At 37.2% G+C, this 144,179-nt stretch overlaps 4 protein-coding genes and 1 long non-coding RNA gene across 12 annotated transcripts in view; 3 read left to right on the top strand and 2 right to left on the bottom strand.

The window, feature by feature from the left end:
- Window positions 1-4,012: 4,012 nt before the first annotated feature.
- Window positions 4,013-10,752, bottom strand: MED21 (mediator complex subunit 21). Its single transcript, XM_045554161.1, has 4 exons — window positions 10,652-10,752; window positions 5,835-5,949; window positions 5,167-5,267; window positions 4,013-4,316 (listed from the first exon to the last, which is right to left on the bottom strand). Exons 1-4 carry the CDS (start codon window positions 10,691-10,693, stop codon window positions 4,140-4,142), a joined length of 435 nt encoding a protein of 144 aa, XP_045410117.1. The 5' UTR covers window positions 10,694-10,752; the 3' UTR covers window positions 4,013-4,139.
- Window positions 10,753-14,753: 4,001 nt separating this feature from the next.
- Window positions 14,754-53,964, top strand: TM7SF3 (transmembrane 7 superfamily member 3). Its single transcript, XM_045554156.1, has 12 exons — window positions 14,754-15,090; window positions 25,125-25,279; window positions 29,755-29,905; window positions 32,571-32,691; window positions 33,830-34,001; window positions 38,375-38,552; window positions 45,282-45,368; window positions 47,233-47,313; window positions 47,920-48,072; window positions 51,263-51,360; window positions 51,952-52,114; window positions 53,382-53,964. Exons 1-12 carry the CDS (start codon window positions 15,000-15,002, stop codon window positions 53,642-53,644), a joined length of 1,713 nt encoding a protein of 570 aa, XP_045410112.1. The 5' UTR covers window positions 14,754-14,999; the 3' UTR covers window positions 53,645-53,964.
- An 8,664-nt stretch (window positions 53,965-62,628) lies between these two features.
- FGFR1OP2 (FGFR1 oncogene partner 2) lies at window positions 62,629-87,889 on the bottom strand. Of its 3 annotated transcripts, none has more exons than XM_045554157.1 (7): window positions 87,560-87,889; window positions 75,540-75,688; window positions 73,342-73,459; window positions 71,755-71,897; window positions 69,278-69,391; window positions 66,709-66,822; window positions 62,629-64,679 (listed from the first exon to the last, which is right to left on the bottom strand). In XM_045554157.1, the coding sequence occupies exons 2-7, from the start codon at window positions 75,672-75,674 to the stop codon at window positions 64,542-64,544; spliced, it is 762 nt and encodes a 253-aa protein (XP_045410113.1). In that variant the 5' UTR covers window positions 75,675-75,688; window positions 87,560-87,889; the 3' UTR covers window positions 62,629-64,541. The 3 variants fall into 3 exon arrangements, with proteins under 3 accessions (XP_045410113.1, XP_045410114.1, XP_045410116.1); XM_045554158.1 differs by lacking the exon at window positions 87,560-87,889 and adding an exon at window positions 87,372-87,545; XM_045554160.1 differs by lacking the exon at window positions 69,278-69,391 and having other exon boundaries at window positions 87,560-87,818.
- A 58-nt stretch (window positions 87,890-87,947) lies between these two features.
- Window positions 87,948-118,316, top strand: INTS13 (integrator complex subunit 13). 6 transcript variants are annotated; one of them, XM_045554162.1, is made up of 18 exons: window positions 87,948-88,493; window positions 89,499-89,734; window positions 91,665-91,739; window positions 99,863-100,065; window positions 100,455-100,535; window positions 102,457-102,547; window positions 103,855-103,983; window positions 104,112-104,135; window positions 105,518-105,602; window positions 108,014-108,103; window positions 108,288-108,395; window positions 109,514-109,692; window positions 110,793-110,963; window positions 111,596-111,750; window positions 112,043-112,273; window positions 114,086-114,225; window positions 117,049-117,184; window positions 117,963-118,316. In XM_045554162.1, exons 2-18 carry the CDS (start codon window positions 89,510-89,512, stop codon window positions 118,000-118,002), a joined length of 2,163 nt encoding a protein of 720 aa, XP_045410118.1. In that variant the 5' UTR covers window positions 87,948-88,493; window positions 89,499-89,509; the 3' UTR covers window positions 118,003-118,316. The 6 variants fall into 6 exon arrangements, with proteins under 6 accessions (XP_045410118.1, XP_045410119.1, XP_045410120.1 ...); XM_045554163.1 differs by having other exon boundaries at window positions 88,021-88,336; XM_045554164.1 differs by having other exon boundaries at window positions 88,022-88,493; window positions 108,306-108,395.
- A 17,694-nt stretch (window positions 118,317-136,010) lies between these two features.
- Window positions 136,011-144,179, top strand: part of LOC123639914 — a 24,444-nt gene continuing 16,275 nt past the window's right edge. Inside the window, exon 1 of the long non-coding RNA XR_006735833.1 lies at window positions 136,011-136,112. This is a non-coding gene — a long non-coding RNA (uncharacterized LOC123639914). The remainder of the gene's footprint in view (window positions 136,113-144,179) is intronic.

The following is a 144,179-nucleotide window of genomic DNA, read 5'->3' on the forward strand; positions in this document are numbered from 1 at the left end:
TAATTTTTTCTATACATATTTTTTTAGTTGTCCAGATAATTTATTTCTATTTTTAGTAGAGACGAGGTCTCGCTCAGGCTGGTCTCAAACTCCTGACCTCGACCGATCCACCCGCCTCGGCCTCCCAGAGGGCTAGGATTACAGGCATGAGCCACCACGCCCGGCCCATCTATGTACTTTTAATCTGTGTCTTTATAGTTAAAGTGGGCTTTTGGTGGACAACATATAGTTGAGTCCTATTTTTTGATCCACTCTGACGACTTCTTTTAATTGATGTATTTAGACCATTGATGTTCAAAGTGATTATTGATATAGTTGGATAAATAGCTGCCATAATTGTTACTATTATTATTTTGAACAAACTGGTATCTGTTAGATCAATCAAGAACAGAAAATATAAATTTTTATCTTTACTTATTCCTTCTTTGATGCACTTCCTTTCTTTATTAGATACAAGTTTTTAACCTATATTATTTTTCTTCTCTGTAAAGAATTTCTTTAAACATTTCTTGCAAGGCAGGTTTATTGGCAACAGATTCCATCATTTTTGTTTGCCTAGAAAAGTTTTATTTCTTCTTCACTTTTGAAGCATAATTTCACAGGATAATTCTACGTTGGAGGGCTTTTTTCTTTCAATACTTTAAATATTTCACTACATTTTTTTTATGGTTTCTGAGAAGTTGGATGTAATTCTTATTTATCTTTGTTCCCTAAAGGTAAGTTGTTTCTTACTCTTGCTTCTTTCAGGATTTTTTCTATATCTTTGATTTTCTATAGTTTGAAAACGATATACTTAGGTGTAGTGTTTTTTTGTTTTCATTTTGCTTTTTGGCATTTATTCTGCTTGATGGTCTCTGATCTTCCTGAATCTGTGGTTTTGTGTCTGACATAAACTTGGAAAAATTCTCAGCCATTATTGTTTCAAATATTTCTTCTATTTCTTTCTTTTTTCTCTTTCTGGTATTCACATTATATACGTGCTACATCTTCTGTAGTTGTCACACAGCTCTTGGATATTTTGTCGTTTTTTTCAACCATTGTGCCAAATGCTTGTGACTATCAAAAAGAATCCATCTTTCATCAGACATAACAATATGGTATAGAAATGGTTCGCCTTTATGTTGTGACAGCAAAGAAAGACAAGCTTCGAGATGGTTTCTTTTCTGATCCTCATTTAATTCATATAGTACCCATCTACCCAGTTTCTTTACCTTGCCCATTTGTTTCAAATGGTCCAATATTGTTGGAATAGTAACATCAAATCTTGATGCTAATTCACAAGGAGGCTGAGATGGATTGGCTTCCACTACAGCTTTCAGCTCATCATTACCCACCTTGGTCTCAGGTTGCCCACATAACTCATTTTTAAGATTAAAATCACCAGAACGGAACTTCTCAAACCTCAAACCATTAATGTACTCTGTGTTCATTAGTCACATCCCTCCGAAACACTTCACTGATTTTGCGCTGTCTGCACTGCATTGGTTCTACAAAGAACTCGTATTAGAAAATAACAGGAATTTTTGACTTATCCATGGTTTCACAAAAATTGCTCTAAAAAACACGTGAAAGATAATCACAAGCCAAAACATGCATTTGCAAGACTGAAGATGTACCTTCATAATAATAAAAAAAAAACCCAAGAAGTGTCAAAGTAAAATGTCAGAGATATCAACTATCACACTTAGTACTTAAGGAAATCAGGCATTTCATACTTAATAACCTAATATTTCTTTGCTGAGACTTTCTTTCCATTCATTTCAAGAGTATTCACTGTTACCTTGGAGAATTTTTATAATAACTACTTAAAAGTCTTTGTCAGATAATTCCAACATCTGTGTCTTTTTGGTGTTGACTGTTTTTTTCTCAATTATTTGTATGTCAAGTATTGCATTCTTGACATTTTGAATATATGAATTTCTGGGTCTTATTAATAATACATACAATTTTACTTTTTGTTTTGTTTTAGTAGGCATTTAGTACAGCTGAACTCAGGCCACAAGTTCCAACCAGCATAATGTGAACTGTGTTTCCAGTTTCAGTTCAGTTTTTAAAACCTTTATAGTGCTATTGGGATCTGTCTCATGTGCACACAACCAGAGCCAGAGTGAGACTAGGCTGGCAATCTCTCCTGTAGTTCATTTCACAGACTATATATTCTTTTTTTTTTTTTTTTTTGAGACAGAGTCTCACTTTGTTGCCTGGGCTAGAGTGCCATGGTGTCAGCCTAGATCACAGCAGCCTCAAACTCCTGGGCTTAAGCAATCCTTCTGCCTCAGCCTCCCGAGTAGCTGGGACTACAGGCATGTGTCACCATGCCCGGCTCATTTCACAGTCTATGTATGCTGTTTAGAGTCAGAGCCACAAAGGTGCAGCCTGAGGGTGAACAGATGCTCATAAACTATAAGGGATTGCTTTCCCAAGTCCCTTTCTCGCCACAATCTCCCAGTACCTTCTGATTTCCTGAGGCTCATCCAGGCAGTCCTCCAGCTAAAAGGCTGAGGCTTTAGAGGCTATGCTGCATGTCAGATGATGCTTGGGGGAGGACAGAGAGTGAAAATAAGCAATGGGAATTTGTTTTACTCTGTTGGTACCATAGGTCCTTCAATTAGAAGGAAAGTTACCCCTTGCTCAGTTTTGGTTTTCTTTATATTAAGCTTTCCTTTATTCTAGCTGAAAATGACCCTTTCTTCTCGTTAGTACCATCTTGACTCCTTTATAACACTTATATACTTCAAAAAATAATTTTCTGATCAAATCTTCTCTCCCCCAGTTAACTATAATAAAGGGTACAGATTTATGCCAAATGTGTGTGATAGGAAAGTGTTTTTATTACACTTCGATGACAATACACATAAAAATTAAAAGTTCAAAAAATTTCTATGACTAGCCAATAAATTGCTGCAACTTTTGCCAGCTAATGCTCATGCTCATGCCCCCAAACTTTAAAACGCAGTTATTTTTCAAGAACTATTCTGGAAAAGCTTGATTATACTAAAAATAACAGGAAGAATACTCTATTGTTCTTGAGCTTTCTGCTGAAAAACTGAATAGCAACAGATTGCTAAGCAAATGTAGCTTAGGATATTCTAAAAAATGCTGCTTCAGGAGACAGATTCAGTTAAAATGTGAAACACATTTTAATTCCAGCATTCCAGTGTAAATAATTGGTGGATTCAAGGAGATCCAAGAGTTGGATGAGTGACCATAGTTGATAATGCTGACACAAATGTTAGCTACAACAAACTAAGATGAAATGGAGAAAACAATATTGAAGTAACTGATGTAGTAGAAGTATCTCCGGTCTGATTAGAATACACAAATAAATGTTGAGAGGTTAGTAAGATCAAAAGACAATACCTTCAGATAAATAGAGAATGAGAAGGAATCAATGATTGAGGAAACATACTTCACTATGATGACGAGCAAATTAAGGAGAAGGATGAAAAAAATCAGGTAAAAGGATATGGGAAAAAAATAGTTCAGGATGAAGAAAAAAAATTCTCTCACAATAGCAGGTGAATTCCACAGACAGACTAGAGGACTTCTTAGTAAAAACAAATGTCAGGATGAACTAGAACAGGTATGAGGTTCTGGAAGAGGAAAAGGTTTGCATAAAAGTGACCTACTCTCATTCAGCCACACTAACTCTTTCTGTTTCTCAAAAGCAATACAGTTTCAGAAACTTTCTTGCTCAAAGCTCCAAATTTATATACTGCCACCTCTAAAGAGGCAGAAGGACACCAACCTAAACTGAAATGTACCATATCTCTGCACTTACCTCCTTCTCCTCTGGCTTGAGGAATGGTCTGATGTGAAATATATCAAATATAAAGATATAAATTCTATCACAAAAGAATTTCATAGTATAATTATATTATGATCACTAATATCTGCTTTCATAATTTTATGCAGATAAAAATGATGTTATAATGATGGTTTAAAGCTGGTTCAATCACAATTTTATAAGCTTATTTATCAAAAGTTAAAATAGAAGACTATTAAAAATAGCTAAAAAGGTAACACATGTCAGTGTTTAATGTTTCTGTAACTGTTGGTAAGGCTTACATCTAAATCTGATGCAGAATTCTTAACGGCATTGTAACAGTTCTTTCTTAGCCACATGGTATTCACTGGTACTATGAGTCTGGAAGAGATTGGCTATGGGTACCACTTCTCGTCTTCAGCTGTGACTGTGCAATATCAGCAAGAGCACTTTGTATCTTTTCCAGAAGCATGTCCCCTCGATAAACAACATCCTCCAGACAAGTGGCAGCTTCATGGTTTTCTTCTTCTAGCTTATATAAGCTAGCAGCCTTTATAAGACACAGATTTAAAAATCAGAGTTAAGAAGGAAACTGTAGCAGAGAAATTTAACTTTAAATCTGGATGACTTTATGACCACTGTGATACATTTTTCGGTAGCAGAAATCCTAAAAATCAGATAACTTAAGAATTTTCCTTGCATGAATTATTAAAAAGAATGAAGTTTCAATTAGAGATCTCTAGATATCTATGTGACTCTCTTCCACATTACTTTTGGACACTATTATTCTACTCCACAAACAGAATGCCACCCTCCTCTCATTCTTCACTAGGAAGAGACAAACTGAGGAAAATTGGGGATTTCCTTATAACTCAAAACTGGACAACTATATACATTCAACACAATCTTCAACAGACTATACCAACTCCCAATTAATAAAACTCTCATCTTAAAGTAACTTGAATATTATAACAAAACATGCTATGGTTTGAATGTTCCAAAATTCATAGGTTAAAATTGAATCTCCAATTTGTGATAGTATTAAATGGTAGGACCTTTAAGAGGTAATTAGGTTATGAGGGCAGAGCTCTCACAGATGGGATTAGGACCCTTGTAAAAGGGCTCCAGGTTGAAGGGGAGGCTCTTGCTCTCTTGCCTTTCTGCCTTCCACCATGTGAGGAAGTAGAAATAAGGGCCTCAACAGATGCTGACGCCTTGATCTTGGACTTCCCAGCCTCCAGAGCAGGGAGAAAATAAATTTCTGTTCTTGATAATTACCCAGGCTCAGGTATTTTGTTATAGCAGCAAAAATGAACAAAAATAAAAGGCACTAAATCTATCTCTTTCAATTCGAAATTCTCCATTACTGGTAAAATTCTCAAAGGAATAGATACTTCTACCTGCAAAGCAGCTGTAGATTCTTCACTGGGTAAGGAATCTATCAAAACATCAATGTCTTTTGCTGTTCGTGCAATCAGTGCTGCAAAAAGCTGGGCATACTCTAGAGAAAGACAGATATTGGTAAATTAGGATATTAGAGAACCTCAAGTACCCAGAAACAGAAATTAACGAAGCCAGAAAACTTCACAAAACTTTTTCTGAACTAAGATTCTAATGATTTTAATCTAATTAGATCCTAACCCAATGATTCTAATGATTAAAGTGTAATTTTAACACATCAATCCTATTACACATTTAGCTCCAACTGGGAATTAAGTATAATGTATTTTTTTCTCATTTATTAGGACAATATGGTGGTCACTTAAATAAAGAAATCTGTAAATGGGATGCCTTTCTTATTAAGGTCCCTCAAGTAAAATTCAGCTAAATTCATATAAATTCTCTTCAAAAGGAGCAACAATCTGTTATTTGACATGAACAGAACTATGAGATGTAAATTGACTGTGATGCATTCATTTCTTTTATAACAAAACTTGTAGTAACATCCTCAAATAATATTTTTAGTAAAAAGCCCATAAATAAATTAAATTTCTCAATAAAACTAATTTTAAAGGATTACAAGAAATGTAAGAATGAAACTTAAGAGAACCCAAGAAAACTTATTTACCTTCTGTAGGGTTGGCTGGTTGGTCTTTGTTAATTGCTGTCTGAATATTATTAAAAGAGGCAGGGGGACCACACTGCTGTAGCACTCCAATGGCATTACAAAACTGATCTGCAAGCTTGGGCCAAAGAAAACATGTCAAGGTTAGAAATAATTTATCACTTTTAAGGACTTCATTGGTAAGGACAACAAGTTTCTATAATGATCTCTGGGCAGAGGATTAAAACAGAAAGGAATAATTATTGGTAAGATAGCCAGTTATTAATAACTACGATTAAATGTTTTAATCCTTCAAAGAAACTAAGTTTGGCATCAATCAGGATGAAGTTAAATTTGATATCAATCAAGTAAAAACAGTGAAGAAACACAAAATAAACTTTCTTTTCCTCTGAAGGTAATAGAATGGTAGGTGGCCCTAAGTTTCATAAAAAATGTATTCATGCACGGAGTATATGATTACTTTTCTGAGACTGCAGTAGTTATTTACAAGTACAAAAAAATAGTAGGAAAAAGACTGTTGGAAAAGGCACCCTAAGTAATCAGAAGTGTATTTCTTCAAGACTCAATCTGTCAACTCCTGGTGTCTAAAAGTATTCCTTAAGCAGTTTTGAAGATTGAGAATACCAATTCCTTACCATCTCCAAACTAAATGCCTCTATCCTCCCTACCAACTTCTCTTGCTAGTCTTGACCTCTCAAACCTCAATTCCTATTTCCAATCAGTGAATAAGCACCTCCAGTGAGTTTCTCTGCCATTATTTCAATGACAAAACTCAAAGTTAACTATTTCCTGTTTAATATCTATCTAATTTGTATGGAGAGTCAACCAGTCTAGTCTTCCTAATCAACCAGTCTAGCTTCAGATTCTTACTTTCATCTTCAAATCCTGCTAATACTACATATCTTTCACTTCTCCTTCTATCATTATTGCTGCTGCCTTAGTTCAACCAACTATCTCACACCAGAATTATTACAATAGCTTCCTTACTGTTTTCTTGTTCACCACGTTATTTTTACCCTGCTCAAAATATTTGAGCTCACTCCACCATAGTCTTTGAAATAAATCTCCAACTCAGGATGTTTCAGTTTTCAATAATCTAAATTTATTCTACTTATTCATTTTCTACTACTCCCTCATATTTACCTGTCTAGTCATAAATTCACTTATGACTAAATGGCCTAAATTCACTTATGACTAAATGGCTTTGCTCATGTTTTGCTAACTGTAATGGAACAGTAAGTGCTCAGAAGGTATACAAACCTAGATCCTAATCCTGGTTCTATTAATCTGATTAGCTGTTTTCATTTTTAAATTGGGAACATTCTCATATCACAATGTTGTTGTGAGGAACAAAGAACATGCAAGAAAAAAATATTCCATACAGTGGCTATCTGTTCCATCCTTCAAAAGCTTTCAAGATCCATTTATTCAACAAATATTTATTGAAAATCAACTGCATGACACACTGTATGTACCACATTATAGTGATACAGTGAATGTGACATAGCTTCTGTACTCAGTTTTCAAAGGGTTAACAGCATATGTTAATAACATTAATATTAACATATAAACATCATTAATAACACATGTTAATAGTTATACAAAAATTAATTATCATTAGGATAAATGCTAAGAAGATTCCATTTTGGCTCTATCATTTTGTATTCCAATTTACTTCAGCCCTTATAGCTAAAAATGCTTGATTTATTGTAACTCCCTAATGACATACTGTTTTTGTACCATTTAAATATCTCTTGAGCATATGACATCTTTTTAATGTCCTTAAGGAGCAGCTCTTTGTAAACATGATAGTGCTTGCATACACAGCAGGCACTCATATTGGTTAACCTAAAGGCTTCTCTCCAAAATCCAATTCTCACAGCATACCTACCTTGGAGTTAAGGCTATATTCTCTTTGTCCTTACTATCCTTCTAGTTATAAGACATGTATGAATATGCGACATTTTCCCTAAAATGTTTCTATCCAGCAGCATCATGACAATTTTTTATAAAACCTTAAAGGAGTATCTCCCTGAGGGAGGTTGGCTGGCAGCCCAGGCAAGTCTCTGCAAAGTAGAATTTATCTTGGTGAATATATCAACATTTAGGGGCTAGTCCTCTTAGCCTTAAAAGCTCCTATGTTATTCACCTCGTAGATCAATTTTTCACAAGTAGACCCACACTCTTCAAGTATACAAAGACCAATGTATTAACAAAAGTGCCAAGTTACTGGCCTCCAGTGGGAAAAAAACTGCCAAAGGGACAAGGTACTTAGGTTTTCCAGTCAGCATATTGTCTCCATAGGCACCTTACCTGGGACATCAAATTATAATCAGAATGAAAATGAGAAATATAACTACCAATGGAAAACTATATAGCAGAAAACTATTTAACTCTCAAAAGTAGTTAAGTATAGTCACATGTCACATAACAACATTTTGGTCACAGGGAATATATACTATGGTGGTCCAAAAGATTATAAGAGCTGAAAAATTCCTATCACCTAGTGACTTAATAGCTGTCTTTAACACTGTAGCACAATGCATTACTTCCAATGTCTGTGGTGATGCTGGTGTAAACAAATCTACTGCACTGCCAGTCTATGAAAGTATACAGCACATACAGTTATGTACTGTAAATAATACTTGATAATAAATAACTGTGTTACTGGTTTACGTATTTACTACACTACACTTTTTATTATTAGATTGTATCCCTTCTACTTATATTAAAAAAAAAAAAGATAAAACTGCCTCAGGCAGATCCTTCAGGAGTTATCACAGGAAATGACAGGTCCATGTGTGTTATTGCCCCTGAAGACCTTCCAGGGCAACAAGATGTGGAGGTGGAAGAAAGTGATATTGATGATTCTGACCCCATGTAGGATTAGACTAATGTGTGTGTCTTAGTTTTTAACAAAAAAGTTCAAAAAGTTTTTTAAAAATTTAAATATTATAAAGTAAAAAAGTTTCAGTAAACTAAGGTTAATTTATTCTTGAAGACAGAAAAAAAACTGTTTTATAAATTTAGTGTAGCCTAAATGTACAGTGTTTATAAAGTCTACAGTAGTGCACAGTAATGTTCTAAGCTTTCACATTCACTCACCACTCACTGACTCACCAAGAATAACTTCCAGCCCTGCAAGTGCTATTCATGTAAGTGCACTGTACAGGTGTATCTTTTTAAATCTCTTATATCATGTTTTTACTGTATCTTTTCTATGTTTAGATAGACAAATACCATGTGTTACAACTGCTGTTACCAAAAGCTCAGCACTTGTCCTCTATGCCATACCAGAAAAACTAGGACAAATCGTTTGAGAAGGAAACAGAAGCTTATCAATTTGCTGGCAAATGAGGATGGAGACTACTGTCTGAAATGCCATTGTCCTCCTTCTGGGCAGAAGTACAGAGCTTTTAAAGGCTCTGATCAATCCCATCTTTGGCTAGGACAATTTCATGACCTCCACTGGGATTCATTCCATCTTCAGTTAAAACAATCTCTGGACCTCCACCCGGATTAATCCCATTTTCAGATTAATCCCATTTGTGGCTAAGGCAACCTCCACCCTGACAATTCCCTTGAGCCAGCTCCTGTGGCACAAAGAACAAAAGACATTCTCCTACCCCTTCCAACCACTGGCCTGAGGCAAGGATGCAAGTCTTAGTTCTCCAAAAGGAGTAGGGGATATTTTAAAGAGACATAAAACATTCCTGCCATTTTTTCAAGCCATTTCTTCTCTTATGTGTTCCCCTCTGTCAACATTACCCTTCCATACATATGGGAGGAGGGGCGACTACTTTGTTACACTGCCTACAGTACTTAGTACAGTAACATGGTGTACAGGCTTGTAGCCTAGGAGCAATAATAGGCCACACCATAAAACCTAGGTGTGCAGTAGGCTATACCATCTAGGTTTGCATAAGTACATGCTATGATGTTGCACAAAGACGAAATCGCCAAACCAGGCATTTCCCAGAACACATCGTTATGGGACCACGACTGTATACGCATCTTTTGGCTTGCATATACTTTCCACTCAGGCACAGCATGTAGGAAAAGAATAACCAAAAGGAATAAATTTAAAGGAGCAACTTACAAGACCTGACCATTAATAAAGAGTAGACTTTTTGAGAGACATTAAAAACTTAAATGGAAAGATACAGGAGAATTAGAAGATTCGCTATCATAAAGATGTCAGTTGTCCCCAAACTGATGCATGCTGTGGAGTGGTCAAAAGATGGAAGGAGACCCTCAGTCCGCAGGTTATGAGCTAAGATCAAATAAAACTTGTCACCTCACCATCACTCCCGTGTCAGCCTGACAGTGCTGGTGAGGGAATACTCCTGGCTAAAATTTAATTACGAAAATCTAATCGTTCAGACCTCCAGATCCTCTCAGCGGGTTAAAATCGATAAGGGAAGAGAAGAAAAAGAAAAAAGGAAAGAAAAGCTCCTGCTTCACCCCCCAAAGGGAAGAAATCTCATAAGCATCACTGACAAGACAATAAAACAGCTCCCAGAGAACACGACAGGAACGTGCAGGCGAGGAGTCTCGGTGGCGAGTAGGGGGACGAGAAACCGCCCGCGTCTCTTCACGTCAAAGAGGCTGTTTCCTCCCGTAGCCCCCGCGCGCCCCGGCGGCCGGCCTCAAACCTCCGAGTTCGCGGAGACGCCTCCCGCCGCCTGAGCGAGCGCTTTTTGGTGAAGCCCTGCCTCAGTCCGCTCCCCAAGTCCGCCGTTTGTCTCTTGGGCCCCTTTCCTCCCTTGCTTTACCTCAGGAAAGAGAAAGGCAGAGACTAATCGAATGAAATTCCTCACCGAGTTCACCGCGTCTTGCAGTTGCGTGAGCCGATCCGCCATGTTCTTCCCACACGCAGATGGAGGCTAACGCAGCTGCTCGCGCGCGATTGGGCAGCTCTAGGAGACGTCACGGCCAATCACAGGGCGACGTCCTTAAATGCCAGAAAATTAGGGTGGGGCCGGGGAGGGCTCCCGCCCGGCGCGGAGCGGGTGGGGCTTCCCCGAGGCGGGCTTTAGCTAGCTGGCTGGACCCGGAAAACCGCTGGGTATTTTGAGCAACTGGAGCACGTGGTCCGGCGTCCGCACGCTTTTGGGGCTTAAATGGTCTCGATGTTGTTAGGTGTTAAACGCTTTACAGAGATTGTTGGATTCTGCGGAGTTTTTTTTACAGTGATTTCTCCTACCTGGTCATGTGTTCATTTTTCAACAGCACCTTGAACACTTTCCGTTGCTTTTGCTTTCTAGGTGGATCTCAAAACATGTACCAGCAAGCAACTCAAAAATACTCGGGAGTCACAATATCGACTTTAAATTCAAAATCTAGTGGAAATTCACCAATCAGGAAAGGCTGAGTTAGGGTGCCTCCTCTGTTGCCTTTGGGCGCAGGGTGGGGTTAGGGGTCGGGGTCGCTCACCCAGAGGAGACTGAGCGCTGCTTTCATTGTGAGGGTAGGTGTCCTGGGGAAGCTGACACAAGAAATGGAACAATTAAGTACTAACCTGGGCTGTGTCGACTGCGTATGGAGAAGCAAGGATGCGGGCAAAGGTGAGAGGAGGAAGAAGAGCATTTGGAGTTAAGAGGTAAGGGTGTGAGCGTAGGTAACTAATAAGCTTCTCTGGTTTGTGTGACGGGAAACCATGGGAGAAACAGGAGGGTTATTGGAGAGGAGAGAAGAGGTTCCGGAAAATAGGCGAGATACGTAGGAGGGCATCTCTTTCTTCCATTTTAAGAAAGATCAGCTGCACAATTTCGATTTAGAGTGGGGACCTATTTGAGAGTTTAAATGTGAAGAGTTATAGTAGAAACTTGATATTTAAGGAAAGTTAGCCTGGGGATAGTCGCGGTGGCTCACGCCTGTGATCCCAGCACTCAGGGAGGCCGAGGCGGGAGGATCGCTGGAGGTCAGAAGTTCGAGACTAGCCTGAGCAAGAGCGAGACCCCGTCTCTACTAAAAATAGAAAAAAATAGCCAGCGTGGTGGTGCGCCCCTGTGGTCCCAGCTACTCAGGAGGCTGAGCAGGAGGATCGCTTGAGCCCAGGAGTTTGAGGTTGCTGTGAGCTAGGCTGATGCCATGGCACTGTAGCTCAGGCAAGAGAGTGAGACTCTGTCTAAAAAAAAGAAGAAGAAGAAAAAGAAATGAGCCTGGAATTAGCAAATGACTGGTTTGTGAGGTTGGAGCAAACTTTTTTTTTTTGGAGACAGTCTCTTTCTGTTGCCCAGGCAACAGTGCAGTGATATCATCATAGCTCACTGCAGCCTGTGGAACAAACTCTTATACCCTCTTTCTCAGGCTGATTATCCCTGATTCCTTTCTTGCGGTGGGGGAAACAATCTGTGTGGAGCTCAGTTTGTTGGGTTTATCCTAACCCTTGCTGGGAAGCTCCACTTCTGCTTCACACCCATCCCCCACCCCATCCCCAAACAATCTACACACCTACAGGAGCCTAATTAGAAGGCAGGTGAGGCACCTTCCTTCATAATGGGATTAATGAATGATGACTCTAATTTGTTTTAGCTGTAATTTGGGCGGCATCTGCAACCTTCTCTTCCCACCTACAGCTGAGAATGTACCATGTGCCAGGAAATACATCAGGAGCTAGGTTTGTAAAGATGAATAAGCCAAGGACTCAGTAAAAGGAGGGTTTTGCAGTTGTCCAAGAGTGAGAAGAGCTGGGCCTAGAATAGGGTGTGAACAAGAGAGGAAGCAAAAACTAAACCACTTTTGAAGAAAAAATTAATATAGATGGTTGACTGATTGGATATAGTTTGGCCCACTAAATAAGAACTGAAGAGTAGTTGGGTACCTGGAGTAGAGGAGCCACTTTAAGACAACTCATATTATGACTCAGCTTTTGTCCTGTCATTATCTTCCTTATAGGTCTTCAATGGTTCCACACAGACCTCAGGTTGATGTCCAGCCATCTGTGCCTGTTTGTTTTGTTTTGTTTTGTTTTTGTTTTTTCAGATAGGTTCTTGCTTTGTTGTCTGGGACTACAGTGCAGTGGCATCATCATAGCTCACTTCAACTTCAAACTCCTGGGCTCAAGTGATCCTCCTGCCTCAGCCTCTCAAGTAGCTGGGACTACAGGAGCTCACCATTGCACCTGGCTAATTTTTCTACTTTTGGTAGAGTAGGTAGCTGGCACAACAGGAGTGCACCACCACACACAGATAATTTATCTATTTTTTTGTAGAGACAGGAGTCTCGCTTTCTTGATGAGGCTGGTCTCGGACTCCTGGCCTCAAGCAATCCTCCTGCCTTGGCCTCCCAAAATGCTGAAATTACAGCTGTGAGCCACCTCACTCAGCCTGAATAATTTTTTTTCTGTAACACCGGTTCATACTATGATCATTGCTACAGATTGTTAGCTTAAAAGTGGGTTAAGTGAACATGTAATTTCCAAGCTATTGCTCATTAAAATGTATAAATGAAAAATTTAAACAGGAAAGAAAGCAGGGCAATTTTCCCCAAATAACTTTGAATCTACAGATCTAATTCCATGATTATCTGAGCCATCTATCACATGGACTACTGTCTCTTGAACAGCATTCGGGTATGAGATTTGAGAGAGGAAGTTCAGATTCAGGCTGTAAGTCTTCGAGGATATTTAGCCTAGAGAAAACAACGAAACTATTTTTAAATGTGGTGCTTATCACTAGCACAGTAACCACTACAGATACAACGTCCTTCCAGCATTTTTATAGTGACATCAACCTTAGCTGCTAAGGCAATTGCTATGGGGCGGGGGAATGACAAGAGAACCTTCGACCCTCCCTTCTTTTTATAACATGCCACAGTGACTCAGAGGTTCAAGGCAGCATAGAGTCTACTAAGAAAAGGATCCTGAGGTTTATCCAACTGTTCTTGCCACTCTGGGTGAGAAGCTGGGCTGCTTTCTTCCTGTCTGAACCTAACTTTTTTTGTTTTGTTTTGAGACAAGATCTTGCTCTGTCGCCCAGGCTAGGGTGCAGTGGTCTGATCATACCTCACTGCAACTTCTGGCCTCAAACAATCCTCTCACCTCAGCCTCCTGAGTAGCTAGGACTACAGGTGGGTTCCACTATGCCTGACCTGAACCTAGTCTTTTTTTTGTTTTTGAGACAGAGGCTCTGTGGCCCTCCTGGGTAGAGTACAGTGGTGTCACCATAGCTCACTGCAACCTCAAACTCCTGGGCTCAAGTGATCCTCCTGCCTCACCCTCTCAAGTAGCTGGGACTACAGGAGCTCGCCATTATGCCTGGCTAATTTTTCTACTTTTGGTAGAGATGAAGGTCTCACTCTTGTTCAGGCTGGTCTTGAACTCCTGACCTCAAGAGGTCCTCCAGCTTCGGCCTGCCAGACTGCTAGGATTACAGGCATGAGCCACCATGCCCAGCCCTCAGCCTAATCTTAATCTGATTTTGTGCCTTTCCCTAATTGCCTGATGGGCCATAGATCTTCCATCAACCTCCTGTCCCTGGCCAGGATATTCAAAGATAAACAAAGGTACATCCCAAAGCTGGCAGAGGGCAATGTGGAAAAGGAGTTCTAAGCCCATCACCATACATACTCTGTTCTTGGGCTGGCCAGGCTATTCTCAGAAGGAAGGCCCTGGGTTCCCTTTGATGGGAGCAAAGGGAGGCTGTAGAGTTCCTCAACCAGTATGGGAAGTACACGGCCGGCCATGTGGTGCCAGTGGCAGGAGCTCCTGTTATTAACAGGAGCCTGGAGGCGTTAGGCCACAACATGAAGTTATTTTGCACTATAACGGTGGTTTTCATAAGAGGAACTTCTGGGGGCACCCGGGAGCGCCGCGGGCTGCGAGCCCCTCGAGTGCCGGGAGGAGGCGCGCGCTGCCCGGGAACGCCCCCAGCGCCGCCGCCCGGGAACCCGCCGCGGTGACGTACGGAGGGGCAGGCTAGGAGGCGCGGGTGAGCGCGCCTGGGGTTAGGGGCTCCAGCAGGAAACCTCTCGCTGGAGTGGAGGATTGGTGCGGGCCGCTCGCCCGCGACTGCGGGGCTGGCAGGTGCGAGGCGTCTGCACCTGGCGGGCGATGGCGCCGGGCGCGAGCGCCCCGGGGTAGCGCGGGCGAGGCTGCCGGGCCCCAGAGCGCGCGCCCGCCCCCCTCCCCGACCTTGGCGTTGGCCCGGCCCAGCACAGGCAGCTATGGGGCTCCTGCGGCTGCTGGTCCTGGCGGTGCTGGCGTCGGAACGCGGGGTGGCTGGTGGAGCCGAGGCCTTCGGGAACTCCAGCGAGGGTAAGGTCGGGGGCGCCTCGCTCCTGCAACCCAAAGTTGCTTTTGCATTTCTTGCAAGGTCAGAATTCGCTCGGCTCGTGTCCACCTAGCAGAAGAGGTGGTGCCAGAGGCATTGCTGCACGCGGGGTAGTGAGTTCCGAACGGGCACGAATGGACCAGAGTTCTTTTCTGCAGTGGATACTCCCGTTACTAAGGAGGCCTTACTGGCAAACTCTTAATTTAGGCTGGGAAGAGATAAGTAACTGTCTTTTTCAGACGCACTGTTATCTCCTTTAGGAAGCAGCCATGTTTGTGGCCATAAGCTAACACACTAAAGCGCTCCTTTACTCCTAGGTGGACTGTCAGCTTCTGGACAGCGAGACTTGGCGGGGAATTTAGGGCTTTATGATTGATGGCCCTTCAAGCTGCATCAAGCTTTTACACTCCAATATCCATAACCAAATTGGTTATGTTCTGCAGAGTTTGAGAAGAAAAATAAACCCAGAATGGGACTTTTTTTTTTTTTTAAAGCCTTTACGATCTATTAACGCCATTTGGAGATAGGAAAACATTCCACACTCACAGTGAGAGATAAAGGACACTGAATTACAGATACATAGACATACAGACAGCGACTGCATGCGCTCAATTCTACAATTTCAGCCACAAATGAAAAATAGAAACACAAATGTTTACTAGTCCAGATATCAAAGAGTTGTTCTCCTTCTTATGGGCGAGAAATTCCTAATGAATTTGAGCTCGAAATAGACAAATGGCAAAAGACTAACAAACTGTATTCTCCATTGTCTCTCACCCAACAGGGACTAGATCTCTATAAGGCATTAATTCATTTACAGAGATCACCAAATTTCCAATCATTGCAGCTACCAATATAGAATAGCTTGTCATCTGTAAATGAACTAAAAAGAAAAACAATGGAGAGTAAAACTAAAATTAGAAAACCAAGAATCAACAAAGTTCTGTTGCCACTTCAGATCCACCTGTGGGAAGCAAGAAAAAACGTGCCTGGGCTTGGCTTCCTCTGAGGTACACCATTTCTGATGATTTCAGGTGACTCTTGCTCATCGTCCTGGGAACTCAGAATGGGACTTTATATTGTAGGTCTTGTGCTTGGTGAAGGGGTTTTAGTAACAGCTCATGGTTTGTTAATATAAAATGTACACAGCACACTAATCATGTGCTTTTCTGTGAAACTAAGTACATTCTCAGTTTTGTTTTGAGCTTAAGAGACTAGTTGCAGTTCGGAAACATATTTTCTGAATAATGTGATTGTGTTTCTATGTCCTTAGCTTTGAAAGGCCCTTTTACAAACTGAATTCTAGGGTCTTTGCATAGGACTAAGGCTAAAGCTAAAAAGGGCAATTATATTTTTTGCAGAAAAACCTTGTTTGTAATAGGGCACTAACATTTACTGTGTGCAGTATGTGCCAGGCACTTTCCATGTGCCATGTTATTTAATTCTCACATCCTTAATGATACATAATGATCATCCTCACTTGGCACAGGATGAAGCTGAGGCCCAAGGCACTCATTACACAAGTGAACAGCTAGCTAGCAGGGGCACGGATAGGATTTGAACCCAGGTGTGTCTCCCTGCAAATTTCATGGTTCTTCCACTTCAGTAAAGCTGCCTTCCAATAAGAATATTTTGTGCCTGGGTGTGGTAGCTCACGCCTGTAATCCTAGCACTTTGGGAGGCCAAGGCAGGAGGATTGATTGAGGCCAGGAGTTCAAGACCAGCCTGAGCAAGTGTGAAACCCCATCTCTACAAAAAATAGAAAAATTAGCCAGCCATGTTGGTGCACACCTGTAGTGCCAGCCACTCAGGAGGCTGAGGCAGGGGTATTGCTTGAGACTAGGGGTTTGAGGTTGCATCCACTCCGCTAGCCTGGATGACAGAACAAGACCCTGTTTCAAAAAAAAAAAAAAAAAATCTTGCACAGTGTGGTGCTTTATATTTAATCCTTAATCCTCATTCCTCAAAATAGCCTTAGGACTGAGGTAGAAGAGATGCTATCTCCATTTTAACAGGTGAGAAATTTGAGATGTTGAGTTTGTGGTTGATGCAGGCCAGCCCCTGAGTCAGGAGGACTGGGATCCAGACCTTTTTTACTTCTAGTTTGGTGTCTTAGTATTTAGTATCTACAAATTTTTACACAAAAGTTGAAAAATGTGAATAGTAATTTTAGAAATTAATATTTTTCCAGACATTATTTCTTGTCTCTTTTCTATGGTTACAGCATGGATTAACAAGGTTATTCTTTTTGCCATGCATTAGTATTCTTATGTGCAGGAGAGGGACAATGTGGGAACTTAACTGCTGAGTGATAATAAAAGCTGGTATTCTCCACATATGTCAGTATAGTAAAAATCAGAATGGAAATTAAGAAAGACTTAGTTCAAGACTTGGATGATCCTTCTGGGAGATGGCTGGGTTTCTGTTTGATGATTCTGATAATGATACAAGCTGAACAAATTGAGCAACTGCTGTAATTTACCCGTCTTTAGCAGGGCAAGCTAACTTGCACAACTTGAGTAGTGGCTTGAATGCTAAATGAATCTTTGAAGGTGGCTGATGGAATTCCTTGAATGTCAGAGGAAGGTACTTTCTGTGACCAGCAGGGACAGGAAAAGAATTGAACATATCATCAGTTTTCCTTCCTCTTGGAGTCCCAGTTCACTGCTACCCTTAACATCTTTCATTATCATTTTAGATTTATATCCAGTAACTCACGTGGAATTTCAAAGTAAATGGAGTTGAGTAGGGTGTCATTTGGGCCTTCCAATGTTTGTGCCATGGTTAGTGCTTTAAGCAAGGTAGCAGGCCAGTTGCAGAGTTACTTGCAAGTGATATCCTTCTCTCAAAAGTATGTGAAAGGCAGTATGTTCATTTTTGTCTTTCCTTTGAACTTCTAGGGCTATGAGAAATTGGGAGGGACAATTGAATGCTTCCCAGCTCAAGTAACTGAACCATTTTTGTTCTTAATATTCTATCTGAAGAGAATTATGAAGACTAAGCTTTGACAGATCTCTCCTAGGGTTTGGTTGTTGTGTTGAAGCACAAACAATGGTGGTAAATTTTAGTAAAATAGTAAAAAGGAAGAGTTGGACATTTTTACAGTTGCCAGATTAGTTCTGATTGGGATAGAAAAAGGAAAAGATTAGGATTGGGCAGCTTTTTTTAGAATGGAATTACTGTAAAGAAAAAGTGACTCTTGGTAAAAATGGAAGATGGATATGAAAAATAGAAAAAAGTCCCCTTCTATGGCTCAGATGGAAAAAGAAAAGCCACTGCTTCTTTGAGGAAAGCTACAGTGTGAGTAAGTGCTGCAGCTTGATGTTAGCCAGTTGCTCTGTAATATTGTTTGATGTGTTGTCTTTCTTCCTCCTACTCTTCAAGTCATAAGATCTAATTGTCTCATAAAATGCTTCTAATGAATCCTCTTCCACATGGCTTAGAGGTGAATGAAGTTCCTGTTAACTTCTTCAGAATGTATTTTGGGTAGGTGTCTTCTTTTGCCAAGTCTGTTTTTGTGAATAGAAATGAAATGCAGTTTCTGACAGACTGTGCTGTTGTGTTAACTTTGAGTATCTATCTTTCATTGTCATTCTATGGAAGTCTCTTTCCAACTTGATGCTTATGAGGTGCTGGGCATTTCTGTGAATTCCCTGTACGTGTTAGTCCCTTTCTTCCACTAGTTAATTTGTAGGGCCATTCAGAGAGTGCCTGTTTTTTGTTTTATTTTGTTTTTAATAAGGAGATGTATCTCTGAAGCACCAGAAAGCTAATTAAAGTTAATAATGATACTTTATTGTGTAGCATTTGACAGTTTAAAAAATTGTCTCTCATTTGTTTGATACTTTCTGCAGCCAACTGATACATGCAGCACATTTATGTCAATTTACCAAGACATGAGGAAGCAGAGGCCTAGAGGAAGTAAGTTACTTGCTTGAGGTTACCCAGTTCAACTGTCATTCAACAAACATTTATTGTGTGCCGAGTAGGTGACTGACTGTACTCTACTAGGCACCAGCACATCCAATGTGACAAAGCCCTGCACAGCCAAGGGTCAGACCACAACTGGTTTGGTAAAAATGCAATCATCTGTAAAGTGTGAAATGGCTGTTGGACTGCCAAGGTTACACTGCCACAGTATTTTCACACCGAAGTTAGGTTAAAGATAACTAAGAATAGGAGAAAATGCATTTATCATTCCCTTATTCGTCAAACATTGTGTTAGGAGTTTTCAAACCTGGCTAAACATTAGAATCACCTGGAAAACTTTTTAAAAAAGGTATATTGGTGAAAAGACAACTAGAAATTTAAATTGTAAAGAAAAAAGTAAATGTATGGTAGCATCAAGAAGCAATAAATATTTAGGGATAATTATAATGGGATATGTAAAGACCTCTACAGAGAAAACTATATATGTCAACATTGTTGAGATAAATTGAGAAACTAAATAAATTGAGGAATATCTCAAATTCATAGCTTATAAAATTGTATGTTTTAAAGATATTTCTCCCTAAATGATACATTCAGGGCCATCCCAATCAAAATCCCAGCAGGCTTTTTTTGTGAATATTGACAAACTGATTTCTAAAGTTTATATGGAAATGAAAAGGGCCATATATAGTGAGACAGCTTTGAGGAAGAAGAACAAATTTGGGACAGGGGGTCAAGAGAATGTAATACTGGTGTTAGACTAAACAAACCAGTAGAACACAATTGAGAATCCAGAAACAAACACATATGCTCACTTGAGTTATGTGCAAGGTGGAACTGCAGAGCAATAGGGAGATGGTGATATTTTTAATGAAGCTTGCTATGTCAAGTAGATAATTATATCATGGAAAAAAATGAACCATCACCCGTGTCTCACACCATATATAAAAATCAATGTCAGGTTGATTTTTTAGACCCAAATATGAACGATAAAAGAAAGTTCTAGAAGATCACATGGGGAGTGTATCCTCATGATCTTGGAAAGGTTTCTTTAAAATGACACAAAAAGGACTAATCATAAAGGAAAAACTTGAGAAGTTGGACTACATTAAAATGAAAACTTTTGTTAGTCTAAAGGTGACAAGAGAGTGCAAAGACAAGCTACAAGAGTGGGAGAAGATATTTGCAATTTATATCTGACTGAATACTCATATCCATGAGGTATAAAGAACTCCTAAAATTTAAGAAGGACAGACAATCCAATTTTTAAAATGGGCAAAAGACTGGAATGGATTCTTTCACAATCTTTGTGTACGTCTCTGTGTGTTATTTAATAAATATTTGTTTTTTAATTCATACCTGGATCCTACCCTTAGGGATTCTAATTTAACTAGTCTGGAGAGGGTTCTAGGCTACAGTATTTTTTTTTTTCAAATCACTTCCAGATTACTCAAATAGCCAATAAGCAAAACAAAATGTTCTTAACATTTTTAGTAATTAGGGACATGTTAATTAAAATCACAGTCAGATGACATTATACACCCAGCAAAGAGATTTGATGATACCACATGTTGGTGAGATTGTCGGGCAATTGGAATACTTTTCAATTGATAGGGGTATAAATTGGCAAAACCATGTTGCATGACTGTTTGGCATTATCCACTAAAGTGGAACATAAGACCACCCTATTACCTGATAATTCTACTCATAGGTTCTACCCAACAGAAATGCATACATGTGTATACCAAAAGACATGTACAAAAAGTGTGTAGAGTTATTTATAAGAACTCTAAAGTAGAAATAATCCATATGTTTATTAACAGCAGAACAGGTAAATTGCAGTGTATTCATTTCTTGAAGTATACAACAATGGTAATGAATAAATTATGGTTACTTCTAGTAGCTGGAACAAATCTTACAAATATAATATTGATTTTTTTTTTAAAAAGACAATTTATGCTGTGAATTCCATTTAATTAAACTCCAAAAACTAAATTCCTAGTGTTTGAAATTGGGAGCACAGTTCCCTCTGGGGAGGAGGAAGATGTAATGATTAGAAGGGCCATAGGGGACCTCTAAGATGCTGGAATATCGATTCTTGACCTACATGATGGATTTTTCATGGGTATGTAAACTTTGTACTTCTCTGCAAGTTATGTAATATTTGTTTTTTAATTGATACCTGGATCCTGCCCCCAGGGATTCTAATTTAACTAGTCTGGAGAGGGTTCCAGGCAGCAGTATGTATTTTTTTTAAATCATCTCCAGATTTATAACATACAGCCAATGTGTATAACTACTGCATTACAATTTCTTTATTATAAGGCTACTTTATGATCGCTATGGAAAATTTGACAAGTAAGAAGATGTGTAAAGAAAACAAAACAAAAAAATCATTTAAAATATACCCGTAAGGCTGGGTGCAGTGGCTCACGCCTGGAAAGCACTTTGGGAGGCCAAGGCAGGAGGATCTCTTGGGGCCAAGAGTTCAAGACCAGCCTGGGTAACATACTGAGACCCTGTCTCTTCCAAAAAAAAAAATAAATAAAGTAACCCCCAACCAGAGATTCTTCCTCTTAATACCCCTACTTATTTTTAAAGTGAGCAGATTTTAAATAATATTAAATATATACAGTATCCCTTCTGGTTCTTGCTATAGACATTTAGGGAAAAGGGGATAGTAAGGCATCATCTTTCTGTAGCTTTTGGGAAATCTAGGAAGTAATAGATGAACGCTATTAACTATTCCTGAAATGCTGGGTATACTTGAGGAAAAAGTCAGAAACAGAGACTCCAGGTTCATTTTGTCCTGATTATTTATTCTCATGGGATGTTTGTTTTCACTTCTGAATTTCTTAGACTAGAACAAGACTTCTTAGGTACAGTTTAACCATTTAAGATCAAAAGTCATCTGTTGCACTGTCTCAGCAAAACTTCAAATGAATTTATTGCCTGCCAAATGCTTTCTGGAATATTCTTCCACAAAACCAGAACTGTTTTATTTCTTCTGAGTTCTTATTCATACTGGAATGGTAACAGCCTGTATGTTTATCAGTAAGAGATTGGTTGAATAATTATGGTACATACACAGAATGGAATACTGTATAGCTTTTAAAATGGTAAAGCCAGAATTATATATGTTGATATAGAAAGATATCCAAGACCTATAAAATGGGCTATATCAAACATTTATATCTTTTTCTGTCTGTGTGGAAATATGCAAGTTGATATCTGCCTAAGTCCTAAAAGATATATACCAAACTGTTAACAGTGATGATTTCTGCGCAGTTTACTTGCTACTAGGGGAATTAACTTTCTCTACATTTCATACCTTTTTAATAAAGATTATATATTATCTAGAAAAACATTACTGTTTTAAGGGAAAACAAAACAATTGCCAGAAATGTTGAGTGTGCCCATTTTGCCTAGGCCCTAGTGTGTGTCCTTATTTTATGAAAATTTAAAATGTAGAGTTGAAGTAGAACTTGTGCTTTGAGTGCCATCAAGGATGGAGGCTTTTTTCCTATTTGGCAATTTCTTTCTGATAAGAACACCTCAAATCACTGTAAAACAAGGAAATACATAAAGAAAAGAAAAATCACTTAAAATATACTCCCAGGGATACCTGCTTTTGATACCCTACTTATTTTGTCACGTCATCAGTTGTTCACTAATGTATTTTAATTTCCATGGTTCTGTGTTTCCTTATAGCCTAGAATTTCTAAAGTTTGGGTTCTGCAAGTATTTCTGGGGCATGATTCATCCTCACCCTGAGTGATACGTTAAGGGAAAGTTAAGAAAAGTTTACCACCAAGACTTCCCTAGTTGACAACTTCATTCTCTTCCAGGGCTTTTAAAGGTTCTTTGTCCTGTTTTGATTCAGGGCCATGGCATGGGAGATAGACATAAGGATTATCAAAACATTTTCTAAAATATATCAAAAGTCAAACCTAAGTGATAATTATAGAAGTCTTGGATAACCTTTATGAATTTGCTTGTACCAGTTTTGATCACAGTACCTAACAGCCAGAGTGACTATTTCATAAGTACTTCATAAATATTGGCCAAATAGGGAAAATGAGAAAAGAAGGGAAAAACTGCAGATGTAAAACTAGAAAAGGCAGGATGGTAAATGAGCTGAGTGTTTTGGACAGTTAAAGGATGGAAATCTGATTCTTTCCTAGGAAAACAGACTGATACTGCTTATTTTGACAGACCAGAGTGGGTGGGTATTTTTAAGACTTGGGAGATGGGTGATAGATCAGCATCATTTACTGAGATCCTTGTAGTTTTATGTATAATTAGGTTTTCTAATAAAATAATCATGATAATGAGAAGGCCTGGAAAATCTAAAAAATGTTTTTCTTGTTTCCCTTTAAAAAAAAAAAAAACAACACACACTCCCCACATTTTCCAAACTTCCCTACCTAGATTCTATTAGCCACTCACTAATATTTTTATTAATACTTCTATTATGGCTGGAGTTTGGTCCATATAAAATGTAAAATGTCTTTCTCATTACATAAATAGGAGGAAATATACCATCTTCATTTGTCATTGTTCTTATATAACTGTTAAAGTTTTTCTCTGGAGTTTTAGAAATTAAATTTTAACCACAAATAACCTTTTTTTCTGTCATCAGTTTTTATTTTTTTAAAAAACCATTACGGTATGCAGGTAATACAGCATCACAGAGTTTGGGAAATATTTATAGAGATTAAGCATTATTCGGGTCTTAGCACTATTTGTGTGTTCTTTTGCCTCTCCTTCCACAAGTTAATTATTCTTGATTTTTTTTGTTCTGCTTGTTTTTAATAGTCCAGATGGAGTATTTGTATTTAAAATAAAAAGTGTTGAAAATTGGCCTTCTTGGGAAATGGTACTTAGGAATGTGTTATTAAGTTCTTTAGTGTCTAGCGTGTTTTTCTTTTACCACCCACTGATTCTAATTTCCTTCTAAAATAAAACATGATAGTTCCACAGTGGGACTCGGGTGAATTATAATCTTTTTCTCATCAAATCCTTTTCATCTATATTAAATTTAAATCTTTTTTTTGTTTTTAGAATTGAACCCCCAAGACTCTTTATGTGATACTTGGGAGCTCTTCTGTTTATGCAGAGATGTGCTGACTGTAGGAGGGAGGGTGAGGGGGGTGATGCAGGACCACACAGAAATAAGGGCAACCTAATTTAATGGATTATTGGAAAATTAGATTGGCAAAAGAAAGAACTGGTGTGCAGCTGGGAGAAAGACACACCACGGAGAACCATGGATAGAGTGGCCGAGACATGGACGATGGAGGCAGGGAGACAGATGGGAGAGGCCTGGATGAGGCACTGGAAAACTACCCTTGTTATAACCTATCGTTTATCTGAACTCTGAGCTTGATCCTTAAACAAACAAAAAGTTCCCTTTGCAGGAATGCTTGTGGTTAACAATTATAGGTACAATGCCTGGTCAACAGACATTTTCACCAGTGGTGATGGCATCTTCCTTTGCAAGTTAGCAAGTCCTATTCCCATTTGACAGCTGAGGAAATTGAGGCTTAAGGGAATTAAGTAATTTGGCAAAATCACACAGCTAGTACACTCTGGGATTAAATTGAGCCACCTGTGTCTCTCCAGGCCATGCTGACTTCAGAATTCATTAGATGGTACTATTCTTTAATACTTGAATTCTTTAATAGTGTATTCATGATTGTTTGTAGCCCCATAGGGTTGTTGTTCATCTTTAAATTCGGGGACACTGTTCCAAAGAGAATTTTTATTGCTGCTACCAGATGGGAAATTTTTCTGGGCTCTGGGAGCCCATCCTCAAATCAGCACTTTAAGAATTGTTCACATCTTTTGAAATACCTCTGTTCCATTTTAGTTCTAATCCACCACTTACTAGCTGCATGATCCTTCCTGGTCTGCTTCACCTTTTAAGCTTCATTGTCCTCAACAGGCAATACTGGCAATAATAATATTTACCTCGAGGAGTTTTTCTGAGGATTAAATTGGCATTCCACATTTATTTATGAATGTGATTTCTTCAAATTGATATTAGAGGTATAAATGTTATAATGAAAATTTTCTCCCATTGCAGGTCTTCTTGAATTTTCTCTGGGGAAATTTAGATACTTGGAGCTCATCAGGTCCTTTCCAGAGGAAGCTATTTTGCATCATATTTCCAGCAATGTGACTTTTCTTATTTTCCAAATACACTCACAGTATCAGAACACAACAATTTCTTTTTATAGGGTAAGTACAAAGAATTATTCCAGTAAAAACCATTTCCATATATTTGGGTCTTGTATTTAGAATAACCATTAGAATTTGATGTCTCTCAATGTTTATGACTTTATGTGTTAAATTTTAAAAAATCAAGATTGGATCTTATCAAGTTAGTGATTGAGACTGGCCAAAAGGTGAGTTTCTCAGGCCTTGCTTGAGTGTGGCAGCCTCTGATTTAAAAAAGAGTGATACAATGGTATATTATTCAGCTATAAAAAAAGAATAAAATCCTGTCATTTGCAGCAACATGGATGGACCTGGAGGCTATTATGTTAAATGAAATAAACCAAGCACAGAAAGATAAACATTGCATGTTCTCACTCATATGCAGGACCTAAAAAAAGTAGACCTCATGAAAATAGTAGATTGGGGCCGGGCACGGTGGCTCACGCCTGTAATCCTAGCCCTCTGGGAGGCCGAGGCGGGTGGATCGCTCGAGGTCAGGAGTTCGAGACCAGCCTGAGCGAGACCCCGTCTCTACTAAAAATAGAAATAAATTATCTGGCCAACTAAAATATATATAGAAAAAATTAGCCGGGCATGGTGGTGCATGCCTGTAGTCCCAGCTACTCGGGAGGCTGAGGCAGTAGGATCGCTTAAGCCCAGGAGTTTGAGGTTGCTATGAGCTAGGCTGACGCCACGGCACTCACTCTAGCCCGGGCAACAAAGTGAGACTCTGTCTCAAAAAAAAAAAAAAAAAGAAAAGAAAATAGTAGATTGGTAGTTACCAGAGGTCAGGAAGGGGAGGGGAGGAAGGGAGGAGGGAGAGGAAAAAAACGTAAATGTGTTTACCACCACTGATGTGTACTCTTATAGCAGGTAAAAATGGTAAATTATGTCTGTATATTTTACCTTAATAAATTTTTTTTTAAAAAGGGGGTGCTAGGCTTGGTGGCTCACACCTGTAATCCCAACAATTTGGGAGGTTGAGGCAGGAGGATCACTTGAGCCCAGAAGTTTGAGACCAGCTTGAGCAACATAGCGAGACCTCATTTCTACAAAAAAATTTAAAAAAAGTTGGCCAGGTGTGCCCTCCTATAGTCCCCACTACTCAGGAGGCTGAAGCAGGAGGATTGCTTGCTCCTTGGACTTTGCAAGTGAGTAGCAGTAAGCTATGATGATACTACTGCACTCCAGTCTGGGTGACAGAGCAAGACCCTGTCTCAAAAAAAAAAAAAAAAAGGGCAGGGGAGGTGAAGGGCACCCTGTATCAAATGTCTCCTCTCTGCAGTTAATTTCCTCATAATTTCCTGCCTTTTCATTTTCTTATTCTAGTGGGTTCTTAATGATTTGTACCTGAGAATATGTTTTAATGGGTTTCCATTATTGTTTAGCTATTTAGTATTGAAGTTTACTAAGAACCTTATGGAATCAACTTTATTCTTTAGAGTATATCCTGCAAACAATAAAACTATAGCACTCAGTTCATCCAGCCCTGGGCTATGCTTCCAGCAGTGTATAAGGACCTTATTATAGATGTCATCACTAAACCCTTAACCCAACCTCACCTTTGAGACATTTTTTAAATGCCCTGGATTAGCGTAAGCTATTAAGGATCTGCCATTTATGGTAATCTTTTACATGTCTGTTTATATTTAGCCTATATAACCCCTTAGGCTAATAAATGAATTTCACCCTGTATGAAGTTGTACTTCTTTTTACTTGTCTTAAGCCTATCTTGTAATATTCTGGAATTTGGTAACAAAGCTGTCTTAACCCAGTTTGTATATAATTTTATAGGCATCGGTCGTACTATCTTTCCAACGAAACATTTTGTATTTTTTTATTCCTGCTGTCTTGTGTCTACCATGAAGGTTTTAAAATTATGTGTGAGGGTGGAGTAGGGGAAATAGTTAATAGACTAGAAATGGAAGAGTTCAGCTGAGGAAAAAGAAAAAGGAATAAATTGTGTTAATTTTAAGAGATACCCATACATTGATTTTGCCGGAGTTTTTTGCAGCCAGAGCAGAAAGTAAAGCATGTTACATTTTATAACTTCCTTAGAAAGGAAGAAGCATGCCAGTTCCTCTGGGTAGGTCAAATTTTTTCTGGCACTCAATCCAAGAGAAAACTTCCTATTCAGCCTCTTACATAGGAGACATAGTATAATGGCACATAGATGATTTCCTTCTCTTTTTTTTGCTAGCTCTATTTAAAAAAATTTTAATTGACAAATAATAAGGTAATTTCCTTCTTAAGGACATTATAACAAAGACAACATTTGAAGGAAAAGAGAGAAGATGGGGAAAAAGGGATTTATTGAATGCCTACTATGTGCTAGGCCATTGTTTCTTTTTTTTTTTTTTTCTTTTTTGAGACAGAGTCTCGCTCTATCACCCTGGCTAGAGTACAGTGACATCATCATAGCTCACTGCAACCTCAAACTCCTGTGCTCAGGAGATCCTCCCAAGTAGCTGGGACTACAGGTATGTGTCACCACGCCCAGCTAATTTTTTCTATTTTTGGTAGGGATGAGGTCTTGCTCTTGCTAAAGCTGGTCTAGAACTCCTGAGCTCCAGTGATCCTCCTGCTTCAGCCTCCCAGGGTGCTAGGATTATAGGTGCGAGCCATCGTGCCAGGCTGGCCACTGGTCTTAAGCTCCTGAGGCTATTGTCTGCTCAAGTCTATGGATTCTCTCCCAGGCAAAATATATGCTTTCATGGGGACCTCCAGAAATTCAGCTGGGCCCTCATGCCCCTAGTTAGGAACCCCTATGTTTGGTTTTCCATATCGTTAATTCACACCACAGCTCAACAAAGTTGTCACCAATCCTGTTTCTACATTTAAGGAAGTAGGGCTTGGATAAAGAGATGTCAGCATAACTAGTAAGTGCCCAAAGAGGCCTGGATGGACAGCATCTTGGGCCTTGATTTCCATGCAGAAAGGATCTTAGTTATCCCTAATTATATTAATAATAGTTTTCATTTCTTGGGCCACCTTTAGTTCCCACTATTATATTACTTAGAAGATCATGACCAGAAGTGCACATGGCTCTGGAAGCGAGTGATCTGGGTGAAGAGAATTGTTTCTGTTTCCTGTGCCCTTCCTGGTGAAGTGTGGTACTTTCGGTTTTTTGGGTCATCATGGCAGTTGGTTCTTTGCAGCTGTTGACCCTATAGTTCATCAATTAATATTTGAATCATTTTCCCTTATGCTTCTCAGGTTGAAACTGATCTGGTACCTTTTCCTTCCCATTTCCTTAGCTGTAAGAGAACACCCTGAATCTGTTACCTTTTAGCTTAGCATTTTATTATTCAAAAAGCTTTCCATGCAGATGGGAGTAGGGGATGGTAGAAGGGAGGAGTGTGAGAAAGGATTAGGAAGGGGCACAAGGAAATGTTTTGGTGTGATGCAAATATTCACTATCTTGATGGTGATAATGTGTTCATAGGCATCTATGTGTATCAGAACTTATTAAATATTTAGTATACTTTATATGCAGGTTATAGTATGTCAATTACAACTCAGTTAAAAAAGCTTTTCAAAAACTCTGAATTCCTTGGGGCCAGGGCTCATGTTTTTATTTTAGTAGTCTCAGTACTTGACATAGTAATTATGTATTTATATATATATATATATATATATTTTTTTTTTTTTTTTTTTTTTTTTTGAGATGGAGTCTCACTCTGTCGCTCAGGCTGGAATGGCATGATTATACCTCACTGCAGCCTCGAACTCCTGGGCTTAAGCAATCCTTCTGCCTTAGCCTCCTGAGTAGCTGGGACTACAGACGCGTGCCACTGTGCCCAGCTAATTTTTAAAGTTTTGTTTAGGTGCAGGGTCTCGTTGTGTTGCCCAGGAGGATCTCGAACTCCTGGCCTCAAGTGATCCTCCCAAGTAGCTGGGATTAGAGGTGTGAGCCACTGTGCCCTGTGACATAGTAAATCTTAATTCAGGTGAATTGGAATGCTTAGAAATTTCACTGTACATCTGCTATTCTTGATCAAAGATCATTTTTATAGACTGAATGTTTGTGTCCCCCTCCCCAAATTCATACATTGAAATCCCAACCCACAGTGTGTTGGTATTAGGAAGTGGGGCCTTTGGGGGGTGATTAGGTCATGAGGGCAGAGCCCTTGTGTATGGGACTAGTGCCCTTATGAAAGAGGCCTCTCACCAGAACTTGACCATGCTGGCACTCTGATCTCAGACTTCCAGCCTCTAGGACTATAAGAAATAAATTTCTGTTGTTTATAAACCACCTAACCTGCAGTACTTTGTTATAGCAGCCCAAACTGAGACAATCCTGTGGTACTTTTTTGATGTGTATGTACGGGCATGTGAACATAGAGATGAAAAGAATTCTTTAATTATTTAAAGAAGTTCTTTTTTTTTCCTTTTTTATTTTGAGATTTGGAATAGGACATGCATGTAGATCAGTTCTATAATTTGTTTATTTTGCCCAACTCCTTATCCATGATGACTTTTCTTCCTAATTGCAGACTCTCCTTCCCAATGCCTCGGAAACAGGCACTAACAGAGGGCTGGTTTCCATTCTTAGACCAGAGCAGAGTATGTGCACTTGGTACTTGGAGACTTTAGATGCAGAGCCTGTTCAAAATGTGGCCATTCCACTCTCCTACTCAGAAAGAGGTAACCTTTCTGTCTTCCATTGCCTATTACTCTCTGGAATATGGGATGTGTTCATGAAAACTTAAGGAAAATTATCTTAGTTTGTTTATTACAAGTGCAATTTATTTAATCAGAAATGTTTTTATAGCAAGGGAGCCAGAGATTAGAATGATGATTGAAAACTCAGGTAGTGACTAGAAGAATAATTAATTGAAAAAACATTTAAGGAGCCCTTGGAGAAGCAGTAACAGTAAGGTAAGACACGGTCCTTAACAGTTTAGTTAGTTCAGGGAGAAGAAGCAGTAAGCATCATGTCAGGAAGAAGAATGGAGTATTTGGAGAAAGGCGTGTAGTGGGTTTGGCTGCAGCCAGTGTGTGTAGGGCCTTGCTTACAGTTCGAGGCTTGTACTCTATTTTGAGGTGGGTTTTAAGGAGGCATAGAGTTGAGTTTTGTTTGTTTGTTTTGAGACAGAGTCTCACTCTGTCACCCGGGCTAGAGTGCCGTGGTGTCAGCCTAGCTCACAGCAACCTCAAACTCCTGGGCTCAAATGATACTCCTGCCTCCACCTCCCAAGTAACTGGGAATACAGGCTTGTGCCACCACGCCCTGCTGATTTTTTCTATTTTTTTTTTTTTTTTTTAGTCGAGATGGGGTCTCGATCTTGTTCAGGCTGGTCTCAAACTCCTGAGCTCAAGTACTCCTCCCAGCTCAGCCTCCCAGAGTGAGTGCTGGGATTACAGGTGTGAACCACCACACCTGGCAGCATAGAGTTTTTATACAGGAATGATGTGGTCCATTTTGTCTTTTGGAAAGCTAACTTTGGAAGTAATAGGGGGGAGTGGATTGGAGAGGGCACAGCAGAGTCAGGACTCAACACACCTTTGAGGGCTCAAAGTGAGAAATGAGGATTTGAACAGAGGCCATGTGAGCAGGGCTGGAGAAGAGGGGTTGGATTGAAGACAGAATTGATAAGACACAATGAAGATGGATTGTAAGGGGGGGCATAGGCTCCTGTTTGGGCAGCTGGAAAACAGTGATACAGAGTGGGCGTGGTGGGAACAGGGTTGTGATGCTGGGTGTTTTGGGGGGCGGGTTGGAATAGACGGGGACTTCAGCTTGGGGCACAATGGATCTGAGATGCTTGTAGGAGGCAGTTTAAATAAGGCACTGGAGCGGAGGGGTGAGCTTACATACTCAGCTAAACAGCTGTTAATAAAAGCTGAGGCAGTGAGTTTACGCCAGCATATAATTAGAGATTTAGTAGAAAAAATAATAGCAAACACTTTCATAGTGCCTACCACATGTCAGGCACTGTTTCTGGGGATACTAACTGGTGAGAAGCACGTGCAAGGAGTAGACAGAGGCAGGAAGAGAGCCTGGAAGTTCCACTTTAAGGAGAGGAAATATTACACTGTAGAGAGGTCAAGAGAAGGGACTGAAAGTGTCTGTGTGATAGAGCAATTAAGAGTTCGTGGTGGCCTTTAATGAGAGTCATTTTAATGGCACAGCAGGGATGAAAACTTGATTACAATGAATGAGGAGTGAAGGTGAGGTGAAGAAAGTTAGACTACTCTTAAAGTTTGGAGGTAAAGGGAAGGAGAGGGAGCAGTAGTTAGTAAAGGAAGGAGAATCTGGAAGATTACCTGGAGTTGAGGAAGGAAAAGGTTATCTGTAACAAAAGGGTAATTACCTGATAGAAAAACCATAGACTTCAGGCTTCCATCAAGGATAGTATACAAAGAAAAATTACGAGCTGGGCATGTTGGCTCACACCTATAATCCTAGCACTCTGGGAGGCCGAGGCAGGAGGATCACTGGAGCTCAGGAGTGACCAGCCTGAGCAAGAACAAGACCTCGTCTATACTAAAAATATAAAGAAATTAGTCAGACAACTAAAAATAGAAAAAATTAGCCGGGCGTGGTGCCAGAGGCCTGGAGTCTCAACTACTCAGAAGGCTGAGGCGGGAGGATTGCTTGAGCCTAGGAGTTTGAGGTTGCTGTGAGCTAGGCTGACGCCACAGCAGTCTAGCCCAGGCAACATGACAAGACTGTCTCAAAAAAAAAAAAAAAAAGAACAAAGAACAGTGAAGCTTCAGCTGGATTATATATCATTTTCTCTGGTGTGGTAAATATCTGTAAATGCAGAAAAAGGAGAGTATGGAAGAAGAGCACAGAATTTAGAGGAAGCTTCCACATAATGTTAAAACATATATGCACACTGCATATCTCTGTTCCAGATCTCCAGGGGAGGTCAGCTAATAGCTGATCTTTTTAACTGTACAAGATTGGCAAACTGTAGACCACAAGCCAAACCCAGCTTGCCACCCGTTTTTGTTCATACAGTTTTATTGAAACCCAGCTATGCCCGTTCCTGTACATATTGCCTGCAGTTGCTTTCCTGCTGCAAGGGCAGGGTGGGTAGTTGGCAACATCACCAGCCCAGCAAAGCCTCAAATACTCACTATCTGGTCCTTTACAGAAAAGGTTTGCTGCTCCTGCTCCAGGGTCCGTAACCTCAGTTAGCTTTACTCTCTTTAACCTCAGTTCATGAGATAGGACAAAACTAGAAGCTCTGTGTTTATATTTAACTTCTATATGAGAAGTTCTTCTAAGAGTACAGTTCTGTTTTTCTGTATGATTTGAATATTTCAGAATTCTTTAGTAACTTCCCTATTTCTCATCTAGATCCTATCCCTGGAGGCTGTAATTTGGAGTTTGATTTAGATATTGATCCCAACATTTACTTGGAGTATAATTTCTTTGAAACGACTATCAAATTTGCCCCAGCAAACCTAGGCTATGCGAGGTACGTCTGTCTCCCATCTCTTAAAACTGCTTTTAGAACACACATGACTAACTGTTGTGTAGATTCAGCCAATTCTTTCAAATTCATACTTCTGTGTGGTAAAATGGAGTTGTTTAATATTTTTTGGAACTGGTGTAATTTAAATTTTGTTACTAATATTTGAGCTGTCATTTACAGTTAATGTTTTTCCCTTCCATTCTTGTGAATTCTTTTTATTTGAAGAGGCAGATGTGAGTCTATCATGAGCTCTGATTTTCATAAAGCATGTTAAACATAGAAAGCACTCTGTAGCCCTGAACCATCCCTGTATTTTTATAAGGATTTCATTATTTTAATGAAAACTCTGCCTCAGTTTCTAGTTTAATAGTAACAGTAGCTAACATTTGAGAAACATTTGAATGCTCCCTGGACATCATCCATAGTGTTGAGTGCTGTATGTTCTTTGTCATTTAATCCTAATAATTTTATGAAGAAGGGACAATTGCTCTTATTTTGCAGAGAGGTTCCGTAGGGGTTATTGAGGTTAAGTGACGTGCCTACATGCACACAGCCCAGCTGCCATGTTACTCTAGGCATCAGAATCTGGTTATTTAACCATACTTGCCTCCTATTGTCTATCTTAGTTCATGCTGCTCTAACAAAGTACCATAGACTGGGTGGTTTATAAACAATAGAAATTTATTTCCCACAGTTCTGGAGGCTGGAAGTCCAAGATCAGGGAGCTAGCACAGTTGGGTTCTGGTGAGGGTTCTCTTCTAGATTGCAGACTGCTGCTTCCCATTGTATCCTCCCATGGCAGAAAGAGGGCTAGAGAGCTCTCCGGGGTTCCTTTCATAAGAGCACTAATCCCATTCATGAGGACTCCATCCTCACGACCTAGTCACTTCCCAAAGGCCACCTCCTGATACCATCACACTGGGGGTTAGGATTTCAACATAGGAATTTGGGAAGGGACACAAACATTCAGGCCATAACTGTGTTAGTTTTCTTCAGAATACTAATTATTGTCTCTGCAAAAGGTGAACTGTTAAATTGGAATTATTGTTGCAGAAGTTTGAAATTTGAGCTTTTGGTTCCTTTTTATAGATGGGACTTGCACCACAAGAGATTGATGTTCAGTTTTGTTGGTTGACTTTAGAGGCACAGATCCTCCGCTATGTGATGTTGGGACAGGCCGGGACTCTAGGTGGAGGTTGCAGTATGATGTCTATCAATATTTTCTGCCCGAGAATGACCTCACTGAGGAGGTGTTGCTAAAGCATCTGCAGAGGATGGTCCAGGTGTCCCATGTGAAGGCCAGTGCTGTCAAGGTAAATCTGATTCTCATGGCTTGTGTGTCTAGACTGTGATGACTTTGTAAGAGTTGAGAAGGGGAGAAGCTACCAGGAGCTTATTTCTTTCCTGTTTTCTTGATCTTTTTTGCATAATCACTTTATTTTTTGTTTTGTTATCATCTTGGGAGTCTTTGCTAGTGATATCTCAAAATGATGTTGGTCTTTTAGGAGACGCATGTAAATTATGTTAAGTTTTAATTGCAGCCACATCTGTGACCTGGTAATCTTGAGATATGGATGGAAGTAGGTGGTAATTTTCTATGTACTCCCGTACTCTGTATATACTCTCTATGAGAGTACATCGAAAATTAATAGATTAAAATAGATTAATAGATTAGATTATCTAGATTAATAGATTAAAATTTTTGGCAAATATGAAGTTTATATAGTGTTTTGAGAAAAAATAATGGGATGCTGCTTAAGGATATACATATAGGCATTAATATTTGAATCCAAACTCAAAGCCTTTGCCTTGGAGCAAAAATTTTCTCTAAGCTTTTGAATCCCTGGAAACCCTTGCTACTCCAAGTGTGGACTACCAACCAGCAGCATTGGCATCACCGGGGAGTTTGCTAGAATTGCAGCTTCTGAGGCTCCACCCTAGAACTACTGAATTAGAATTTGCATTTTATAAGACCCTTCCAGCTGATTGTTAGGTATATTAAAATTCGAGACTCACTGCTAGAGATCATTTTTATGGAGGGCAGGATTTTATCTTTATGTCTTGAAAAGTGCCTAATAGTAGTATAATATATGAGGTCATCCTTCCACCTAATGGTTGATGGGTGGAGTTTTTCTGGACTGCTCTGATTCTTCCCAGGAGATTGGTAGATTACAAGATTACATAGAAAGAAGTGATTGAAGTAGTGTATATACGATTAGCCTAGGGGCATAGTCTATTGCAGAACAAGATCTCATTTTGTTACTGTGGCACCTAGGATGTCATTGCCCCATTCTGAGCAGCCTTAATACAAGAAAATTCATTATGCTTATTCACAAATTAAGAAGCCCTATTGGTAAAGTCTATCAGTTGCCTTATTAGATATGGAAATTTTAAGACTATTTTTATTCTCATGAAGAGTATAAGAACTTGTATAATAGGCTCCTTTTAGGTTGCTTTTAAACTTTTTGTTAAAAGAATATTTTGTGCCAGAGTGCAAGGAAATCCTCAAAGACCAATGAATGCATGTTAGAGAGATCCTGGAGCCTGTTCAAAGGCACTCACACTGGCCAAATTTGGGACAATTCAAGTATCCAGAAAAAAGGTGTATTGATTGTAAGCTATGAATAAATAAAAATGAAAACTCCCCAATTGCCACCATTAGAAGAGATTCTTATAGCATATTATTCTGAAAATTGATAAAGGGAAGGAATTTACCCTGCCTTTTTAATTTTAATTTTTTTAATGGCCAGTTACTAAAGCCCTGTTTTGTTTTTTTCCTGTTTTTTTTTTTTTTGAGATGGTCTTGCTCTGTTGCCCAGGTTGGAGTGCAGTAGCCTCATCATAGCTCACTGCAACCTCAAACTCCTGGGCTGAAGCAATCCTCCTGCCTCAGCCTCCAGAGTTGCTGGGACTACAGGTGCAGGCCACCATGCCTGGCTATTTTTTTTTTTTTTTTTGAGACAGAGTCTCGCTTTGTTGCCCGGGCTAGAGTGAGTGCCGTGGCATCAGCCTAGCTCACAGCAACCTCAAACTCCTGGGCTTAAGCGATCCTACTGCCTCAGCCTCCCAAGTAGCTGGGACTACAGGCATGCGCCACCATGCCCGGCTAATTTTTTCTAATTTATTTCTATTTTTAGTAGAGACGGGGTCTCGCTCAGGCTGGTCTCAAACTCCTGACCTCGAGCGATCCACCCGCCTCGGCCTCCCAGAGGGCAAGGATTATAGGCGTGAGCCACCGCGCCCGGCCCTGGCTAGTTTTTAAAATTTTTTGTAGAGACTATGTTGCTCAGGCTGATCTCAAACTCTTGGCCTCAAGCAATTCTCCCGCCCTGGCCTTCCAAAGTGCTAGGATTATAGGCATGAGCCATGATGCTTGGCCTCAGCCCTGATGGTTTTTACAGGTGGAACTAATTAATCTCCAGTTGATGAAAGAAAGCTGTTTACAGAAGAATGCCAGTTAATATATGTAGGAGAAATAATAGAATTAGAAAATCACTATTTTGTGACCCTCAATGAAATAATTTAAGCAAAGATCATCAGGTGAAAGGTTTTGGGGGGACAAGATATTTCCAGGGTGCTTAAGTAGCACCCCTAAGATTAATTTTCACTGGAAAAGAGAACTGTTTTTAGGGGGGAGTGACCTTACAGTCTCCACCTTATCCTAGTGACCAAAGCTAGTTTCACTGATAGTGGGTCAGCCTGGATTATGTGCTCATGTGCAGTCTGACATCACCATCACCTGTGGAATATTCTAGCAAAAAATGGGCAACCTGAATTCAGTCCATTGCATTCCCTGTTTACAAGAAATATGGGGGGTATTTAGTGAGACACCTTGAGCACAATTTGACAAATCTAGATTGTGGAATATTCAGTGGAATACATGGTACTCTCTGCAGTGTACTATATTTAATACATTACATGAGATAATCAACACGTTATTATAAAATAGGCTTTGTATTAGATGATTTTACCCAACTGCGGGCTAATGTAAGTGTTCTGAGCATGTTTAAGGTAGGCTAGGCCAAGCTATGATGTTCAGTAGGTTAGGTATATTCAATGCATTTTTGACTTATGATGGGTGTATCCTGATGTAAACCTATCTTTAAGTCAAGGAGTATCTGTACTTGGTGCCTTGCTACTCAGAGTGTGATAGATGGACACATAGCATTGGCATCACCTGAGAGCTTGTTAGAAAAGCAGAATTGCAGGTACCACTGCTGACCTATGGGATCAGAATCTGCATTTTAACAAGATTCCCCCAGCGATTCACAGGCACATTAAGTTTGAGAACATTGTGTTAGGACACACACTATGAAGTATTAAGAAGTGAAATGTCAGGATATCTAACTTACTTTAAAATGATTCAGCAAAAAAAAAAAAAAAAAATAGAAAAGGAGAAGGAAGGAGGGCTAAAAAAGCAAATATGGTAAAATGTTAACAACTGTTGAGTCTCAGTGGCTGTATATAGTCTATTGTCTTATTCTTTCAACTTTTCTGTATGGTTTAAACTTTTCATGATAAAAGCTTGGGAGAGTAGGTGGTAATATTAACATTCTGTTGAACTCAACCAGTCTTTTGCCCAGAAAACATGTTTTTTGTTAAGCATTATTTTTAAACAGTGGCAGTCTCCTAGGAGGCTCATAATTATTTACCCCTGAAACTCAAATGTTTAGTTTTCTTATTTATATGAATAGGAACATATCTGTTTATTATGGTTACCTAGGGCATTTGTTTCCTTTATTACATAGTTTAAAAGGGAATTTTTGAAGTTAAGGGCTACTATGCAATACAACTTTCTAGAATATTTTCTTATTTCAGAGCGTGTTAGACAAAAATAAGTGGGTTCTCTACATGAGATGTTAACAGACTTTGTCTACATCAGCTCTGTAGCTAGTAGTAAAAGCTAACATTTGTTGAACACTTACCCTGTGCCAGACGTTGTGCTCAGTTCTGAGGAGAGAGTAGTGAGCAGGATAAACATGGTTCCTGCCCTTAGTTGTTTACAGTCTAGCAGATGAGAAAAAATATTTTGCTTTGTCCTAACTAGTATTTACACTTTATTTATATCATATTTTACTTAAACTATTAACATTTAGCACTGTACAAAAACTTTGGAAGCATTTTGTGTAACAGTTTGTTAGTGATTAAAGCACACGCAAACCGTGTCAGATGGTCTTTTGACGGAGCTAAATGGGTCTATATTTTAAACAAGAATTGTAATTTAGGCTGGGCGCAGAGGCTCACGCCTGTAATCCTAGCACTCTGGGAGGCCGAGGCCGGTGGATCCCTCGAGGTCAGGAGTTCGAGACCAGCCTGAGTAAGAGCGAGACCCCATCTCTACTAAAAAAAAAAAAAAAAAAAAAAATAGAAACAAATTATCTGGCCAACTAAAAATCTACATAGAAAAAATTAGCAGGGCATGGTGGCGCATGCCTGTAGTCCCAGCTACTTGGGAGGCTGAGGCAGTAGGATCCCTTAAGCCCAGGAGTTTGAGGTTGCTGTGAGCTAGGCTGATGCCACGGCACTCACTCCTGGACAACAGAGCGAGACTCTGTCTCAAAAAAAAAAAAAAAAAAAAGAATTGTAATTTAATATTACTTGTTAATAGTACATATAAGTGGGATGTAGAATAGCTTTTTTTTTTTTTTAATTCTGAACACTAATTATACATTCTTTTTGGCTTCAGGTGGTGACTCTGACAGCTGATGATAAGACAAGTGTTTCCTTCTCCTCCCTCCCTGGACAAGGTGTCATTTATAATGTCATTGTTTGGGACCCACTTCTAAATACGTCTGCTGCTTATGTTCCTGCCCACACGTATGCTTGCAGCTTCAAGGCAGTGGAGGGTAACTGTGCTTCCCTTGGTGAGTATGTGGCTTTAAGCTATTACAAATCTTTCTTTGGCTTTGCAGGTCTATATCAACTAATATAGAACTTCAGGATATTCAAAAATGCCTTTGTCTAGTTTTTATTCATTCATTTAACAAATGCCTTTTGAGCCCCTATGTTGTTTCATTTTCTGTTTCAGGCACTAGAAGACAGCAGTGAACAAAACAGCCACAATACTTGCCCTCTTGGAGCTTCTATTTTAGTGGGGGAGATGAGATGAGACACACAAGATAAATTTATAAAATATGTAGTACATGAGAAAGTGATGAGCACTAAGAAGAAAAATAAAGCAGGAAAGGGAGATAACAAGTGGCAGGGAGAGGAAACTTGGAGATAGCAGGGCCAGGGAGGTCCTTGCTGTAAGGTGACATTTGAGTGAAGAGCCAGCGCAAGGCAGGGAGCCACACATGTGCTAGGGGGAGGTGCCTGCCGGGCACAGGGAGCAGCCAGTGTGTCTTAGTGTTTTAATGGGAACACTTGCTGCTTTTTGAGAAAAGATGTGGGAAAGAGCAGAAACAGGGAGATTCGGTAGGATGCCACTGAAGTAATCCAGGTGAGAGATGATGGTGGGTTTGGTAGAACCAGGCCAGTGAAGGTGTTGTGAGATCAGTGTGTGTGTGTGTGTGTGTGTGTGTGTATTTAACATTTTATTTTTAAATAGTTTCACAGGAAGTATGCAAAAATAATATAAAGAATTTCTGCATAATCTTTATCCAGATTCCTAGAATGTTAGCTAACATAATATGCTGTTTGCTTTTCATTCTCTGTCTCTTTGTCTCTCCCCCTTGATCTCCTCTCATTCTTCTTGTTTACAGGTGACCTTTGAACAACATGGGGATTAGGGGGTGCCAACCCCCTCCACAGATTAAAATCTGTATAGCTTTTGAATCCCCCCAAAACTTAACTACTAATAGCCTACTGTTGACCACTTACCAATAACATAAACGGTCTATTAACACATATTTTGTATGTTATGTGTATTATATACTGTATTCTTACAATAAAGTAAGCTAGAGAAAAGAAAATGTTATTAAGGAAATCATAAGGAAAAGAAAATATATTTTCTATTCATTAAGTGGAAGTGGATCATCATAAAGGTCTTTACCTTCGCTGTCTTCGATTGAGTAGGAGGAGGAAGAGGAGGGTTGGTCTTGCTGTCTCCGGGGTGGCAGAGGCAGAGGCATGAGAGGCAGGCACACTCAGTGTGACTTCTGTTGAAAAAATCTGTGAATAAGTGGACCTGCAGAGTTCAAACCCATGTTGTTCAAGGGTCAACTGTAAATGTATACATATGTGTACATACACACATACTACTCTTTTTTTCTCTGAACCATTTGAGAGTAAGTGGCAGACTTAAAAACCTGTGTTTGGCCAGGCACGGTGGCTCACACCTGTAATCTTAGCACTCTGGGAGGCCGAGGCGGGTGGATCGCTCGAGGTCAGGAGTTCGAGACCAGCCTGAGCAAGAGTGAGACCCCGTCTCTACTAAAAATAGAAAGAAATTATCTGGCCAACTAAAAATATATATAGAAAAAATTAGCCGGACATGGTGGCGCATGCCTGTAGTCCCAGCTACTCGGGAGGCTGAGGCAGGAGGATCGCTTAAGCCCAGGAGTTTGAGGTTGCTGTGAGCTAGGCTGATGCCATGGCACTCACTCTAGCCTGGGCAACAGAGCGAGACTCTGTCTCAAAAAAAAACACAAAAAAACCTGTGTTTATTTCCTTACATAACCATGGTAAAATTATCAGTATCACAAAGTTAACATTGATAAACTACTGTTTTTAATCTATCGATGTTATCAAATTTCACTACTGTTCCACTAATGTCCTTTATAAGGAAAAAAAAGTTTTTTTCCTGTTCAAGGTCCAATTTAGGATACTATGTTGCATTTAACTATAATAATAAGTCTCTTAGTCTCCCATAATCTGGAACGATTCCTCAGTCTTTTTTTCTTTTGTCTTTCAAGACCTTCCCGTTTTTCAGGAGTACAGCCTATGTAATTTTTTAGAATTCCCTCAATTTGGGTTAGTTTGATGTTTCCTCATAATTAAATTTAAATTATGCATTTTTGGCAGGGATACAAAAGAAGTGATGTTGTGCCCTTCTCAGAAGACACTTGTTTGTCCCATGATTGGTGGTGACACCCTTGCATGCTTGGTTGGTGGTGTCTGCCAGGTTTCTCCATTGTAAAGTAACTGTTTTCCCCTTTAAGTTAAGTATCTTTGGGGGAGATGCTTTGAGTATCGGTAAATATCCCATTCTCAAACTCTCACTTGCTAGTTTTAGCATCTAGTGATCATTACCTAAAACATTTATTACTAGGTGATTGCCAAATAGCATTTTTTCTAATTTCATCATTCCTTCTGTGTGTATTAGTTGGCATTCTACTATTAATATAAGGAAGAGTTTTCCCCGCCCTCCCTTTTATTTATCTGTGTCTTTATTTATGTAAGCCTGGACCCAGAGATTCCTATATTATTCTCTGGATTGTAATCCATTACTGCCATTTATTTTCATGTTCAAATCGTCATAGATTTGGCCAGTTAGTGGCTGGACATATTTTGAAATAGGGTGTACTGGTAGATTGGATGAGGGGTTTGAGAAAAAGAGGTGTAAAGGACAACTTTGTAGTTTCTGGCCTGACCAACTGGAAAGGAGAGAGTGTTTGTTCACTGAGGTGGGAAGGACTGTCAGAGGAGAAGGTTGGGAAGAGTTCAGTTTTGGACATGTTCAATTTTAGAGCTCTATTAAGCCTTCATGGGAGATGTTTAATTGACAGTTGGTTATATGTATAAGCCTGGAATTCAAGGGAAAGGTCTGGGCTGGAGATTATGGTGGAAGTCATCAGATTCAATATACGGGACTTAAGCCACAGACAGATGGTATCATTTACGGAGTATGTAGAAAGGGAGGAGATCCAAGGACTGAGCCCTGCATACTCCAGTGTCTAGAGCTTAGGAGTTGGAAATCCCACTAAGGGGGCCGAGAAGGAGCAGCCAGAGTGGTAAAAGCAAAGTGGTATTTTTTTTTTTTTTTAAAGCCAAGAGGAGAAAGTATTTTGAGAGATTGGTCAACAGTGTCACATGTAGCTGATAGGTCAGCTAAGAAAAGAGACTGAAAATGACCCTTGGATTAGCAGCATGGAGGCCACTGGTACCAGTGACAGCTGCTCCAGTGTAGTGGTGGGGCAAGAGCCTGACTGGAGTATGTTCAAGAACAAATAGGAGGTGATGACAAACATCAATGAAATTGGAGAAAGTGTTCAGATAGCTGTTTAAAGGGGTTTTGCTCTAAATCTCTTTGGTTCTCCTAGAGAGAGTTGGAACCCATTATATTAAGTGAAGTATCTCAAGAATGGAAAAACAAGCATCACACGTATTCACCAGAAAATTGGTTTCCCTGGGGAATGATACCAATTGGATATCAGACTGAGGTGGGGTGGGGGGGAGGGGATGGGTGTATGCCTACGTGATGAGTGCGTTGTGTGATGAGTGCGTTGTGCACCGTCTGGGGAATGGTCATGCTTGAAGGTGCTGACTCGGGGAGGTGGGGAGAGGGGATGGAGGTATGACTACATGGTGAGTGCCAGGCGCATTGTCTGGAGAATGGACACGCTTGAGGCTCTGACTCAGGGGAATGGACGGGACATGGGCAATATATATAACTTGAGCTTTTGTACCCCCATAATAAGCTGGAAAAAAAAATAAAGTCTGTTATGTTCAAGCCAGGGATTAGGGTTCCCTCTCTCTGCTAGACCCAGATCCCACTGTTGAAGAAAAAAAAAAAATCAGTGGCACTTGTTAAAGCACAATGGAGGAAGACTTTATTCAGGGTGCAGGGGGAGTATTGCAATAAGTACAGGGACCGCTGTGATGGAGTTTGGCAGTGGCGGAGAGCGATTGGGCTCAACTCCTTAACACCACATGGGCAGGTGGAATTTATAGCCAAGGAGCAGGGTGGGTGTCAGTGGATGGAAAATTACTAAGAGGAAACGTCAGGGGTAAGGGGGATTCCTACTGAAGACAGGCCTGGGTGATCAGACATCACCTGGGGAATGATGGAGGATGAGGAACCTGATTAGATATCAAGTGTGATCCCACACTGAGGGTGGGGGTTTCTGGCTAAACTTTCGTATCAGAGTTCTTGCTGAAAGTGGATTTTACAGGCATGTGCACAGATAGCCCTAGGAGAAGGTTCAGGAACCTGGCTAAAGTTTGGCTAAGCATGCTCTTTGCCACTGCCCAGTTTTCCCCTGCTACCCACACTCAAGATCCTTGAGAGATACAATGCAGGAGACGTAGGCAGATAGAAGTTCTGTGTTTTTAACTGATGGACTGACTCATGTCCGGGTTCCTCTGTTTCTTTCCCTTGAACCCTTCACACCAGAGCCTCTTCTAATCAGAAAGGTCCCTGGGCTCTGGCTTAGGAGATGGAGATCTCTGATCCAGTTGTTCTTCCTGCCCAAAGTTGAACCCTCCTAGTGCTGTCAGACCTATTGTTACTTTCATGTTCAAGCTCAGTGAGTACCAGAGTGCTTTTCCTGAGCTTGGAGGAGGGAGGATATATCCACCTTGCCTTTTAACTAAAACCTTGGCCTGTGTATCATAACCTCTAGTGACACTGTGATGGTTAAAGACACTCTAAACTTTGGCTTTCTCTTGTCTTCTTATTCCATTTGCTCTTCATTGTCCCCAAAATGACTCCCTATTTTGTCTCTTGTGTTATAATATCTCTAGATTCTACTTTTTATGAAACCTTCCCTACGTTCTGATTTTACTTGCTTTGTTTTAGAGACAGGGTCATACTCTGGCACCCAGGCTGGAGTGCAGTGCTGTGATCATAGCCCATTGTAACCTTGAACTCTTGGGCTCAAGCTATCCACCCACCTCAGCCTTCCCGAGTAGCTGGGCCTACATGTGTGCCATCATGCCCTGCCTAATCTTTTAAAAAAAAATTTTGTAGAAGCGGGGTCCTGCTATGTTGCCCAGGCTGGTCTTGAATTCCTGGGCTCAAGCAGTCCTCCTGCCTTGGCCTCCCAAAGTGCTTGGATTACAGGTGTGAGCTACTGCACCCAGACCCTGATTTTACTTGTATATTTTTTTCTCTACCTCCTACTCTTCCTTCTCTACCTTCTCTGCCTGCCTTCTTGGTACTGTGATAAGGGATTCTATTTAGTTCTCTCTGGTGTCATGGAAGAATATCTAACTGTGTGTGTCAATTTTTATTGGGTTGGAAGACCTTACTATCTTGGTGCTTGTACTTGCTGGAAACTTCTACCAGATTTTCATTTGAAGAAATCGTCCTTGTGAACTTAATATTTTTGGTGTAAAAATTAAATCCTAGAACAGTCAACCACAGGTCTGAAATAAACAGAAAGTGGTGTTTTTATCTTTCGTTTAATCTTTGGGGCTCCTCATTCTCAGAAAAGCAGATTTGTAGGTATGTATTAAACCCTGCAAATTCTGGTCTTCCATCTCATGTTTTTTATTTAAGTGTATGTGTTCATGGTATCGCCATCTGAGCTCTTAAAGATTTCGATGTGGTTTGATTTTTGGCAGGTTTGCAACATTTTTCACATGAGATTGTGTAGATATTTTTGTTTTTAATTTTAGTTCAGGGATTATTTTCTTGTGTTTATCTCAAAGGAGTCACGATGGTGGTAAACTTAGCATGTTTTTCCCTTTAATAAGCTGTACATTTATATTAAATATTAAATGTGATGGTATTTGTATTTAAGTTTCTAGCTATTAAAAGATCATAGGAATAGAAATTCATTGACAGCATGAAGCATATTGTGTTTTATTCTTTGTTATAATGCAACATTTTCCCCAAAGCAATATGTATAATTGATAAGATTGGTAGCAGTTTGTACATGTGTGATTTATAAGTGTAATACATGTTCTTTATATTTATGTGAGTTTCGGTTTAAATTTTTTATTGTGGAAACTCCAATGAGCCTCCATATACCAATTATCCAGGCTTAACAGTTTTGGTTCCTGGCAATTATCATGTTTCAGCTACACTCCTACCTGCTTCTCTGCCTGTGTCCACCCTTTTTTTATCACTGTATTATTTTAAAGCAAATCCCTGGTCATCATTTTACTCAAGTATTTCAGTATGTATATTGTAAATAACACTTAAAGATAAGTGTTATTTAAAAAAAAATTGAACCACAGTATCCTTAACACAATTTTCAATTAAAAATATCAAAAATAATTCTTTAATAGTATCAAATTAATAGCCAAGGTTATTTTTCTCCAGTCATCTCAGTTGTTTTCCACAATTTGTTTGAGTAATATTTCAAATATCTATACATTGTATTTACTTGTATCTTTTAAATATCTTTTGATCCATAGCCTCCACCCTTTTTTTCCTTGCAGTTTATTTGTTGAAGAAACAGAATTGTTTCAACTCTCTGCTCCTCTCTCCTCCCTGCCCAAGAATATGTCATAGGAAGTGTTACTATCTCTCTCAGCAAGCATGCATTGTCTCTTTTTGTTATAGCAGTCACTGCCATTGATTTTCATTGGCTGCATGGATTAATTCACCAGGGGTGGCAAGGGTATTTTTAAGATAAATTTATAATATACATGTATGGAATAAGTCATTGTTCACTTTGCTTTTTTTATAAACGTTGGTCTACTAATTCAATACAAAGTATCAAGTTGGATGTATTATCCACTAAATTTTCATTATTTTTTAGGAAGAGTATCTACCAAAGTGTTCTTCACTCTTTTTGCCCTGCTTGGTTTCTTCATTTGTTTCTTTGGACACAGATTCTGGAAAACAGGTAATACGTCTGGTGTAGTTGCTGTTTACATTTCTTGTCATCTTTTAAATGCTGCTGGGGAATTTATGACCTGTAAGGAGAGTAAGCTGGCACTTATCTCTGCTATCTTCATACATTGGTGGCTGGGTTTTTTTAGTGACGATTCTACTGAGTTACTCTACATTTTTTCCCTCTTCTCTCAACAGTGGAGTACCCTCCTCTTATTAAGAGGGGAATAAAATTTGGTTTGTACAGTGAGCTTCTTCAATTGCTAGTTGACTGAAGAAGATAACTGAGACTGGAAATCAGGGTGTCTATGTAAAAATAGGTGTGGATTTGGGTGCTGGTGGTTGACTTGGTTTCACGTGAATCAGGCCATAGGGCTGCAGTGTTATAGTGAGATCGAAATGTCTGCTCAGGCCTGAGAGGTTCAGATGCCAACAGGAACTCCAGAACCCACATCAGTGAAACATAGTGGGAGAGAGGAATATAAATCATCACCACTAAGTTGGTTTGAATTCCTAGAGCTGCCTTTTATATAACTCATGTTTTCAATTACTAAAAAAAAAAAATCCTCATTTAATCAACAATAATCAATAACTGATCATCAGGGGTAAACATAATCCAGATCTAATAAAGCTCTTTGAACTTGTATTAATAAATTGTTTGAAATAGAAACTCCTTTTCCTCTATTATGACATTTTTTTCTTGATTAACTAGGAAGAGAGTATTATGAAGAATATTTAATGCCTTAAAGTGTAGAATGATTTTTTTTTTTTTTTTTGGAGACAGAGTCTCACTCTGTTGCCCGAGCTAGAGTGCACTGGTATATGTCATCATAGCTCTCTGTAACCTCAAACTCTTGGCCTCAAGTGATCTTCCCACCTGGCCTCCCAAAGTGCTAGGATTACAGGTGTGAGCCACTGTATCTAGCCATCAAAATGTAGAATGATTCTATAACAAATAATTTAATTGCTAAGTTCGGTAAGGTCCCAAAGATATTGCCAGTTTCTATTTATTTATTTATTTTTGAGACCAGTTCTCTCTATGTTGCCTAGGCTGGAGTTCAGTGGCTATTCACAGGTGCAGTCATAGGACATTGTAGCTTTGAGCTCTTGGGCTCAAGTGATCGTTTCTGTCTCAGCCTCCTGAGTAGCTGGGACTACAGGCTCCAGCCACCACACTTAGCTCTCAGGTTTTTTTTTTTATGTAGATATATATCATTTTATATATACTGAAATTGAGATACTACGAATAACAACTGAGGAGAATGTAAGAAAATAGGTAGAGCTATGTCCTCCATAATCAGGATTAGGCTTATTTGTGGGAACAAAATGATCTGTATGCTTGCATTACCAAGTATTTTAATGGATGAAGATAATGATTGATTGTTCATTCTAAACAGGAAAGGATGAATTAAAAGAAGATATAAAAGTCACATTTTGCTGTGGAATACTTTGGTTTTTTTTTTTTTACCTTTCAAATTTCACTTTTGCTTATGTAACTCTTGAAATTTAGTGTGTAATTTCAGAACAGACACAAGTGACAGAAATACTATTCTTGTTTTAAGTACAAAATATAAATATATTAAACTGAGCTATGAAATTAACAAGTAACAATTTAATAATTGAAACTGACCTATATATAAGAAGTATATCCTGTAGTTAATACTTGAATATTGTATCTTTAATAATAATTATTCCCAATGACTTCTAAATTTCTTTTGGCTTTAGATAATTATTTTTCTTCTCCAAATGCCATAATATATAAATTCTAGGAGCTTATACACGTACTTGTAGATTAGATACTTAAATAGCATTGTAAAAAGAGTGCCTGATCATATCTTGTTTTGCTTTTTTTCCTTTCCTGGTGGTTTGCTACTCAGAATTATTCTTCATAGGATTTATCTTCATGGGATTCTTCTTTTATATACTGATTACAAGGCTGACACCCATTAAGTATGATGGTAAGTGAAAATTATATAGTTTAATTGGATGTTAAAAAGGAAGATGCTGTTTACACTCCACCTTTCCTTCCTGTTTGACCTGTATTGTGTGTGATATCCAATTACGAATGTAAAATAATGGGTCTCTTATGCTCTAAATATCTTTTCTAACTCATTCCAACCTTCTATTCTGGGTTTTTAATCTGCATGGTGAATTCCTTGGTACTTAAGGAAATGAAGGGCCATGTTGGTTACAAACCTGTATTCTGGCTATGTGATATATTGAAGATATGAGATGTACAGCAATCAAAATATTAAGATTTTCTTTACCTTGAAACAACTCCCCCTGCCCTGTCACATTTAACAGAATGCTTGTCATCTTTTCTTCCTCAGTCCTGATTTATTGACAAGCCAAGGCTGTCACTGATCCTTTGAGGTTTAGCTCTTTGGCTAGTTTCCACATCTCAGCCCAGCCCCCTCCCTAGAGAGGGCCTTGGCATGCCAGCTTCATGGCACCACTGAAGAGCCCCCCGTGCCTGACCTGCAGGAAGGCTAAGGCTGCACTGCTAATGGTATTGTGTGTCTAAAGTGTGCGGTTGGAAATGTTCATTTTCTCCCTTTGTACAGTGCGTCTGATTCTGACAGCCATCACTGGAAGTGTTGGTGGAATTTTCTTGGTAGCTGCGTGGTGGCGATTCGGAATCCTCACGCTGTGCATGCTGTGTGTTGGACTGGTGCTGGGGTTCCTCATCGCATCGGTGACTTTCTTCACTCCGCTGGGTAGGAGATGTGTGACTGATGTTTTGTGTGTTTGAGTCGTTGTTTGAAAGACTCTACCACCTTGTTGGATTTGGATCCTGGAGTGGGATTGTATGCCACCACTTCTGGGGAGTTCTAGAAATCTGCACTGGTGATGTGGCACTTTTACATGGGGCCAACACAAATAAGAATCCTCCTCCTTCAGAGGCACACTATGTTAGATGAATTATAGAATGTCTTTTGAGGTAGCTTTGTATCTATTTGTCATAAGGGGTGTGTGTTTCCCTTATAATTAATGGAGATAAAGGGGACTCTTAATATATGGCAGAACAGGGTCATTCTTTTTTAAACCCTGGAACTCTTTCTTTAAATGTCTCTTGAACAAAAGCCCAGTATATGTCAGCGCTAACTTTGGCGCTACTCTGATGGCAGCTGAGTTGGGGACCCTGGCGCTTTGTTTCCAATCTTCTCCTGTCCCCTCACCCTCCACTCCCACCCTTTGTCCAACCCCAGGTGTTCCTGAGCTACCTAATTCCCCTAGGGCAGTAGCACAGGGATGGTTCTGAGGGTTTTTGTTGTTTTGAAGTAATTCAGTTCCTATCAGTTTTTAAAATCTGGTTAACTTGTAAATTAACTTTCTTTGCCATTATACATTAACTTATGATGGTTGTCAAAAAGGTGAGGGGAAAGAGTATTTACATTCCAAGGTACTCTATGAGGCTGTTTCCTCTCTGTGCTGTTTAGTTCCTATATTACAATATTAGGTTAAAGTTGATGGGAATGTTAGATGTAAAAACAGCTGTCTCATGAGACTGTCAGCTCTTGAGAATGTGGGATATAACAGAGAGTAAATCATGTGTCCTTTGGCTCTCTAAAGATGTTTGGTTTTTTGTTTGTTTGCTTTTAAGACCCAAGAGAATTGACAACCTGTGTTCACCGACTATCCAAGGTCCTTTGCTCTGACTTTGGCAAACCCGTAGCCAAGCATATTTCTCCTGATCCCCTTGCAATAGCCTTTCAGCCTGATGAAAAGTAGTGTGTAGACTTGGCTAAATGACAGATTCACATGAGGGGTGTTTGTTGAAAATATAGATTCAAGGCTCTACTCTAGATGTGCTAAATCAACTTAATGGGCTTCCCCCTTTATTGTTGCTTAGAGGATTTCTAGTAGTTAATATGCTTTTGATGAGTAGAATGAGCATAAATTATGAAGTCAGGAAAAAACCCTACATGTGCATTCTGACTCTGTCACTAGTGCCCCTGCTAGCTTATAACCTTGGACAAGGGACTGAAGTTTTCTTTCATCATCTGTGAAACTATCTCAGGATAGGAGTGAGGAGTGAGATAATATAAAGATAAATATCTCTTAATTTTCATCTTTATAAAAGTATCCTACAGTAGTTGGGTGCTTTTTGACAAACTACTCCTATTGGTAAAAATAATTTTAGTGTAAACCCTTTGTATATGTTTATTTATAAACTTTCTCATTGCTCAAGGACAGTTATAGTGATCATCTCCTTAATGCTAGTGGGTGCAAACCCGTATTTTTAAGCATTAAAATTTGAAAGGTATTTGGCTGACCTCTCGGATCTGATTAGATTACTACTGTTTCACCTTGTGTGGGCAGCAAAGAGTTTATACTCTGAAAGGGTCTGTTCTTCACATGCTTGCATCTAACTGCTATTTTCAATCCCTAGATTTCTTGAAAGACTTTATTTTTTTAAAGCCACATATGTATTTTGTGAAGATTAGTATAGTTAAACTAGAGAATATGACCCACAAATTCACCTCACTGCAGTATGTTGCAGTTGGCTTTTAGAGACTGTGGGGTCCCGAGGTCTGATCTTCTGGCCCAGGGACTCCCACTCTGACCAGGATATGTGGGTCTTGAGATGTGGGGCCATTTACAGATGGATGGAATGGTGTGCCAATGTCACTATTAAACAGTAGTCAGGCTGATGTTCTGGTTTTCTAAACTTAAGTTATAAAGAGGTGTTTTCAAATATTCATTCTGGGTCACCCTAAGGCAGCAATCCCCAGCTTTTTTGGCACCAGGGACCAGTTTCATAGAAGACAATTTTCCCACAGACTGGTGAGGGAGGGATGGTTTGGGGATGGATGATTCAAGCGCATTACATTTATTCTGCACTTTATTATTATTACATTGTCATTTGCCACTCCCTGATAGGGTTTTGATGTGAGTCTGCAAGCAGTTGATTTATTATGGTCTCTGTGCAGTCGAACCTCTCTGCTAATGATAATCTGTATTTGTAGCTGTTCCCCAGTGCTAGCATCACCACTTCAGCTCCACCTCAGATCATCAGGCTTTAGATTCTTATAAGGAGTGTGCAACCTAGGTCCCTCCATGTGCAGTTTACAACAGGGCTTGCACTCCTATAAGAATCTAATGCCGCCGCTGATCTGACAGGAGGTGGAGCTCAGGTGGTGATGCCGGCAATGGGGAGCAGCTGTAAATACAGATGAAGCTTCACTTGCTCACCCACTGCTCACCTACTGTTTGGCCAGGTTCCTAACAGGCCACAGACCAGTACCTGTCCACAGCCCCAGGGTTGGGGACCGCAGCCCTAAGGTATGCTGTGTTTTGGAGTCTAGCAGGAGGAGGGTTTGGCAGGAGCAGATAAGTGGTTAGTCTCTGTCTTTCCTGATGCATGAGGAGGTCACATCTTACAGTGTGCAATGGCTTGGCAGGATATGCTTTAACGGTAAAAATCTATTAAATGGGTTTGCTGCTTATATCGGGCTCATAGTTTAATTCTAAATGCCTTTTACGTGTATTTTTTATTCTGCAGTACAAAATCATGAAATCATAGAAATTTAGAGCTAGAAGGGGTGATTTAGAGCTTAGAGACAATATAACTCAATCTTCTCATTTTATGAGTTAGGAAACAGAGGCCCAGGGTCACAGAATAGAAGACCTTAGACTATTCCATCCTCTTCTAAATTACCCTGTTTAATAAGTGCAGAGCATTTACCTGCTTGATTTCCCTGCCCCCCACCCCCACCTTCTAATCCTTCAAAGAAGATTGTATTGACAGTTAAATGAAGAAAATCAGCATTCATTTCTAGTTGCCAACATATTCCCTGGTTGTTACTTTAAACCTTCGGTGTATGTCTATGTTCAGATATTGAGGAAATGAAATTTAACTTGGTGAACCTGTTGTTTACTCTTGGTTTCTCTTTGCTTTTTTAGGAAACCTAAAGGTTTTTCGTGATGATGGTGTGTTTTGGGTGACCTTCTCTGGTATAGTTATCCTCATTCCAGTAGTTTTCATGGGCTGCCTAAGAATGGTAAGTGTTTCACCAGAGTTAGTTTTATTCATTGTTATTGTCTGTGCCTTCAGCTGATCATTTGTTGCATCATTTTGCATGTTTTATTCACTGGGGAGGGCTGTATGATTTTCTGTATCTGATGACTGCTTCTAAATAGCCTTGTTACTATAAAAGCAAAGGAAGTTCTATTTCTGATTATCACAGATTTTTCATCAAATGGAGCATCATTATTGATAAGCTTTTACCAGTGGGAGCAGACAAGGTAGTGTAACGACCTGATAGGTCATTACTTCCAGCTGTCTCTCCAGAAGAATGCTTCTTCCTCTAATTAGATTTTATTATCGAAGTTCCTTCACTTGGAAGATATTTTCCATAATATTTGGATAAGCTAAACCATGTTTTCAGAACTCACTATGGATGTCGAAGGTTGTTTTCAGGTTATTGAAAGATCACTGGTAACATTTATTCTGCTGTAATGCTGGGTCTGGTCTCTTTCCATGTGCCCTGAGGGAGCAGAAGTGATTCCCTGTGATGGAGACCAGTGATGAGAGTTAGAAACTATTCTTGTTCTACCCGGGATGACACCTAAACCCTTTTGCTCTTCCACAGCTGAACATACTGACCTGTGGAGTCGTGGGCTCCTATTCGGTGGTTCTGGCTGTCGACAGTTACTTGTACACAAGCCTCTCTCACATCACGTTGAATGTACTCAGGAGAGCACTCAACAAGGATTTGCGAAGCACTTTCACAAATGTGCCTTTTCAAACTAACGGTAAGACTCTTAAATCTGAAAACCAGAGTGATAGTCCAGTGGGAGTGTTGGCCCACCTGTGCTAACAAGAGTTCTTGGTAACTAGATTGAAAGAAAGTCATCAGGGACAAAAGGAGGAAACACACCATACAGTGATACGAAAGCCCTCTGTTAATGATAACTTATCGTACAAGCAAAGAATTTAAATTCTTAAGGTGGTTGCAGTTCATACTTCTAAAAATCTACTAAATGAATTTTGTTAAGAAATTTCTAAGCCAGGGTTATTTAGGTCTATGTGGTCAGTTCTCAGTTGGGAGAAAAATGCTGACAGTAAAGATGTTTGACACCTTACAAGTAGGGGTGGGATGTAGGGATGAGAATGACAACCGGATTTAATTTTTAAGTTATTCCCTTGTTTCCCTCCTTTAATTAAGCATGCAGTTTGCTAGTTGAAAGTGAAAGTGATTTTCAATTAGTGTTGTTTCTTCAATTGTAATAATGGATAGATTTCTCACTAAGTTTTTGAAGAAAAAAAAATGACTGCCACATTAAATGTTCACAAAGATTGGAAGATATGTTGATTTCAGAAATGTTAAAATGTGAAGGGTAGAAAAGCAAGTCTTAGAATTGAAGATATGTCATATATTTGTGATTATTTTAAATTTTTTAGGGCAAATCTTTCCCACCACCATCCAGAGCTTTCCCTTTGGATAAGTGGTTGATAGTAGAGACCTTGAAATCCATGAGACTTGGAAGTTTTAAGTACAAGACAATATTTTGCCAAGCCTTTTGCTAGAAGCTCATTATGATTTGTTGAATCTTTTAATGCATTCCTATATCTGCTCTACATGAGTGGAGTAGGGTCCCATACAGAGTGTAATGGGAAAGAAACAAGCATAGTAGTATCTAATGTTCCATGACGTACACATGTGAAGTATAGCTAGATTACCACCTTCTTCCTCCAAACCCCCTCTGGAAAAACACACAACTGCACCTGCAGGCACTGGTCACATAATGTTGGAATGCCAAGGATCCAAACCATCGAATCTTTTACAACCTGTTTGGACTTTACAGATGCCTGTAACAGAAAATTTCTAGCCTCAAAAGACTGCAGCTTCCCCACTGGTTCCTTGGTTTGTAAGTGAGGAAATACATACATGTTTGGACTAACTCCCCAGAAAGTCTATTAAAAAGGAAGATACAGATTTAGTCTGTGAAGGGTTGTGTTATCATATATTAGGTTTGAAAATACTAGAGTTCAACTGTGCTTTTCTACTGTTTTTTTTAGACTTTATTATCCTGGCAGTATGGGGGATGCTGGCTGTAAGTGGAATTACATTACAGATTCAAAGAGAAAGAGGGCGACCGTTCTTTCCTCCCCACCCGTACAAGTTATGGAAGCAAGAAAGAGAGCGCAGAGTTACGAACATTCTGGACCCCAGCCACCACATTCCTCCATTGAGAGAGAGGCTCTATGGCCGATTAGCCCAGATCAAAGAGCTCTTCCAGAAGGAACAGCCAGCTGGAGAGAGAACACCTCTGCTTCTGTAGATGCCCAGGAACTTGGTCTGTGTGCCTCTGCTTTTGTGTTTATGCCCAGGCTGCTTCCGTCTTAGAAGAGATCAGGCATATATCTGTGTTTGCATCATATTATGGTGTCTTTAATGATAGATGGTAAGGGTATGCTAGGGAATTAGGATGATTCTAAGAAAGAGAATGAGAAAGATGACCAAAAATTTGGTGGTAGGGAGGCTTTCCCTTATTTCCAAATACTTGAGAAATTAAACTTACTGGTTTACAAACATATGATCAACTTATTCCATTAAATAGAGACACTAAAAAATATTAAAAAACAGTGATTCTCTTGCAAAGCCCTGGTGTTTCTTTTTATAACTCCTTGAAGAAATCTCTCACCTGATTCTGTCTGAACATGGAGAGGGGTGGGTTTATTTAGGTGTTATACTGAATCTTTATTTGCCACCATGTTTGGAGATTTGGGGATTTGGTACTAGGCATTTAAACTTCAGAATACGAAAAGAGAAGTAACTTATTTTCTTACTAAAAGCAGTCTGATTACTTAGTGGCATGTCTTTCTTAATACCATACATTATCAAAAAGGTATACCCTTTTTTGTGGGTTTCAGTATTTTTAAAATTTTTAATTGTGATAAAATACACATGAAATTTAACATCTTATTCATTTTTAAGTGTACAATTCAGTAGGTTCCCTTTATTTTTGTCTTTTATTGCTTAAAATGGTGATTTAAATAGCTACTAAATTATTTCAGTTATTTGAAGATAGTTCAATTTATATAGATAATAGAACTTTTATGTGGATGATTTATTTATACTCCAAATAATGGCCTTTTTTTTTTCTTTCAAGGCCTTTTAAAATAGTGTTGACAGGTGATCTTTAAATTGCATTAGATGACATAGATTAGGAAACAAGTTGACCCCTACCTTAATCTATATTGCTATTAACAAGGAAACCTTGAAAAATTTTGCATTTCATAGTTCGTTCTTTCTGCTAAATTAGCTGTTAGCATGGGGGCAAAATGCAATTTTTAATAATTTCTGTGTGAAGCCTTTGTGCCATCTGTGTTTTAAAGTGGTGAGGAAGGTGTCAAAAAGGATTCAGGTGTTTAGTTTGCTGCTTTTAATTAGGCCCTTGGATTCCATGAGGAGCATCCCTCAGTTTGGACACCCTTGTTTCACCACTAGAAAGCACCTGGAAGCCCTGGGCTGCATACCTACTGCTCATGGCCTTTTCTCAATTGGCTGTCAGGGTGCTGAATTGTGAGCTGGTGACTCTGACATGCCTGAGTGATATTAAGGTTGGTGAGATGGTTGTTGCACACGTATTTGTGAGTTAACCACTATTTAAATGATGCTGCTTGTTAGAGTTTTCTCAAAGTACAATAGATTTTTGATGTTTCAGGTGATTGGGAAAATCTTTAACTTTTAAAAGTGTTCTGGGCAGGATAAAACAAAATTTAAAAACATAGAACAAATCATTTTTGCTTTGAAAAATTCAATGCAGGTGTCAATTTACAATTTATTCTGTTATCCTACTGTCTATAACTTCAGTAACACTTGAACTTGATGAAAAAATGTTTTTTTATAATTCACCGTAGAGACTCTGGCTTCTACTGTACCTTTGTACGTTCTAACAGTTATATGGAATGTTTGTGAGTTGTTTTCTGTCCCATCAGAAGGCACAGCCAGTGAAGACTGTAAAGGCAGAACACACCTTTTTGGAGGGAAGATACAAACTGTTTAAAATTTTTCGTGATAATTTGTGAGTGATAAAAAGCCAGTTTGTATAGTTTTTATAATAAATACCTATTTTGGAAAAAAGCTGAAAAGCCTCATTATTATAATATTCTTATAAAAGTTTTCACTGATCATATTTGAACCATAGTGATAAGACATGAGAATAGTTTCATAGCTATAAAAACAATTATTTAATCTGGACAATTTAGTTTTTTAAAAAAATCAGTTAAGGATAATTGAAATAACAGGAAATGAAATCTGGGGCAGTGTGCTAACATTTATATTCTTAGAAGGAAAGCTGATTCCTTGTAGTGGATTAATTTGTGTTGGTGTTATTAGCACTTCAGGTATGTTAAACTGAAGAAAACTAGCAGTATCACAGGGAAACCTGTTAAACTATTCTTTAAATGTTTTCAGAAAATTCTGATTAACCTGTTATATAGGTTAGCTACCAGGTTGCCAAACCATACTAGCTAAATGGTACTATAGGTCAATTGAGTTTTCAATAGCAGGTGGAAAAAAAAACTGATTCTAACAAACAAATTGCCAGAATATTAGTCCTGGAAAGGATTTTAGAGATCGTGCTCTCTGACCTCTTTATTTTACAGCTCAGATAATTCTTGACCAAGGAGTTAATTATATGAAGTCATAGAGTTAGCTAATAACAATGCCCAGACCCAAGTTGAGAAGCCTGACTCCCTGTCCACATGTGCTTACACTCTTGTCATGATGAAGATGTAAATCACTGATTGTTTTAAATTTTCTTCTGCAAATCGATAGGATGTTCCTAATGTTGATATTTATTGCTATGACCTCTCCTTTTGGAAATTGTTTTATATAGTGAAAACATGTTTTTCCAAGTTAATTCAGGTCACGGGCCATTTCTTATTTCTTTTAAATGACTGGTACATAATAGATATTTAAGTTTTTCCATATCCATAAATATCTCCATAGCAGCATTTGTATAGAGCTTTTTGGTATAAGCTTCTCCTTGATGATATACTTAATACTTGTTAGTAATATTCATTAAAACTCACAGTTCTTGGGTCTAATTTCTTGAGAACTGGGCCTTGCCCTGGGGCTCAGTCCCTGGTGGGAGGGCGGCTTCCTGTGTTTCCCTTTATGTTATAGACTGAACCGCGTCCCCGCCACCCCAAATCAATAAGTTGAAGCACTAACCCCCAATACCTTAGAATGTGAGTGTGTTTGGAGATAGGGCCTTTAAAGAGATTTAAGTTGCAGCCATTAGGGTGAGCCCTAATCCAATCTGACTGGTGTCCTTATAGAGGAGATGAGGACATACAGAGAAACACCAGGGGCGTGTGCTCACGGAGGAAGGACCATCTGAAGAGGCAGCAAGAAACCCCAGAGGAAACCAGCCCTCCTGGCACCTTGATCATCGATGACCAGCTGCAAGAACTGAGAAAGTCACTTCTGTTATTTAAGCCACCCGGTCTGTGGTATTTTGTTATGGCAGCCCTAGCAAAGTAGTACACTTTGCAGATCCTTTTACCCTGATTGTTGATTGAAATACTTCTTGGCATTTTGGCCACTGTATTTGCAGGACCAATCTTTATGAGATTGACATAAAGAAAGGTTCAAGTTAGTGGAAAATCTGGACTCATCCAAGGACTACCATGTAATCATTACACTGGGGAGGTTGGCAGGTCTAGGCCACGCTATATCAGCACAAGACACAAAATTAAAAAAACAAACAATGAAAAGTAGTTTTTGACTTGGATCTCACCTTCACTCATTCAATAAATATTTGAGTTCTTATGTTCCAGGCATTGCCTCAGGCACTAGGGAGATGACAAAACAATACAGGCATGGTCTTCAATCTTAGGGATTTGAGAGTGACAGTAAAACAGACACTAGTTACACAAAAGAGGTATAATATGCAATGAAAATTATAATAGGGTGGGGGTAGAATCTGGGATGCCAGAGAAGAATTCTTTGAGGAAGTGACACAGACATGGAGGTATGTAGGAGTAGCCAAACCATAAACAAAAGCCTGGAGGCCCATGGAGGGCCATCAGGGAGTGTCACCTGAATGCCCAGCTTGTCATTATAGCCCTTCATTTTGGTGGGTTTTCGGGGTCATCTTTCCCAGTCTCAGCTTTTTGGCACTTTGAGCAGGGTGTTGTCAGGCTTCTCTTGTTAAATTTCAACTGTACCACAAAACTGCACAGAGCACAGCTTGCCTTGTTATTTACCTTGCTGCTTCAATTCCTCCCAAGACCCTAGAATTTAGCAGTTGTTCTCTGGGAGGTGGGTCAGATGCCAAGTGACAAGCTATGGCCCTCAAAGTCATTTCTTCTATTCCAGAGTCCTATATATCATGAGTATAATATATCTGACTCTGTTGCCCCCAGGGTGAATCCCTTCCCTTGGAAAATTAAAGAATGGCCATAATTATCTTTTTACTTTGGAGTCTAAGGGGCAAAGGCTTTTTCTATCTCACATGAGGTTCATGGGTCCTGCTGCTAACAAATTCCATTGCCCAGGCTTGCCTGCCTGTGCTCTGACCTGCCTGAACGCATGGTGGGCACTTTGGGAAGAACATGGATGCCTGTATCTGGGAGCTTTGAGCAAAGGGGGCAGAGGATCAGAAAATGAATTCAGCTGGAAGAATTGAGATGCACTGCCCAGTGTGCCTTTGCTCCCAGTTCTACATGTGCTGTTTTTGGCAATTGAACCAGGACTCAACTCTTTTTTAAAAAAGGACCAACTGTCTCATTTGGGGGGAGGAGACCATCCATGTAGCAACATCCTTTCAAACGACTAAAATACACGTATTGTCAAGGCTAGGCATAGGGTTCTGGAGGAATAGTTTCAGGGTCAGAGTTGAAGTCTTCCTTTCTCTGAAGAACTATATCTCATCTTGCTTATTAATGCCTGAAGTTTTTTCAACACAGGGTAGTATTCCATTTCACAAGCAGAGCTCGGTACTTTTCTTCCAAACCAGCTCTCCCATCTGAAATCCTTCAATGATATATACCAGTGATTTTCTTCCTACTCAGTGAAGATAATGTTTTTATTCTCTTATGTCCTATATATGTCTAGAGTCTGACATGAACTAGGAACAAAAGCCTTATAATGTTCATTGAGATGTCTTAACATGAGCACATTCTAGGAAGTTAACATTTGAGAAACTCACTCACTCAAGGGAAAATAACTTGATATCACATCAGCCACTGATTTGATAGCACTGAGAATCTGACCACAGAGTGGTGCTAAAATCTGAAACCAGGTGCTTTATCTGTATTTTAAAGTAGCCAGCCCAACATATATACAAACAAAAGCAATGTGCTGAGGTTTGGAGATTATGTACAACCACAAAAGGGACTAATCTCTTAGGGAACATGATTTTAACCAGCTTGCCAAATATAGTCTTCTTATAGTGTCTTATGCTCAAGAAGTATATTCTGTGTTTCAAGATTAGTATAATTTTATTCTGGTTACAGTTCTACCTGTTGATACTTGTTTTAATATAGTGACTTGTATGAAGGGTTTGGCTGCTCCATTACAGTGTGGGTTTACTGTTTTCCATTTAGAAAAAAATTTGCAAGGGATATTATTAACTTAAAAACAAAAACCAAGGTGAAGAACCAAGCTGTATACATATGTTTAAAAACATTTGTAGGTAAGTTTTCTGATACACAAGAAATGACTTCTGGGAAGACAGAGCTTGTAGTAAGAGGCTGACTGAACTGTGTATTTTTTGGTATGCTGGATTTTTTTTTTTTTTTAGTATTTGTGAGGAGGGGTGCTCAGTTGCCTTTTTTTTTTTTTCTGTTGAGACAGAGTCTCACTCCATTGCCCTGGGTAGAGTACAGTGGCATCACTGTAGCTCACTGCAACCTCCAACTTCTGGGCTCAAGTGATCCTTCTGCCTCAGCCTCCCTGGTAGTTGGGACTACAGGCTCTCACCACTGTGCCGGCTGGGTTTTTTTTTTTTTTTCCTTTCTTTTTGGTAGAGATGCGGCCTCACTCCTGCTCAGGCTAGTCTCGAACTCCTGAGCTCAAGCAATCCTCCCGCTCGGCCTCCCAGAGTGCTGATATACTAGATTTTTAAACATGTACATTTATTTTCTCTTTATTTACAAGATAAATGATAACAAAAATGAACATGATCTAACAAACTACTTCTGGGAATTTATACACTAGAAATGACAGTACAATAAAGGTATGTGTCTGGATGTTTACTGCAGCATTATGTTGTGTTAAATAATTTTACAATCTGAAAATCCAATAGGGGAAATAGATGCATAAATTACATTTATATAATGGTAGATATCAAATGCTTTGGTTTGCAGGCAACAGAAGCTGGTTAATGTAAACAACAGAATTAGGTACAAGTATACTGATGTTATTTGCTTCTGGACATTTTCTCCTATGCATCTGACTTTTACATAGTTGTAATTGTGTGTATGTTAACATTAACTTTTTAAATTTTTTATGCAAATTTGTGTATTTTTCTTCCTGTTGCTAGAATCCTCAAGCCACAGAATACAACTGGACTGATACGAATAATTTACTTAACTATTGGCCTACTATAGGATATTTAGGTTGACTCTAATTGTCCACTCTAATACTACCATAATGTGACTTTGACCAGGGGTAGCAGTGCTAAGGATTCTGATATGTTTGGAAGGGAGAACCAACAGGATTTGGTGATGAACTGGATACAAGATATAAAAGAAAGTGGAGTCAAAGATGTCACTAAGGTTTTTGGCCTTAGCAGCTAGAAAGATGGAGTTGTCATCAGCTGGGATGAGGAAGAATATAGAGGTTCTGGGAGCAAGGTGAGGAGTTTGGCTTTTGGACATCTTAAGCTTGAAATGTCTCTGACAGTCACAGTTGCCTGAGTCTAGAGTTAATGAGAGGTTTACAAGAGCTGTAAATTTAGGAGTCATCCAGCATACAGGTGCCATTAGGTCATTAAATATGAAATGTCTGATTTAGAATCAAAAGTTTAGTTTGTTATATATCAAACAAGAAGCAGTACAATTAATCAAAGTATTTGCCTAAACTATCAACAGTTCTGCCATCTTTGCTGTACCTTGCTTATGCCAGCAGCGAAGAAGCCTGGAGAGCAAGTGGTGATGAAATTGTGAAAGGTGTTTTCCACAACTTGTTGAGAATTGAGTATTTTTCATTTCAAGAAGTGGTCCAAAGCCTGGAAGAAGTGGTAGTCAGTTGGTGTGAGGCTTGGTGAATACAGTGGATGACAGAGTTTCTAAGTCCAATTTCTATAGTTTGAGCAGCATTGTTTTTTGTGACATGTGGTCTTGCAAGAGGATTGGCCTATCTCCATTGACCAATCTCGGCTGCTTAATCGCAAGTATCCTTATCATTTCATCTAATTAATTACAGTAGACATCTGCTGTAATCACTTGATCAAGTTTCATGAAGCTGTAGTGGATAACACCAGCGTTGGACCACCAGACACCATTAGCTTTTTTGGATGAATATTTGATTTTGGACTACATTTTGGCATTCATCTTTTTTTAACTATTGTGACCATGCTTGTGACTGTCAAAAAGAATCCATTTCTCATCACATGTAACAATATAGTGTAGAAATGTTTTGCATTTATGTTGTGACAGCAAGAAAGGCAACCTTCAAGATGATTTCTCTTCTGATGCTCATTTAATTTATGCAGAACCCATTTATCCAGCTTCTTCACCTTGCTGATTTGTTGCAAATGGTCCAATATTGTTGGAATAGTAACGTCAAACCTTGCTGCTAACTCATGTGTAGGCTGAGATGGATTTGCTTCCACCACAGCTTTCAGCTCATTATACACCTTGGTCTCAGGTCACCTACATGGCTCATTTTCAGGATTAAAATCACCAGAATGGAACTTTTCAAACCATCAACGTCCTGTGCGTTCATTAGCCACATCCTTCCCAAACACTTCATTGATATTTTGAGCTGTATGTACTGCATTGGTTCCATGACAGAACTCATATTTGAAACTAACACGAATTTTTGACTTACCCATGGTTTCACAAAAATTGCTCTAAAAAAAATTTGAAAGATAATCACAAGCCAAAACATGTGCCTGAAAGAATGAGGATGTACCTTCACAATAAAAAAACAAAAACAAAAATAAAAACACCCAAGAAGTGTCAAAGTGAAGTGTCAGAGATACAAACTGCCAAACTTAGTACTTAAGGAAATCAGACATTCCATACTTAATAACCTTAATATTTAAAGCCATGAGACTGGGTGAGATCACCAAAGTGGGCAGAGGTACAGCATAGGAGTAAGGCTGAGGCTGCTCGCTCTCTACTGTTGAGAGGCCAGAGAGAAGAGAGGAATAAAGGAGACTGAGAAGGACCAGCCAACAAGGTAAAAGGGAAATGTCCCCTCAAATTATAATTTGAAATTGTCTCCATCAATATTTTACTAAAAAAGGTTTTCTTGTTTCACTGTGAATCAGCAACAGGGGTAGTAGTGACCACCCTATGTTCTTCTATTATTCATCAAAGCAGTCTAGAAATATAAAATTTCAGAAGTCACCTTAATAATAAAGAATATCAAAGAATATAAATGTAAGCAGAAAGTATTTTACCTGTGAGATTGTATATAATTGGCTTCTTAGAACTGTACTCCTTATATAAAATATAGTTGATGGATGATAAATAATAGATGATATATTAGTTTCCTAGGGCTGCTGTAACAAATTACGATAGCCTGGGTGGATTAAAACCACAGAAATTAATTTTCTTATAGTTCTGGAGGGCAGAAGTCTGAAATCAAGCAGGGTGGGTCCTTTCCGGAGGCTGAGGGAGAATCCATTCCATGCCCTTTTCCTAGCTTCTGGTATTGCTAGCAATCCTGCGGTTTCCTTGGTTTGCATAACTCTGACTCTGTCTACACGTGGCCTTCTAAATCTGTGTTTCAAATCTCTTACTATAAGCACACTAGTCATTGGATTTAGGGCCCACCCTAAAGCCGGGGTGATCTTATCCTCACATCCTTAATTACATCTGTAAAGACCCTTATTTTGAAATATGATTACATTCCCAGATATAGTAGGTTAGGACTTGGACTTACCTTTTGGGGAGACACTATTCAACCCATTACAGATGATAAGGTTTGCAGGATCAGTACTAAGAAGTTGCTGGCCAACTCTGAAGAAATACAGATAGATGTTGCTAAGTACTAGTTCTATGGTAAGAGGCAAAAGACCTTAAAAATGAACTATATGTAAGAATAAATGTAAGCACTATTTTCAATTAGGAGACCATATCAATTTTAATCACTCATCTTTATTGATAAAATAGGCTCCTATGCAGTACATACTCTCAGACATAAATTTCAGGTTCTGTTTCACAACAAAAAAAGTACAGGATGGAAAACAAAGTAAATGTCTTTAACACCGAGGTCTTAAAATTATATCCAAGCAAAAAAACCAGGAATAAATAACTCAACTTATTTATTTACAAAAATAATTATTTATCAAGTAATGTTTTATAATAGAGCTGCCTCAATGAATTGCCTCAGACTTAATCCCAATTGTGTAGCTTATTTTCTGTAATTCTTACCAGGGATAAAAACTATTTGAATGAATGTGCCATTAAATTAAGGGATACTTTCCAAAAAACCAATAGAAAAGTTAAAAAATAAAAACTGTCATTTATTTATAAAATAATCAATTAAGGCCTCTGAATGAGAAAAGAAATCTACTTAATGTTTGGGCCATTAGCCCTTTTCAATCAGCCCCATCCACCCCATTCACCCAAACTTAAGATAGAAAAATTCTGAAGTGAAAAGTAGTTTTGAATTTTACCAATATATGAAATTATACATAAAAATTACCATGTGAAGTAATATTTTTAACAAATTATATATTCAAAAGTGGAATTTTCTATCTGTGCTAATTTTAATATATATTTATTATAAATAAGTATAATATATTTAATTATATTTGATACTCTTATTCTATAATCCCCACAACATAAGAAAAATTTAGCTTTCAATTGACATTAAAGCACATTTCTGTATCTGGTGGTCTTTAAAAAAATTTACATACTATATATTTGATTTTTTTTTTTTAAAAAGAAAACAAATACTTCTAAATCAATAGATTTTCTTCCTCTTTCAACTGAAAGGTTATAAGAAAAATCTTACAGGTTATGAGGACAAGATGGAGCTTAAAAATAGATCTGGAATTTTTGTTTTTAATTTTAATTTACTTTTTCTGTACCTCAAGAGTAATTACTTAAAAAAAAAGGGTTCTATGAGCCGGAGGAATTCCCAATTTACTTTGAAATTACCATACCTACCTTGCTATATCAAACATTTCAACTCTGTTAGCTAAATAAACTACATTAATATCCTTAAAGATCAACCAGAGAAGAGAAAAAAATCTCATCTTCGTTATTGAATTAGAACCAAAACTTATTCTTTCAAAAGAGTAGTTTAACCTACCAAATGTCTATTATAAGATCTTCTTTCTTAGAAAGTAGTATTCCTTCTCTTTCATTCCTGAAATAACATTTCATATACATAAGCAAGTTGTGGACAATTGTTAGCTAGGTATCAGTTAAGGTAAATTAGATAAAATTAAATTACTTCTTTTGTATATGCTGCATATAAAACATTCATACAGCCTTTAAAACTGAATTTTCTTTCACAAAAATTTAAGTTAATGGAAAAGTAGACAGGCAATCACTAAAGCTGAAGTCTCATGGTACATAAGCTATTTGTTAACTCTGACACCAAACAGGAAGGATAAAATTTAATATGAAAATCTTCTTCTATTCACAAAACAGTGGCAAAAATTTATATTTTTAAACTGAGATAAGTCTATGAATCCCCAAACATTTATTGGGAATATTCAATTTATTTAAGTATTATCCAGAAAGCCAGCAGCACTGCTGAAAGCTCTTGGTATGTTCAGCAGTCACTGCGAAAGCTTTTCTATTTGTTCACCAATTAACAATGGCTCAGTTTCTACTTTTCAATTATGTTTTGGAATAAAGTCTATGACCATTAACTATGCATTTTTTGTTGCTATCTCCTAGCCAGTGCACTGTACATATTATAGAGAAAAAAAATAAAGGGTTGAGATTGAGTTTTCTGTTCATTCATTCATTCCTTCATTCACTTATAGGGCAGTCCTAGTGACCATTTGGAGCCATTTAAGACTTGGAAGTTCTTCAGCTCTTCCTTAGACTCAGGTCACTACTGGTCACTAATGCTGATAAAGAAGTACTTTCCGATGCATCATCTTTCCTAAGGTTCAAAAATGATTCTCGAGTTATTTGAAGGATCTCCCTCAAGCCTCTGTTTTCTTGCTGTAAGAAGGCAAGCAAAAACAAAGATGCAGTCACCATCTACAAAGTAGCTACAAGAATACAAACATATACATACACACACACATTTTTTTAGAGACAGGGTCTTGTTCTGTCACCAAGGCTAGAGCACTGTGGCATGATCATAGCTCACTGCAGCCTTACAGCCTTGAACTCTTGGGCTCCAGTGATCCTCCTGCCTCAGCCTCCCGAGTAGCTGGGACTAAAGGCATGCACCAACACACCCAGATGACTTTTTATTTTTTGTAGCAAGGAAGTCCTGGCTATGTTGCTCAGGCTGGTCTCAAGTTCCTGGCCTCAAATCCTCCCACCTTGGCCTCCCAAAGTGCTGTGATTTTAGGTGCGAGCCACTGCACATGGCCCAAACATATATTAAGAAAAGCCAAACATATAACGGTATAACAAATAAAAAACAAGTCCTATAATTGGCATTAATGTACTAAATGATACATATAGTTAACAACTCAAATATAAAGAACACTTTTAAAAAGATAGGAATAATATGTTCAATATCTTCCACCACTACAAAGCTTTCTTACTTAGGTAAGCAGCTATAATTACAGATAGAAACTCAGAAATTGCCTTATTTTATAATCACATTGGAGATGAATAACATCTAGATATATATTTATATAGACTCATAAAGCCAGTGAATAATAAATACCCTGGGACTAGAACCTCTTAGTACTTTTATTGCTTTCCATTATAGAATGGAATGCAGGACAAGCCATCTGGTTTGCTTCTCTCACTGGAATTGAGAGCAGTAGGGCTGGCAAAGTAGACGTTATTTTTCAAGAAAGAAAATGACTAAATCTGACTTTGTAAATAACTTTGCCTTTCTCCCCCCATCTAGATTAGTTACTGTAAGAAACTTATAGACATTTACAAATAACCTGTCAGCCAGGTGCAGTGGCTCACACCTGTAGTCTCAACACTTTGGGAGGCTGAGGCTGGAGGACTATTTGATGCCAAGAGTTCAAGATCACCCTGGACAACATAGTGAGACCCCACTGTCTACAATAAGAAAAATTAGCTGGGCATAGTGGTGCTCATCTGTACTCCTAGCTACTCAGGAGGCTGAAGCAGGAGGATTGCTTTAGCCCAGGAGTTCAAGGCTGCAGTGAGCTATGATCAAGACCCCGTCTCTAAAAAGTAAAAATTTTTAAAAAAGATAAAAGTAACCTCTCATAATTTATTCTCTACTACTTTGTCTTCAGTGTCACCTAAATTTCAATGGTATAAAGCGGGGATTAGCAAACTATGGCTTGGCCTGAGGACCATTTTTGTAAATTAAATTTTATTGGAACATAGCCAAACCTAAATGGCTGCTTTTCAATTACAATGGCAAAGCTGAGTAGGTGTAACAGTTTAGTTTGAAAAGTCTAAATATTTACTCTCTGGCCCATTACTGAAAAAGTTTGCCAACTCCTTTTATATGAATGGGAGAACGCTTATGCTCAGAGAATTAATTTTTGGCCCTCTATGACCAATTTCCCCACCAAGATTTCAAAATGAAGTTTAAGAGTATAAAAGTATAAAAATCTCTTCTATTGATTTGAATTATTCAATAATCACATGTACTTTTGCTACCACAAAATAAAGGACAGATAAAGGCTTTTACAGTTCCCAGGAAAATAAGAGTTCCCCCCAAGTATTTGTGGATTAAAAAAATTTCCCTGCATCACCATGATCTCTAATAGAATGAACAAATTTTTTAAAATTACTCAATTAAAGAAGTATATTCACCTAGTGAGATAAGATAGGATTAAAATCAATGTTCTCAATTACTAGTATAAGTTAGTGATTATCCTAGATTCCTGCATTACTACGTAAATGGTCTTGTATCATACACCCATATAACCAGTATCCAGAAGAAAAAGAACAGTACCCCAGAAAAGTGTGTGTGTGTGTGTATGTATATATATATATATATATTTTAAAATGTGATATATTTTCTGGTGTAAATCTTGGTATGGACAGTTTTCACCTATATTTGCAATTTAAAACTTACTTCAAGTTGAAATATCCGTTCTTGTTCCTTGCAACCCTGCTGCTCATCAATTTCAATGGCTTTCCTCATTACTGCTGCCATTTCAGTTATCTGGTCAACATGTGCTTGTAGTTCCTAAAAAAAAGAAATGGGAGTTGGAAATCAGTGAAATACTTTATTATTTTTATTCTGGGATCCTCTCCCTTTTATAAAATCTGCAGTGCCACTTGACACAAATGTAATATATCAAACAGATATTCACAATAAAGTTGGTTGACCATAAATGTGCTTTTAAAATCAGATTTGTTAGGACTAGAATTAAAACTAAGCAGCACAATAGCACAATATAACTAAACCTAGCAGCATGAAAAGTATTCATAGTTCACATTCTTCTCAACACAATGATCAATAACTTTTTCTTTTTTGCGCCTACATATATACTATTGGTCAAAATAATGGGAAAGATAAAAATTGTTGACATTCAATCTTTTTTCCTCCCTGAAGTCTTCATAATTTACCAATCTTTTTTGTATTATCCATGCCTGTAAATTGATCTCAATCCCATCTTTAACGTTTTCTAGATCAAAAACCTCCTTGAAAGTGGAACTGTATCTTATTTATATCTGCCTATTATTTAGTGTATGTACATAATAAATCTCAAGTAAAATGAACAGAATTTTGTTTTTAAGTATTAAAACAGAATTCTGTATTTAAGTATTAAAATATTAAATGGCCTTCTTTGTGAACTGATGAAAATATAATTCCAGTATAATATCGACATCCATATATTTTAAACACAAGCAGCCCAAATTCTTCCAATCTCAATCCCTTATTTTTTGCACATTTATGCTGTGCCAGGCACTGTGTTAGGCAACAGGAATACGAAGCCTATTAAGATATGTTCCCTGATCTGAAGGAGCTTACAGTTTAGTGAAAGAGACAGACAAAAAAGGTTTAAAATCAATACAAACTTGAGAATAATCATTTTCTTAATAAATAGCTTCTACAGACCATTATTCACTGGCAATTTAGTATTATTTTATTACATTAAGGCCACAATTTAAATATAAAAGCAAATAACTCCCCCCCAAATAAACACTAAGTCTCAAAAATAGTTATACTTTTTCTCTGTAAAAAAGATTTGAACAGAACCCCCAAAATCCCACAGAACTAGTAAACTGGAAGAAATGATAGAGAAAAAAATTGGAACATCTTTGGCAAACCACATTTAATAACTTCTTAACCAACAAAAATGCAGGTCCTTATATTATTATCTTACTGGGAAAACCTATATTAGTACTCAAGAAGAAGATACAACAAAGGCTAATCTGCACTGTACGACGTATTTTTAGAAATTAACAATTCAGTCCCTGAATTGCACTAATGACATTGTCAATGCTCAATAGTCACATGTGGCTAGTGACTTCCACATTGTACAGCACAGATAAAGAACATTTCCATCATTTCAGAAAGTTCTATTGGACAGCCCTGGGTTAGATTATAGTAGCAAGAATAGTATCAAGACAAATATTTGTCATATTCTGCAAGAGTTAAAAAACCATTAAAATCCTTCCCATCATAAAGGGTGCATATTGATTAAAAAGCAAATAAGTACAGGTAACTGCAGCAGCAAATTGAATAAGGATAATAAGTAAGAATTTTGAATACCAACAACTTTCTCAATTTATGATTTGGTCAGTCCTACTGCACTGATGTAGGCTAAAAACTACAAAGCAAGCATTTCTTTGCCTTTAAAATAGAAGAAAAAAAGACACTAATAACTTTTTCAAGACAGAGTCTTCCAACAAGATCATCACAGGAAGAAGTCCAATACTTCAAACAGAATAGTATTTTTATAGGCCCAGTTAACAATTCACTGAACTATAAAATCTTTAGAGAAGCATCACAGACCTTTTAATGGGCACAAGGGGCAAGACTTGTGCTTTGAAAACTGTCTTGAAGGGAAGAAGTGTCACCGACATAACCCTTGGACTGTTTTGACAAGCCTTTAATTTCTAACTTTTGTCTAAGTTTATTCCTACTTTACTCAATACACACCTGCCACAACTGAGTTTTAAAAAAAAAAAAGACAGTTAAGACATAATGGAGGGAGCACCACTAAATCCTTGTATCTAAACAAAGGCATTTTTATTTGTGAACTTAAAACTAAAGGACTACAAACCATCAAAAATCTGAATTAAAACATTTCACTTAATACTTTGACCAAAATTTTTATGAAATCAGGTTAAAATTAATGTCAAGAAAATATCTTTGGTGTCCAGAAAGAGAATGACTGTTCTGCAGCAACAAAAACCGTAGCAACACCTAACAAGAGCAAATAAATGAAAAGCTGGGCTAAATAATCTTTAAAACCTGCAAATATCTAACAGGCTGTGTATGAGACAATGCAGAGAATTAATGACAGATTTAAAGTTTATACACTGAATAGCATGGCTATCAAAGGTATAGCATTCTTTGATTTCATTTATTTGCTGATCTAATCTGGAAGGGAATTTCTTTAAAAAGAACTTTTTAAATGGACCCCCCCCTTCCATCCACACCCCAAAAGTTGACTGTTTATTTAGTGTACATTCTGATTTGCTTCCAAGTGCCTCCTCTCCAGTCCATGTTGAGGTGCTTCAAGGATGTGTCGAGATGCATCAAGGAAGAATCCTTCGGAGTTGTTACGATGTACCATGTCAATCTGTAGTACAGAGTCATTATAATGTTAATACGGATATTATCCGTAATTTAAAAACTGAATGAGTGTTAGTTCATGCGTGTTAGCCAACTGTTTAAAATGTTTGTTTTTTTAAGATTTCCAAAAAGGCATCTGTTCAAAAATATGTAAAAATACATATTTGGATAAAAATATGTATTTTTCTATTTATTTTTAAATGTGTGCTCAAAAACTTCCAGGTGAGGGCAAAATTCTGTATTACCATGGTCTCAAAAGGGTCTCTTATTCCAAAATGCTACTATGTATAATTCTATTTGTTACCCCTAAACATGTTATAGAATTATTTTTGTGTTTAGGGATATCAGAGCACTAGTACCTAAATACATTCTAGAATCCCATACTTTTATGCCTTTGTTTCTCTGCTCACCTGCTTCTGCTTCTTGAGCCCCCTGGTAATTAATTCAAGGTTGGATTTAGATGGATTTTCTTCCTTTCCTTGACACCTTTCCAGACTTTCCTCATAAGAACTAATACAGTTTCCTCTAGTATTCCAGTAACAATTCGTATCTCTATTTTAGGATTCATCACACCCTACCCTACATTAGATAGTTATATTTGTGTCTGTAGCTCCCATTACACTGCAAGCTCATATGGTAATGTAACTTGTTGTTTCATTCATCTTATTATTTCCCATAATTAACCCAGTGCAAGTGTTAATTGAGTCGAAGTATCTCCTTTTTGGGAAAAATCAAAATCACAAACATTAATATGTATTAGTTAGAATTAATAACAAGTAACTGAATAGTCATTTTATGGAAGGCAAGGCTCATCAGCACTTAGATAAAGAATTCAATCTACATAATGAAAAAGGATGGTTTATAGCTATCTTAGGAAATGTTTAACTTTGCTAATTAATAAATCAGCTCTGGTAAAAACCTAATGTGTTTTAGAAAACATCTGCTTCTGTCATAGTTGCTACCAGATAGGACCAACAAGCTGCAGTCTTATCCTAAGCATTTTTTTGCCATAGTATTCTTTCCTTTAGATCTTCAAAATTTTATTTTTTTAGATTATAACATATGCTAACCTTTTGGAATTTCTCAAGATTATATTTACCTTACCAATAATTTGAATAAGCCAATTCCTCTTTGCACCTTTAAAAACACTCTTAGTTATATCTTTAAATTCAAAGGATTTTATAATGGTCTCAACAATAGATATTTTCCATCTTCAAAAGATTGCCACTTAAATATTCCTGAATTTTCCTTTGGTTAGGAGATGAATAACATAATCAGATAATATTAAACCCAAATTTATTAATTTATTGTTTTACTAGTTGACACAAAAAGGTACTTATTTTTAAGTTCCCTAATATATAAAGTTGTTATGCAAAGAGCTATTTACTAGGTATTTAATTCTAAGAGAATTAATAATAGTTTTAAAAGACCTAAATGCACAAAAATGGAAGAAATATTTTTAAAAAATCTAAATTCTTTCAATTGAGAAAGATAAAAAAGTCTTATAACAATCACTATTTCTTAAATAATATTAGTAATAACTAATAATAGTTAGCTCACCATTATCCAGTACAGATAATGGCCTAGTTATTACAATCTAGTATAATATTTTTATTTCACACCAGGAGTTAAAATTCAGTCTAAAATAAAATATAAATAAGAAAAGATTATTCCACTTGTCTTCATAGCAGTTGCCAGCACATATGGGGACATACCAAAGGGAACAGACACAGGGATGACAATAAGTAAGATGAATAGCAGGAAAAACACTAATTTCTAACCACTTCCACTTTGTCTCTAAAAATTAAGCCAATTGGTATGCAATATGTGGAGGGGACGGGAGCAAAATTTTAGTATGTTGGTTCTTTTCTTCTTAACCCCATGGTTTTTCCATTATAATCAGGATCATTTATAGTCTGAATTAGCCTCATTCAGAATATAGACTTAAGAAAAACAAATCTACATTAAGCTGCTTTCAGATTTAAAAAGAAGTTTTCACCATTTCAATTTTTCTTTTTGTAACAGAAGTCAATATACAAATTTATTGGAAATATTTCTTAAAAGAAGATAACCTTATAAAAATAATTTTGAATTGAACACTTACCTTTATTTCCAAAATAAAGTTTATTTTTGAATATATGCATAAAAGGTACTAAGAAGCAATGGGAGTTAAAAGAGTAAATCAAACAGAAAATGTTACATAATAAGAAATGAAAAAATAAGGAAAAGCAAAAATGTCAATTTAGAAGATGAAACAATCAACATCATGTTAAAATGGCATTACTAGATACTTGTGATTTGTTTTTTAAATCTGAACACAACCATTCATCCCTCTTTTCCATTTCAAGCCACATTTATAGAATGGATTACCTTGGAGTGCTGTTCTTTTAACTTCATTATTATACCCGGGTCATCTTTTTTGCTAGCCATTAGCAATCTAAACATTTGTTCTCGATACTTGCTCATTATAAGTTCCAAGGCAGACTGATGTTCTTCCAGGGATGTACGCAATTCTATCAAGAATAACAGTGTATTTTATTCAAACTTGAGTTAAAAGGACAAAAACTATTCTCTTCTATATTATATTTATCAAAAAAAGCAACTAATAAATAGGACATTTTCAAAAGAAAACGTGATACGTAATAATCTAGCCATATAATAATAAAAGGCATCAAATGAAGTTCCCTATTAAGTTTTTTAAATGACCATTTTAAACTTGTATTTTGGAGAATCATTTCAACAAACATATACTGAACAGCAACTAAATATCAGACAATGCTCTCTATATTAAGAATACAAAAAGACCATAGAGCTCAGTGTCTAGTGGAGAAAACAAACACGTGGTAAATACAGAGTGGAGCACTACTCAAATATATTTAAGAAAAGTCTATGGGGAGAAACCAGTAGAAGCTTCACAGAACTACAGTATTGAAATGAACTTGAATTCCTTCAGTTGAAAAATGAAGGAATGGGCAGTCTAAGCACGGAGGCATGAAAGTGGATGATGTGTTTAGGAACTGGTTTGGGATGGCAAGAGCAAACGGTTCGAGGTGAAGAGAGCTGTGGTAAAAAGTTAGAAAAGAAGGGCCAGGCGCGGTGGCTCACGCCTGTAATCCTAGCATTCTGGGAGGCCGAGGGCGGGTGGATCGTTTGAACTCAGGAGTTCGAGACCAGCCTGAGCAAGAGCGAGACCCCGTCTCTACTAAAATAGAAAGAAATTATCTGGCCAACTAAAAATATATATAGAAAAAATTAGCCGGGCATGGTGGCGCCTGCCTGTAGTCCCAGCTACTTGGGAGGCTGAGGCAGAAGGATCGCTTGAGCCCAGGAGTTTGAGGTTGCTGTGAGCTAGGCTGACGCCACGGCACTCTAGCCTAGGGAACAGAGTAAGACTCTGTCTCAAAAAAAAAAAAAAAAAAAAAAGTTAGAAAAGAAGGCTAAAAATTGACTTTGAGGATCCTTGTATAATGAAATAAGGATACAATGAAAGTTCTTAAGCAAAAGAATAACATGATCAGCTTTACTTCTGAAAAATCAGTCTGATGCTTGTGCTGAAGATGGACTGGAGAGGAAAAAGAGGCTGGGATCAGGGAGATCAGTGAGCACTGTTCAGGCAGGAGACTATGAACACCTAAACTGGGGTCCAATGCAGTAGAACTGCAGAGAACAAAGCTATTTCATAGGTAACAACAACGGCGTAAACTGGATATTGAGGGTGAGAATCTAAGAGGATGTCACACAAGGTAGACATTCAAATATAGAACAGGATAAAGAGCAATAAATATGACTTAGGTACATGGATTAGAAATGGGATTAATATCAAAAAATAACTTTAGTTGGCTGTTTTCCCATTTGTGAAAATATTAATTGGTCCCAAATCAACAGTACAATTGCAGATTACAGTTCTCTTTTCATTTGCCATACATATTAATACATAGGAGTAGTAATATATTTTGCCTTTATTCTCTTGTTGTAATTCTCTGATTTGTCTGTTTTCTTGCTGGATTCCCATGACTAATGTGGACCGTGGCCGATGTCTTGCGACTTCATTAAGTTCTTGAATTTCTTCCTGATACTAATGAGAAAAAAACTTTTAAGTGGGGAGAAAATATTTGCAAATATCTATCTGATACATAAATATACATATCTGATACATAAATAAAAATAAGTAAATATCACATAAGCTTCTAGTATCCAGAATATATAAAGAACTCTTATAACTCAACAATAAAAAGAAAATAACCCAATAAAAAATTGGCACATGATTTGAATAGACAGTTCTCTAAAGAAAATATACAAATGCTCGATAAGCACATGAAAAGATGCTTAACACATCATTAGTCATTAGGAAAATGCAATTCAATACAACAAGATATCACTTCATAATCACTAGGACAATTATAATCAAAAACGGTGAAATGATCACTTGAGCCTAGGAGCTCCAGGCACAATCATAGCCACTGCACTCCAGCCTGGGCGACAAAGCATGATTGGTGTGGCTCTTTTGAGAAACAATCTGGCAGACGCCCAAAAAGTTAAACATAGAGTTATTACATGATCCATCCATTCTACTCCTAGGTATATACCCAAGAAAACGGAAAACTTGTCCACACAGAAACTTGTACACAAATATTCATAGCAGCATTATCCTTAACAGCCCAAAAGTGGAACAATTCAAACACCTGTCAACTGATGAATGGATAAACAATATTCTGTACCCTTACAATGCAGTATTATTTGGCAAAAAACAGGAATGAAGTACTGATACATGCTACAACATAGCTGAACCTTAAAAATATGTTAAGAAGCCAACCACAAAAAGCCACATTATATCACTCCATCCATACATGTCTAAAACAGGGAGAGAAATCCATAGCGAAAGATTAGTGGTTGTCAGGGACTGGGAGAAGGGGAAACTAGGATGAAACTGCTAATTGATAGAAGGTTTTGGGGGTGATGAAAATTTTCTGGAATTAGATAGTGGTTATGGTTGCATAACCTGTGAATATGCTAAAATGGAATGAATTGTATTAATATGTACCCTTCAAAAGGGTAAATTTTATGGTACGTGAATTACATTTAAATAATAATAGGACATGTGCAAAATATATGCAAAAAGTTTTGTATTTAAAAATGAAAATCTAATTTTAAAATAGCACTCATTTATTTTCAAGGCATTCTTATGAGACACTTAGTAATGAATTCATTATAATACTCCTGGTTCTTAATTTAAGATGTCAAATTCCTCAATATTAGGTATATGTTTACTGGAGTGCCTGAGTCTAGCTGGACAATTAGGGATGGAAGTAATCTGTTGCAAAACACAGTTGCAAAACAAAATAAGTAAATTTGCTCCATTGTTTCCAATAGCTTTGCTAAAAGCATTATCCCAGGGTTGCTTCCTTGTATAAAATGAATGAGTGAGTTTCAAGAAAGTTGGCTGTGAATATACATTTTTCCCCCTCTGATTTCCGTCATAATATCAGTTATTTTATAATTCTCTTAAAAGAGCTGAAAATTTTTAACAGAGTTTAAAATGGCAGCTAAACTAATGGCCCACTGGAAGATTCCGTCATACAACAGGAAGGACAGCAAGAAGTGAAGCCCTTTTAATTTCTTCTTTAATTGGCAGCATTAAATGAAAACCGAAGTAGCAAGTTTAAGTGCAGTAACTGCACAGGGTGTAAACTAGATATTGCCTTGCATCATTTTCAAAAGCTATCTTTTTTTATTTCAGCCTATTATGGGGATGCAAAAGTTTAGGTTACGTATATTGCCCTTACCCCCTATTTTGTTGTTAAATAGCATCACCAAGTACTTTTATAAAGAAAAATATGAACATTTCTACATTATATAAGACAGAGCAAAGTGTCAATATTAGTATGGTCTTTGTCAAATGTATTCAGTGTTAACAAATTCTTTTATTTTCTCCCTTGTGCAACTCTGTCAGAAATATAAGTGATCAAATCTACAAGTTTTACAATATATATACATATACACGTCACCTGAATATGACAAAATAAAACTGAACCACGTAAGTCAAGCTACTTTAAAATTTTAGATAACACTGAAAAAAATTAGTCTAACTAGGCAGCAATTTATGATTGTCTGTGACTGCTTTTGTTAAAGGAATCAACAAGAAAGAAAAATCAAACCTGCTTCATGGCTTCTACTCGCTTGTTGAGAGCTGTGGTTTGCTCAATCAGAGATTCTGCGGCATCGTCGTGATCTCTCAATCTTTCAACAAGAGCTTTAGCATCAGCAAGTGCCTTCTCTATTGTGCAAGTCATTTCTAAAGGAATATCTATAATCAAAATTAAAATCAAGACTCTAAATTAGCATGTCACCTTATTTTAGTTTCATGTTCATACAAATATGTTTCTTAAGCCACATTTGTTACATTGTCTAGAGAGGAAAAAAACATCTAAGAACACCTTGTGGTTTTGCTTCCGTTAGGACAGCACAAGCTTTAAAGTGAATTATAATATTTCAGAAAAATTAGAATACAAATGATTTGCAGACATAACAGAATGTATCTAAAACATCCTGAATTTATGGCAGGAAAAAAGCACATAGCCAATGAAAACAATGTTATATTACAAGAAATTATGTCCTTCATGAGGGTGCTCCCTATCTTGTCAATTTTTGAGCAAGGTCACTTTGTTCACTGGTCTGTATTCTGGGGTTAATGATTGTTAAGAACCCTTCCTAGCCTCTGCTTGGTGAGGTTACTTAAGACACTGTTCACAAACACTTACTGACCAAGCCAAAGTGGCCTCTATGTGTCACGGTCAAAGTCTCAACCTCAAGTCTCAACATGTCTAAGTCAAAGTTTCAACCTCTTCTTAGAGGAACTTCTGCTTCTTATATATAGTTGCATATTATATAATCTTAACTCTTGTACTTTCCTTAGTAAAGTGGAAAAAAAAAAACTTTTGACTTAGAACTTTGGCTATTATAGGAAACTTTTGATATGTTAAAATCAGCAAGTAATATGTTCAACAGGAGATAAAATTAGGAGACAAAACATGAAAAAGTCAATAGTTCGCTTTTTTTTTAAGAGATAGGGTCTTGTTCTATCTCCCAGGTTGGAGTGCAGTGGCCTGATCAGAGCTCACTGTAACCTCCAATTTCCAGCGTCAAGCAATCCTTCTGTCTCAGCCTCTCAAGCAGTGGGACTACAGATGCATGCTTTTTAAATGTTTTTTAAAGGTGGGGTCTCACTATATTGACCAGCTGGTCTTAAAGTCCTGGCCTCAAGTGATCCTCCCACCTCAGCCTTCCAGAGTGCTGGGATTATACATGTGAGCCAACATACTGGCTTGCTTCTTGAATTGGTAATGTGGAGACCTCAAACAAAATTTTAATTTTAAAAGTCTCTTTCAAAAACTTTATAATCTTCTGAAACTTATCCTTCTTGAACTTTTTTCTCTTTCTACTAAGTTTTACCTAACCTTCCATATGAGCCACCCTTTCTTCAAGGCTTTCTTAAAAAATAAAATCACACTATAAATTACTAGGCTGGAAGTTAGGTCTACAGAAGTTACACTAAAGCTCTGGTATAGGTCCAAGTCAAGGGCTATATGGAAGGATTTCCATCAACTTTAGGAAGACAGAAATTTGCTACAGAATTCACGATTTTGTTAAATAAATACTACTATACTGGACTATAGATCTAATGCAGCAAGGGAGAAAGAGAAGATTTAAATAACTCAATTGTATAAAATTAAAAAAAAACACATCAGGCAATTTCAGAAGATTTTCATTTACGGTTATATTTAAGAAAGATTAAAAATTGTAAATTAAAAAAAATAGACTTTAAAAAATGTTCAAACAGCATTCTTGGTTATACCCAACAGCTGAAGCAAAGGGTATATTGTCCTGTTGTTATAAACAGATATAGTCAAATGAGAAGATTTAATCAAAATAAATTAAAATTAAAACTGCCAATTTAGAAAATATCTAGTATATGACTAAATATTTCCAGAAATCTCTAAGAAGCAAATAAGTTGGAAATAGGTAAAATTTCTGGGTCTTTAGATGAAACAACCAAAAGATTTGACTTCTAAGATCTGAGGGGTTTAAATAAGGGTACTTGAAAGTATGACAAGCAAAAAGGCCATTAAAGGAACCACTGTCCTACACTTGCTAAAACACAAAAGGACAACTATCTAAAATCTAGCCAAAGATGCTGCTTGGAGGGAGAGATTGCCATAGAACAATGCCCTGTACTTTCCCTAAACTTCCAAGGGGAATTATCTAAAATTGTAGATGGACAATAATACAACTTTCTTATTTACACAGGTGTTACCATATCTCCCATTGATCCCATTACTATAGAATACTAGATCCTTCAGAGTAAAATTTTAAATTTATCTGTAAAGCAAAAAGGAAGGAAGCGAGGGAGGGATGAAGGGAAAAGAAAAAAGAAAAGAAAGAAAAGAAAGGAAAGGAAAGAAAAGAAAAAAGAAAAGAGGATAAGCTGACATGATAAGTAAAACATAAAAATCAGAAAAAATATTAGTCTTAAAGTAAAAATAAATGGTTGTAACAGATCATGAAACAAAATAATAAAAGACAAAGTCATAGAAATATCTAATCTACTCATCCTAAATTCCAATCTGTAAATGACATCACTGGGACCACTATCAGAAGAATACTTCTTTATGCGCTAAAATACAACACCTACAAATTTAATAGATAGAGTCTGTTTCCAAATAAAATGCACTAAGATTCCTACATATGATCAGATAGCTGATCTAGCTATGAAAATACCTATACTCTGCATAATTCAAGAAAAAAAAAAGGTATGCTTTCAGAATCCTTTGGGCAAAAGAATCCATGGACATAGATAGATTCATTGGAATAGAGCCCTCAGTGTAGACAGTGTAGTCTTCCTAGATAATCATGAATATTTCTTTTTGGAGTATGAAAATGGTACACTGTGTTCTGGGAGTATTAACTCAACACGACACTGAAAACCCTCCGCCTATTAATTCTTATACCTTAATTGAGTGGCTAAGGCTTTAAACCTTAAAAACACCAATTGAATTAGTCAAAGCATCTTCAGGGCTTATACTAGGCCTTTAAAACTGATGTTACCATACAGAGTAAATGCCATAGTAAACCACTCAAATTTTCTACCAGTTGAGTAATTATGAAATATTGTTACTTTCTCCTTTTCATATTATCATCCACTTATGTAACACTCTTAATACAGCAACTTTTACCTACTGAAAGAAAAATCTCACAATCGTATTTCCACAATTCAAGAAGTATCCAAGCCCAAACCAAAACTTTTGAATTCTCTAGTACCAAATCCTGACTTTAGAGATTGTTAATAGGTTTTACATTAAAAATAAAAAGTGACAATACCAGGCTTGTTATGCAATAGGTACTTCATTCACTCTGATAAAACTCAATTTCTTACCAAAAGTCAAACTGATCAAATTACTTGATTGCGGTCCTCTAACACAGAAGAACTTACTAAAATAAAAGTAAATACATACACTAATAGCTGGTATGCTTTTAGAATAATAATTCACTTCTCTGAAATGCTGCAAAGAAAAGAGGTTCCTCAGACATCCTTTAAAAAACAGATACATTAACTGCTTGATGCTACCCAATATAACTGCTATCATAAAGGCGGAAACACTATGCAAGCTATTAATAGTATACCATACTATAGATACTACAGAAATACTTTAAAGTACATTATTATAAACAGATTGGTTTTACTAAAAGTCCTTATGCAAGGGCCTCATATATAAAATAACAAATCCACAGAGAAGTTAAAAGATTCCATCACAGATACACAAAATCTGGCCTGTCAAATTCTAAAAGAAACACAAGATGATCAAATTGTTAAGATCCATGTTGATAAAAACTGACACAATCAGATTGGCTATTTAATGGCACCAGATAAAACCTCAGATACCAAAAACTCCATGAAACATCTCATTCAAGTAGGAAAAAAATGGCCACGATATTAAACATGGATGAGAAAATTTATCTGGGATAGCAGAGGATTTGGCTCATTTCATGTCTCATTTGTAAATTAATTAGTCTGGAAAAATTATAAGGGTGAAGGAAGGACTAAAACCATTTCTAAAGAACTTCTTGAATATATGCAAGTGAATTTAATATACTTGCCTCTCTCTATGGTTTAGGTATATATAACATTCTTACATATACTAGTAAATATTAGTAAATATACTAATGATAGTATGAATGAAATGTATGAATTTCAAGTATGCAACATTTTGTTTCTAAGAAACTTTCTTGTCTCATCATTCTCAGTCCTCAGGAAACCTCAAGCAAGACAAATCCAAGGAGATCTAAGACACGTTATAATCAAATTTTTGAAAACTAAAGACAAAAAGGAAATCTTGGAAACAGCCAGAGAAAAAATGACATATTACTGATAGATAACCACCAATTTGAATGATTATAGATTTCTTATCAGAAATGAAGGCCAGTAGAAAGTGGAACACTTTTAAAGTGCTGAAAGAACTGTCAACCCAAATGCTCTTTATATATGAAGGTAAAATAAAAATCATTCTCAGATGAGGAAAAAAGTAATTCATTTTTGGTAAACTTGTCCTAAAGGAAATTCTTCAATAGAAGCAAATCGGTATCAGAAGGAAATTTACAGCATCAGGAATGAGGGAAGAGCAACAGAAATTGTGGATATCTAGGTAAATATTCTCTTTAGTTCTTTAAAATATATAACATTTGAAAACAAGAATTATAATTTTGTTAAGATTTTTAATTTATGTAGATGTAATATATGACTACAACATAAAGGGGGAGAGTAAATGGACATATATAGTGATAGGATTTCTACATTTCACTTGAAGTTGTAAAAATATCAATTGTAAGTACACTGTAAAAAATTTACATATATTGTAATTCTTAAAGAACCCCCTAAAATAACTGTACAGAGCTAATAGTCAAAAAACCACAATAGACGAATTAAAATGAATTTAAAAGTACAGAGATAATAGTCAAAAGACCACAAATAGCCCAATTAATCCCAAAATAGCCCAAAAGAAAAAAAGGTGGAACAAAGGAACAAAATACTGAGGGAACAAACAGAAAACAAATGATGTCAGACCTAAATCCAAACACATTAATAATTTCACTAAATGTATATGTTCTCAACACACAGATTAAGATGGATTATGACAATTAAAAAAGAGGACCCAACTACATGTCATCTGTATGAAACTCACTTCAAATATCATATACGTAGGATACGAGTAAAAGGATAAAAAAGTATATACACACACACACTATATAAATACTAATCCAAAGAAAGCCAGAGTGCTAATAACCTCATGAAAGCACACTCAATATAATTAGCCATCAGGGAAATGTAATTCATAACCACAATGAGATATACTTACTAAGATGGCTATAATAAAAAAAGACATGTAAAAAGTGTTGGCTAGGATATGGAGAATCTGGAACCTTCGTAACTGCTAGTGGGAATGTAATATGGTACAGCTACTTTGGAAAACAGTCTGGCAGTTCCCTAAAAGCGTAAACATATGATCCAGCAAATTCCACTCCTAAGTACATACCAAGAAAATGAAAACAAGCCGATGCAAAAACTGTACATGAATGTCTGTACCAACATTATTCACAATAGTCAAGAAGTAGAATTAACCCAAACGTCCATCAACTGATGAATGAATAAATACGGTCTCTTCATACAGTGGAATGTTTAGCAAAAAAAGTCAACGGAGGGGATGTTGTCCTGACACATGCTACAACATGGACAAAAATTGAAAAAATTATGCAAAGTGAAAGAAGTCAATCACAAAATGCTAACATATTATATGATTCCATTTATATGAAATGTCCAAAAGAAGCAAATCCATATAGGCTGAAAGTAGATTAATGGATACCCAGGCCTGGGGGTTGGGAAGAGGTAGGGGGAATGGAAAGTGAACACAGAATTCCTTTTTGGGAAGATAAAAATGTTCTAAAATTGATTTTGGTGATGGTTGAACAAGTCTACGAATATACTAAAAACCAACAAATTGTACACTTCAAATGTGTGACTAGTATGGTATGTGAATTATGTATCTCAGCAAAGGTGTTATATTAAAAAAAAAGAACTGGAGTGGCTAAATATTAGACAAAGTAAACTTCAGGGAAAAGAAAATTATCAGCGACAGGAGCATTATATAAAGATAAAAGGGTCAATTCACCAAGACAACATAAAAATCCTAAATGTATATACACCTAACTAGAGACCTTCCAAATGCATGAAGCAAAAACTGAAAGAATTGAAAGGATTAATAGGCATGATTAATAGGCATATTCACACTTACTGCAGAAAACTTCAACACTCCTTTCTCAGTAATCAACAAAACTTGTACACAAAAAATCAACAAGGGTATAGATAAAATGAACACCATCAACTAAGTGGATTGAATTGATATCTATTAAAAACAACAACAGCAGGGTACCCATTATTTTTAAGTGCACATGGGACGGTCACTATGAGAGACCATATCCTGTGTCACAAACCAAACCTTAACAAATTTAAAAGAATCATACAAATTATGTTCTCTGACTATAATGAAATTAAATTAAAATAAAAGAGATAGCAAGAAAATCTCCAAACATTTGGAAGTTAAACAACACTCTTTTAAATAATCCATGAGTCAAAAAGGAAGTCTCTGGAAATTAGAAGATATTTTGATCTAAATAAACATGTAAATACAAGATATCAAAAATTTTAGCATGTATGTAAATCAGTACTTTGAAGGAAATTTATAGCATTAAATGCTTATATTAGAAAATTAGAAAGATCTCAAATCAATTATCTAAGTCTCAACCTTTAGAAATTAGGAAAAGAGCAAAATAAACCCAAAGTAAAGAGAAGGAATTAAAGAGCAGAAATCAATGGAACTGAAAACAGGAAAGTAACAGAGGAAAAACCAATGAAATCTAAAGCCAATTCTTTGAAAAGATCAATAAAGCTGGAAAACCTCCAGCAAAACTAATGAAGAAAAAAAGGAGAGAAGAAATAAATTACCAATGTCAGAAAAGAAAGAAGGGACATCACTGCAGACCTTTAAGTCATTCAAAGAATAAGTGAATACAATAATAAATTCCATACATACAAATTGGATAATTTAGATGAAATGGACTAATTTCTCAAAAACCACAAACTACATTACATTAATTAAGTCGCACAAGATGAAACAGATAACTATTAATAGACCTATAACTAACAGTTATTGGAGTTATATAACAATTAAAATCCAATAATTATTCTACAATAGCCCTTTAACTATTAAGAAATTGAATTTATAATTAAAAATCTTCTGCAAAAAATCTTCAGACCCAGATGGCTTCAATGGCAAATTGTACCATACATTTAAAGAAGAAAGTAACACCAATATTACACAATCTCTTCAAGAAAATAGAAGAAAAGGGAATACTTGTACATCCAAACTCACAAAATGATGGCAGCATTTACTAATACCAAAATCAGACAAAGATAGCATATAAAAAAAGAAAATCACAGACCAATATCACTCATGAACATAAGTGTAAAAAATCCTAAAGAAAATATTAACAACTCAAATTCAACATGTAAAAAGAGTACTACGCTATATGATCAACTGGTGTTTATTCCAGAATTCAAGGCTGTCTCAATATTCAAAGATCAATGTAATCCACTAAAGAAGAAAACCACTTGATCATACCAATTGGTGCATTAGAAAAAATTCAACACACTTTCATAATAGAAATTTTCTGCAAACTAGCACTAGAAAGGGATTTCCTCAAACTGAGAAAGGGCATTTCCAAAAGACCTACAGCAATGAGGAAAGGATGTCCCCAGCCACTCATCCTATTCAATATACTAGTGCAATAAGGATAGAAAAAGGAAAAAAATGGCATACCGATTGGAAAAGAAATAAAAACGCCCTTATGCACAGCCAACATTGTCTATATAGAAAATCTCAAAGTATCCAGAAAAGAACTAGAACTAATACCTGGTTTTAGCAATGTCACAGGATACAAGCAACAAGAATCAATCATTTTTCTACATCGTAGCAATGAACCACTGGAAACCAAAAAAATTTTGTTTAAAACCCACACATTTAAAAATAGCTTAAAAATAAAAAGAGAAATTCTTGGGCATATATGAAACAAAACACATGCAGGATCTGCATGATGACAACTACAAAATGCTAATGAAAAAAAAGGAAAGAGGACCTAAATAAATGGAGATACATATTGTGTTAAGATGTCAGTTTTCCACAACTGTTCTACAGATTTAATGCAATTTCCAATCAAAACTCCCGCAGAGGCCAAGCTTGGTGGCTCATGCCTCTAATCCAAGCACTTTGGGAGTTGTATCTAGAATACCTAAAAATCTCTCAAAACTACAAACAAGAAAATAATCCAATTAAGAAAGGAAGAAAAGACCTTACCACTTAACCAAAAAGATATACAGATAGCAAATAAGGACATGAAAAGATGTTCAACATTATTAGCTATTAGAGAAATGCAATAAAAACTATGATGAGAATAAGATCCACCACACCCTTATTAAAATGGCCATTTCATCTTGGCACACTAGGCAGCTTGTAAGTCTCATAAAATAGCTATTTATCTTTTTCTACATCAATACCACATTGCCTCATATGTAATAGCTGCAAAATAAATTCTTGCTAGCTGATATGGCAAGTTTTCTTTTTCAAAATTGCTTTACCTACTCTTTGCCTTCTCTCCAACCTAATTCAATCCAAATGAATCTCTATAGTACTCTAGAGTAAAATCAAACTGCTAGGTAATACTTTCAATTAATTCAAACTGTTCATAGTTTTCTGAACTTGAGGAATGCTACCTTATACTGTCATTTGTACAAGAGAACAAGCGCTATTCCCATTTTACCAATGAGGAAATAGACTCAAAGATTCCAAATATAAAGAGCCAAATGACAGTGCTATGAAGCAAGGAAAGAGCCAAGCTAATACCAGAAATAGAACTTCTGATCCCCAGTCTAGTGTTCTATTCTCGAACCAACCTGGATCCCCAGGGCCCTGTGTTTGCTTTTTACCTATATAAAAACCACCTCGATCTCCTTAGGTGGAAAAACAAAGCAAATTTTCTGATCCTTTCCCACAAATGGAACTTACAAGATATTAAAAAATTTCATTTCAAGCCAGTCATAGAAAAATGAGAATGTATATGAAGAGAAAATTTTAAAAATAACAAAATTTCAAATATATTTCCAGATAATAAAAGCCTGGAATTCATTTTAATTAGGCATCACAGTTAATTATAAAATCAATGAATGTTTACTGATTGGCTTCTTAAAATTGTAATTAACATCCACTTTAAAAAACATTCTCTTTCCAGATTGCATAATGAAATACTATTGTCAAAGTGAACTACATTTAAAACTTGTTATGTAACTATAAAAACATCTATTCAGGGAAAGGAATTATAAACTGCAGGTAATTCAAAGCATAATTTTATTAGCACTTCAGAAAAACAGTGACACAGTTTCTAAAAATTTGCATGTTCATTTCCTGCATGTGAAACCACAGAAAAGTTTAAAATATTTTATAATATGCATTTACTTTGTCACCTTTTTTTGCAAATCATTGTGCTTTCTCCTTTTTTTGGCTAGTAAGTGGAGTGGGAGGAAGATTGTTTTCCAAACTCTCTAACAACTTTCAAATTTTTAAAAATAGACTCTAGTAAAAAAGGAATATTTCAAATTTATCTGCCTGTTTTTATAGTGCATGTCTTAACTAGCCACAATAGACTTACATTATTTTCTATAGGTAGGTCCAAATTACAAGTGAAATTTTTTTAAGGTGGGTTTTTTGTTTTTTTTTTTGGTTTTTTTCTTTTCTGCATTAGCCACATTCTCGCCCACTTTACCACCCAAAGACATTTGCAGTCAGACTCCTGGCAGAAGGCTCAGAACATTCTGCTGCAGATCAGAGAAACCACCACCCACTCAAGACACCAATGGCCAGCTGTTTACTTTCAGATTTTAGTTAAGAAAAATTTAAAGAAATTCAAGTCTCTCTTCTGTTTCCCTTATCTAAAAATCCAGTACTCTTCCAGCTGGGCCTACACAGAAATATTATGAATACTGATATACCACAGCTATGTCTTTAAATGTCAACAATCTAGTTTAAAATTTTTTATTGTTCAGGCAGGTGTCTCTAATGTTAAATAGCATAGTTAATATTAACTGACACATATGGAAATGGAAAAAAAAAGGCATAGTTAAGGCATATGACTTAAGTCCCATAAGTCATAGAAATTTATAATCTTAAGAGATCAAGAAACACACAAATTACATATAAAAATAAGCATCTTAGGCATGCAAATCACTATATTTGAAAGCACAGATTTCTCACTGTCCTTGAAAACGGTGGAATGAATACATGTTTGGAGCTTAATGAAGAAGCTTTCTGAAGAAAATAAATTTTTAAAGTTGGAAGGAAGAGAATTTGGAAGGACGCTGGAGGATTTTTTAAAAATTACATGTTTCCTTAGAATTGTGGCTAAACATACATTACATATACATATGTTCAAACAGTTATGACAATTCAAGAAGGAACTAACAATCTAAACCACTTACTTCTAACCTGTGGGTCAAGGAGTCAGTGAAGAGTTGCATGAATGCACATACACCAAGCATTTTCTGCAGTCTAAAACACTTCTCTCACACACATCCCGCTATTTTTCAAATATAAACAGATATTAGTTAGAAGATAAGTGGATTTCTGGTTTTAAAAAACCAGATACTGGTATGATGAAATACAAAATCATTTAAAACCATAGCAGGTTTTTTTTTTTTTTTTGCCATTATGCCTAATTTCAATCAACAAATGCTAAAAGCATAATTATTTGTGTGTTAGAAGTGCAAGGTTCCTCATATTCAAAACAGGCCAGAATCCTTTAAGCTAATACACAAAGTTCCTTCTGGCTCTAAAATTATGATTTTAAGGGACTGAGAACTCCTATGGTGAATTCTTTAGAAGTATTACATTATAAATACGTATACATATGTATATATAAATAATGCTTGCTATGTGCCAAGCATTTAACTAGCTTTTGTTTCAACAATAAATAAGAAATGATTCCAGACTCAAGTTCAAATTCGCAAGAGAGAAAGATACATGAACAGATAATACAACCTAATAAATACTGCAGAACTGTTTCAAGCGCTTTGGAGCACAGCGGTATCAATGTCTCCTGGGGGAGTCTGAGAAGACAATGATTTATGAATTGGGTGTTGACAGGTGGAAAAACAGAGGAAGAAGAGTATGTATTCTAGACAGGTGGTACAGCACACACAAAGGTATACGGAGTTGTGAAAGTGCATGGCATGTTTGGGGAAACAGCTAGTAGTCTGGTATGGTTGGATACTGAAGTATTTGGAGGGAAAACAAGATGAGACTAAAAAGGTAAAATGGATTGGGATAGACTGTAAAAGGTCCTGAACGACGTGCTTAACAATTAGTTCTTGATTATGTCAGCAATACGTTACTAAAAAGTTTAAGGAAAAGAGAGATATAAACAAGATATATATTTCAGAATAACTCTAGGGAAGGATGACGGTGGGGAAACCAGTTTGAGAGTGGGAGGCAACTGCAATAATTCTGTCGAAAGAAGAAGAAATAATATAGTGCAGTGTGAGTGGAAATGCAGAACCAAGGATGATTCTTAGGTTTCTAGTTTGGATAGGACAGATACTGATAACGTTATCAGAGATGGGATACAGAAGGAAAAAAAACCAGAAAAAGAGCAACACCCCTTGGAGAGCAGTTTCGGGAAAGAGGGAATGATTATCTTTGTCAAATGCTGAAGAGGTACACTGAAAAGGATACCCCTCCCAATAGCGAGCTCCCAGGTGAGTAAGGCAAAGAGAAAACACACGGAAGGAGTGTCCACAGGGTTAGGGCCAAGGCTTTTCATTAAACTTTCCGCACCTCAGTTCCGGAAAGAGGAGCTCAGCGCTGAGGACCGGGAGAGGAAATCCGGGTCCCAGGAGCTGAGAGCCCACGGAGGGACGCGGCTAGGGCTGGGCGCCGATAGTTCAAGAGATGCAAAGCACCGGAGCGGCCCAGGCGAAGGAAGCTTCGACTCGCCTACACCCGCTCCCGTCCATTCCACTTACTCCGCTCTCAATCCCTCGCAGCTGTCAGCTGTAGCGATTAGGACCCAAAGCCTCTACCAACCGGGACCTATGCATTCAAGGGAAGAGACTCCGCGCCCCTATTCGGCTTCTTCAGCGAGCAGACGCATAACCAGACAGAAACACCACAGAAGCCGCTGAGGAGCCAGCGGGGCTCAGCCCCGCCACCGGCCCGAGAGTAAACCTCCGCTGACCACCTCCGACCGGCGCTCCCGGAGAGCTCCAGCCTCGCGAGATTTCCTTCCTTGCGTTACCGTAGGGCAGAGCCCACCACTCGCTCATTTGCGCGAGAGGTAGGGGCGGGACCGTTCTTTGTCCCTCCCTGTTTATCCACACCCAGGCTGTGGCTCGGCCTCTCGCAAAGTCTCGCGAGTTTTTCCGAAGGAAACCGGCCTGGGTGGAGAGACCGAGAAGGGGAGAGCGGGTGGGTGGGCCCTACGCTTAGGAGGCCGTAGCTGGTTTAGCCGGCGCTGTGGTTGGTACTTCGCTGTTGGGGAGGCTTTTAAGTTGCCCAGGTCATTCTTCCCAATGGGTGATTGGGAAAATTAGCGGATAGAAAACCTCAAGGGGTGGAGGCATTTTTATCCTCCTTGGCTCCGCCCTCTTCCTGTTCGGCGACTTGGGCGTCTGGCCCTCTGAGGGGGAAGGGAAGCTTGGCGGGGCTGCCGAAGCGTGTCTTGCGCACGCGCAAGCCCGAGTATGTGAGTGCGTGTACGCGCACGCGCGCGCTCCTGCATTTAGGAAGTCTGGGATGGACCGGTGAGCTATGAGATGAGTGGGGAAAGCACAGTCCCCAGTCTGTGCTACCAGACACTCCTGACTGTGCGCTGACTCTCCCTACCCAGCCAGCAGCCTTTTCCAGAGAGTCTGTGGTTCATAGCCTCTGTTCGTTTTCACTGCAGGACCAGGCACGAAAGTAAGCGAACCTCGATCCTGAGGTCTTCCCTTTCCACTCACCTTGTACTTTCCACCCCCCCACCTTCCAGCAAAGTACGTCTAGATTCTAGACTCTAGAAGGTTTCTCAAAGAGAGTTTTGCATGAAGGGGAGATGCGTTTGAAAGCAGCAGATGAAAATAGCTGGATCGTAAAAAGTCAGTTCGTTTTGATGAACACTTTAGCTCTGCTTACCATGTGCTTTTCGAATGTGGATTGTCTGTTCAGTATAAGATTTTATTAGCAAAGCAAGGGAGTTCCATATGCTCTGTTTTTGTACGAAAAAGTTTTAAAAGTTCGTCTTCCGCACCAGTGTGGTGGTAGCAACTAAATTTTTCTGGTCTACGTGGTAAATTACTGTGGTGTTTCAAAAGCTAAGAGGGAGAGTGAATTTGGGGTCTTTATCCTAATGCAAGAACCCGACATGCAGTTATCTTAGATGTTTATCATGTATTGGCCTTTCCTTTCGCCGTCACTTCTTCCTGTTAATTCCCCCACCCCCATCCCCCGTTTTCAAAAGTCTTGAAACGTTTTTCATGGAGGAAAGCCCAAAAGTGCTGGCTTGGGGGCTTTATATGTGTTTGATGTCAATTAGCAGGAATCATCAAAAGTGTATTTGGAGTGTATTTACCATTTATTATGTTTCGTGTATATAAGGGAATCAAATATAATGTATGTACAAATGTTTTCTTGTAACAGTTTTAAGTACATTCAAAAAGCAAGAAAATATGTATGGACTATAATTTGCCTGTACCTGGTAGAGTGACACCCTAATACGGTGTGTAGTTCATTCCTTGAATTTAACAGTTGCTTTCTGGTCATGACCCCATTAAATCTTGTGTTTGTCGGACAGATTTCTTTGAACACATTATTCGTGTTCCCTACCAAATCTTGAGGAAAAGACAATCTTCTTGAGAAAATTAGAAATAATTTGAGATATTAGATGTTGTATATAAACATTTGGCTAATATATTTTTCCCCTTACAGGTTAAAACAAAATGAAGATTTTTTCTGAATCTCATAAAACAGTATTTGTTGTGGATCACTGCCCTTACATGGCAGAATCATGCAGACAGCATGTCGAGTTTGATATGCTGGTGAAGAATAGAACCCAAGGAATCATTCCTTTGGCCCCTATCTCTAAATCATTGTGGACTTGCTCAGTAGAATCTTCCATGGAATATTGTAGAATAATGTATGATATATTTCCTTTCAAAAAGCTGGTGAGTGTGAAGTATAAACAAAATCATGATTGTGGGGATGTACTTAACTGCATAAATACAATTTTTATATAAGAATTTACTATAGGTTAGACTTATAACTGTTTGCTACTTAAAAATGTACATGGAACTCCCTTTTGGGATTAATATATTATGAGTATTTAATTGGGGCCAATAATAACAGCTAACAATTATTGAGCACTTACATGTGTCAGGCATGTTCCAAAGTGCTTCTTATTTATTAACTCCTTTAATTCTCAGAATAGTCATATGAGCTAGGTTCCATAATTATTGGGGAAGTATTCAAAGTATATAAAAGCATGGAACATGGGCTGACCGTGGAGAACTGTTGGCAGCCCAAGCAGAAGAAATGTTGGCTGTAAGCAATTCGTCAAATTATGCTGGTATGTACCAGCTAAATATCTGTCTTGTTTATTACTGCCATGTTGCAGATGTGGAAACTGAGGTAAAGAGAAGAAACTTGTCCTAAGTCACATAGCTAGTTAGAGGCAGAACCAAAATTTGAACCTAATTAGGCTGGCTGCTTGCAGTTTTGGTGAATATATACTAAACTGCTATAGAATATGGCCATATTAGAAAGAAATGCTTTTAAGAATGCTAAGTGGAAATTATTTACCAATAAGAGAGAAATTGATGATTAATAGCAATTCAGTTAAAGTTATGTTTCAGTATCTTAAATGTCTTATTTTGGGAAAGTCATTTGGTTAGCCCTAAGTGGATGATTTGCTTTCTGTCTCACTTGGAGCACCTAGAATGAAACTTAGCTAATTCTTTGACTGGCAAAGGTAGGGCAGTAACAGTGAAGATGAACATGGAGAGTTCAATATTATACATTTAGATATATTTGAAATTAAAATTAAGTCTTTCTTAAAAATTTTATGCATCATATGTAGAGTAAAAAATATGTAATGGGAGTGATTTAAGGCAGAGGCTTTCGTACAGATCCTGACATCTTTAGCTACCACTGGTGTGACTTTGATCATATTTCCTATTCTCTCCAAGCCTTAGTTTCTTCCCATGTAAGCATAACACCTTCTTTGTTGTTGTAAGATTTCAAAGAGATAATTTAAAGTGGTTAATAAAATATTTTTTTGTCAGATAAGGTTTAGGAGAGAAGACCAATTATCAGACTTTTTCCTTGGGGAAGGAAAACTAGTATTTCATGGATATGTAGGAAAAAAGATCATAGGTTAGATCATACTGTTCAAGGGTAACAAATCTCACTCTCCTCCCAAAAATGAATAAGATCATCATCATGATTTGGTATATTTTCTAATATGTTTTTGTCATCATTATCATCTTACCTCATATTATTTTTTAATTTGCATTTTAAGACATAAAGTCCAAATCCATTGTTTTGGTATTCAGTGTCGTATATGGTATGGCTGCTGCCTATTTCTTTGAGTTCATCTCCTACCCCTCTGCCTGCCTTTTGAGGGTACCCACTTAGAGGCCTTTGCATTTCATGTTTGCTGTACCTGGAATTCTCTATCCCTGACTTTTATGCTGGCTAGTTTCTTTTAGTTTTTTTAGATTCCCCTCAGTTGCTACTTCTATTGAGAGCCCTTTTCTGACCACCCAATCTAAAGTAGTATCCAGCTTAGTTTTCATAGCATTTATCACTCTCTGAAATTATCTTGTTCATTTGTTTGTATTCTCCCTGCAGTGCCCTTTTGCCTTACTACACTTCCCACCCCGACTTCCCCACATTGTGAGTGACAGAACTGTTTTATTCATCACTGTATTCCCATATCCCCAGTGCCAAGAATAGCACCTGGCATATACTAGGTATTCTATAACTATGAAATGAATGAATGAATCAAACCAGTGTTAGACATTTCATATTATTTTAAAGTACAGTGATTGAGTGAAATTAGAGTTGAATACTAATTGTTTCTTTGAAATCTGTTAGGTGAATTTCATTGTGAGTGACTCTGGAGCACATGTTTTAAATTCTTGGACTCAAGAAGACCAAAATTTGCAGGAGGTATGGTTAGATTTTGACATGTGTCCATTTTTGAAAATTATCTAAATGTGGTAATGCTTTTTAAAAAATGGTTAAAATTTTTTTTTATCACTGTAGTATTTGCATATAGTTTTAAAATCCAAGTAATATTAAAAACAGCTATCTCCATTCCAGTCTTTCACTACTCCCACCAAGCAAACTTTTCAACTCTTTGGCTGGTGTGGTGTTTACTTCTATGTTTCTAAATAGCATGTTCTTACTCTTATTTCTTGAATTCTCAATTTAAACGTTACCTATTTATTTATCATTGTCAATGAGGATTTACCTCTTTTATATTTCCCTCTTCACCCATGCCTCTATGCCTGCCTCCTTTCCTTATTTTCTCAATAGTGTTGTATCAGAATTTTGGGTTAGTTCAGAATTCCATGTTTGCATTATAATGTCTACATAAAGTACATAGCTAAGCAAGTAGTATATGTGATTATTTCCTTGTATTAATATAACTTTGTTTATTACTAAAATTTATCATTACCTTTTTTCCTTCATTTCTTAGTTTTCTGAATATCTGTTTCTGCTTTTCCTCCTGTCTCTACAAAACTGCTCAATATTTTTATTATAAATGCATTAGATAATGTAGCAGTTTGATTTTTTTTCACCCCGAAGAACTTCTAGAGCACAGTCTTCAGCTGCAGTTGAACCGGCTGCTGCTTTCTAGGCCCACTTCCCTGCTGTCATCCTCCACTCTCTATATTTTCAGATCTCATTTTTTTTCTTTTTTTTCATTATGTAATCTTTTGTTTTGGTAGAGTATAGCCTCCAGAATTCCCGAAAGTTTCCCTGCCCTTTATTGATGCTTTTGGTATAGACATTCCACGTTGGAAATAACTTTTCCTCAAAATTTTGAGACATTATGTACACCACTGTCATATACCATCCAGTGTTGTTAAGAGGTCCAGTTATCATTTTTCTTCATAATTATTTCTCTGAAAGCTTTTAGAATCTTTTCTTTTACCCTTCATGTTGTGAAATTTGTCAATGATATGCCTTGATGTTGATGTTTTCTCATTCATTGTGCTAAGCCTCATATTCTTCAGTTCAGGAAAATTTCCCTATATTGTTTCTTTGATGTTGTTGGTGTCTCTGTGTTCTGTGTCTTTCTGGAATACTTGTTGGTGGGATATTGGACCTCCTGGGTTAAATTCCTTATTCTTTTTCTCACTGTTCATCTCCTTGTTCTACTCTTTTGAGCCTTTTAACCCTTATATGGAACTACTTATTTGATTGTATTTTTAATTTCCAGGAAGTTTTACTTATTCACTAATTATGTCCATTTTTGTCATATCCTTTTCTTGTTCTGTGGGTGTAAGTTTTTATACGTAAGGATATTAACTATAAATAATTTGAAGTTTTCCTTTGTTCTTCATGTTCTCAGAGTTCTTTTCCTATTGAGGCTTTTCTTAGATGCATACTGATATTTAGCTATGCAGACTTATTTAAAAGCAAGGCACTAAATGGCAGATTAGAAAATCTGTATGTTGTGGGATCAGTACTGCTCTGGATTTCACTGTGGTTTAAGACAATTGTTTTCACTGGGGAACCTCCAAATGTCAGAGTTGCCAGATCATCTCTCTGGGACTGTTCAGGGTCTCCAGAGCACATCTTTCACTCCTCTGCCTGTATGCTATAAACGTGGTTGTCAGCCGTCTGGGAGGCAGGGGAGGGGAGATAGGTTCTACCATTCACTAGGTAGACTTCTCAGGTTATATTTAATCTTTCTGTATTTGTATTTTGCTGTCTAATGTAGTAGCTAGTAGGGGCATGTGGCTATTTAAATTTAAATTAATTAAAATTAAATAAAATTAAAAATTCAGTTCCTCTGTAGCACGAGCCATGTTTCAGGTGCTTAGTAAGCCATATGTAGGTAGTGGCTGTTGTATTGGAGAGCACAGATAGAGAACATTTCCATCATCACAGAAAATTCTGTTGGTCAGTACTGATTTGATATCTTACCCTTACTCTCTGCTGTGCTTTGTGGTGTCCGTGCTTGGTGTTGGTACCTTTCTGTTCATTTCCTCCAAGGAATGTGATTCTGTGTCTGTGGGAGTCAGGGAGAGATAGTCACTTACATAGGTAGGGTGTGAGTAAGATCTGGGAGTCAAGTTGCTCCTTAAACTGACTTCAGTCTATTCGTGGTTTTCAGTATCTTGCCTCACCCCTGGCTTGTGTGGTCCTTGGTGCCTCCAGTTCTTGAACTTCTGCTGGATTCTGCAGGGCATATCATCTTGCCTTTTTTCCCCTGTAGACACTTTAATTTCAGCTTATTCAGTCCTGTTAAATTCATCCCACTCCTTCATCTATTTTTATACATTCTTGTTGACATTTCTCTTGTTTGCCGTTGCCTCCTCTTCCATTCTCTTCAAGTTTCTGGGTTTATGCTTTTTTTTCTTTTGGTTTGAGGTTTTTAAAAATTAAATTCCTTCACTCTAGTTTCAGTAGAGGGAGCAAAAATAAACTTCTGCTCAGTCCATTACGTTTATGTTTTGTTAATGTTTTTTATCTAAGGATTTTGAGTTTCTGGTAGCGTATGTTCTTTGCCATTATTTAGTGGAATAGAAAACTTCAGTCCACTAGGTTCTTCACTGATGAACAACATGGGAGACAGGCATTAGTGGAATGTTTGAACACATTATTTGAATTAGTTCATGTTATAATTTTTCTGTGAATGGATGCTCTGCAGTGGAAATAATCCTACCCAAGGTGAGTTTTAAATGGAACAGTTTTAAAGAAAATGTGTTCATTGTAGTGTTTGGTGTTGAAATGTTTGTGATTAGCTTTATAATATCTAAACATAACAAACTTTTAGTTCTTTTCAGGTAATTTGCTCAAAGGATAGGCTTTTATTGGCTTGGTTTTATACTTACGTCACTCCAGAATGTTCTTAATATTCTTCCATTACTTGAAAAAATAATTTTTAGAATTCCATACATTACCTCTGTACTGTCTCTTTGAAATACAGTCGTCCCTTGGTATCTGCAGGGGATTGGTTCTAGGATTACCCACAGATAGCAAAATCTGCGGGTACTCATGTCCTGCAGTTGGTCCTGCAGAACCCTCATATACATAAAAGTCAGTCCCTGCATATTGTATTCTCGACCAAGTTTGGTTGAAAAAAATTCGTGAATAAATGGACCTGTGCAGTTCAAACCTGAGTTGTTCAAGAAGCAACTATACTGTATAAGAAGCTTATACCTTTTTCAAGAGGCACCGTGAAAGAAGCTTGAAGCCTTTCTAGTGGTGTATGAATAAAAATAAGTACAAATTTGTATAGATCTTCTTTATTGCACCTCTGTGGTCTGCAGTGCAGTAAAGGTGTGCATTGATAGGTATGCTGATCAGAAAAGAATTGCTATTTCTCTCTCTCTTCTGAAAGTGAAGGCCCGTTATATCCCATTCATCACTTTTAAATTGTGAACAGGGGGCAACTCCAGTTGTGAAGGCAACTGTATAGCAAATCACTGGTGTTCAAGAAGACATAAAAGGAATTGACATTTTATATAAATTATGTATAGTCTCATCTGTATTAACAGATTTAATGTTTAGCTTTGGTTATCCATGTCACACCTTTCCCTAGTTACTGTGGGTAATTAAAAGTAACAGGTGAAGTAGACTGATTGCAGAATAATTGGGCTGGAAGGATCTTAGTCATCCTTTGCTTCAACTCCTTCCTCGCAGGTAAAAGAACTGAGGCCCACAATGGGTGGAGGTGGTTTGACTTATATAGACAGGTTCAAGGCCTTTTCTGTTACAGCACGTAACTCTACCCTATACAAAAAATTGTCAGACTTCAGAAGTTTTGGTCTTGTTTTCGTTGGCTAAATTTATTTCATTTTTTTAAATTTTTTAAAAAATTTTAATTTCAAACTTTAAGTTTGAAAATGTCACACACTAATATGGGACAGGTCCTGTTATTATTTTGATTTTTAGTTTAGGAGAAGGGCCAGAAGAGATTGAGCAGGGTCACACAGCTAATAAGCAGAACCAACATTTCAATCCATGTCAATCTGACTCTAAAAGTTAAGGTTTTTTTTCCTGCTGCTTTCTCCAGGACCACAACACTCCTCTCCTAAGAAGTTATTTTTATTGAGCTTCTCCTATGTACTAGAGACTTTATAAAGTGGTTTAGAAATAGTATTTTTCTTTCTCTTTTGATCACTTTTTATGAATAGGCAATATTCGTAGTTTAAAAATAAATTTTTACATTTATACATACATGTATACATATAGCATACACATACATACAAATATGTGTTTTTATGTAAGTAAAAGGTGTACCTTGACAAGTTTCCCACTTTTCATCCCCTGTCCCAATTAGTGGTATGCTAGAATGTGTTCATACCAGTTTAGGAGAGCTGAGTTTGGGCATCTCTTACCAACTTCGCATTCAGTGGTACCACATGTATAGCTTGACATTGGCCATGGTGGGAGTACTTAGCCATAGAAATTGACAAACCAATGCTTTTGGTTTTTTATTGAGAACCAGTTTACCTGCACATCACTGTTTTTCCTTCCACCACTATTAGTTTTTTATGGGTCCTGTCAGAGTATCTTCATGTATATGTTAATATAAGCAAATAAAATTTTAATATTTTCTCCTTTTTTTACACAGGGGGTCACAAATTCTATGCATAGTTCTACATCTTGGTTTTTTCACTTAACAGTATATGCTAGAAAGTTTATAAAGTTTTAAGCTATTTTAAAAAGAGCATCTCTTCTAATCATGCTGGATAACAGGATTTTTTCCTTATTTTTAAAAAATTTAAATTTTCTATTTAAGCATTAATGGGAAATTCTGTCTTTGAATTTGCATTGTTTTTGTTTGCTTTATTTAAAGGAAAATGTATCAGATTTTTTTTTGAAAATCATGTAGGAATATCAGTAGGCTAGGAATATATTGCTCATCATGTTTTACTTTGACATTTTATAAATCTTTTGAATGTTTTGTTTTGAGATATTAATTCTCCTGTAATATTGCATCTCATAGATATTCAAAATCTTAGATAGATTTATAAACTTTATGTTAATAAAAGTATTCTCTTGGAATATTCCATGAAAATTTTATATATCTTCTTAATTCTTCCTTGAACATATGTGGAATTGGAAAGTATGTGCCAAAAATAACATGAGGTTATGGTATGTTGAAGAAGTAGTTGCTGTTCAGGATATGCATGCTGCCAAAAAAAAAAAGCAGAAAAAAAATAAAAGTAGTTGCACATACTCTTTTTTAAAAACAACTTTATTGAGATATAATTCACATATCATACAAGTCACCCGTTCAGAGTATACAATTCAGTACTTTCTAATATATGCCCAGATATGTGCAATAATCACCATGGTCAATTTTAGAACATTTTATCACCTTTGAGAAAAACACCATAGCGTAAGCTCTCACTCCCCCTATTTTCCCATACTCCCCAGCCATAAGCAACCATTAATCAATATAGCTTTCCCTGTTCTGGACATTTCATATGAATGACATCATATAATATGCGCCATGACTTAAGCATTCTCAGTGTTTTCAAGGTTCATCCATGTTGTGATATATATCAGTATTTTGTTCCTTTTTATGGGTGAATAATATTCCATTGCATGTATATACTATATTTTGTTTATCCATTTGTCAGTTGATGGGCATTTGGATTGTTTCTGCTTTTTGGCTATTAGGAAAAATGCTGCTGTAAACATTCGTGTACAAATTTTTGTGTGGACGTGTGTTTTCACTTCTTTTGGAAGTGGAATTGCTTGGTAATTTATTGACTTGTATTTAACATTTTGAGAAACTACCAAACTGCAAAGTGGCCTCACCATTTTACATTCCCACCAGCAGCGAATGAGGGTTCCTATTTCTTCATATCCTCCTTAACATTTGTTATTATCAGATTTTTAAATTGTAGTTATCCAAGTGAGTGTAGTGTTATCTTACTGTGTTTTCTATTTGTATTTCCCTAATGATGAATGATGTTGAACATTTTATCATGTGCTTATTGGCCATTTTTATATCTTCATTGGAGAAATGTCTACTCAGGTCCTTTGCCCATTTTTAAATTGGGTTGTCTTTTTATTATTGAGGTGTAAGAGTTCTTTATTCTGAATACAAGTCGCTTGTCAAATATATGATTTCCATGTATTTTCTCGCATACTGTGGGTTTTGTTTTTGCTTTCTTAATGATATCCTTTAAAGCACAAAATTCTTTTCATTTTGATTAAGTCCAAATTATCTACTTTTTATTTTGTTGCTCATGCTTTTGGTGTCATAGTTAAGAATCCTTTGCTAAATCAAAGGTCACAAAGATTTAGCCCTACATTTTCTTCTAAGAGTTTTAACAGTTTAAGCTCTTACATTTAGATCTTTGATTCATTTCGAGTTTATTTTTGTATATAATGTGAGATACAGTTATATTTTTGTGTTTGGCTATCCAGTTGTCCCTGTACTATTTGTTTGTTAAAAAGGCCATTTTTTTCTCCATTGAATGGCCTTGACACCCTTGTCAAAAATTAGTTGACCATAGACCATGACCATGGTTTTATTTCTGGACTCTCAGTTCTATTCCATTTATCTATATGTCTAACCTTGTGCCAATACCACACTATCTTGATTTAACATTGTTTTATAGTAAGTTTTGAAAACAAAGGATGAGTCCTCTTACTTTATTCTTTTTCAAGATTGTTTTGCCAGTTCTGGGATCCTTGCAATTCCATATGAATTTTAGAATCAGCTTGTCAATTTCTACAAAGAAGTCAGCTGAGATTATGATAGGAATTACAGTGAATCTATAGATCAATTTGGGTAATATTGCCATCTTAACAATGTTAAGTCTCCCAATCCATGAACATGGGACATTTTTCCATTTATGTAGATCTTTAATTTCTTTCAACAATGCTTTGTAGTTTTCAGAGTATAAATCTTGCATTTCTTTCATTAAATTTATTCCTAGTATTTTATTCTTTTTGATGCTATTGTAAATGGGATTTTTTTAAAATTTCATTTTTAGATTGCTCATTGCAAGTATATAGGAATACAGTTGGTTTTTATGGCTTGATCTTGTATCCCGCAATTTTGCTGAACTTATTTATTAGTTCTAATAGTTTTTTAGTGAATTCTTTAAGATATTCTGTATAGATCATGTCATCTGCACCATAGAAATAGTTTTACCTCTTCCTTTCCAATTTAGATTCCGTGTATTTCTTTTTCTTTCCTAATTGCCCTGGCTAGAATCTCCAGTACACTTTTGCATTGAAGTGGTGAGAGTGGACATTTTTGTTTTGTTTTTTATGACGGAATGCATCCAGTCTTTCACAATTAAGTATGATGTTATCTGTGGGTTTTTCATAGATGCCCTTTATCTGCTTGAGGAAGTTCCCTGCTGTTCCTAATTTATTGAGTGTTTTTTTTCCTTTTTTTTCCTATCATGAAAGGGTCTTAGATTTTGTCAAATGCAAATGCTATTTCTGTGTTTATGGAGACGGTTATGTGATTTTTATTTATTTTGTTGATATATTACAATAATTGATTTTTGGATATTAAATCAATTTTGCATTCCTGGGATAAATCCTACTTGATTATGGTGTATAATTCTTTTTTGTATGTTGCTGTATTTTGTTTGCTAGCATTTTTTTTTTTTTTTTTTTTGAGACAGAGTCTCGCTCTGTTGCCCGTGCTAGAGTGAGTGCTGTGGTGTCAGCCTAGCTCACAGCAACCTCTAATTCCTGGGCTCAGGCGATCCTACTGCCTCAGCCACCCACCCGAGTAGCTGGGACTACAGGCATGCGCCACCATGCCCGGCCAATTTTTTCTATATACATATTTTAGTTGGCCAGATAATTTCTTTCTATTTTTAGTAGAGACGGGATCGCACTCTTGCTCAGGCTGGTCTCGAACTCCTGACCTCGAGCGATCCACCCGCCTTGGCCTCCTAGAGTGCTAGGATTACAGGCGTGAGCCACCGCGCCTGGCCTGTTTGCTAGCGTTTTAAGGATGTTTATGTCCATATATAAAATACATTGGTCTGTAGGTTTCTTTTCTTGTCATGTTTTTTGTCTGTCTTGCATGTACTCTTGTCGACATAATTGTTTTCCCTTTTACTTAGCTAATGGCAGCATTAGCTGCTGTTGGACCTCCTAATCCTCGGGCAGATCCAGAGTGCTGCAGTATTCTTCATGGTCTCGTTGCAGCAGTGGAAACCCTCTGCAAAATTACCGAATACCAACATGAGGCTCGTACTCTGCTCATGGAGAATGCAGAACGCGTTGGAAATAGAGGACGAATAATCTGCATTACTAATGCAAAAAGGTGAGATGTTAATCATAGTAGTTCTTCAATGAGGGAATTTTAATGTCCTATTGCAGTTTTTATTGAAAAAAATAGGGACAGTGTATTAACATTTAAGCATATTGCAGGTGTCCTTTCTGTTTTTTTTTTTTTTTTTGCCTTTTCTTATCCAGCTCTAGAATAAAGGCTCATCTGAGTGAAAACTGTGTAGATTGTTGTCATATAGTTCAATCTGACTTTTTTTCCTCACTAGTTTTTCAGCTAGTTGTTTGGTGTTAAGAATGAACGTACTAAAAACAGTCCTTATTGAGTAATTTTAAATGTTGATAACAATACAACTGAATAGTGTTTTTAATTTTTTCTCTTATTATTTATTCCTTTGAGTTTGCTATATCTTTTTTATGTCACAGTGATAGTCATGTGCGAATGCTTGAAGACTGTGTCCAGGAAACAATTCATGAGCATAACAAGCTTGCTGCAAATTCAGATCAGTGAGTATAATTCATAAGTGAAATAAATATGTTCAATTTCATAGTTATATGTATTTCATTATAATTATTTCCAATAATTTTAAAGTGATTGGTAACATTCCCTTGAATTCTCTACTAACTCAACAAATTAGTCAAAAAAATGTATGTTTGATCAGAAACTTTTTCCCTTTTTTCCTTTCACTTTAGAATTTTATTTTTCCCCATAGGAAAGGTGATCAGAGGGAGAAAATTATACATAAATTTATAATGTACCAAATCTAAACAACTAAGTGCACTGTGTGAATTTTTTAAAAAGAAAAAAAGCTATTGCAAAGGAAAACACTTTTTTCCCCTCTATACTCATACCAGTACTTATGTGTGACCAAATGTGTGGGATTTTTTCCCTGCACTAACCAATTCTCCAACTCTCCGGATACCAACTGGGTGTCTTACAATTCAATTTTGACACTTCTTGGAGTTAGTGCAGGCCCCACAAGTTAAGGGCTCAGTCCCAGAAGACTGCACCCTGCTTCCGACACCAAGCTCAAATAGCAGGTCCCCAGTTTACTCATACTTCCGTCCGACTTGGCTGTAAATTGGGTGTTCCATGACCCCCTGCTTATGTTTAATAATTTGCCATGATGGCTCACAGAACTCAAGTTTACTGATTTGATAAAGGGTACAGATGAACAGCCAGATGAAGAGGTATATAGGGTGAAGTCTTGAAAGGATCCCAAGCATAGTAGCTTCTGTTCCTATGGAGTTGGGGTATGCTGCCCTCCCAGGATGTGAGTGTGTTTACCAATCCAGAAGCTCTCCAAGCCCCAAACTTTAGGGTATTTATGGAGGCTTCATGTAGACATGATTAATTATTAACTCAGTCTCCAGCTGCTCTCCCCTTCCTGGAGGATGAGAGAGTGGGGCTGAAAGTTCTCAATCTTCTGATCATTACCTGGTCTTTCAGGTGACCAGCCCCCATCCAGGAGCTGTCCAGGATCCCACCAAGAGTTGCCTCATTAGAGCAAAAGATGCTCATATCACCCAGGGAATTCCAAGGGATTTAGGAGGGGTGTGTCAAGAACTGGGGTCAGAGATCAAATATTAGAGCAAAAGATGCTCCTAGCACCCTTATCACTCAGGAAATTACATGAGTTTTAGGAGCTCTGTGCCAGGAACTAGGGGTAGAGACCAATATGTATAATTCTTACTATGTCACAGCTAGTAAAGATATGTTTGGGACAATTTCAATGCAAATTCTTTTAGACTGAGCAATTATTAATTTTCTTAGGTGGGGTAATGGCATTATTATAAGTAGAATTATTCTCACTAGAAGAAGAATGCTAAAGTATTTAGGAGTAAGTGTCATGCCCTCTGCAGCTTACTCTCAGTTTAATTGAAGAAAAAGAATATACATCTATTTAGATATAGTATATAGAGAAGCAAATGCTGCCAACAGTGAATCTAGGTGAAGGATATATGGGTGTTCATTGAATAGTACTTTTCTTTCAACTTTTCTGTAGGTTTGGAAATTTCAAAACAAAAAGTTGGGAGAAATGTTTAGTATTACCAATCCTGTATTCTTGGAATAACCAATTATAGGTAATGGTTAGATTTTGTCATTAAAAAATATTAGAATTAATACACAATATATTCATTTTCTCTGTGGCAGTTATCTGTTGGAAATTATACTTAATTATAAGAATTTTCCCTTTATCGTTCAAATACAGAAAATTTATTTTTGCATTTGAATTAAATTAATGTACTCATTAAAAGTTTACATAAGTATAGTAATTATATATACTTTCTAATACTTTTGTGTTAACAGTAATATCTGATTATAGCAATACACTGTTTTAGCATATTAAAGTGTTAATAGTTTACCTGTCTGAATTCTTTACATACTATGTATTCTAATATTTTGAGTGAAAAGTTTCTCTTTAAGTCTCATGCAGATTCAAAAATGTGAGTTGGTCTTGATCCATACCTACCCAGTTGGTGAAGACAGCCTTGTTTCTGATCGACCTAAAAAAGAGGTAAATGTACAAATAAAGAGGTCATTGTGAGTTATTAATAATAAATACTGATAAAGGTTAGCATTAAAATGATCACATTGCCAATATTTTCTGCCATGAAAATATTTAGAGTTTCAAAGCAAACTTGTATGGCAAAACATTTAAGTTGGTTCTTTATGTTATAATTGTAGATTGTAAAGTGTTTTCTGTTTTACTTGCGTGTTGACACTTGTTTATTTAAATAAAATGTGTTTCAACACCATATACAGTTTGTATTGTTCCTAAAATTTTAATTACCTTCATGAATTTCAGTTACTTTAATGACTTTTTATTCTATAAAAATTTCTTTCCTTAGAAAAGCAATATATTCTTTAACAAAAATACACTCCAATAATAAAGAAATTAGTTTTGTACATTAAGAGAGAGGAAAACTTACTTTCCAACCTTGGTTTTACTTTTTAAATAAATTGGAACAATTTTAAAGGAAAAGATGGTTCTGTTGATTGTTGAATGGATTCACATCACAATATTCTCTATCCGTGATGTGTGTTTAGAAATATAGACATATGTATTTACATAGTTACATTAAATGTATATGTTCTTATGTTCTGGTTTTTCATTTTGCATTATTTAATATAAACATGTCAAGTGTTACTTTAGTCTCTGAATTTTTATAGTTAAGTGGTCTTTTTAAGTCGTTATCACTATCATTGTGTTTTTAGATAGTTTCCTGTATAAGCCCCTTTTTAATAAACTTTTTTCTTCCTCCTTTGAAAATGTGGCAGTATGTTGGTTTTACTTTGTGATAATGAAAAAAAATTATTTATAATAAATGTTATTGTCCTAGAATGAGTAAAATTTTGTGTCATCTTGTAACTCTTGGCTGCCTTATTTATTGTTGATGAAATGAGATGTTTGTGGTGATTTCCACATTCTTTCTTTCATTTTTATCTGCAGGGTTTTGACCTCTCCAAAAAATGAATTATTTTTTCTGTGGTATTTCTGTGGGCTATTTCAAATCCATTTTACATATAGATGAATAGAAGTCAAAATTATAAAAACGTATACTGCATATATTTTGTATATATTGTATTCTCCAGTGACTCACAGTTTCTGGCATATAGTAAACTTTGATTAATACATACGTTATGAATGTATGAACATTTATTGCTAAAATAATCATCATGGTTTATTTGTGAACTTTTTTATTTTTTCCAAATTCTAAAAAATAAAAATACTTACTTTTTATGGATTGTAGTAAAATATTTAGCAATAGGTTACAATGAGTTAATATTTTGTGGGTTATTTTTTTGCATACTTTTCTGCAGTTGTCCCCAGTTTTAACCAGCGAAGTTCATAGTGTTCGTGCAGGACGACATCTTGCTACCAAACTGAATATTTTAGTACAGCAACATTTCGACTTGGCTTCAACTACTATTACAAATATTCCAATGAAGGTAGGTAGTTCTTTTTCCCACTGTTTTGAAAGCTCTGCTTTGCTTTTAAAATATTTGTTTGATGTGTATTATTTATTTTAATTGAACCTTTACTTTTTCTCCCCATACCATATTTTCTGTTTTGCTAGCCCACATTCAGTGTCTTTGACCAGGTCAGTAAATACTGAAAATCAACAAGAAAGGATCACAGAACAAAATGCTGTATTTTTTCTTTCTCATAAGAATGTGTTATATGAGCTTTTTCTTACTTAATTGTGTTCTCATTTCCATCAAAATATAATCTCTATTTTAAATTATTTTTCTGTGATTCTTTTCCTGACAGCTGTGTTACTAGATTTTACTTATGTTGCGTATTCTAGTAGATCTTTTATTTTCTATATTTTTGTTCTTGCCCACCCACTGTAAAGGTGTTTATAGCTAATAGGTCTAACTAGGGAAAAATGGCTCATAGTTCTAAATTAGTTTATTACTCTGTAGCTGAAAAACTGTAGGTGTGAGTCCTATGATTTTACTGATGGATTTTCTTAGGAGTCTATTGCTAGCTTTTCATTTTCCTTGTATTATCATTAAGTTGTCTAAGGGATAGCACAATACTTGGCCCATAGTAAGCTTTAAATTAGTTTTTACTGAGTGGAATTGAATTTAATTGTATTGATTATGTCCAAAACTATAAAGTAGCAACTATATCTAAAAATTCACCTTGGCTTTCTTACAGTCCAGTTTCAGTTTTTTGCCATTACATCATGAACACTAAATTGCATGAGAAATATAATGCTGTCACTATTAATTTCTTCTTAATACTATTGGCTGGTTCTTCACTAGCAAGTTTAGGCTTACCCCATAGAACCTTTTGGATGCAGATCCAATTAACAAGTAAAATAACATAATAAGTATACTTTAATATATATAATTTTATATGGTATAAGAAAAATACTCTGAGGGTGACAAATACCTTGCTTATTAAATTTGACCATATTTGTGTGCTACTGGTGTGACTCTTCAATCTTTGTCTTTTTTGATAAATAGATACTGTTGAAATTCCTATTTACTATTTAGCAAAAACAAGTTGCTAAACTTGTTTATTAGTTTGTATTTGCTATTTTATACAATTGGTGTTTGCTATTTCACTGTAGGTATTTAAAGATGCTAGTTCTTTTTAACAACTATGTCACTTCAATTTATGTAAATTATTTCAATTGTATTATATTTGCGTATAAAAAGTATTGACAAGACAATGCATTTGAAGTAAAAAAAAATCCAAAATTTATAGATTAGTCATCTATATTAATTCTGACATGATGGAAGAAAATTATTAAATATTTTGTTATCTATATATTGCCAGTAGTTTTTAAATAGAGTTCATATTGCTGTGGAAAACTATTGCATCTTTAAATAGATTATCCCACTGTTTTATCTAATTATTTTTGAATGTATTTGACCTCATTTTAAGCAAAACTCAAAATGAATAATTAATAATTTCATTATTTTGAAAGCAAAACCAAGTTATTTTAGATGTTTTAAATTTTGCTTCAAGGAAGAACAACATGCCAATACATCTGCCAATTATGATGTGGAGCTACTTCATCACAAAGATGCACATGTAGATTTCCTGAAAAGTGGTAAGAAACATTTGAAAGTATTACTTTGTAAGATCTAACATATGAAAGCATATTACAGTAGTCCCCCCTTATTCTTGGGGAAAACATTCTAAGACCTCAGTGGTTGACTGAAACCTCAGATGGTAATGAACTCTATACTATATATACTATGTTTTTTCTTATACATACATACCTATGACAAAGTTTAATTTATAATTTAGGCACAGTAGAATATTAACAATAATAATAAAATAGGACAATTATAACAATATAATAAAAGTTATATGAATTTTTTTGTCTCTTTCAAAATATTGTATTTGTACTTACCCTTCTTCTTGTGATAATACGAGATGATAAAATGCCTATGTGATAAGATGAAGTGAGGTGAACAACGTAGGCATTATGATGTAGCATTAGGCTGCTATTGACCTTGAACAGAAGCACTGCAGTGCTGCGACAGTTGATATGATAACCAAGAAGGCTACTAATGGGAGAGTAATGGGAGGGTAGTGTGTACAGCATGGTTATGCCAAAAAAAGGAATGACTCATGTCCCAGGTGGGACAGTGTAAGACAGCATGAGATTTCATCATGCTACTCAGAACAGCACACAATTTAAAACTTATAAATTGTTTATTTCTGGAATTTTCCATTTAATATTTTAGACCGTGGTTGACTGCAGGTGACTGAAACCACGGAAAATGAAACAGTGAATAAGGGGGGCACTACTGTAACAGCCCTGAGTTCTTCATTAGATAAATTTGATTGACTTTAGTTCATTCCTTTTTAAACTTATCTGTCAGTATCACCTAATAATGGCCATGAAGTTAGTGTTCTTTGGGATTCTTGGAAAGACTAGGCTAATGGAACAAACACTGAGAAAGATAGCCGTGTCTTTCTTTCTTTCTTTTTTTTTTTTTTGAGACAGAGTTTGACTCTTTTGCCCAGGCTAGAGTGCCATGGCATCAGCCTAGCTCACAGCAACCTCAAACTGCTGGGCTCAAGCAATCCTTTTGCCTCAGCCTCCTGAGTAGCTGGGACTACAGGCATGTGCCACCATGCCCGGCTAATTTTTTATATATATATATATATATATATATACATATATATATATATATATATATATATATATACACACACACACACACACATATGCATATATATATATATTTTTTTTTTTTAGTTGGCCAGATAATTTTTCTATTTTTAGTAGAGACGGGATCTCGCTCTTGCTCAGGCTGGTCTCGAACTCCTGACCTCGAGCGATCCACACGCCTTGGCCTCCCAGAGTGCTAGGATTACAGGCGTGAGCCACCATGCCCGGCCAATGTCTTCTTATATATTTACTTCCCAGTAAATGTTTCTTCTAAATAAACTCAATTGGGGTTCAGTATAATTAGTTGTAGATTTTAGATTTCATAACCTTTCTCTGAGTACTTAACTATGTTATTTTATCATTTAATGGTGTGGGCAGGGGGGAGCAGTTGTAGATGCTTGAAATTTAAAAAATTTTTGCTACTTACTTTAAGCACAATGACCTAAATCAGTGGTCCCCAACCTTTTTGGCACCAGGAACCAGTTTCACGGAAGACAATTTTCAGGGGGAGAGGGTAGGGGGATGGTTTGGGGATGATTCAAGTACAGTCCATTTATTGTGCAGTCTGACCTGTCTCCTAATGATAATCTGTATTTGCAGCCACTCCCCTGTGCTAGCATCACCACCTCAGCTCCACTTCAGATTATCAGGCATCTGATTCTCATAAGGAGTGCAGATCCCAGATCCCTTGAATGCGCTCCTATGAGAATCTAATGCCTCTGATCTGACAGAAGGTGGAGCCTATTTGGTGATGGGAGCGATGGGGAGTGGCTGTAAATACAGATGAAGCTTCTTCGCTACCTCAGCCGCTGCCCACCTCCTGCTGTGTGGCCCAGTTCCTAACAGGCCAAGGACCTGTACGGGTCCACAGCCCAGGGGTTGGGGATCGCAGACCTAAATGATTGATTAATGAGGAAATTGGAGAAAAATAACATTTATTTTAATCAGAGTTACATCCATACTCTATTTTGGCATTTTTCTTGGAGACTTTATAAAAAAGATGTTCTCTTAAACGTATTTTCTCTTACAGAGTTTAAATTCTTAGGGCAAACAATTTGAAGTTTGTGATCTATTTATTAATGTTAATGTTTCTCAGATATATTTTGTTGTTTTTAAATGAACTTTTAATTTTAGAATAATTTCAGATTTACAGAAAAATTGTGAAGATGGTACAGAGTTCTCATTACTCCATCCTCAGCTTGCCCTATTATTACTTTTTTTTTTTTGCTTGTATTACAATTTTAATTGCCACATGATAATTGTACATATTTATGGGGTCCAGTGTGATACTTCAGTACATGTGTACAATGTGTAATGTCTCTGATGTATTTTTGCAGGTGATACCCACTTAGGTGGCAGCAGTAGAGAAGGCCCATTTAAAGAAACAATAACACTAAAGTGGTGCACACCAAGGACAAATAACATTGGTAGGTATTTAAAAATAATTAAAAGAGAAAAGAATAAATCAAAAGGTTCTTAAAGTATCACATAGGGATCGGTTAATTAATTTATTTTTGAATTTTTGTTTTTCATTGTTTTGGGGTCTCAGTCAACAAGTATTTTATTTTTCTTTTAATTGTGGGACTATTTCTTTATATTCTTTCAAATCAGTGTTTTCTTCTATTTCAGAATTACACTATTGTACTGGAGCTTATCGAATTTCACCTGTAGATGTAAATAGTAGACCTTCCTCCTGCCTTACTAATTTTCTTCTAAATGGTAACTTTCGTTTAATTATTTGGACTGAAGTTATTACAAGTGAAATCATTAGTGAGAATATGAACTCTGGAAAACTATTTTCATCAATATGGTCTAGCCGTGTATTTGCCAAAACTTTTAAACTTATGTAATTGGAAATAGCCTTTAACAATTTTACTAAGGTTTACACATAAGGTGACTTTAAAGCTGGCTTCCAGACTATTGCATCTAAGTAAGTTTTATTTAATATATTTTAAGTATTTTTACCTAAAAATGTTGACCTTTAGAGTCTAAATTGATTTTTTTTGGAAGTTAAAATAATATAGACCATTTATCTTGGCCCACTGAATTTTAAATTACAAAACATGGGACCTGTTTCTGTTTGAACACTAGAGCTTTGTCATAAACAATATGTTTTCAATATTATATTGTATGATTCTTACATATTGACCTTAATGTGTGGTTTCCTATGTGAAAATTTTTTACCAGTCTAAATTATTGTATTGCATTCTACTAAATCTGAATTTTTAAAGTTTCTCTGGTAATTCTTATGATCAGTTAGATTTTGGAACCATTGTTTTAATAAGTCATTCAGTCTTGACCATGGAGTTAATTTCACTATCATGTTAAGCACAGTTTGGTCATCAGACTTTGTGAAATTCAGATTAAACAATGTTTGGGCATGTGGAATAGAAAGTAGTTAAGATTACAGGGCTGATGAGAAAGTATTAATATTATGAAAGTGAATAAAGACTGTGCCTGCTCTCCAAATGTTTTATAGCATTGATAACCTGAGGGTTATCCAGCAGTTGTCTCACTTTTCTTCGTGATGTACAGCAGAAAACTTTTATATGAACACGTACTTGAATGAACCATATGACCAGACATACTATACCAGAGACTACTATACTTGATTTGGAAAACTGTCTGTATAACTATGTAAGCTTGGAGTAACTAAGACAAAGTTAAGGCTCGAATTTAGATTTTTAGGAATTGAAAAGTACATATACTAAATTAGGAATGCTAGTTAAAAATGAGGGTCAATAAATAAATTGAAAAAATCTAGACATAAATCTTAAGGGAATACATAGGAGCCCGTCTGAATTTCATTACTGATAGTATAATCTTGCTTTTGACAGGTCGTTCTGTTTTATTGGAACAACCACGAAAATCAGGTTCCAAAGTCATTAGTCATATGCTTAGTAGCCATGGAGGAGAGATATTTTTGCATGTCCTTAGCAGCTCTCGATCCATTCTAGAAGATCCACCTTCAATTAGTGAAGGATGTGGAGGAAGAGTTACAGACTACCGGATTACAGTAAGACTCTAATATCTATAAATTTTATGTTTTGAGTCTGTCATTATTCAGCAAGTAGTTATTGAGTACCTGTTATATGCTAAGATCTGTGAAAAAAAGAGATTTGGAAGAAGTTGATCATTTATTATTATTTTAATTAGGTGAATTTTCTGCAATACTTGCTCAAGAGGTCTATTTATCACTATGTAATCTTCCTTATTATGTATTCAGTATATACTGAGAAGTCTCTGAATTGCAGTGACACACTGGAATTATAGGAAAGAATGAAAATTGATCTGAACTAATATTTTAGGTAGAACTTAATCTCTAGTAACTTAAATGGCAAGCAGAAACATTTGAATACTCAAATTGCTGCTATTTTGAAATAACAAACTTTTATGTTATTGGGAGGAACATATAAGGAAATTGTGTCTATTTGGTAGAAATTCTGTTGTTCTAATTTTAATTTTCCATTCTCCTTCCCTTCTTTCATATTTGGTATTTCATAGCTGTCTACTTTTTGGGGTGGTTGTGAAAATTAAATGTGATTTATATATACAAATATACTTTGTAAACCAAACCACAAAGTGTTACATAATGTAAGTAATTGTTTTTAATTAGGCTTTTCTTTTTTTTAACATAATTTTTTCAATATGGAAAAAGCTAATCAGTATTCCTTGTAAACATTTAGAGAATATAGACATCTAAGGAAAAAAAAACAAAAAAATCTGTAAATTACCTATAATTTACGTCATTCAGAGATAACCACTGTTAACATTTTGATGTTATGTCAGGGTAGTTTTTAACTAAACAAATTGGTTTTCTAATGTGATTATCTGTATATCACAGAAAAGAGTTAAATTTTAAGATTGAAAAAAAAAATGAGTGTTCCTTGGTTTTTAAAAAGGGGAACATACCATGAATGCATTTATGTTTGAGGCTGATAGGTTTCAAGTTCAAAAAGAAGGATGAAAAAGTAGTGGGGTAGGCAGGAACTGTTGAAGAAAATACTTTGTTGTGTATCACAGGACAGAAGACATCAGGGAGACAGACTAGTACATGTAAACCATACTGAAACATTAGAAATAGTTTCTAATTTTATCTTATTTGGTTATCATTAGGATTTTGGTGAATTTATGAGGGAAAACAGATTAACTCCTTTTCTAGACCCCAGATATAAAATCGATGGAAGTCTTGAGATCCCTTTGGAACGAGCAAAAGATCAATTAGAGAAACACACCCGTTACTGGCCTATGATTATTTCACAAACCACCATTTTCAACATGCAAGCGGTAAGTGTTACATAGTTTCCGATTTTGTTCTGGATTAGTTGTATATTCTTTATAGAAACAAATTAGAAAAATTGTTATTTATACCACTTCTCAAGCAAAGAATGAAATACAAATTTGCTGAAGCGAAAGAATTAGTAATTAAAAATTGAAGTGATAGACATTCCTTCACTATGGAAATCTTTAAAATCAGTTTTAAGCTGGGCACAGTGGTTCACACTTATAATCCTAGCACTTTGGGAAGCTGAGGCAGGAGGATCCCTTGAGGCCAGAAGTTTAGGACCAGCCTGGGCAACATAGTGAGACCCCCGTCTCTACCAAAAAAAAAAAACTAGCTGAGTATAGTGGTCCATACCTGTAGTCTCAATTACTTGGGAGGCTGAGGCAGAAGGATCGCTTGAGCCCAGGAATTTCAGGTTACAGTGAGTTATGGTGATGCCACTGCACTTTAACCCAGGCAACAGAATGAGACCCTGTCTCAAAAAAATTAAAAAATTAAACTAACTAACTAAATAAAACCAGTTTTAAAATTAACTTCTGCCTAGATGTGTTTTCTTAGTTTCAAAATATTAAGATGTTTTTGATAATTATGTTTTAAGACAGACTTTCTTTTCTCATTTTAAAAAAACTAACAGGTAGTTCCACTAGCCAGTGTTATTGTGAAAGAAGCTTTGACGGAAGAAGATGTGTTAAACTGTCAAAAAACAATATACAACTTAGTTGATATGGAAAGAAAAAATGATCCTCTACCTATTTCCACAGTTGGTACAAGAGGAAAGGGCCCTAAAAGGTAGTTTTTTCCCCCTTACTTTCTTCATATATGATATTTACTTGATACATATTGTTTCTTAAGGTAACTTACTCCATATGTATATTATATCTGAGGGCATGTATATATAAATACCCATGTTCAAGATGAAATAATACAGAATAATAGAGATGAATATATTGTAACTTAGAATTTCACCATTAACTATTGAGTAAGAGGAAAGAAGTCCCATGTTTAATTACTTCCTTTTACTTTACCAGTAGCAAGTGACACTTCAATGTTATTTAAAGCATATTTCTAAATCTTTACTCAGAGATGAACAATACCGTATAATGTGGAATGAATTAGAAACTCTCGTCAGAGCCCATATCAACAATTCAGAGAAACATCAAAGAGTCTTGGAATGTCTGATGGCATGTAGGAGCAAACCTCCAGAAGAAGAAGAACGAAAGAAACGAGGAAGAAAGAGGGAGGACAAAGAGGACAAGTCAGAAAAAGCAGTGAAAGATTACGAACAGGAAAAATCTTGGCAAGACTCAGAGAGGTGACTTCTTGGCATTGATACAGTACCACAGTGCCTTTTGGCATATCACATTCTGCGTGTAGCACATTTAAACATTCAAACCTCACGAAATAGTTCATTTAATACATGTTTATTCATTTTATAACTAATTTTATTCTTAAAATCTAGAAAATCTTTTTTGGCCTTAAAAAGGTATGAGTTTTTTTTACTGTTGGGGCAAAAACAGTGTTAGTTTTTCCTAGTTAACTTCTGAAAAATCATAATGCATGATGTTTGTTATCAGTATGTGCTTTATGTGTTAAGCATTTCAAAGACATAACTTTATTCCTTTGTTGCATAATTTTTTTTTTTTTTTTTGAGACAGTCTCACTCTGTTGCCCTGCCTAGAGTGCAGTGGCATCGTCATAGCTCACTGCAACCTCAAACTCCCAGGTTCAAGCAATCCTGCCTCAGCCTCCTGAGTAGCTGAGACTACAGGTGCGCACCACTGCACCGTGCTAATTTTTCTGTTTTTTAAGGTCAGGAGCCATCCTCCCACTTCAGCCTTCCAGAGTGCTAGGATTATAGGTGTGAGCCACCTTGCCTGGCCAGTAAATATTTATTGAATGCCTATGATATGCCAGACATTTGACACAAGATTCCTGCCCTGAAAGAACATCCAGTGGTATGGTAGAGACAGGCAAGTAAGTCAGTGCTTGCAGTAAAGTGTGGAAGGTGCTGTTGTAAAAATAGGCACAGAATAGCCTTGGAAGCACAGAGGAAGAGCATGCAGTCCTAATTCTGAAAATGTTCCTCAATAGTATACTCTTTTCCCTTAGTTTGTGTTTTATATAATGATGTCAAGGTTAAACCTAAAAAAACATAAAAAGTAATAAAGGCTTATAAATAAAAATATCATGACATAACAACTGGCTGTATCTTCTGCCTCCTTGCTAGAAATTAGACAACCAACTTGGTAACTATTATAATGGCAATGTAGTAAGTCCCTTAAAAACAAAACAGAACTTCTTAAACTTCTTATTTTGGAAAATTTCAAACATACACAACAGGAGAACAAATAGGTCCCCATCATCTGCCTTCAACAATTAACCGTTCATGGCAGATCTCATTTCATATATATCCCCATCCACTACCTTCACCACCACCCACATAGGAATATTTGGAAACTGATTCTGGAAGTCATGTAATTTCATCCATAAAAAGAGAGAACACTTTTATTCTCTTTGATTTTAGAAGTTCACTTTTTCCTTAGGGCTGCTGAGCTTCTGAAACAAAACCGGCTTACTGTAAGAAGAGGTGGGGAAAATACTCTCAATCAGAGCCCATTGAGCATCAAGTACACTCACATACTTTGAAAGTGTTTTTGTTCCTTGATGAAACTCAGTAAAAGCTTGGAGTTAAGTTCCTAACTTGTGGAATGTAAATATATTTCCAGAGTACATAGACTACAGAGTGAATGAGAGTAAACTTCTTAATCTTATAATTTGCAGTACAGTAGTATTTTGTTTGTATCTTTATAAAATTGTGAAGTTTCTTCCAAAGATCACATTATTTTTTACCTTTTAAATTTTAGCTTAAGTTTTCCTCTATTTTTTCATATTTTACAGCTGACTAATTATTGCATCATTATTATGAAGTAAAAGGGAAACTTGTGTTTAATTCATTAAGTCCTATTATATTACCTGATTTTAGACTGAAATCTCTGGTCCCTAGGTTTAGTTTGAGATCAGCTATCTTTTGTAAAGATTGATATGCAAAGATAGGGTAATACCGAATGATTTTTAGACTTCTAAAACTTTAAACTTTATATTTCATTATTTGTCCCTCTAAAAGATTAAAAGGAATCTTAGAACGTGGAAAAGAAGAGTTGGCAGAAGCCGAGATTATAAAAGATTCGCCTGATTCTCCAGAACCTCCTAACAAAAAACCCCTTGTTGAAATGGATGAAACACCACAAATGGAAAAATCAAAAGGTAGGGTAGAATTATGGTAACAGGTTTATATAAAGTTTTCCGGTTGAGCTCTGTTTTGTACTGTGTTATTTAATATTGTTATATATATGAGGAAGAGCTCCTTGCTATTCCTGGATATTGTTCAGGAAATTCTCTGTTTACAGCCTTAGAAAATATAGGCAGTAAATATATTTGTCAGCATTAAAGAGAAAAAGTAGTGTCATACCTCCATTAATGAAGGCTTTGGAAAACAAGCAGTTTTACTATAAAATTTGTGTTTTAAGAAATTTTAAATATGCAAACTTGAATCTGTTTATGTCCCTGCCAATATACTAAGTGCTGGATTATTGAAGACAAACTCTTTTCCCTAAACTCTTCCTAAACCTAGGGAAGGTTGTAATATTATTTGTTTATCGATAAATTAAAATGTATTTTGAATGAGTTTCAGTGTAGATATTAAAAACAATATTTTGATTGTAAAGCCTCTTATCTCTTATTTATAGACTGAAAAGTTCAATTTCTTCTTGAAGGAATTCTAGGCATCAAAGATATGATTTGGGTTTAGGAGCTCCTGAGATCATTCTAGACATTAGTTATCTTGAAGGTAAACTAGATTTAGTCCATTTAGGATACATGGGAAATGGTATGCCATTTTCAGACTGTCTGATGACTTGCCACCATGCCTCTGAAGTGAGATTTCAGGGCTGGCCATATTATGATTCCTGCCATCTCATCCTAGGGAGAAGGTAGGCTTGTTTGCTTTTTTATACACTTCTGTCGTAATCTATATAAATCATGATACATGTTATATTCTTCAGTTCACTGGTTTGTTTGAAATCAAAGATTACTCTCAAGGTGATCTTACTGTATTTTATATTTGCCTTTCAGGCATTTGCCAGAGTGCCTAGAAAATAATAGGATTTAAATAAATGTCTACTGATAAATTATTTTATTTCTTACATGCCACAATATGCCACTGTTGATTAAGATGAGAAATTTAGGTTTACTCTAAACAGTATTTCAGCATTGCTTGAAAAATAGAACCCCAAAAAGTATTACTTATATTGGCAAAAATTACAAGCAACCAAAACACATATTAGTAGAAAATGACTAGGTGATAGTATATCCACAGGGTGGAATTTATATAGCCCAAGAATAATTATTGTCATAAATGCCCCCTCTTCCCTTTTATAATGTTTGTATGTCATTCAAGTTTCAGCTTAAGCAACTCCTTCTTTATGAAAGATATCCCTGACTTCTTTCACAATTAAGTTAGGACCTGCTTCTTTGTGCTTCTATTGCATCCTAAGGTTGCTATGATTGTAGCACTTAGAGTACTGCATTGATATTGCTTATTAACATCTTGTCTCTACTACCAGTCTAAAACATTTTAAGGGCAGGGACTGTTTTTAATTTACAATTATATATCACTACTGCCCAGCACAGTCTCTAGCCCACTTCTACTATAAGTGCAATTATTTGTTGAATGAATGAGTAAATGAATGAATATATAATAAGTTTTTTTAAAAAACAGTCTACAGAACCATATATACTGTGATCTCAAATTTGGTTTTAAAAAAATTTTCCTGCACATATGCACTAGCTTGTCTCTTAGATGAAATAATAGCTATCATTAAATTAAATGGACCCCGGATGCTTTTCACCCTGGAAACACTGTGGAGTATCAAGCAACTTAATTGCAAATCACTGCCTGCCTTTGTAACTTTCCATCTGAGGCTGAAATTTGAAGTGTTTGTTTTTTTCTTTCATTCTATTTTACAACCTAAATCGCATGTGTGTTCTGGTCAGCAACTTATCTGAATGGGCTTACACTTCAGTTTTATCTGCTTTGAAAAATGACTTCCCAGGTCTCCCCAAAGTGAATTTTGTGTGTATATACACAGCACTTAAGGTTGGGCTGTTCCAACTGGGCCCTTTAGGTTTAGCAAAAATCTATTCAGCTCTCTTTGTATGATGCAGTAACAGAAAAACCAAAATATCATTTTATTGATATAGATTGGCATTGGAAAAAGAACCAAAATATTTATAGTTGTTAGAGCAATGGTATTATATGGATGATTTTATTTCCTCTTTTATGTGTTTTATTTTCTAAATTTTCTCTAATGAACATGTATTAGTTTACAAAAAGAAAAAAATTTTATTTTTTTAATTTACTTTTTAAAAATTTATATATAGAAGTGTTAACTCTTTTTGGTGTACAGTTCTGTGAGCTTAGACCATACAGTTATGTAACAACTACCATCACAAGCAAGGTCTAGAACAGTCCATCATCCTGAAAGTTTCCATTGACCCTTTGTTGTCATCCTACACTCTCCCTAGCCACAATCCCCTGGTAACCACTGATGTGTTTTTTCTTTCTATAATTGTACCTTTTCCAGAATGTCTTCTAAATTAAGGCACATACCATGCTGTCTTTTGAGATGGGCTTCTTTCACATAGCATAATGCATTTGAGGTTTATTTGTGTTGTATGTGTATCAGTAGTTCTTTTTATTCCATTTATTTGTAAAATGTATGATTCCTCCACTCTCAGCCTAATGTGCCTGTTCCTCATACTCACCTGGCTGTGTATCCTTACTGTGTTGCTGTAATGATTCTAACCATGAGTATAACTTTACATTTAGTCATTTGAGTCCTTCCAGCAAATCACTGAACTAGTGGGTGGTCTTGGAGATGCTGAAACACATATAAATTTTAGAATAAAAGGAAGATGATATTGCCTTAATTGTATAAAATGAACAATAGAATTAAAGGTTAGGTTTGTTAAATTTTGAAGTAATAAATTATTCTATCTCTTTTTCTCTTCTTTCAAATATAACACCAGGGCCAGTGTCCCTATTATCCTTGTGGAGTAATAGAATCAATACTGCCAATTCCAGAAAACATCAGGAGTTTGCTGGACGTCTGAACTCTGTTAATAACAGAGCTGAGTTATATCAACATCTTAAAGAGGAAAATGGGTTTGTGTTATTTATTGTCAAAATTGGTTTTGTTAATTGCCTGTATGGTACCTTAATAAATACTGCTTGTTTGTTGTGTTCAGCAATTTTTTTATTACTAATATTATGAACTAATACATGTTATCTATAAGGAGAAAAAATTAACTTCTTTGATTCTTGGTACTTGTAAAAGTCCTGATTATATTGAATGTAACCATGAAAGTATTAACTCCATGGAGAATTTTTTTTCAATGCTTAGTAAACATCATAGAAGGAAAAATCTTAGAGAATACTTAGTATACAATTCTGAATATATATGAAATAACAGGAGGAAAATATTTTGCTATAAAGTAATACAGTATTAAGAATATTAATTAGAATGAATTTCATATCTGATGATTTAATCTATGTTTTAGAAGAAATTCTTATAAAAATGTATTGGTAAAGAAATTTCTTTAGTGGAAAAGGAAATAAATCCTTGACTAAATGGTAGAAATTTATTTCCTTAGTTTTGCTTGAGGAGAGAGAGTGGTATAGTAAAAAAAATGCCAGTGGCCTTTGTCACATAGTCTTGGGAAAGTCACGTAATCTTTTTAGGCCTCAATATTCATTCATCTGCAGAATGAAGAAGTGGGCTAACTGGAAGAACTCTAGTCTTTTCCTAAAGTGCTAATGTTCTTCTGTTCCATGAATATATTATATTTTAATTTTCATGTGAAAGGTAGATAATGAAGGAGACAAAATATGGATAGTAAATGGTTTATTTTGCCAACTCATTTTCTTCCTCCCTATTTTTCAGAATGGAGACAACAGAAAATGGAAAAGCCAGCCGGCAGTGAAGAGTAACTTGAGGAACTAAATTTAGTATATTGCATAAATATTTTGGGTGGAATTTGATATAAGTACTTTTACAGCAGGATTGTATAGTTATGTTGCCTGGACTGGTTTTTACATTTTTAAAATATTTCAACTAACTATCTTTTTTGTACTAATTATAAAATTGGCACATAAGTCAAAAATATACATTTGAGATGATTTGTTCCCCCAAATCACACAAGTTTATTTTATGGTAAAAGGTGTCCTCTCTTGAAACGTTTTAAAAAAATTCTTAGGCTTCTCTTTGCCAAATAAAACTATTAAAATATCTGAAATGTAAAATACTGGAGTATTACTTTAGAAAAATATATTCTTCATTTAATGACTGAAATCAGCCTATAGAAATTTTTTTTAATTTGACCAGAGTTTAGGTGAGATTTTCAATACTTAATATAAAATCTTACATGTTAATCTGTATCATATAGAGTGCTTTTCCAAAAAAGAACATTGTTTTTGTTTGTTTATTTTATTTTAAATTATGTGTGTTATCCATTTAAAGGCAGAGTTTTCAGGTAGTTGGTATAATTTTAATATTTACTAGCATTAGATAATGTTACCTCTTTTTCTGCTAAAAATTTACCATCCATTTACTTTTCATATTGAAAGAATAGCATAAAGGAAATTACTTCACAGCCTTAGAGAAAAGGAAAGGAAAGGTTTTTTTGGTTTTGTTTTGTTTTTAATCTCTGGATAGAATCTAGGTCTCATTTCTCAGAAGTGTCATGGTTTTATGTTACATGTTTCATGAACCTTCTTCCAGTGCTGCTTCATCTGGAAGCTCATAACATATTATAAGAAACATGTAATTTCAATGTTAAGTGCTAATTCTAGGTTTGTCATTTTTTTTCCTTGAGTGTTTATTAGAGAAGGGGAAAGCTCTTTGTTTATACAGATTCAGTATTTTCTATGAAAAAAAGTAAACTGGCATTTAAACAAGGGCTTGGCAGCCTCCCATGTCAACCCAGTGAAATTTACATTGCTGTCCTTTATCAACTCCTGCTTCCTTCTCAGCCCTTGCATTTCCCTCTCCACTACGTTAGAACTATTTTTATATATACTTCTATACAAACCATACACAGCCCTAATTAACATCTTGGACTTGCAAAGTTTAAGGAGCTGTAACCCAATACCTAATTAATAGATCATATTTACTTTTGAATGGACTCTGACCTTTTGTATTTTATTCTTGTTATCCAGTTTTCAACTTGTATCTAATTGGGGTTCCTGGTTTATTTCTTAATCCAAAGTTCTTTCCTTCACAACCCATCTTCAAAGACTAGGATCTTGCTTAACTCTCAGTTTATGCTCCTCCCTTTCCCATGGACTAAGGCTGTGCTATTTGTCTTGTCTACTTTTCAGGCTCCATTTTTAGATACTGTATATGAATTCCTGTTACTGTGTTCTACGAGCTAGGGGGATATTCCTATGGCTTCATTTTGAACTGGGCCGGTAGTGCTCTATATTATTCCATGTTGCTGCTTGTTAGACTCCACTGATTCATTCTGCCTGCTTAACTACATGTTCTTTGAGCACCCACCCACACCGACAGAGGGTCCATTCTGAAGATTTAACTAGTTAAGAGAAGTGGACAAAATGTAATTTAAAACAATTATCACTCATAGTTTTAGTCCATTTTCTTCTGCTATACCAGAATGTCACAGACTGGGTAATTTATAAAGAAAAGTTGATTTGGCTCAGGGTTCTGGAGGCTAGGAAGTCCAAGACTGAGAAGCCACATCTGGTGAGGGGCTTTGTGCGGCATCATAACATGGTAGCAGGGCAAGTGAGCACCAGAGACAGAGAGAGGAAATTGGGCTGAACTTCGTCCTTTTATCAGGAACCCACTCCTGCATTACTAACCCAGTCCTGCGATGAAGGCATTAATCCATTCATGAGGGAAGAGCCCTCATGGCCTAATCATCTCTTAAAGGTCCCACCTCCTAATACTGTTAAAATGGCAATTAAGTTTCAACATGAGTTTTGACGGGGACATTCAAATCATAGCATCTACACGGGAATCTTAAGTCCATACTTAATGATTGTGGGAATCAAAATTACCCTATACAGAATAGGTGCACTTTCAATCATATTAAAAGATTCTACTGGTAAGGCAAAACTTTTACAATCTTCTTAATCAGATGGTATGTTTGACAAACTATTATACACAATCATAAAATTAAGATTTTACTCCAAAAAGTTCCAGTATATTGTAATGTTCAAAATTACCATATGGACATGTGCAACCATCGTTACAGCTTATAAAGGATTATTAACATGTAGTTTGATTGATATTGATGCTTCTAGTTGTGTATTAAGAATCAGCTTGAACAATGCAATAGCTTGGTTTTGGAGGCTATATGAATTCAATTGTTTGAATTCAATACTGCACTTGTATTTTTGACTTTACAGTGAACTAAAGTACCTTTATATCAGGGCAAAGCAGTCTACAGTACTTTATTTAAGATTGTTTTATGAGGCACTGAGTTATTTGCTTTGTTATTTCTGGCACATTTCAATTAAAATCATTAGTATAATTGTACGCATGTGGACAACAAAAGCATCCAGATGGTGATTTTGTTACAGAGGTACTGCTAAATGTGAGCAAATCTAGAAATTTCTGTATTATAAAGCTTTGAAGCATTAGACTTAATTTAGGAAATTCAAGGATCTCAAGTTATTAAGTTTAATTTCATTGTGATCTCTATTTCAATGATTAAAATGAACATCTTAGATTGAACCATATGAAATTACCATTTTTATATGGAAAATATAATTGAATATATGCTATTATGTATCGTTTGATTTATATATCTATATCTTATCTGAATATTCAATAGAAACCAAATTTTGCAGCTTGTATACATTGAAACAAGTCCCTCCTAGAGAAAGGTGCAAACTTAATTTAGTGTCTGATTAGAAATATTCCTATTTGTAACATTTTCAATGAAGTCCACAGCTGTTTTGAATTAATTGAAAATGAACAGATCCAGAGGAAAAGAGGTGATAGTGAGTTAAATGCCCCTCTAATTTCTTTCTTAGTGAGGAATGGGGTAGTAAACAATAAACTGTTTAGATTCAAATATTAAACAGAAAATATTGTCCTATTTTAAAATAGGTAATCACATTAAGTTTATGTACTTAAAGGACAGGCCTTGGGACCATGTTTAAAGGAATAGAAGAAGGAAAAACAAAGGTCAGAGAGGCAGGAATAAAGAAGTGTCAAGGGAGCTGCAGAGATGTACAGAAGCCTGAGGATTAAGACAACAATGCATTTGGATGTACCAACCAAGATGCTTGTAATGACTTCCAAAGAGCCATTTTTTATGGCATGGTGGGAATAGAAACTAAATTGCAGTGATTATTAATAAAATGTTACCTGAATGAAGTTAAAAGTAGAGGATGGGGAATGTTGTCAGCTGTTTTCAGAAGTATGCTAACAAAAGTGTCCTTGCTTGGTTATGGCACCTCAATAGAACAGAATTGAGGGAAGGTTTGTTATTTTTTGGTAGTCTTTTTTTAGATCAGTGTGATGAGCTTGTTTGTAAGCTAAAGGTAAAATACAATGAAGAGGTAAAGATCCTGTAATTCTTTGCTCATATGTAGTAAAACTTTAACCTATTTCAGTATTTATTGTTAAATTAATCATGCCTTTATGTTGAGGGTTGTAAAGAATGTCTCGACTTGGCAGTTTACAGCACTTTTTACATTTGGAGATGCTATTGCCAATGGTGGAATTAACGTAATGGGTGAGTCATTACACTATTTGTTTATGGTAGTGGTGGCTTGGGTGACAGATTTATAATTGACTATCTGAGCTTCCAAGGGGAAATAAATGATTAGAATTAATTGGTAGTATGTTAGTACAATTAACACAGAGGACAGCTTATCACTTATCTTTTGACAATTTGATTCAGTGATTAGTTTACCTAATTTCTAAGTCGATTAGCCCTGTTTCTCAAACAGTTGATGCATTTGGATTTCTGATAACATTTACTTTTTCTCTGGCTAATGAGATTCATTTCATAATGGAATAGAAGTTGATATTTTAGAGATTGGGAAAATGGCTGCTCATATTTCTATGGCAGGGATCACATTTCGTCTGTAAGGTTGATGTTGAAAAGACATAACTTTCCATAACTGAGATGAAGGTGGAACTTTACAGGCTAGGATGCGTGGCTTTCGGGGCCTTAGCACATCCATTTCTTGATCAATATTACTTCCTAAGGTTCTTCCTTGAAACATCAGGTACTGAGGAACAAGAAAATTCTTACAGTTCTTACAGAAATAGTAAGCTATACTTGCTGCTGCTGCTGCTACTACTACAATTAGTATACATGTACTGACCAACACAGCCTGAAGAATATTTCTAATTCAGGGGCTGTTTTCTGTTAGATGAGTCTAGAATGCTGTTTTCAATTAATGATCCATTGTCTAGCTCCAGGGTAAGGCAGATTCCACTATATGTGATGTTCTCAATTGTGCCAATTTTATATTCTGGCAAAATAGCATATGCAAAGTTTGGATGGACATTTCCGTCAGGCCTCCTTAGTTTCAACATTATTTCCTGATTTTTTTTGTTAGGACAACATTTCAGAGAATTGCCATTAACTAAACATAAAGCCCTATTATACCAGGATGTAATAGTAGATCCTGGTCTCAGAGTAATTAATACAATATGCTTGGGGTTACTGGAGTTGAGGTAGTGAGTTTAGCAAAAAACAAACCAATCCTCTCTCTTTTTTATAAATGAGTAGAAACTATTTTTTGTGCACAGGGTATAAGTGTGGCAGGGAATACTTCTGGGTAGTTTCAGTTCAATAGTCAAAAGCATCTGAACAGCCAGGCCCCCAGAATCAGTGGCACACAAAAAAGGGATAAATTCCTGAGGGGACCACTGGAATCCAATTTTAGGGGATATTCATACAGTATTTGATGAGTCACAATAAACTGCAGCCAGCTTTCTGGGCCTGAAGGATATTCATTTACTGATTTTATTGCAAACGTCAAGTGAATTGAGTTGCCATCTTCCTGATCATAAAATGTGTCAGGAGGGATTGGGAAATTAAATCTGTGCCCGGCAGTTGCTGTTATCTATTGAATTGGATTAATAGCTGTTGGATACGTGTTGGATTGACCTAGAAGAAGCAAACAAGGAACAAATTTCAACAAATACTACTCTCTATTTAAATGTTTAAGGTTGTCTTGATGGTCAGCTTGTTTGCCTGACATCCACTTTTTGACCTGATTTGCATATGGAAGTGGGAAAGCTCTATTGATGTTCAGTAGATACATACGTGTGCCTTAGTAGGCCCTCCTTTGCTTGGGTACTACATAAATAACTCCAGAGAGGAGTGACAGGGGCTGACTTCTTTCATCTCTGTAGCCTTTGATTTGGGGACAGTTCATCTATTCAAGAGTCAGGTTCATCCACCTCAAGCCTTGTCCGACTTCCTTTTTCTCTCTTCCTCTTCCCTCCCCCTCTTCTCCCTTTTTCATCTTTCCCCTCATCCTTAACTGGTAGATTTTGCATTGCAGCCTTGATGTTGTTTCTACATTTTCATGGAGTTTGTTAGTTGCCAAGTTTCCTAATCTTTTCAGCCTTAAATTATAGTATTAATATGAAAGAAGATCTTGAAATTAGCTAATTAGTAGTACCAACTAACCAAATCTGGGTTAGAGGGCTTCTGAAAAAAAATATTTTGGCCAAGAGCCTAAATTCCAAAACTAATTTTTTTTGTGTGTTGGTTAAAAGTTCAACAGGAGAAATGTTAAATCTCAGGATATAAAAGTTGTATAATTGAACAGAGACATTGTATACTAGTGCTCAAATTTTAATTAACACATTTAAATCTCAAGCTCTGCATAGATATGATTTGATGCTTTCTGAGAAGGAAGATGAGGTGGTTTATCACAAAAATGGGGCCATGATGCAATATAACAAAGGCAGGTTGCTAAGATATTGTGGGAAGCACTCAACTGGAAAGAAAAGGAGTGTCATGCTACTGAAAAAAAAACCAGAACAAAACTATGAATCAAGTAGTCAGAGTAGGGCAATCACTTAATGAACAGAAAGACTACATGAAAGTGACATCTGAGTACTGTTGCATGTTTTATGGGATTGATAAACTGTAAGTTCTAACTAATAGGAAGATACATTTCCACTGAATTTCAAACAGGCTGAAGTTTCATCAGCCTACCATTCCTTGGTGATAGAACTGCTTGCCTGGGTGTGACATGGCCACAGATTTCTGAGATTCATATGGCTGCAGAGTGTATGTTGTCAGAGTCTATGTTACTTGAAGCAATTCACATTTAGTGAAAGACAAACTGGTTGTACTTTGTCTAACTAATCTTTCTGGAAACTCTAGTGGATCTCGGTGAAGTGGTGAGCACTTACTTAATTTAGACATTTGGCCAGCCGCCGTGCCTCACGCCTGTAATCTTAGCACTCTGGGAGGCCGAGGCAGGAGGATCGCTTGAGGTCAAGAGTTTGAGACCAGGCTGAGTAAGAGTGAGACCCCCGTCTCTACTAAAAAATAGAAGGAAATTATATGGACAAATAAAAATATATACAAAAAATTAGCCCGGCATGGTGGCGCATGCTTGTAGTCCCAACTACTCAGGAGGCTGAGGCAGGATTGCTTAAGCCCAGGAGTTTGAGGTTGCTGTGAGCTAGGCTGACGCCATGGCACTCTAGCCTGGGCAACAGAGTGAGACTCTGTCTCAAAAAAAAAAAATTTAGACATTTGATTCAAACAGGAAATCCTTCCAAATTAAAAATCAATGAAATTCTCTGTGGAAGTTAACCTATAAGTATGCTTCAATTTGAAACAAGTTTGAAGGAATCACTCTGATAGGAGTTAGCTAGTTCAGAGAAGAGAAGATGAGCAGAGATGACAACAGCTTGCATTTAATGAACCGTGGGCCAGACACTGTGCCAAGTGTGTGTTTCATTTTACCTTCCCAAGAAATATATTGGGATAATTATTATCCTCAATTTATAAATGATGAAAGTAAAATAATAAAGTACCCAGGGTCACACACATAGTAAATTAGAGAGCTAGATTTCAACCCCCTGTCTGTTTTACTATAAATACTGAGTTCTTAATCACCATATTGCCTGTGTTTGCAGTATAGCATGAGGTAAATAAACTAAATGAAAGAGGATGTTCTCAACTTTAGCGGCAGAGATTGGATCTTTCAGCAAACATTTTTCTAACCATGGTGGCCCATAAGATTGCAACAGATAATTAGCATCTTTCTGGATAATTTAGGAATAATAGTAACTAGACGGAGCATGGTCTAAGTGATGGCTCTAAGTTCCTTCCAGGTTTGTGGATCTTTGAGCAATCTGAATATTTTATTATGTGTCTAGGTCATAAGATGGGTACTGTGTTTTGTTGTTGACTTTTCTTGCATGCTATATTCTTAAAATTTTTTCCTCCTAAAAATCACTTTGTTCCTTGTAAGACTATTGGAAAATACAGAAAAATATAGAGAAGAAAATCAACCACTCATAATTTTACCACAGTTAACATTGGGTACTCTATTTTAATCATTTAGGTGGTTATCCTCTTTATTGTTAGGATAAAGATTCTCTGAAAAATACAGCGAAGAGAAAACTAAGTAACTGCCACAATCTTACCTTGTATATTGTTAAAGTCAAAAATAGTCCCTTGTCAATAAGTTTTTGGAGGTGTTTGGGTAACTTATGACCATTTCAGGAGAATCCAGGTAAAACATCATGTTGCCTGGAACAATTTGGCTAGTTCTTGAGAATTTGCTAAAAGCTAAATGTTTTGTACGTTAGAATCAGTCACAAAGAACGTGCATTATAGTCTTTGAGCCTATACTTTCAGGTAACTCAAATGCATTTGCAAATTTGGGCAGCTCAGAAAGGAATGATTCAGATAAATCATGTAATTGAGTAAATGATGGGTTCTCCTTAGAAACAGATTGAATTTTCATAATCACATCACACAATGAGATTTCATCTAAGAGGTTGCTGGTGAAACAAGCAGTTTTCAAGGGCAAAAGAGTTGAGTCAGATGTACTACTGTTCCATACAAACTGTTTATGCTCATGTCAGGATGTTAAATTGTTTCTGTAGGAATGACAAATGAATAGAACTGTCTAGAAACTTCAGGAGTGTCATGAAGGTGCTGTTGATTTAACTGGCTAGACAGGGGTGGTTGAACTCCTGGGGGAAATGGGAGCCTGCCAGTATCTCCCTTGCTGATGCTGAAGGTGTCAGGAGACTGTTAGATGACTGTACAGACTTTTCCAGGTAGACTGGAACAGAGCCACTTCTTTTGCTGAGAAATGTTGTCATGGAAGATAGTTCTTCTGAAGGCATGGCTATCCCCTGCATTACTGCATCAGGGATTGTGGATGCAAGAAAATGAGAGTATTTGGATAATGAAAGGAGAGTTTGTGAATATCACCCTTGACTAATTGATTCTGAGACAAGGTCAGGTAAAACATGACACTTTTGTATTTGTGTTCTGTGGATTAGGCTGTGCCCTTTTATTTCCCACTGTGGAGAGTCTAGTTTTTCTAATAACATTGATACTGTAGAAGTTCTACCCTGAAAGAAGTCAAAATGTGTAAATGAAATAGCTGTTAGTACCATAGAAAGAATGACCTCAGGAAAACCAAAAGAATATTCAAGGTTTGTAGTCAAGGACATTTCCTTTAATGAATTCTGTGATACTGTGTATATTTCTGTGGCTTGTAATCTTTGTGCACTTCTGGAATAGAGTTTTTGGAATAAAGTCAGGATCAAGGATAGGAGGAATCTGTCTTAAGGCAGCAAATAAGCTGGGAATTGATGCTGCCTCATCTTTGAGCATCCAGTGAGTCACCAAGGTGGGTAACAAAATAGAGAAAGGCTTGCTTAGTTTTGTTGTCATTTCAGTTGGCCTCATTGCTGAAGTTGGAATTGCCCTTAACTACCTGTTTTTTTTGTTTCGTTTTGTTTTGTTTTGTTTTTGAGACCGAGCTTTGCTCTGTCACCCCAGCTAGAGTGCAGTGGCATCATCATAGCTCACAGCAACCTCAAACTCCTGGGCTCAAGCAATCCTCCTGCTTCCGCCTCCCAAGTAAGCTGGGATTACAGGTGCATGCCACAACACCCTGCTAATTTTTTCTATTTTTGGTATAAATGAGGTCTCTGCTCTTGCTGAGGCTGGTCTCAAACTCCTGAGCTCAAGTGATCCTCCCACCTCGGCCTCCAAGAGTGCCAGGATTACAGCCATGAGCTACCGTGCCCAGCCTGCCTGGGTCTTCTTGTTTGAGATTTTTGAAGTAATCTCCAGCCTTCAATTTTATATCCTAAAATTTGAGCAAGATATTTAGAGGAAGCTTGCTGTTGAAAAACTTGCATTAGCTCTGGCAGTACTGCAGAACCTTATATTCCATAAACCAGTGGAACTGTACACAGTGACCTTATAAAGGGATGACAGGCCTCAGGTCTTCTGCCAACACTGGAAGGTTCCACAGGTGCTTGTTTATCTTGCTTCTGAATGGGCTCAGAGTCACTACAGGAGGATCCAAGTGGAAATAGTCTGCCAGTGTGTATACCAAAAAGAGACGCTCTTGAACATTAAGAGCTTCAGCTGCTGCTTTAAGAATAATTTCAACTGTTAAGATAACAGTGGAAAACTCCTTTGAATCTCCTTTAGCCCTAATGCTGAAATCTAAAACAACAATGCAACATGGATCACTGCTTGATTAGCAATCCCTTAATTTTATGTAGTCCTTCAGAGTTTATATGGTGTTTTCACATACATCATCTCATTGCTACCTCTAACCACCAGGAGGGAAGGGAGGAATACTATTATTGTCATTAGTTTATAGTTGAAGAAGCTGAGGCTCAAAGTAGCTAAGTAAAATGCACAAAGACACATAGTGCCTGATCTAAATGCAGGTGTTCTGACTTCAAATTAAAAGGTAGGGGATTTCGCTGGAAAAGCTGTGGGTTTTGGAGTTTAAAAGTTTAAATCCAGTTTGTTACACTGGTTACATGATTTTGAGCTATGTAACTAATCTGAGCCTCAGTTTCCTCAAATGAAAAATGAGAGTAACATTTAACTTGCAGGGATGTTTTGAATATTAATTGATATAAGGCACTTTGTGAATTACCTGGAACACTGATATGTCTTTCACTCTACTAGGTCTTTCTTGTTCCTTTCTTTCCCTCCTCCTCCCTTCCCTCTGATCTTCCCTGTCCTTCCCTTCCCTCTGATCGTCCCTGTCCTTCCCTTCCTCATACTTTTCCCTGTATCCTTCCCTTCATCCTGCCTTGTGTCCTTTTTTTCCATGTCCCTCCCTTCCTTTCATCTTTCTGTATCCTTCCCTTCGCTTTGCTTTGTCATACTTCTTTATTGCACGTCTTTTGCATCTAGACCAACGGTGGGTCCCCTCTTAGATGGAAGTACTGTTAGTAGTCCCTGCAGTTACTAAATGTGCTCAGACTTCTAAGTAACAGCCCATGGTTGGGCTGCAGTTCAGAGTTGGAGTCGTGAGGCCAGTGTCTCTAGAAGAGTCGCTGGCTTGGCTTTGTTGAATGGAAACCAAAGTAACAGCTCTCACAGGTTCAGAAAGGCTCTGAGGGTGGGATAGCCCTAGTTTACCATTGAAATGAGCAGGTGTGGTAAACCAAAAAATTAAGTTTAAGAAAGTACAAAAATATTAATAATTCTAGTCTTTCAAGGAAAGGAAAATAGGGTGAGAAGAATAGAGTTTAAAGGATGAAATGAATAGATTCTATTTTTATGCATTCTTCCAGGACTTTCATTTTGTCTCTACATTTCCAAGACTTTCAAATATAGTAATTGCTGTGGGGTCTATAAGGATTTTTAAGATCCATATTTTGCTCACTTCCCACAAGTCCCCAGCTCACACTGTGCTCCAGCAACAGCACATTGTGCGCAGCTTCCCAAACACACCGTGCTGTTCAATGTGTCTGTAACCGCTGAGCAGGTCCTTCTTTGAGCCTGTAGTGCCTTTCCTCCTTTTCTGGCTAAGTTCTGCAGCTTTAAAAATCCAACATGGACATTACCTCATCCAGTTTTTGCTAACATCCTCCTTCCAAATAGAGTGAAAGTTACCAATTTAGCCTCTATATCTTGTAAGTGGCTCTGGTATTGCATTCATTTTACCAGGTTATACTTTTTGATTTTGATTTTTTACATTTCTGTATACCCTGCTGGAGTACTGTGCTGTGAGTTCCTTGACAGCAGCTTATTCATATCACCTTCGACTCCTAGCTCAGGAGTCTGGCAAAAAGTAGGCATTGACCAAATTCTTAATGAACAAGTGAATAAATGAACAGAAGAATGAAACAAGATGGAATGAGATATGTGAAAGTACTTTATAAATTGTGGATTGCCAGCCTGAGCAAGAGCAAGACCCTGTCTCTACAAAAAAAAATAGAAAAATTAGCTGGGCTTGGTGGCATGCACCTCTAGTCCCAGCTACTCCAGAGACTGAGGTAAGAGGATCACTTGAGCCCAGGAGTTTGAGGTTGCTGCGAGCTATGATAACGCCACTGCACTCTAGCCTGGGTGACAGACCAAGACTGTCTAAAAAAAAAAAATGTGGATTGCTCTGTGGAAGTTAATTGTTATTGACCTCATCTATAATTTTTCACAATTTTGCATAAAAATTCTTTTAGAAGTTAGAGGCAACTTTTAGAGAAAACCTTCAAAGTTTTAGATTAAGAGATGGCAATTAGCATGATTATATTTATACTTGAGAATTATTTGGGGAAGATAAAAGTACTTGAAATGTAAATTGTTAAACCACATAGAACTGCCTTTTATTCTTTTTAAAATAGATAATATATGAACACAATATAAAATTCGAAGTGTTCAACACCGTGGTTGCCCAATCTCCTAGTTTCTCTCTCTTACTGTTAGCAGAATATTCAGGTATATTCGATGCTTATATAGACATATATGTATACAAGAAGCTGCCTTTTGAAAGAGAAAAAGAGAAAGGACTTTACAATTAGTGCATGGTCCATGAGTGTAAAATAAAATGGTATGAGAAATACTTAGTTCTCAAAATTTTATTTATTTGGGGATTGTCTTCCAATTGAAGGAATTACCATAATAAGCTTTGTTTTAAGGTCCTGTTGATTAGAAACATTGTGAAAATGTTTCTATCCCTTTGCTATGGTCTTCTGTTCTTCATCTTTTCTTTAACATAAGATTTTATTTCTTCAAATCCTACACTTGCTTTTTGACTAAACTCATAAACTGAACAGCCCACACAGCTGCCCAAGTACTTACCCATTTGGAGAAGGAATCAAGCCTGTTCTCACCTCATTCCTAGCCAGCACAGGAAGGATAAAGATGAGAGCTGTTTGTGTTTGGTGAAACAGAATTCCCCGGATATTAGCACCGTGATTTGTTAATCTCCCTCATCCTCTAAGGGCAGTCCTTGCAAGGTCTTGGTAGGAGAATTATATTCCAGCCATCTTGGTAGTGTGACGTCATGAGCCAGTGTAACTAGTTCAAGTATACGTGAAACAAGGTCTGAACTTGCCTTTAGGAAGAGGTTGGAAACTTGTTTGCTCTGTCCCTATAGCAGAAAACTGATACCAAGAGTTAAAGATCTCTCCTGAGATATAAATATCAAATTTCCTCATAAACCAGTTTTTTAAACAGACATTATTTCATCTCAGATTTATAAAATCCTTATAAAAAATATAAACATTGAGTAGAAATCACAAAATAATCATTAGGCTCACTACAATATTGGGCTAAGTATTTCACTAAATTAAAGTTTACCAAAACATAGCACCTACTTAATATGACTGACAATTAAGTCTTGTGTCTAAAAATGCTATCTTCTATTAAATTCAAATATTGAATTGTTTTCTTCTCAACCTGGGTTCCCCATAATAGATTATTATTTATGAACCTTTAAAAATACTTTTATTTTCTCTGTTAGTACTCTGAGACACCTACCTAAAAATTATTACAGAGAGCAACTTGGGAAATTTGAGCCATATTTATTTTAATATCTAAAAACACAATCCTGAACAGGTATATTAGAGATACTTAGATGCTTACTTGAAACTGACTTATTTTCCCATGTGAGCCATAGGGAAAAATTGGGTAAGAGAGTAATTTTCCAGTAATGGCAACTGTGTCTGGCACACCATGAAGAACTTGGATCTCTTCACATGAATAGTGAATAGTCACAGCCAACACGTTCATGGAGACAGGTGTCAGCACCAGCACAAGATTTGGTATTGCTGAAACTCTTTTGAGCCAATTCAGGGACAAATTGCCACTGATGTCTGCCCCCATGAATTTCCTACTGGTATCCATTGCTTCACTATAATTTGTTCCTCTTTGGTAACTAGATATCACTTTACTGAACCTCAAACTGCTTAAAAATAAAAGCAACAACATTTGAGCTCAATCAACACTTCTTGGGAGGAGGAAATAGATTTTATCTGTCTTCAGAGCAATCTTTAAAGTTTAGAATCCTTTTCTTTTCATATATCATTCGCATCAACTGATGGAGAATTAAAATAAAAATTCCACATCGCTGCTCTGCGGTGACTAGAAAATGAGTAGGAGAGACCACTGATGCACTTTGACCTCGTGTCTGCCTTGCAATGGTCCTTTAGGAATGTTAATGTTCCTACATCCAGCTCTACCCACAGATAAATATGGACTTTTAAAAGGCTGAATTACTGTAATAACACATTTAGAATATAAAATAAACACAAAACAACAACAAACAAAAGCCTCCCTCAGAATCAGCCTTATTCCTATTTTCATCTGTGTCCCTGTAATAGACATCAGAGGTTTCTGCCTTCTCAGCATCTCTGTTCCCTTTCTGGTAGTAACAACCTCGTTTTGGGATCATTTCCCTCTCCTACCTTTCCCTCTCCTACCTGACAGAGCTGCCAATCACAGTCACCCATCTATTTGGCCAAAGGAGTGAGCAAATGACAGTCCCCGTCTATCATAATACTCAGTGTCTGTTGCTAGGGGGAAAGACCAGTTGGGGTAGGAGACCCAGGCTCGGCTTACCAGAGTCTTTTACTGTTTTATGGGGGGTGACATGGAGATGCTGGTAAAGAAAGTCTCCCACTTCCCTCTAGGGTGGCTTAGACGGTGCCATGTTAACCTGAACCAACACTCTACTGTCACTACCGTCAGTACCTATTATTACTTCCTCTGCTCCCTCTACCCCAGCCCTCTCCCAGTCTCCTGAGTCCAGTTTCCCCCGGTTTCTGTCATTTGCTATGGAGAAGCCCAGACATAAAGAGGCACCTTTGAAAATGTCGAATAACCACTTACGCCGGTGATCAAAACTCATTGCCCCTCAGCTCCCTTACCCGCTATGTGATAACGGACCAGCCTGCAGCATTTGTCCTTCATGGCGAGCACAATGTTACGATTTGCCAGTAGAGGGCGATGAGGAGACATTGCAGGAGGAAGGCGGCTCCTTGTGATTTCAGCGCACTTAATGTTACGCGTGGACGGGGACATCCAGTGGCACTCTCCCCAAGCCAGACCGTCCTTTCGTGACCTTGCAGCCCAGCCCAGCCCAGCCCAGCATGCAATGATTACTTAGTAACTGTTTATTTACAGTGACTATAGGGGCTACTTCTCTTTAGCCTAATGACAAAGTTAGAAACAAAACTAGAAAATTCAGGGAAAACACAAAAACACTGAACGATTCATTTAATTATCAGTTTGGTTTTCTTTTATTTTCAATCATTCTGTATTCTTATATTTTAGGAGCACCAGCTTTAAATAGCTGGATTTTTAAAAAAAAACCAAGCAACATTTTCTTTTTCTTTTTAGAGACAGGGTCTCATCCTGTCACCTAGGCTAGAGTGTAGTGGTACCATCATAGGTCACTGCAGCTTCAAACTCCTGGGCTCAAACGATCCTCCTGCCTTGGCCTCCCAAGGACTACAGGCTTGCACCACCACACCCGGCTAATTTTTAATTTTTTTGTAGAAACAGGGCCTCGATATGTAGCCCAGGCTGGTCTTGAACTCCTGGCCTCAAGTGATCCTCCCGCCCCCGCCTTCCCAAAGGATTATAGGTGTGAGCCACAGTGTCTGGCTTGCCTTTTTTTAATGGGAAAGTTTAATTCATTTTTATTTATGGTGGTTACTGAAGTATTAGGATTGTAGGAATAAATCTTATCATATGCTTTCTTGTTGTGCTACCTTTTCTGCCTTCCCTCCTCCCAAACGCTGTCTTTCAAACTGATTGCGTTTTCCCTTCCTTTTATTTGATTTTTTAAATATGTACTAACTCATAAGTAATATGCTCTGTCTTTTATTTTGGTGGTGATTCAGACTACTTTAATGTGAATATTTGTCAAAGTTTACAGTCACTCAATATTTTTACCTTCCAAAAAATACGAAGACCTTAGAATGTTTTAGTTCTCATCACCCCTCGCTATTTATATTCTAAATGGTAAATTAGGCAAATTATTACTATTGCTTTTTATTATGTTACCATCAATGTAATCAATTATTACAAGCAATCAGTGTTACTTTATTTTGCCCACATATTACCAATGTCTTTGCTCACTATTTCTTTTGCAACTGAGTGCTTCTTTTAAAATTTCTTTAGGAGGTTTTCAGTGGTAAAGTCTCAGTTTTCATTTGCCTGAAAATTATTTTATTTCCTTCTACTTCTTAAAATAAAGAAGGGCATAGGCTAATAGATTGACAGTTGTTTTATCGCAGTCTGTTGAAGATTCTACTACTTTCTGGCTTCCATGGTTGCTGTTGAAAGGTCAGTTGTCAGCCTAATTGCTATTCTATTGTGAATAATATGTCTTCTCTCTGCACGCTTTTGAAATCTTTTTATTGTTTGGTGTTTTGCAGTTTCATTTGATCTTCTTAGATCTATGTCTTTTTACAGTGCTGTAAATTCCCAGCAATTATCTTGACAAATGTTATTTCTTCTCTATTCTATTACCTCATTCTGGAAAGATAATTAGAACTTATTCTACATTCCCTGTCTTTTAACTTCTGTTTTATATTTTTCATCTCTGGGATATTTTCTGAATTTCTCTGTATCTTTCTTCCAGTATGCAAAGTCTCACCTCAGGTATAGCTAATCTGCTATTACTCCTGTCCATTGACATTTTTGTTTTTATCTAATTTTCAACATCTAGAAATTGTATTTGATTATTTAAAAAAATCTATGTGTTCATTTTAGAGTCTCTTGTTCTTAACTCATATTTTGAGTTTTTTATTTCTCTAAACATGCTGTCATGTGTCACATAACAACATTTCAGTCAATGATGGACCACATTCTGGAGTGGTTAGTGCTTGAGACTGGTTAAAAAGGTGTAAACTCTTACCATGGATATAGCCAGGTGTGCCATGCTGACACCCAGAGAAAATATTCCTCCTTTTCTTTTTTCTTTGGACTTGCTCCGTTGTCCTGAGGTCAAAACAGGCATTGTTTTCTGTGAACATCTCTGAACAATAGCTTACTTTGGAAGTTCATCTGAACAAACAAGTCTCAGTGCCAATAGCAAGATGATAAACACTATGTTCCCAGAAAAAGGCAAATGACAATATCCCTGTTTCCACCTCTATAGACACAGTGAAGCCTGCTGTCGTGAGAGTTCCTGGACCAAACCAACAAAAACGAGGAAAATTCCATACTCAGCTTCTGCTTTCTATAGCCCACCGAAATCCAAGATTTCTTCCAGCTTAAAAATGCTATCACTTCTTTCATGTGCTGCAGAATGTGAACAGAAACTTCCATTGTCTCTGAGAAGGCAGTGAGCTGCACGTGGCCCCTCACTATAGGGAGAGCAACTCATGGCCAGTGATGAGACCACCCTGCCCCACAAGTCCTGTTCAGGCAGTAGGCAATGTACAGTGCTGGCCAACAGGGGACAGGTAAGCAGTTCAGAAAGCCTGAGTAAAAGATCTTACAAACAGCAGCTTAGTTGATAATTTAAAAAATATTTTCAAGTGCCCACTGTAGTCTGACATTGTTCTAAGTGTTAGAGGTTCAACAGTGAATGAGACCAATCCCATCCCTGCTTGTGCAGCTCATAGTCCCGCTAGTGGAAGACACAGACAAGGAAAAAGGCAACTCCATTTTTAGAGTTTGATGTGTGCCAGGGCAGGGGTGGTAGAAGCTGCTGCCTACACTGTCTCTATGTCCACTCTACTGACAGGACTGCTGGCTGCCCACTGAGCTTTGCAGCCAAAATTATAATCCACATCACAACAGAGCATATAAAACAGCATTCTAGAAAGGTTCTTCTTCGCATAAAAGAGGTATGGAGGATAGGGGAGGGTGGCAATGAACGATAATGGAAATATAATTCTTTGATCCTTCTTGACCTTTCAGAGGGGTTTCAAATACATTGTATCAAGAAAAGCTGTTTAATAAATGGCGCATTGGTACATTTTCCTGGCATGTGGAACTGTCAGACAAGAGAAGAAAGAAAAGAAAGAACGTTTCTGATTTGGAACTAAGCAATCAAATTTTAGTATTTTTTTTCATGGTCACAAAAGTCTTATGTTTAAAATTAAAATCCTTATGTAAAGACTATTTGGCATCTTCATTGTGAGCTCTCAGCACGCCCTTTTACAATGCAGCCACACAAGTGAATCAGACAGGACGGACTAAAACGCCCAGCCACACACGGGCTTGTAAATGAACAGGAGCGGCGCTGGCACCCAGACGAGCTGGGGTTTTCTCAGGAACAGCGGTGAAATGGAGCTTAGCGCTCGCGTTGGCACGCTGTCCCCAGCTCCCTTCCACACGCACTTCATGACTGGGTAGCAGCCGATTGTCAGCATCTGTGCTGCTCGGTGCTTCTTGGCTTGAGCTCTGGGCACCAAAGTGGAGTTTGCTAGTTAGGTGTTTTTGCGACTGTCTCCATGGTGACCGTGCCAGGAAATGAGCTTTGACCCGGCCTCCTTTGTGTGCAGTGGGAGCCTGACTCCGGGCTGCGGGTGAAGAACCTTCCCTGGAAAAGCCGAGAGCCGGCAGACGTTCCCCCGGCCCTGGCCATCTGGCCCCTCAGCGCCCGCTGTTGTCTCTAGGTCAGGAGCTCTGGGCGGCGGCGAGGGAGGGCGCGAGGGCGGGAAAGCCCAGTTTAAGCGGGGATTACCGAGGGGCGCACCTTGGCTTAGCAGGACAGCCTGGGGTGACGAGAAATCTTTATTTTAGGTTTTTCATATCTTCAACGATATTCTTCTGCTCAACATGCCTTTCTCACTACTAGTTCTAGCTGACATTTTTATACTTATTCACTCTTACTGAGGAAAAAAACCCCATCTTTACCCGTTAAAACATTGCCTTGTTTTAGAGAGCTAAGTTTTCAGTCCCTGGCTCTCTGCCTCCTAATTGTCAGGTCACAAAGAGAAGTTGTCTTAGGGAACGGGACATAAAAGAAAGTACGTCTTGATAAGTTTCAGGGAAGCTATTTCTGGGGATGTAGCCTGTGGAGGGGAGGCCGGGTGGGAGCCCCGCGTGCCGGTGGTAGTCAGTCTGGGCGGAAGCGAGTTAGGCGGCAAGAGGCGGGAGGCTAGAACCTGAAAATGAGGGCACGGCCGGTAGTTTTCCTCGTCACCAGCAGGGGGACCCTGCTGCCTGCAGTCAGGTGATCGCGCGTGGCCCTCTCCGTCTGGACAGGGAAAACCAACAGGCTTTTAGTATTAACGCGGGGCCCTTGGCTTTTCCTGCAGCTTTTACGTCAGACGCAACTTCGGGCTTTACGCGGATCCTTATTACATAGCTTGATTAGATTGAGGTGGTGGTTGTTTATTCCATGACAGGTTCCATTTTCACGAAGTTTAAAAAAAAATTCCTTCAAGTCCCCCTCCCCTTTTTTTTTTCTATTTAGTTTCTATGTTAGCCAACTCCAGTTTTTTAAACCTAACCCTCAGGCACATTTTATCCATTCATGTGAGATGCCAGCCAACTGTGGCCTGCATGGGACTCAAATATGACTCTTGTTTACCTCATGCCCCACATCCAAATCCTACTGGTAACGTAGGGATAAGGCGGAAAAGGAAGGTCGAGGGAGCCTGAGTGCAGCCATTCTGGCCGACACCGGGCTCTAACCGCCCTGAACAAGGAAGTCGCCAGCATGTCGCGGGCCTGGGACCACCCAACCACGGATGAGTTACTAAGCCGATGCCTTACAAACGGTTTGTGCTTCCCTTTATGTGACAGCAGTTTGCGATTAACCTTTATGGCTTGACCTCAAGACAGTGCTGGTCACCTACAGCTGTTTCCTAATGGGGTTTTTGAACACATAAAAACACTACCGTTGCCCCTTAAGAGATCCCCCTCCTGCTCAGGAAAGGTCCCCTACTCTGAATGTGGGGTAGGGTCTGTTCTCTCTCTCAGTAAACGCGCCGTCTCTTGAATTCTTTCCTGCGTGAAGCCAAGAACCCACTTGGGGAGTTCAGGCGCCTTCCTCTCTTCACCCGGGCACCCCTGCATCACTGGTTTAACTTTCAAGGTATGGCATATTCCTAATCTGATTAGTCCAAGGCACTATTTTCTATTTCCTAGGCCACCACAAAGCCCTGTGATGGTTTCTTTCCTTCCACTGCCCCTTCCCCTCAACGGTCTATTCTCAAAACATCCGCCGGAATGATATTTTAAAAATATAGCTCAGACCACAACTTCCTCCTGCCCGGTGATAGACAGGTGAGGGAGGCAGGCAGGCGGGTGCAGGACTCTTCCATCCGTGTCTCCCCACGGTGAGGAAATCCCTTACCACGACTCACTGAGCCCTCCGAGATCCGGCCCCTGCCTGCCCGTCAGACTCCTTCCTCCTCCCGCCCTCCCTTCGCCCCGGTGCACCGGGCTCCTTTGTATGTGGAACACACACTCTCACACTCGCACCTCCCTCTGTCTGGCACATAATCCCCCCAGATTGTCCATTTTGCATCTTCACATCCTTCAGACCTGTGTTCTGACTTCTCCAGGGAATACACCCTCATCTCTCTTCATCCCTTGGCCCTGCTTTAGGCTATTAATTGTTATTACTGTAAGCAATTTTATCTCTTTATTTTACTTCTTTCCTTATGTATCATTTTTTTCCCCTTACTAGAATAAAAACTCTGCCTTGCTAACTGTTATTCCTCAGCACCTAAACAGTACCTTACACGGTACTGAATTTATTCAGCAGGCACTGAATAAATACACAAAACAGAAGCAGCCCCGGAACTTAGATCTGGCAGATGTCTCTGCCCACAGGTTCCTAGTAGCACCTCTCCTGCTCTTCCTTGCTTAATCCTAGAAACATTTCATTTCTCCAACTTGGATCATCTCATAACCCTATTCCTTTGCATATTGTCATCTTTTCCGCATCTCTACTTCTATCTGAGGGATTAGTTTGATAGGATTCCACTGATTGTATATGTCAGACATTGTGCCAAGGACTTCGCTTGCATATGTCATGTAATCCTCCTGACAGTCCCATGAATTAGATGCTATTATTATACCAATTTTATAGGTGAAGAAATAGAAGCTCAGAGAGGCTAACCAATTTGACCAAATTCACATGGCTCAGAGAGTGGCAGGGCCAGAATCAAAGACACGCCAGAGCCTATGCTCTCAATCTCTTTACTGTCAGAAACGTGCTTTTGTTTAAAAAAAAATTAAATCAGCACTTGTAAACATAATCTTTACAGATGGAAAAGGTACTAGAAAGAAACTTAGGTTAAAAAAGCAATATATAGGCTATCACATCTATCAATAAGTATTTTTTGAATTCCTACCATGTGCCAGGTATAGTTTTAATATGTGAGACTGAGTAATATAATCATTTTGAAACTGTGGGTAGACTGATTAAAGGAATATTTAATATCTTTGATTACATGACTATTCTAGATTGTTCCTCAAATGAAAATGTATTTGTGGCCTCCTGCTTTGCCAATGTATAAAGTAGATCTAAGTGGGTGTTACAGGTATACCTTGGAGATATTGCAGATTCTATTCCAGACCACCGCAATTAAGCAAATATTGCATGTGATAAAGTGACTCACATGAATTTTTTGGTTTTCCAGTGCATATAAGTTTACGCAAGTTATGTTTATACTATACAGTACTATATTAAGTGTGCAATATCATTGTGTCTAAAAAACAATGTATGTACCTTAATTCAAAAATACTTTATCACTAAAAAGTGCTAATGATCATCTGAGCCATCAGTGAGCCATAATCTTTCTGCTGGTGGAGGGTCTTGCCTCGATGTTAATGTCTGCTGACTGATCATGGTGGTGGTTGCTGAAGGTTGGGGTGGTTGTGGCAATTTCTTAAAATAAGACAATAATGAAGTTTGCCATATTAATCGACACTTTCTTTCATGAAAGATTTCTCTGTAGTATGCAGTGCTATTTGGTAGTATTTTACCCACAATGGAACTTCTTTTTTTTTTTTTTGAGACAGAGTCTTGCTTTGTTGCCCAGGCTAGAGTGAGTGCCGTGGCGTCAGCCTAGCTCACAGCAACCTCAAACTCCTGGGCTTCAGCGATCCTACTGCCTCAGCCTCCCACGTAGCTGGGACTACAGGCATGCGCCACCATACCCAGCTAATTTTTTTTTACATATTTTTAGTTGTCCAGATAATTTTTATTTCTATTTTTAGTAGAGACGGGGTCTCACTCAGGCTGGTCTCGAACTCCTGACCTCGAGCAATCCACCCGTCTCGGCCTCCCAGAGGGCTAGGATTACAGATGTGAGCCACTGCGCCCGGCCATAGAACTTCTTTTAAAATTGAAGTCAATCCTCACAAATTCTGCTGCCACTTTATTAACTAATTTGTATACTATTCTAAATACTTTGTTGTCATTTCAACAATGTTCACAGCATCTTCACCAGGAGTAGATTCCATCTCAAGAAACCACTTGCTTTGTTCATCCATAAGAAGCAACTTCTCATTCGTTCAAGTTTTATCATGAGATTGCAGCAAGCCAGTCACATCTTCGGGGTCCACTTCTAGTTCTCTCGCTATTTCCACTACATCTGCAATTTCCTCCACAGAAGTCTTGAACCAAAGTAAGGGTTAGAGTCAATGTCTTCCAAACTCTTGTTAATGTTGATATTTTGACCTCCTCCCATGAATCACAAATGTTCTTAATGGCATCTAGAGTGGTGAATCCTTTCCAGAAGGTTTTCAATTTACTTTGCCCAGATCCATCAAAGGAATCACCTTCTATGGCAGCTACAGCCTCATGAAATGTATTTCTTAAATAATAAGACTTGAAAGTCAAATTGACTTCTTGACCCATGGGCTGCAGAATGGATATCATATTAGCAGCCATGAAAACATTAATCTCCTTGTATATCTCCATCTCTTGGGTGACCAGGTATATTGTCAGTGAGCAGTAATATTTTGAAAAGAATCTTTTTTGTTGAGCAGTAGTTCTCAACAGTGGATTAAAAATATTCAGTAAACCATGCTGCAAACAGATGTGCTGTCATTCAGGCTTTGTTGATCCATTATTTATAGAGCATAAGCAGAATAGCTTAATTCATAAAGGCCCTAGAATTTTCAGAATGGTAAGTATTGGCTTCAACTTAAAGTCACCAGCTGCATTAGTCCCTAGCAAGAGAATTAGACTATCCTTTGAAGCTTTGAAGCCAGGCACTGACTTCTCCTCTCTAGCTATGAAAGTCCTAGACGGCATCTTCTTACAACAGAAGGCTGTTTTGTCTACATTGAAAACTTGTTGTTTAGTGTAGCCACTTTCACCAATTATCTTAGCTGGATCTTCTGGATAACTTGCTGCAGTTTCTATATCAGCACTTGCTGCCTCACCTTGCACTTTTATGTTATGGAGGTGGCGTCCTTCCTTAAACCTCATAAACCAACTTCTGCTATCTTCCAACTTTTCTTCTGCAGCTTCCTCACCTCTTTTAGCCTTCATAGGGCTGTGCTCTGGATTAGGCTTTGGCTTAAGGGAATGTTGTGGCCGATTTCGTCTTCCATGCAGGCCACTAAAACTTTTTCCATATCAGCAAAGAGTCTCTTTTGTTTTATCATCATTCATGTGTTCGCTGGAGTAGCACTTTTAATTTCCTTCAAGAACTTTTCCTTTGAATTCACAACTTGGCTAACTGGGTCCAACTTTTGGCCTATCCTGGCTTTTGACATACCTTCCTCATTAGGGCTTAATCATTTCTAGCTTTTGAGTTAAAGTGAGAAAAGTATGACTTCCTTTCACTTGAACACTTACTGGGTTATTAATTGGCTTAATTTCAATATTATTATGTCTCAGAGAATAGGAAGGCCTGAGGAGAGGGAGAGAGATGGGGAACATCTGGTCAATGGAGCAGTCAAAACACACACGACATTTATCAATTATGTTTGCTTTCTTAGATAGGTGGGATTTATGGTGCCCCCAAACAATTACAATAGTAACACCAAAGATCACTGGTTACAGATCACCGTAACAGATATAATAATAAGGAAGGAGTTTGAGATAGTGCAAGAGTTACCAAAATGTGACACAGAGACATGAAGTGAGCCCATGCTGTTGGAAAAATGACACCAATAAGACTTGCTCAAGGCAGGGTTGACACATACCTTCAACTGGTAAAAAAAACACAGTATCTGTGAAGCACAATAAGTGAAGTGCAATAAAACAAGGTATGCCTGTACAAAGCATTTGCCCTGAGTCCCTTAACCTAAGTTAGAAAATCATCCATGAATCTATTTCCCCTTAAATCATAAACCTTTATTTTTCCCTCCTTTGAGCCCAGGAATTCATCAGCTATCTTCTATTCCTCCACCTGGGGCCTATTTTCTCTCGGGTCTTCTACTGAATTGAATTCAGTTCTTCAGCCTCTTCTCCCATTTCTTCATTCCTTTTACAGACACCCACAAAGAACTCTTGACATTGAAAAAAATCATAGTCATTAGAAACTACATTGAAATGAACATACGAGGGTAAAAGTGAAAAAAATAAATCTAAACATTGGAAAGTTCCTAAATGAAGAAAAAGAAAGAAAACTTAAAAGTATGCATCTGCAGTTCCCAAACTGGTATGCAGTGACACTTGTTTTTCAGGGTGTTAATAAACAGACAAAGTGTTTTGTGTTCAAATAAACATAGAAACTCTGGCTTAACCAAAGTTATACAGGTTATTTGTTGCAGACCTTCTTGGAGCCTTTAAAATGCCAAAATAATTTTGGGTTTGAAAGGAAATTTAGGCTCTGATGTTCCTAACTCCTCTGACCTTGTAATGGCATAATCATAATATTCCTGGCTTATGCCTATAATCCCAGCACTTTGGGAGGCTGAGGCAGGAGGATTGCTTGTGGCCAGGAGTTCGAGACTAGCCTGGGCAAAATACCGAGGCCCTGTCTCTACGAAAAATAAAAATAAAAACCAAAACTAACAAACAAAAAAACCCCACTCCTTATGGTGATTGCTATCCTGGGTCAATTGTAAATAGGGTGGAGACTCATCTGCCATATGCACAGTTTTCTTTCACTCATACTCATTTATAGAAATTCTTCTAGGAATTGGCACCCCTTACTCTCCTCTCCCAATTCACTCCCCATATCTGAGGCTGGTTTTCCCTGCTTCGATGAGCAAGACTTGTCCTTGATCCCTTTATCCTTTTGCTAAGAAAATATTTCAAAGTGTTGCAACAACAGCTGTCAGGTTGGGCCACTCTGGTGGTGACAACTTTTCTTCAAAGAAATTGACTTCGTGGTCCACTTGTTTTTGCCTCCTCCTGGATGGACATCCCCAGATCGTTTCTGGACAGGTGATGTGTGGGAAACTAGAGACTATGTAAGACCAAAGGAGCTGCCGTGGAGTGTGGCACACACAGAGAAGAGCCATGAAAAATATTATAACTCATTGTATAGGAGGGCTTTTGCAAAGGATTCCACCAATAAATGACTCTCACCTTAAAAACATCTGCTTCCAAATAAATCTTGGGAAAAAAGTTTAATATGACCAGAGACTCTGAAGGGTACAAGCAGAAGGCCACATAACTCAGTCACAAGGAATAAAGTACAGGAACTTTCAAGCAAACAGAAGCTAGGCGATACGCAAATGAATAGGATGACCTCAGTGAATATGACAGCGTTAAATGCAGGCGCCAAGTTGAGAGGGACATTTTATCCTTAACGAATTTCTTTTGTCCTCTACATTTCTATTTATAATCGTCACATACTGTTTCTTTCTTGAGCTGTTCTACCTGAAATGTGATTATCTCCTACAGATACAACTGTAACAATATGAATGCCAGTCGACAAACTTAACTGTAAAAAAGCTATGTTTATTTTTCTATAACTCAACGTAATTTCTGTTTTGCACCTCCGTTCCTTCAGTGCAGCAGAAATTCATCTGTCAATTTGGGGAGTTCTTACCACCCTTTCTCAGGGTTGCACCTAATTTCTAGAGGATGTTGAGGATGTTCCCAGTGACAAGAGGTGGGGCATGTGGGTGTAAGATTTGAGTCTGGTCTCTGGTCATCATTTGTCCATGCATGTTCAGGGCATCTGCTGTGATGGCCAACACCGGAAACACCCCCACCACCACTCCAGCTCCCATGGGACCCCACACCCTCAATGTGCATCTCCTGGATGCACCTCAAAATAATTTCTCTTCCAAGCTCTTCTTGCTCTTTCCTTTTGATCTGGGAGTCTACAGACCTATCTGAAGCTGGGATAATCCCTCCTTCCCACCTGACACTTGAATGGGTGAGGGTGATGGGGAGGGGGCGGGACCACATTAGCATCTCTCTTGTCCTGACTTCTTTCTGACTTGCTTCCTTCCCCGACACTGGGAAATCTTTGTGTAATCTTGAGTGGGAGTTCTTCCTCCAAATTATGAAGTAGGCTTTTTACGCCCAGCATCTTTGCCATGCCTTGTGGGGTCTTGGTTTTAGAGACTCAAAAGCCAAAAGAAACTCATATTTTCTCAACTTTGTGTTAACTTACATTGCCTGGGGGTAACGGAACTCAGAATAACCTATCTGTTGTGTGAACGATGGTAAGAATGAAGAGAAAATATTATGGAAAAACGTTGATGAACACTTCAAAAGTATATCCTACCTCATCTAATTTTCTATTGATTAATTCCCTAACAAAGGTGCCTGGGATGGCATCTGGAACAAACACTAAACCTCTCTG

The sequence above is a fragment of the Lemur catta genome, chromosome 6 (genome assembly GCF_020740605.2).
Source record: "Lemur catta isolate mLemCat1 chromosome 6, mLemCat1.pri, whole genome shotgun sequence".
Classification (NCBI taxonomy): Eukaryota; Metazoa; Chordata; class Mammalia; order Primates; family Lemuridae; genus Lemur; species Lemur catta.

What these genes read in the sequence shown, in the direction of transcription:
- MED21 (XM_045554161.1), bottom strand. Translation starts at nt 10,693, where the DNA reads ATGGCGGATCGGCTCACGCAACTGCAAGACGCGGTGAACTCG. An exon ending in TGCAAGACGCGGTGAACTCG is followed by an intron (nt 5,950 to 10,651) that starts GTGAGGAATTTC and finishes CTTTGGCCCAAG; the next exon opens with CTTGCAGATCAGTTTTGTAA. An exon ending in ACCAGCCAACCCTACAGAAG is followed by an intron (nt 5,268 to 5,834) that starts GTAAATAAGTTT and finishes GTCTTTCTCTAG; the next exon opens with AGTATGCCCAGCTTTTTGCA.
- TM7SF3 (XM_045554156.1), top strand. Translation starts at nt 15,000, where the DNA reads ATGGGGCTCCTGCGGCTGCTGGTCCTGGCGGTGCTGGCGTCGGAACGC. An exon ending in ACTCTCCTACTCAGAAAGAG is followed by an intron (nt 29,906 to 32,570) that starts GTAACCTTTCTG and finishes TTTCTCATCTAG; the next exon opens with ATCCTATCCCTGGAGGCTGT. An exon ending in GACTTTCTTCACTCCGCTGG is followed by an intron (nt 48,073 to 51,262) that starts GTAGGAGATGTG and finishes TTGCTTTTTTAG; the next exon opens with GAAACCTAAAGGTTTTTCGT.
- FGFR1OP2 (XM_045554157.1), bottom strand. Translation starts at nt 75,674, where the DNA reads ATGACTTGCACAATAGAGAAGGCACTTGCTGATGCTAAAGCTCTTGTT. An exon ending in GAGTAGAAGCCATGAAGCAG is followed by an intron (nt 73,460 to 75,539) that starts GTTTGATTTTTC and finishes TTTTCTCATTAG; the next exon opens with TATCAGGAAGAAATTCAAGA. An exon ending in AACGGATATTTCAACTTGAA is followed by an intron (nt 64,680 to 66,708) that starts GTAAGTTTTAAA and finishes GCCTTCTTACAG; the next exon opens with CAAGAAAACAGAGGCTTGAG.
- INTS13 (XM_045554162.1), top strand. Translation starts at nt 89,510, where the DNA reads ATGAAGATTTTTTCTGAATCTCATAAAACAGTATTTGTTGTGGATCAC. An exon ending in CTGATCGACCTAAAAAAGAG is followed by an intron (nt 102,548 to 103,854) that starts GTAAATGTACAA and finishes ACTTTTCTGCAG; the next exon opens with TTGTCCCCAGTTTTAACCAG. An exon ending in CATTCAGTGTCTTTGACCAG is followed by an intron (nt 104,136 to 105,517) that starts GTCAGTAAATAC and finishes TTTTGCTTCAAG; the next exon opens with GAAGAACAACATGCCAATAC.